Genomic DNA, 144,179 nt, shown 5'->3' with positions numbered 1-144,179 from the left:
AAATTTGTTCACCTTATATAAATTTTAAAAAGGAAAAGCTATCAGAATACCTACCTTCTTAATCAAATGATCAAACTATCATCATTTTCAGAACAAGTGAAAATCATGATGGGATACAATGACAAAAAGATTCCTGTCTCAGATGAATCAACTGAATCTAACCAATTTAACAGAGAAAGAGAGAGAGAGAGAGAGAGAGAGAGAGACAGACAGACAGAGACCTACTTGTGGCACAGTGGGTTATGCTGCCATTTGCATTGCCCAGTTTTTGATCTTGGCTGCTCCATTTCTGATCCAGCTCTTAACTAAGGTGCCTGGGAAGGCAGAAAAAGATACCCCAATTATTTGGACGCCTGTCACTCACATCAGATACCCTGATGGAGTTCCTGGCTCTCGACTTTAGCCTGGCCCAGCCCTGACTGTCATGGTCATTTGGGGAGTAAAACAGTGGACATAAGATTCTCTCTCTCTGTCTTTCCCTCTCTCTGTTACACTACCTTTCAAACAAATAAAAAGAAATCTTTTTAAAAGCAAATAAAAATAAAACAAAAGAATGGGGCAGGTTAAAGGCCCAGGTTGAGATTTCTGCATCCCACATCCAAACATTGGAGTTCAGTTATAGCCTCTGCTCCCATTTCCAGCTTCCTCCTAATGTGCACACTGGGAGGCAGCAGATAATGCCTCAAGTAATTAGATCCCGGCCACTCCTGCTGGAGTTCTGAATTGAGTTGCCCACTCTTGGTTTTGGCCTGGTATATCCCTTGCTGTTTTGGGCATTGGGGAATTAACCATAAGATGGGAGTGCTCTCGATAGATAGATGATAGATAGGTAGATAGATAGATAGATAGATCTTCTTCTATCAAGTAAATAAGAAAAAGCCACACTGAGAATGTTCCACAATGTGAAACTATATTATATTCTTCCTGGACAGGAAAGTCAAGGGACGAATACGGAAAAATTGAAGGAAACTAAAATGTCACCCGTGATAACGAAATGTAACATGTGGCTTGGATATGCATCCTTTTAATTCAAAAGGGCATTTTCCAGATAACTCATGAAACTTTTAAATAGTGTTTCAGAACTAGATGGTAGAAATATGTCAGTGTTAATTTCCTCATATAGATGGTTTGATTGTCATTCATTAGGAGAAAATCCTCATTCGGAGAAAATGCACTCTAAAGTGTCCAGTGATGATAAGGCGTTATGAAGACCATTTGCTTTCAAACAATTTCGGGGGTGGTGGTAATTCTTTGTACTCTTCCTTCAACTTTTCTGTACATTTGAGATTGCCTCAAAATAAAATATGTTTTATAAAAACACTCATATAAATGCCCTAAAGAACAGGAATTGCTTTCAAGACATCATGAAAAGATAGAAGCAAAGATCTCAGAACAAATCAGTGGTGGCTACAAGCTACCTGAAAGCTTGGTGTGAAGGTTTGTAAAATGAAGTATGCGGTATTGCTCATTGCATGGCTGTTTCCTGTTCCACTGTCTGGCTCCCATCTCCATTGCAGATCCTACTACAATGAAATCCCTGTCATAACATGTGCACATTCAGGATTTTGATGGTGTTAACAAAGTGCTCTCTAGAAAGATTTAATGACTTTTTCTCTTACCACCCTGTTCCTTTCCTCCCAATTCCCTTATCCCTGGTCTTTACCAGCACCATTATCACATTTCAGTGAAATGTGCAGATTTAAAAAAAAGTAGAGTCCTCTCCGGGGGAAAATGGTAGTTCTTGTAGTAATATCTTTGAGCACCAGTGTTTTGGGGTTAATTTTTCGTTTTGATTTGTTTTTCAGAGAACACTGTTGCCTTACAAGGCTGATTATCTGCCAGTCACCAACAGAACAGATACTACCTTCCTCCCTGCAGTTGTCTGGCTGAAGTAAAATGCCCACAAAATAGAGAAATACTGACTTCCTTGGATTTTATTCTGAGTTCCACACCAATCATCTCAAGTGTTGCAACTCATTTCTTTTTGCCAAAATCAGCTCATTGAGCATTCACCAACTGTTTTTAATTAGTTATGGTTGGTGGCATTCGCCTTTTGCCCCCTCCTCTTTAGAAACAAAAATTTCCAAAACAATTATCTATGGGCTGGAAGTCTCATGCTTTTGCTGAGCCTGAGGTGATTTCTTTTGGTTCATGCTTATTTTGGAAAGTCTGTAAAAGATTTAGTTCTATCTGAGAATCAGATAGCCAAATAAACATAGGTGCTGCTTTTGACAGCATAGTTGTTAAAATATTGTACATTCTTTGGGTTATTCAAGATAGTAGTAAATTTTATTAATACAACAGAATATCAGTTATTGACTCCACTTATGTGATTTCTTTTATTTGACAGGTAGAGATGTAGACAGTGAGATAGAGACAGAGACAGAGAGAAAAGTCTTCCTTCCATTGGTTCACTCCCCAAATGGCCGCTATGGCCAGCGCTGCGCTGATCTGAAGCCAGTAGCCAGGTGCTTCTTCCTGGTCTCCCATGCGGGTGCAGGGCCCAAGCACTTACGTCATCCCCCGCTGCCTTCCTGGGCCACAGCAGACAGCTGAACTTGATGAGGAGCAGCCGGGACTAGAACCTGGTGCCCATATGGGATGCTGGCACCGCAGGCGGAGGATTAACCAAGTGAGCCACGGCGCTGGCCCCTCCACTCACGTGATTTTAAAAATAAATACTCAGAGACACAAGACAAGGCAATTAGGTTTCGTTTATGAATATACAGATAACCCCTATCTAGCAATGCTTTGCTTAATTTTTTTGACTTTACAGTAATGCAAAAGGGATACATATTCAGCAGAAACTGTACTTCAAATTTTGAATATTGATCTTTTCCTAAGATAATAATATGTGGTAGATACTCTGTTACCATACCAGGAAGCACAGGAAGTTGCAACTCCCAGTCATTGAGGTGTTCGTGAGGGTAAAAAAAATTGATACTCCATAGTACACTAGGTTGCCAGTATTTTTTAGGATATTCTGTTTTTTGTTTTTTTTCACATCCCATAGTGCCTACAAAATGTCCATGTGTGTTTTCCACTTTGATGAAGTGAAGAAGAGGAAATAAATTTTTTCTTAAAATGAAACTTAAGATAATTGCCCATTATGTAGATATCAAGTTACTAATTGCCATCCCACATGACTTAGCCTAAGGTATCAATCAGTGATGCAGTGAAATCATCAACATCAGTTAAATTCATTATCATCAAAAGATAAACGAGAGCTACTAGGTAATATGGAAAAATTACTTGGCTGTGGAAGACTCTAGATGATGAAGCTGCCCTAACCTCAGCTGCAGGGAGATCCCAGAAAAACAAAGGAGGACCATGTCCCCAAGGGTCTGACTGAGAGAGAGATTTTCAGTTGAGAACTTACAGAAAATAACAGACTCTGTGGGATAGCAAGGAAAGAGGATAGATGCAACACCTTGGCCACTCACACAACTAGCCGCACCCTGCATCTATGCAGCTGGTTGCTGGCTGGAAGTCACCATCTTCCCATGTTAAGGTAAGAGGAAGTTGTCATGTGTCCCATCACTGGCAGCATTAACTGAGGGAGAATTCCATACTCCACCATTGACTTCAACTTCAGTCTGGGGAACTGACTGAACAACTACTGGGTCTAAGCAACTACTTTGCTCCAAAAAGGAAGCCACATTGCTTTCCTTCCCTTCTCCACCAAAGCACCAAATTCAACTGGCTGTGTAGAGTCCTGCAGCTGCTCCACTACTATCAGAAGTGACAAGAGCCTGAGTCAGGGAAACTTACTGGGTGGAGAGCAGACAGCCTGCACATCCTGTAACTGCGGGAGTTACAGGCATAAGCCCCAGAGCTGTACAGACTTAGTCTATGTGATCCAGGGGGTTCCCCTGGGCATCTTGGGGCTAGCACCAGAAGCATTCAACAAAATATCCATCCCAACCTGAAGAAGTTCCCTCTGGATCTCCTGGCTCAAGGTGCTGAAAGCCCTAGGCCCAAATCTCAGTATCACCCTTGCAAGCCATATAAGAGGTGGGGGCAGTTCCATATTGGAACAGGACTGTTGATGTTCCTAGTGCAATCTTTGGAGTAAATCACACTCGCAGCATCTGGAGACTCCATCTGCATCAGACTGTATCAGGCAGGTGGCTACCACGCTCTCCAACACCTGTCTCTCATCCAGGGAAATCTGACTAATAATTTCACTGTATCCTGCAATACAAGTAGCTTAATAATCAGTACTAATTTCCTCAAACCCACTCAAATCTACCTGGGGGACCTACGGAAGAACCTGCCTGCATTCCACCTCTCTAGCCCCATACTTACCAGTGCAACATTTTCTGTATATCTGATAGTCACCCTGTAGTAATGGAATAGGCTTCAGTTGATAACTTCCAGGTTGGGGACTTTTGGTATTTTAATGCCCAGAACCAGCGGTACTTTCCCAGCAGGAACTGGAGATTGGCCCATCAATATCATTTAGTCCTCAAGCCACAGCTACTGGTTCCACATCACTCAGACTTTCTAGTGAAACAAGGGGACAGCCCATCTTGTGTACCTCATCACTTAGAACGAGGCACTAGCTCTCACAATCCTTAGTATAACTGACACTGAATTCTGGGGACTGATGATACATATCCTATAAAGCCCATGTTTACCTCAAAGTCAAACTTCTACCCCTATGAACTACTGCAGACTAAACCACAGTGTAACTAATAGACACAGCTGACATTGGTTAAAGCAAATGAAATAACTCAGAAGTTATACTTCTGGGCTCACCTAGAACCAAAGCCAAAGCAACAAGCCCACTGATACCCCACAATCCATCTAAATAATAATTTTTTTTCTAATAAAACCTACTGCATAAGAAAGAAGGGACTATTATACCACATGAACAAATAGCAACGTAGGGACACAGGAAACATGAAGAAGCAAGGTAGCATGACATCTCCAAAATAAGACAGAAGTTCTCCAGAGATAGATTCCGATTTGAAGGAAATCTAGGATATTCCAGAAAGATAACTTAAAACAAGTATTATAGAAAAACTCATTGCAGTGCAAGACAATACAGATAGACAAAGAAATGAGGAAATCAGTAGGTAATATGAATGAAAAACTCATCAAGAATATAGAGAACAAGAAGAATCAAACATAAATGTTGGAGATGAAATCTTGAATCAATGACAATAAAAATACAATTGAGAACTTCAACAGCAGAACACACCAAGTGGGGGAAAGAATTTCTGATCTAGAGTCCAAGACTTTTGAAATAACCCAATTGGACAAAAATAAATAGAAAAGAATTAAAAAGAATGAAGAAAGTATATATGAAATACTGATACCATTAAGCAATCATATAATCATATTATAGGGATTCCTGAAGGAGAAAAGGGAAAAGAGGTTGAGAACCTACTAAATGAAATAATAGTTGAAAAATCCCCAAGTCTTTAAAGAGAAAGACCTTCAGATACAAGAAGTACAAAGGATCCCAAACAGACTCAACCAAAAAAGATTTTCTTGTAGGCATGTAGTAGCAAAATTGACAGAAGTTAAGAAAAGGGAGAGAATCTTAAACATAATAAGAGAAAACCTCAAGTTCAAATTAAACTAACAGCACACTTCTCAGCAGAAACCCTACAGCCCTAAAGTGGGTGGGATGATATACTCAAGCTTTTAAAAGAAAAAAAAATCCAACCAAAAATATTATATCCAGCAAAGCTATTATTTAAAAGTGAAGAATAAATAGGGTAATTCCCAGATAAACAAAAATTGAGAGAATTACCACAAGACCAGCCTTATAAGAAATTCTGAAGGCAGTCCTACAATTGAAGTAAACATCATGAAAACACATGACACTACCAAATTCTCTAACAAGCAGGTACAATCAGTAACCAATCAATGAAATGCTGAGTGTTAATTCTTACCTGTCAATACAAATCTTGAATGTAAATGGATTAATTTCCCCAGCCAAAATTTAGGTTGGCTAAATGGTGAAAAACCAAAACTCCACAATATGCTACCTATATGAAACTCACCACATGAGTAAAGATCCATTGAAAATGAAGAGCAAGAAAAAGATATAGCAGGCAATTGGAAATCAAAAATGAGCAGGAGTAGCTATACTAGTATCAGATAAAACAGACTTTAAATAAAAAACTATAAAAAGAGACAAGGAAGGACATCATATATTGATAAAAGTATCTATTCAGCAAGAATGTATAACAATCATCAAAAATATAAATGCACCCACACAAGACCACACACACATATATACAGCCAATACTATTAGACCTTAAGTGAGAGATAAACTCCAATACAATAAGAGTGGAGGACTTCAATATCCTATTGTCACCAATGGACAGATTACTCAGTTGAGAATCCGCAAAGATACTTTGTAACTGAAACACATTATTGAGCAAATGAGCCTAACAGACATTTACAAAACATTTTACCCAACAGCTACAGAATACACATTCTTCTCATTAGCACATGGAACATTCTCCAGGATAGACCATATATTAAGACACAAAACAAGTCTCAGCAAATTTAAAAAGACTGAAATCAAACCACAAAGGAATAAAACTGGAAGTCAACAATCAGAAGAACAGCAGAATATTTACAAATACATGGAAATTAAACAACATACTACCAAATTACAAATGGGTTATTGGATAAATTGAAAAGAAAATAAAAAACTTTCTTGAAATAAGTGAAAACACAATGTATCAAAACCTGTGGAATATAGCAAAAGCAATTTTAGGAGGGAAGTTTATAGCATTAAGTGCTTACCTAAAAGAAGGGTCTCAAATAAATGACTTAAAAATGCATCTATTGGGCCGGGGCCGCGGATCAGTAGGCTAATCCTTCGCCTGCGGCGCCGGCACCCAGGGTTCTAGTCCCTGTCAGGGCGCTGGATTCTGTCCCGGTTTCTCCTCTTCCAGTCCAGCTCTCTGCTGTGGCCCAGGAGTGCAGTGGAGGATAGCCTAAGTCCTTGGGCCCTGCACCCACATAGGAAACCAGGAGAAGCACCTGGCTCCTGGCTTCGGATCAGTGTGGTGCGCCGGCTGCAGCACTCCAGCCACAGCGGCCACTGGGGAGGTGAGCCAACAGAAAAGGAAAACATTTCTCTCTGTCTCTCTCTCTCACTGTCCACTCTGTCTGTCAAAAAAAAAAAAATGCAAGGCCGGCGCCGTGGCTCAACAGGCTAATCCTCCGCCTTGCGGCGCCGGCACACCGGGTTCTAGTCCCGGTCGGGGCACTGATCCTGTCCCGGTTGCCCCTCTTCCAGGCCAGCTCTCTGCTGTGGCCAGGGAGTGCAGTGGAGGATGGCCCAAGTGTTTGGGCTCTGCACCCCATGGGAGACCAGGAGAAGCACCTGGCTCCTGCCATCGGAACAGCGCGGTGCGCCGGCCGCAGCGCGCTACCGCGGCGGCCATTGGAGGGTGAACCAACGGCAAAGGAAGACCTTTCTCTGTGTCTCTCTCTCTCTCTCTCACTGTCCACTCTGCCTGTCAAAAATAAATAAATAAAAAAATGCATCTATTGGACTTAGAAAAGCAAGAACAAACCAAACCCAAAATTAGCAGGAGGTGAAAAATAAAAAAGATAAAAGCAGAAATGAATGAAATTGAAAGTAAAAATATGGGCAAGATCAACAAAACAAAACAAAAAGCTGTTTATTTGAGAAAAGAGACAAAGCTTTAGCCAGATTAACAAGGCAAAAAAGAGAAAAATCTCAAATAAATAAAATTAGAGATGAGACAGGAGACATTTGCTATCAAATTAAAAAATGTTGAAGAAATGGATAAATTCCTGTGTGTGCATGTGTGTGTGTGTATCCCACCAAAGCCAAATCAAGAAGATATAGAAAAATCTAAACAGATTCATAACAAGCAATGAGATTCTAACAATAATTAAAAATCTCCCATCAAGAAAAAATCCAGGACCTGATAGCATTACTATTGAATTCTACAAAATATTTAAAGATGAAGCAACTCCAGTACATTTTAAGATATTCCAAAATATTGAACAGTATGGAACTGTTCTAAATTCCAAAATATTGAACAGGATTCCAAATTCTTTTATAAGGCCAACATCACTCTGATATCAAAACCAAACAAAGATACAATAGGAAAAGAAAATCGCAGACCTACATCCTTGAACATGGATGCAAAAATTTTCAACAAACCAAATAGGCAAACCAAACCAGTAGGCAAACCAAATCAAAAACCACATCAAAAAGATAGTACATCTCAATGTAGTGGTATTTATCCCAGAGATGCACTAGTCACTCAACATTCATAAATCAATAAATATCATTAATCACATGAAAAGAATGAAGAACAAAAACTACATGCTCATCTCAATAGATCTGGAGAAAGCAAGATTCCATATCCTCTTATAATAAGAAAGAAAAAACTTCCACAATTTTCCACAAATTAGGTAGATGACTTTACAGAAGTTATATAAAGGCTATATGACCAACCAACAGCTGATATTCTACCAACCAGGGAAAAAGCTGACAGAAATTCCCTTCAGATCGGTGACAGACACAACAAGAATGTCCACTTCTGTCACTCTTATTAAGTACAGTATTGAAAGTGTCAGCAAGAGCAATTAGGGAGGAGGAACAAATGCAGGGCATTAAAATTAAAGAAAGAAGTCAAAAGATCCATGTTTGCAGATGACATGATGTTGTGCATAGAAAAACTAACACTTCAACAAAAACCCATTGGAACTAATAACCACTTCAGTTAGGTTGCAAAATAACAGATGCTACAAAATAAACATACAAAAATAATGTTATAAAATAAACATACAAAAAAGTAGCTTTTTTATACATTAATGATAAACTAACTGAGAGATCAATAGGGAAATCCCATTCATAATAGCCACAAGAAATTTTTTAGGAAAAAAATTAATGAAGAAGCAAATTATCTCTATAATGAAAATTATAAAACATTTATGAAAGAAATCATCAAAGACACACAAAAATAATTGAAAGATATTCATTGCTCACAGATTGGAAGCAGGATATTTATAGCTCATAGGTTGGAAAGAATCAATATCACTAAAATATCTACACTACCTCAAGGAATCTACAGACTCAATGCAATCCCTATCAAAATATTAATGACATTCTTTACAGAGTTGTAAAAAACAATCCTAAGGGTCCAGCGCTGTGGCATAGAGGGTAAAGCTGCTGCCTGCAGTGCTGGCATCCCATATGGGCACTGGTTCAAGACCCAGCTGCTCCACTTCCGATCAAGCTCTCTGCTATGGCCTGGGAAAGCAATAAAAGATGGCCCAAGTCCTTGGGCCTCTACACCCATGTGGGAGACCTGGAGGAAGCTCCTGGCTCCTGACTTCAGATTGGCACAGCTCTGACCATTGCAGCCAACTAGGGAGTGAACAGTGGATGGAAGATCTCTTTCTCTGCCTCTCCTTCTCTCTCTGTGTAACTCTGACTTTCAAATAAATAAATAAATCTTCTTTTTAAAAAATCCTAAAATTTATATAGAATCACAAAAGATCTAAAATAATCAAAGTAATCCTGAGCAAAGTAACCAATCTGGAGGTATCACAATATCTGATTTCTTTTTTTTTAATAATGTTTTTATTTGTTTATTTGACAGACAGAGTTAGACAGTGAGAGAGAGAGACAGAGAGAAAGGTCTTCCTTCCTTCCGTTGGTTCACTCCTCAAATGGCCGCTATGGCCAGAGTTATGCCGATCCAAAGCCAGGAGCCAGGTGCCAGGTGCTTCTTCCTGGTCTCCCATGCAGGTTCAGGGCCAAAGCACTTGGGCCATCCTCCACTGCCCTCCTGGGCCACAGCAGAGAGCTGGACTGGAAGAGGAGCAACCAGCACTAGAACCCAGCGCCCACATGGGATGACAGTGCCACAGGTGGAGGATTAACCAAGTGGGCCATGGCACTGGCCCCCACAATATCTGATTTCAAAGCATGCTACAAAGCTATTGTAATTAAAACAGGGGTCCACAACGTGGCTCCAAAGTTTAAGTTGCAACTTGCAATAGAGGCATTCCATATTGGAGCACCAGTTTGAGTCCCTGCTGTTCTGCTTCCAATTTAGCTCACTGCTAATAAGCCTGGTAAAGCAGCAGAAGAGGGCCACCATATCTGGGGCCCTGCAACCCATGTTGGAGACCTAGATGGAGCTCTGGGCTCCTAGCTTCAGTCTGGCCAAGCCCAGGCTATTACAGCTATTTGGGAAATGAGACACCAGATGGAAGATATCTCTCTGTGTCTTTCTCTCTCCCCAACTCTCTCTATAACTGTGCACCAGTATCCCATGTGGGTGCCAGTTCATGTCCGGGCTGCTCTTCTTCCAATCCAGCTCTCTGCTTATGGCTTGGGAAAGCAGTGGAAGATGTTTCAAGTGCTTGGGCCTCTGCATCCATGTGGGTTCCAGCCGTAGCACCCATTTGGGGAGTGAGACAGTAGATGGAAGTCCTTTCTCTCTATCTCTCCCTCCCTCTGTCTCTCTGTAATTCTACCTGTCAAATAAGTTTTTTTAAAAAATTACAAATCCAGGGAAGAAATGATCAAAGGACTTAACAGATAGTTCTCAAAAGAAGAAATACAAATGGTCAACAAACATGAAAAATGCTCAACAACACTAACCATCAGGGAAATGCAAATCAAAACCAGAATGAGATATCACCTCACCCCTGTCTGAATGGGTAAAATCCAAAAGACAGAGAGTAACAAATGCTGGGCAGGAACTGGAAAAAAGTGAATGCAGTTCCTTGCCAATACCTGCTATCTTTTACTAACAGCCATTGCAACGTAATGAGGTGATGTTTCACTGTAGTTTTGATTTGTATTTCCCTGTTGACTAATGTTGTTGAATGTTTCTCAGATGCCTGTTGGTGATTTCCCTTGTTTTCTTCTAGTAGTTTCATGTCTTAGATTTAGATGCTTAATCAAGAATGCTTGCACATTATTGGTAAGAATAAAAATTAGTACAGCAGGGGAAATTTGGAAGATTAAAAAAATAATGGAGAAGCAAACTATGAAGTTACCCCTGGAATAAACAAAAGAATATTTTTTAAAGATTCATTTATTTATTTGAAAGTAAGTTACACAGAGAGAGGAGAGACAGAGACAGAGAGAGAGAAAGAGAGAAAGAGAGAGGTCTTCCATCCAATGGTTCACTCCCCAGATGGCCGCAACAGCCAGAGCTGTGCCAATCCGAAGCCAGGAGCCAGGAGCTTCCTCCAGGTCTCCCACATGGGTGTAGAGGCCCAAGGACTTGGACCGTCTTCTATTGCTTTCCCAGGCCATAGCAGAGAGCTTGATTGGAAGTGGAGCAGTAGGGACTAGAACCAGCGCCCATATGGGATGCCAGCACTTCAGGCCAGGGCGTTAACCTGCTGCACCACAGCACCAGCCCCCAAAAGAATATTCTTAAACAGAATTTGAGGTAAATTTTAAAAGCACAAGATGAATGTTTAGTTGACATGATTCAACCATGATTCCATGATATCATGGATTTTATCATGAGGCTATAATCTCCAATTGACAATTTTAGAGGGAACTATTCATTTGAATATTATGAATTTCCTTCCAATTTTTCATTTACTTTCTGAACTAAGCAATTCTTAGACTCGTAACATCTTAAAATATATTTTTTCAACTCCTTGCCTAAATGTAGAATTGACTCTATCTGTAGTCTGCTCAATACTGAGAATCATGGTTGAAGAGGAGGAATACAGCAGAGTTCTCTTGCCTGGTCATTCTAATCAGCCCCACAACCTCAAGCAGGGCTGACAGAGCCAAAACATATCGATACAAATAAAAGCCTGCAAGAGACTTGGCAGGTCTTTGTGGTGTGTCTGCATGTTTTCCACTAGGCAACGCCAGCTCCACCACCACTTAGTTGCTCCTATTCTACTTGTAATCAAAACTCCAACATCTGGAAAGAATAATTGTAATTTTTAACGTTAGTCCTTAGAGGGTTCATGAAAACAGAGAAAATAAGAAGCCCCTAAGGATGTCTAAGTCATTTAGAAAATTGAGTTGTAAAACATAGTCTTTCTTTCCCCTAAATCTGTAGTTATGAGTTCTGTAGTCAAATATGCACAGTAAGCTGCTTTATATTGGCATTTACAGTTTCCTCCAGATCTTATAGATGTTATTGACTCTTGTGTCATTGGCAGGAATAGGCTCCTAGCAAACTCTCAAAAACTAGCTTCAGGATAAGGTCATTCTTGGTTGGTGAATTTTCTGAAGCCTCTCTTTTTTCCTTGATAAATATACACAATTTTTATTTGTTCATTTAAAATTAGTTTTAAAATAACTTAAATGATTAAATTTAACAGAAAAATATTGAAGTGAAAATTAAGGAATTGTTGGACTTTAGAAAAATGTTTTTTGCAAGAGATACTGGTTCCTAACAAATCCTGCTAAGATTAAGCAACAGACTGTGGGAACCAGCAAAAGGTTGGAGTCATGTGTTTTTAACTGCAAGTTCCAGTTTTCAACACTACAGACTATTTGCTCTGACAGCTGACCCTTCCCACAGGCTGCCATCCCACCTCGACCCCCTCCTCTGGTTTATATTTTTTCTCCTTTGCTAGGGTTTGTGACATTTGATTCTGTCTCAACCATAATCCCCCTAGCTGATTAGTCTTAATTTCACATGCAAAGAGGAACTAGAGTTAACACCAGTTCTGTTACTATACCCAATTTCTTGATTGTTTTGTTTTTAATTTACTTGAGAGGCAAAAAGACAGAGAGCTACTTCATTCTCCAAATGCCTGAGCTGGAGAATTTAATCCAAGTCTCCCAGGTGAGTGGCAGAGACCCAATTAGTTGAGCCATCACCTACTGCCTTCCACAGGGTTCAGGAGCCAAAATTGAAAACCCAATCCAGGTACTCAGACATGGGAAACATGATTCTTAACTGCTAGGCCACATGTCTGTCCTGCACACACCACTTATGTTCATTTTATCTCTGGCCAGTCCTTTTATTAAATTAGGATTAACTATGACAACCCCTTAAACAGAGGAGTTCACAGATCACAGACAAACTGGTGGTGCCCATTGATTATTGCCCTTTTGTAAACTAGGGGTGGATTCAAGTTTTTAAAGGGCTATTTTAAAAAAATGAATATACAATAAAGAGTGCACATGGCCTGCAACATCTGAGGCTTTTATTAGCCATCCCAAACAAATGCTATACCACTCTCTGCTTTACCAGAACAAGTCAATCTTGCATCATTTATGTCTCATGCATCTTCCCTGAAAAGCCTAGGAGTTCCTGTGTTGCTCAATTTCCTCCACTTGCTTCCTGTACACAAGAAATGGGACCAGAGTCAGACACACTGCATGGGAAGCTATAACCCAGCAATCAGCACCTCGGACTGTGAATGCTACTCAATGATCAGCAGGAGATGAACTATTCAGATGCAAAGCAGGTTCTTGGATGCAGAATGAGAAGGGCCACAGAGAATCTGCTGCTTGTCATTGACCAGCCAGCTGCCAGAACACCTAGGGCAGGAATCTGAAATAGACAAGGCTTGGTCCTGTTTGAACACAGCCTCCTACAGTCCAAGGACATTTGTACCAGCCCTAAGACAGCAAGCATCCAGAAAGATGCCAAAGATCTGGTGACAGGAAAAACGGAAGAGGAAGTAAAATAATTACCTTAATTAACTTATATGATTTAAACTGATTTAAAAAGCTAGCAGAAATGAAAGCAATACTGATGTTCATACTCTGTGATTCACTGAATCAGTTTCTGGAAGTCAGTGTTAAGGAAGTATGAGTGATATTCACAGATGTTTCTGCAGCACTTTTGAAAACAGTACACAGACACTGTGGGCAACCACTGTTTTGCCACCAGAGTACCAAAGGGTCCTTAGCAAGGATACTTGCATAAGAACAAGCTGATAACCTGCCTGGTGTTGGTTATCATTGTTGTTCAAAGGGTAAAGGGAAAATCCTCTGATGTCTTAAGCAACTCTAGATCATAGAGGCACCTATCCTGAGAAGCAGCCTGATGCAAGAGAAAGAAAACAGGCTCTGGGGACAGAAAGCCCTGGGTTCCAATCCCAGCTCTGCCACATAGTCAGTTTGTTAGCTTGTGCAAATTAACACAGAGATCCTAGGTTCCCTCATCTGTAAATAAGGACTAAGGAGGGACAACTTTGCAGCTTTTAAAGTATTGGATGGAATGTCCTGCAGTCTACCACAGAACCTGAGACATAATTTTGCTCAATAAATCTCTGTTGAAATAAAAAAATTTACATGTTATGTCCTTAATAATGAAGAGGATTGTGGGTACAATGTTTAAGAGTAAGTCACCAAGGGTAACAAACAAGAGCCCCAGCTGAGTAGGAAATTTCCAGGAAAATATAGGAAACTCAACGTAAAGTAGAAGGACATCACCCCAGGCTGACCTCTGCTGGAGACAGCACTGTGAGTCCCACAAGGGTGGGGCCCATCAAGTGCTCAAGTTGCCTTTCCGGGGCCTAAAATCTCACACCCTAGGGAATGCTGCCCAGTTTTGAGCACTGGGCCACTGACACTACTGCCAGAATTATGGCAGAAAACACTGACAGAGAGAAACCCAGCGTTCAAAGCAAGAGAAACAGGGCAGTGACGTAAATGGAAGCCAAAGGCCACATTAGAAGCCCTTGGGAGCCATAGAGAAGATCCAGAGAACAACCAGGAACACTAGCTGGTGGGGCTCAGAGCACAAACCATCACCATGACTACCACTGCTCTTGGTTAACCTAGAAAGAAGGACCACATAGAGAAATCCTAATTTATTCAGTCACTATTTACTCAGCCTAGTATTGAAGCCATGGCTTGGGCTCCACATCTGATATGGCTATAATTTTATAGATAAGAAAGTGATTCTATGTAATTTTATTTTTTATTTTAATTTTTTATTATTTTTAAATATTTAAGAGACACATAAAAATTGTACATGTTTCTGGGGTGCCTTGTGATGTTTCAACACATACATTATATAATGTCCAGTCAGGACAAATACCTTAAATACATCTGTATTCTCAAACATTTAACATGTTATGGTAAAAACATTCCAAAAACTGTCTTCTGATTTGTCTTTTTCAAAAGAGAAATTCATAGCACATTGTCTATAGCCAACCCACTGTGCAACAGAAACTCAGTTTCTTATTCCTGCCTAACTATAACTTAGCACCCATTGATCAACCTTATGCCATTCCTCTCCTTTCTGTTCCCTCTCCAGCTTTTGATAATCACCATTATAATTGTTCTAAACTTTTTATTATTGAGAAGCAGAGAGACAGACAGACAAACACAGAGCTATCCTGTCTGCTGGTTCACTGCCCAAATGACCACAATGGCCAGGACAGGGCAGGCCAGGAGATGGAAAATCAATTCAAACCTCCCACTGGGGCCAGCATTGTGCAGGATAAGCACCACTCGCAATGCCCATATCCCATACGGGCACTGGTTGGAGTCCTGGCTGCTCCACTTCTAATCCAGCTCTCTGCTAATAAACCTGGGAAAACAGCAGAAGATTGCCCAAGTGTTTGGGTTCCTGCCACTCATGTGGGAAACTCAGAAGAAGCTTCTGGCTCCTGACTTCAGCCTTGCTCAGTCCTAGCTGTTGTAGCCACTTGGGAAATGAACCAGCAGATGGAAGATCTCTCTTCCTCTTTCCCACCCCCCCCCCCAACTCTGCCTTTAAGATAGATAAATAAATTTTTTAAAGATTTATTAAGAAAAATCTTAATATTATACTATTAATAGTATAATATTAATACTAATACAATCTTAAGATTTTATGATTTTTTAAGAAAAGTCTTCCATCAGCTGGTTCACTCCCCAAATGGCTGCAACAGTCAGGGCTGGGCCAGGCTGAAGCTAGAGCCAGAAGCTTCCTCCGGATCTCCCACATGTGTGCAGGGGTCCAACTTAGGCCATCCACCATTGCTTTCCCAGGCCCTAAGCAAAGAGCTGGATCATAAGAGGATCAGCCGGGACCTGAATCAGTTCCCATATGGGATGCCAGTACCGCAGGTGGAGGCCTAGCCTACTACACTGCAGTGTCAGCCTCAATAAATAAATCTTTTTAAATTATGTTTTTTAAAATCTCCCACATGTTTGGCAAGAGACACACCATAGGTCCATCACTCTCTGCCTTCAAGATCCAAATTAACAGGAAGAAGAATTCAGAACCAGAGCCAGGACTTGAACCCACATACTCTGATATGGGATGTGGGCAGTTTAACTGCTAGGCCCAATATCCACCTTCATTATACTTTTAACTTCTAGAACATCACCTGTATTTTAGACCCCAAATATGAGATTATGAGATAGTTGTCTTTCTGTGCTTGGCTTATTTCGTCTAACATAATAACCTCCAGTTTTATCTGGCATAATAACCTCTAATGGTTGCAAATGACAGTACTTCAGCTTTTTTCTTTACATCTCCTTTATCCATTTTCTTTATCCATTCATCAATGGATGAACACTCAGGTTGTTTCCATTTCTTAACTATTGTAAATAGTGCTATACTAAATACAGGAGTGCAGATGTTTCTTCAACAGAGTTTTTTATTTCCCCTGGAGATTAGATAGAAAGATAGATAGATAGATAGATAGATAGATAGATAGATAGATAGATATCACACCCAGTAGTGTGATTTCTGGATATATGGTAGTCTAGTCTTAGTATTTTGATGAACTGCCATACTAGTTTCCACAATATCTGTACTAATTTACATTTCCCATGTGAACAAATAATAGAATGGATATGAATGGACAAAAATGATATTGATAAAAATCATAATCCCACCAATTTAATTATCTTATAACACAACATTTCATAGGGCTGAATTTTAGATCCCTTAACTGTGAATTGAATACAATTCTACTTTTCCTGAATGTTTCTCAATGTAGTTCTATGTTGGTAATGCAATCTTAGAAATACTTAGGAAGATGGGACAATAAGCAAAAGTAATCTCTTGGGCAATATAATGGTGTTTCAGTACTGCAGTTAATTTAAACATGAGACATCCCATTTAGAAGCCTCTGAGACATTGCCATCTAATCCAGAAAACTGACACACAAATAACAATAATGAAGGGTGGAACAGATTCATGGATGAAGTGCTAGAGAAAGCGCATTATCCTTGGGAGGTCTTCAAAGAGCTAAAGTATGAGTGAGCAGAAGTTACGAAAGGACCAGTGTGGCAGACATCTGTGTGCAGTTTGAGGGACAGGACCTTCCAGGTAGAAAGAACCATGTGAGCAAAGGCACAGGGACACGATAAGTTTGGGATCAATAAGTACTCTTGCTTGGCAACAGCCAAGGGCACTAATATGAGGAGTAAAGGCTGAAAAATTAATCTAAGGTAAAGTACAAAGGTTTACTAAAGAATTTGTCCTTTTCTCATATGGAACAAAATGCTACACAAGACTTTTAAGCAAGGAAAGTGAAATCATTAGATTCCTATTTCAAAGAGTCCCTACACCCTTCTCTCCACACCCCCACCCCCACCCTCCACCCCCAGCAATGGTGAGCAACAATTTGGAGACAATTATAAAGGACTTTATAATTAATGCCAAAAATGTATTACTTTAGTGCTTTGCTCCAGGAGGCCAGGAAGAGCACATGTCTTGCTCATCACCATATCTTATTGCATACACAGTGCTTAACCAAATGCCTGGCATGTGGCAGGGTTTCATAATATTCGTTGAATTAATTCATTACTATTGGAATTTGTTACTGGTTGTGGGATTTTTACTGATGTGTTCTAATCTTATTAAGCCTTAATGCTACAATATGTGGTATCAGTGTATATTCACATCTTAGTCTCTGTAATCTCAAGACCTAACTCTGGCTCATAAAGGAGCTCAATAAATCCCGTGAACTGGACTGAAAACAGTGACATCCACAAGGACTTCCCAAATAAATATAGGAAACATAAGTACTATGGATCTTTAGGGGGAAAAAAGTACCCAAATTATTACCGACATATTTAATTTTGACCCAAATTTGCAAATCAAATAGGTTCACTCTTGAAAAGTAAAGCAATCATCCTACAAAAAACACATAGAGGGGCCAGCCCTGTCGGGTAGTAGGTAAAGCTACCGCCTGCAACACCGGCATCCCATATGGGTGCCAGTTCAAGTCCTGGCTCCTACACTTCCAATCCAGCTCCCTGCTAATGTGCATAGGAAAGCAGCGGAGGATGTCCCAAATGCTTGGGCCCTTGCACCCATATGGGAGGCCCAGAGAAGGCTCCTGGCTTCAGCCTGGTTCATACCTGGCAGTTGTGATATTGGAAATAACCCCCTAAAATATACATCAAAATGTGGCCCCTTAGAGTTCCCCAGAAGTGCCATCTGGGGTACCACATACGTTATCAGAATTTGGGGTGCCATATGATATCACCATATGCTTATTAATAAATCTCCAATATTAATAAGCCCGAGAGGGTTCTTGCCTAACATTTAGAGAAGAATTCTAAATACTGGCATTAATAAATGAGGCAACATGGTACATTTTAGGCTTTTTTTTAGTGGGAGAAATCATGGGAGAGAGAGAGCTTTATCTAAAAGAGAGAGGTAAAGCTGGGTTCATACCGAGCACCAGGAACCAGCCACCTGGAGGAGCATCTAAGCCAGGAAGCCTAGGGCAGGTTGCCCAAAGGCCACGGGCCCTGGAGGCGCAGGGCTACAGCAAGCCCCCTCCTGTCAAGAGGCCAGGGAAGAAGAGACGGGTGGGACACACCATGTCCCAGGCTTTTAACTCACTTCCAAAGGGGAGTGGTTAATTAACCTGATTGGCTGATGGGCACCCAGGTACAGCCAGGTAGGGCCATAAGGTCACACAGGAGCACAGCAAAGGCGTGGAGAAGGCACGGTCTTCCAGCTCACAAAACTAATCCATTTTAACCTGTATCCCTGCCTACTTCAGTTGCAGCCATCTAGGGAGTGAATCAGTGGATGGAGGATCATTCTTCCCCAGCTTTGTATCTCTGCCTTTCAAATAAATAAATCTTTTTCAAAAATTTTAAAATACAAATATAGTAAACATATAGATGTTTGGGATCATATAAACTACAGAGAACAAAAATGTGATTAATCAGCTAGCCAGACAATAATAGAAACTTCTTATTCACCAAATGGATTTCTGGAAGTTAATGGGTACATTGTTGTAATTTCCAAATTGTGATGAAAATATTAAATTTATGATAGTAGAACAAGTTTATAAAAATAATTATCAGAGATATTGGTTGCCATTATTATAGGTAAAATAATGGCCCAATAAAAGTCATTTCATATAGCTAAAGCTAATGTTTGCTAATATAATACTCTCATGTTTTATGAATAATATCTACAAATAAGTTCAAAGACAAATAAAACAAAAAATTAACATTGGTCTTTCTCCCCATGTTAAGAACAAAAACCAGCTATTTTATGAAGCACATTAAATATTGAATTCTAAATTTTTAAACTTGTATTTAATGAATATAAATTTCCAAAGTACAGCTTATGCATTACAATGGCTTTTTCCCCCCCATAACTTCCCTCCCACCCACAACACTCCCCTTTCCCACTCCCTCTCCCCTTCTATTCACATCAAGAATTATTTTCAATTCTCTTTATATATAGAAGATCAGTTTAGTATATATTAAGTAAAGATTTCAACAGTTTGCACCCACATAGACACACAAAGGGAAAAATACTGTTTCAGTACCAGTTATAGCATTAAATCACAATGTACAGCACATTAAGGACAGAGATCCTACATGAGGAATAAGTGCATAGTGACTCCTGTTGTTGACTTAACAAATTGACACTCTTCTTTATGGCATCAGTAATCACCCTAGGCGCTTGTCATGAGATGCCAAGGCTAGGGAAGCCTTTTGAGTTCACTGACTCTGATCTTATTTATATAAGGTCATAGTCAAAGTGGAAGTTCTCTCCTCCCTTCAGAAAAAGGTACCTCCTTCTTTGATGACCTGTTTTATCCACAGGGATCTCACTCGTGGAGATCTTTCATTTAGGTCATTTTTTTTTTTTGCCAGAGTGTCTTGGCTTTCCATGCCTGAAATACTCTAAAGGGCTTTTCAGCCAGATCTGAATGTCTTAAGGGCTGATTCTGAGGCCAGAGTGCCACCACTCTATGAGTCTGCTGTGTATCCTGCTTCCCATGTTGGATCGTTCTCTCCCTTTTTTTATTCTATTGGTTAGTATTTTCAGACACTAGTCTTTTTTATGTGATCCCTTTGACTCTTAGTCCTATCATTATGATCAATTGTGAACTGAAATTGATCACTTGGATTAGTGAGATGGCATTGGCACATGCCACCTTGATGGGATTGAATTAGAATACCCTGGTAAGTTTCTAACTCTACCATTTGGGGCAAGTGACATTGAGCATGTCCCAAATTGTACATCTCTTCGTCTCTTATTCCCACTCTTATATTTAACAGGGATCACTTTTCAATTAAGTTTCAACACTTAAGAATAACAGTGTATTAATTACAGAATTCAACCAATAGCATTAAGTAGAACAAAAAAAAATACTAGAAGGGATAAAATATTAAGTTGTTCATCAGCAGTCAGGGCAAGGGCTGATCAAGCCACCATTTCTCATAGTGTCCATTTCACTTCAACAGGTTTCCTTTTGGTGCTCGGTTAGTTGTCACCAATCAAGGAGAACATACGATATTTGTCCCTTTGGGACTGGCTTATTTCACTCAGCATAATGTTTTCCAGATTCTTCCATTTTGTTGCAAATGACCGGATTTCATTGTTTTTGACTGCTGTATAGTATTCTGTAGAGTACATATCCCATAATTTCTTTACCCAGACTACTATTGATGGGCATTTGGGTTGGTTCCAGGTCTTAGCTATTGTAAATTGAGCTGCAATAAACATTAAGGTGCAGACCGCTTTTTAGTTTGCCAATTTAATTTCCTTTGGGTAAATTCCAAGGAGTGGGATGGCTGGGTTGAATGGTAGGGTTATATTCAGGTTTCTGAGGAATCTCCAGACTGACTTCCATAGTGGCTTAACCAGTTTGCATTCCCACCAACAGTGGGTTAGTGTCCCTTTTTCCCCATATCCTCGCCAGCATCTGCTGTTGGTAGATTTCTGAATGTGAGCCATTCTCACCGGGGTGAGGTGAAACCTCATTGTGGTTTTGATTTGCATTTCTCTGATTGCTAGTGATCTTGAACATTTTTTCATGTGCCTGTTGGCCATTTGGATTTCCTCTTTTGAAAAATGTCTGTTGAGGTCCTTGGCCCATCTCTTAAGTGTGTTGTTTGTTTTGTTGTTGTGAAGTTTCTTGATTTCTTTGTAGATTCTGGTTATTAATCATTTATCTGTAGCATAGTTTGCAAATATTTTTTCCCATTCTGTCTGTTGCCTCTTCACTCTCCTGTTTCTTTTCCAGTACAGAAACTTCTCAATTTGATGCAATCCCAATAGTTAATTTTGGCTTTGAATGCCTGTGCCACCGGGGTCTTTTTCAGGAAGTCTTTGCCGGTGCCAATATCTTGCTGGGTTTCTCCAATGTTCTCTAATAATTTGATGGTGTCGGGTCGTAGATTTAGGTCTTTAATCCATGTCGAGTGGATTTTTGTATAAGATGTAAGGTAGGGGTCTTGCTTCGTGCTTCTGCACGTGGAAATCCAGTTTTCCCAGCACAATTTATTGAATAGACTGTCCTTGCTCCAGGAATTGGTTTTAGATCCTTGATCAAATATAAGTTGGCTGTAGATGTCTGGGTTGATTTCTGGTGTTTCTATTCTGTTCCATTGGTCTATCCATCTGTTTCTGTACCAGTACCATGCTGTTTTGATAACAACTGCCCTGTAGTATGTCCTGAAATCTGGTATTGTGATGCCTCCGGCTTTGTTTTTGTTGTACAAGATTGCTTTAGCTATTGGAGGTCTCCTGCATCTCCATATGAATTTCACCACCATTTTTTCTATATCTGAGAAGAATGTCTTTGGTATCTTGATTGGTATCACATTGAATCTATAAATTGCTTTTGGGATTATGGACATTTTGATGATGTTGATTCTTCCAATCCATGAGCATGGAAGATTTTTCCATTTTTTGGTATCCTCTTCTGTTTCTTTCTTTAAGATTTTGTAATTCTCATCATAAAGATCTTTAATGTCCTTTGTTAAGTTTATTCCAAGGTATTTCTTTTTGTAGCTATTGTGAATGGGATTGATCTTAGAAGTTCTTTTTCATCTGTGGCATTGCCTGTGTATACAAAGGCTGTTGATTTTTGTGCATTGATTTTATATCCTAATACTATTCCAAACTCTTCTATGAGTTCCAATAGTCTCTTAGTAGAGTTCTTTGGATCCCCTAAATAAAGAATCATATCATCTGCAAAGAGGGATAGTTTGAGTTCTTCCTTCCCAATTTATATCCCTTTAATTTCTTTTTCTTACCTGATGGCTCTGGCTAAAACTTACAGAACTATGTTGAATAGTAGTGGTGAGAGTGGGCATCCCTGTGTGGTACCAGATATCAGTGGAAATGCTTCCAAGTTTTCCCCATTCAATAGGATGCTGGACAAGGGTTTTTCGTAAATTGGTTTGATTGTATTAAGGAATGTTCCTTCTATACTCAGTTTGCTTAGGGTTTTCATCAAGAAAGGGTATTGTATTTTATCAAATGCTTTCTCTGCATCTATTGAGAGAATCATATGGTTTTTCTTCTGCAGTCTGTTAATGTGGTGTATCACATTGATTGATTTGCGAACATTGAACCATCCCTGCATAACAGGGATAAACCCCACTTGGTCTGGGTGGATGATTTTTCTGATGTGTTGTTGTATTCTATTGGCGAGAATTTTATTGAGGATTTTTGCATCTATGTTCATCAGGGATATTGGTCTGTAATTCTCTTTCAATGCTGCATCTTTTTCTGGCTTAGGAATTAAGGTGATGCTGGCTTCATAGAAAGAATTTGGGAGGATTCCCTCTTTTTCAATTGTTCTGAATAGTTTGAGAAGAAATGGAGTTCGTTCTTCTCTAAATATCTGGTAGAATACAGCAGTGAATCCTTCTGGTCCTGGGCTTTTCTTTGTTGGGAGGGCCTTTATTACTGTTTCAATTTCTTTCTCAGTTATGGGTCTATTTAGGTTTTCTATGTCTTCATGATTCAATTTAGGTAGATTGCACATGTCCAGGAATCTATCCATTTCTGATAAATTTCCCTGTTTGCTGGCACACAACACTTTGTAGTAATTTCTGATGATTCTTTTTATTTCTGTGGTGTCTGTTGCTACATTTATTTTTTCATCTTGATTTTATTAATTTGGGTCTTCTATTTTTTTAGTTAGTTGGGCCAATGGGGTGTCAATTTTGTTTATTTTTTCAAAAACCAGCTCCTCGTTTGGCTGATTTTTTGTAATGATTTTTTGGATTCAATCCTGTTGATTTCTTCTTTGATTTTAATTATTTCTCTTCTCCTGCTAGATTTAGGTCTGGTTTGCTGCAGTTTTACTAGATCCTTGAGATGACTGAAAAGCTCATTTATTTGGTGCCTTTCCAATTTCTTGATGTAGGCACCTATTGCTATAAACTTTCCTCTCAACACTGCTTTTGCCGTATCCCATAAGTTTTGATATGTTGTGTTGTTATCCTCATTTACTTCCAGAAAGTTTTCGATTTCTCTTTTGATTTCTTCTATGACCCAGTGTTCATTCAGGAGCATGTTGTTCAGTCTCCATGTGTTTGCATACTCTCTAGGGATTCCTGAGTTGCTAATTTCCACCTTCATTCCAATGTGGTCTGAGAAGATGCATCGTACGATTCTAATTCTTTTAAATTGGCTGAGACTTGCTTTATGGCCTAGTATGTGGTCAGTCCTAGAGAAGGTTCCATGTACTGCTGAGAAGAATGTAAAATCTTAAAATGTAGGATTGAAAGTTCTGTAGATATCTGTTAGATCCATTTGGGCAGTAGTGTCGATTAAATCTGCTGTTTCCTTGTTGATCTTCTGTCAAGATGATCTGTCTATTTCTGAGAGTGGAGTTTTGAAGTACCCCAGTACTATTGTATTGGAATCTAAGTCTCCCTTTAAGTCCCTTAACATACCTTTTAAATAAACTGGTGCCCTGTAATCAGGTGCATATACATTTATAATAGTTACATCTTCCTGTTGAATTGAACCCTTAATCATTATATGGTGTCCCTCTTTGTCTCTCTTAACAGTTTTTGTGGTAAAGTTTATTTTCTCAGATATTAATATGGCTATGCCTGCTCTTTTTTCATTTCTGTTGGCATGGAATATCTTTTTCCAACCCTTCACTTTCAGTCTGCATGCATCTTTGTTGGAAAGATGTGTTTCTTGTAGGCAGCAAAAAGATGGGTTTTGTTCCTTAATCCATTCAGCCAGTCTGTGCCTTTTACCTGGAGAGTTGAATCCATTAAAGTTCAATGTGACTATTGATAAGTAGTGACTTTGCCCTGCCATTTTCCCAAAGATATTTTCCAGTATATGCTTTGAGCTTCCTATGATCTTTTGCTGTGAGGTTTTCTTCCTTTACCTTCTTTCATATTGATGGCCGTGAATCTGTGTTTCTATGTGTAACACATCTTTAAGCATTTTTTGCAGGGCAGGACGAGTGGCGACAAATTCTTTCAATTTCTGTTTGCTATGAAAGGTCTTTATTTCACCTTCATTCACAAATGAGAGCTTTGCAGGATATAATATTCTGGGCTGGCAGTTTTTCTCTCTTAGTACCTGGGCTATATATCTCCATTCTCTCCTAGCCTGTAGGGTTTCTGATGAGAAGTCAGCTGTAAGTCTAATTGGAGATCCTCTGAGAGTAATCTGATGTTTCAGATTCAGAAACACATGTTTCACTGTGTTGAGTTTAATTACAACTTGTCGTGGTGAAGATCTATTTTGGTCATGTTTATTAGGGGTTCTATGAGCTTCTTGTACTAGGATGTCTCTGTCCTTCTCCAAACCTGAGAAATTTTCTGCTAGCATCTCACTGAAAGGCCTTCTAATCCTTTCTCTCTCTCTCCATGCCTTCAGGAACTCCTAGAACCCGAATGTTGGGTTTTTTAAATAGTATCCTGTAGATTCCCGACAATATTTTTTAGATTTCTAATTTCCTCTTCTTTTCTTTGGTTTGACTGTATTCTTTCCTTTTCTCTGTCTTCTAAGTCCGATATTCTCTCTTCTGCTTCACTCATTCTGCTTTTAAGGCTCTCTAATGTGTTTGTCATTTAATCTATTGAATTCTTCATTTCATTATGATTTCTCATCACTATCACAGATTCATGCTCGACTAGTTGCTTCATTTCATTTTGATTCCTCCTTAGTATTTCAGTTTCATGAGAGAGATTTTCTATCCTGTCTGGTAAGGACTTCTGTAGTTCAATAATTTGTTTTTGAGAACTTCTTAATGTTCTTACCAATTTTTTGAGTTCTGTTTCTTGCATTTCTTCTATCTCATCTTCATAATCTTGAATTGGGGTGTCTTTTTCATTTGGGGGTGTCATAGTGTCTTCCTTGTTCTTGTTACCTCAGTTTCTGCGTTTGATGTTTGGCATTATGGCGATATTCTTTGGTTTCTTTGCTGTAGTGGTTTTTCTCGTTATACTATGACTCTAGATTAAGTGCACTGTCTGCTTTTGATGGCTCCTTAGAGGCTGTGATGGGTGTGGCCAGAGAGCTCTCACTCGCTCTCTCTCTCTCTCTCTCTCTTTTTTTTTTTTTTTTTTTTTTTTTTTTTTTTTACTCAGAAGGGATGTAATTCCACACAGCTGAGTGGAATTGAGGGTAGTTGATGTATGAAATCTGGCCCCTGTGGGTATTAGTCTGCTCTATCCCAAGGACCACACAAAGGGTCTTGCAGCCCTCAGTGTGGTCTCAAATTTCTCTGCAGTCTCTCACCGGGTTGCCAAGGTTACCAAGTTTGTGTACTCAGTGAGTTCTCTTGCCCACCCTTAGATTTTCACAGTCTCATCACTAGGTCCTAACCTCCAGTTATTTCTCCCCACCAGAGTCAGGTTTTTCTGCTTGGCTGATGGCAGGTGCCGCTTTATGTATGTCCAAAATGGTGCCTGCTCTTTGTCTTGCTCAGCTTTGTAAGGTGAGTAGAGAGAGAAACTAGTGTCCATGCCGGTTCCCCTTATTTATTCGTTTTTTTTTTCTCTCCTCCAGTCAGCCTGGTGAACTTTCCCCAGCGGGGCTTCAAGCCTCGTTCCCTCTAGGCTCTTTCTGCCTTTCCCTGCCAATACCTCGGGTTACAGAGGTTTTTGTCTCACCTTCCCTTCCAGCGCTGGTGCGCAGACTCCACGGCTCGGCTTCCGCACTGTGGGCGTCCTTGCTCTCCCCGTAGGTCCTCCATGTCACATCCACTAGATCCGGAAGAGTTTCCTCTGCAATTTTTTCCCAAGCCTTTTCCTGAGACTACAGTAACTCCACTTTTATTAAACTATTTTTTCCTGGACTATCAGTGCGCGCCCTCACTCTTCCACCATCTTGGCTCCGAGGCACTGAATTCTAAAAATTTTTAGCAATGTTATGTAGATTGAGATGCTAAAGCAAGATGTATTTGCTTTTAATATTTTTAAAACATTTTTGAACTTTCAATAAAAGGTTTTTGTATAAATTAACAATTCTAAGAGGTCATTGCCACATAAAACTAAATCCAACAGCCAAAAACTTGAAATTTCCATTATATTAGTTATTAATCATTACATTAAGTAGTAGAACCTAATTATTTTTTCTGAATTCAGTTAAATTTATTTATATGTGTGAACCATGTGGAACAAATTTGCAAATAGTGTTAAGACTTACAGTCCTAAAATGGCTTGCTCAAGAAGGCAATTGACTTGATAAACAAATAAGACAATTTATCAACAGATAAAGCTTTGCAGCCCAAGAATTGCTGCTGGAAAAAAGAATAACGTATCAGTAAAAAAAAAAAATAAAAATTACTAGGAGAAAATGACTTTGGTAGGTTGTGACAAGGGTTTACAATATTCAAGGAGGGACATGTTAAATATAAGAAAATAGGAACAGACAAACACATACAAGTCCCATGGAACAAAAGGGAAGCAGGAAGGACCCAAAGGTTATCTTCTTCATGAATCCCTAAATTTCCTTTTGTCTTGTTAAGTTCCAGTGCCTTCTGCCTACCCCTGTTTTAAGAAATATTATTCAGTCCTGGAAAGGATAATACCCTAAGTGGTAGGGACTGGGGGCTCTATGCAAGAACACAGAGTGTTGGGGGCACAGGAATGAAGAGATAACAGGCTTAAAAAGAGAGGGCAGGGGCACTGAAGACAAAGAACTGATATCCTATCATTTATATTGACAAAGCATGAAACAGCTTGCAACAAAACTTATCTCAGTCAATTCCTAAACAATGAATTATGTAATTCTCTGAGAATCATTTTCAAGGAATGTTCTTATGTCTTCATATTTATACCTATTTTTACAGGTGAGGAAATAGGCTCAGAAAGATTGAGTCTAATTGCTTAAATTTACCAAAACGAAAAGGAGTGGGCCCTGAGTCAAATTCAGTGAAAGAGGATTACCTGTATATGAAATTGCGAGGGGATGTATTCACTTCTTCAGGCAAACTACATGATAAGAGGAAGGAACACTGACTTAAAAAAAAAAGAACAAAACAGTGGACATAATTAAAGATCCACTTCACCAATGTATTAATACAGTAGTGCATCATCCAGAAATCTGTAAACAACCATGAAGTGGTTATCTCTCCCTTGCACTAACACTTAAGCTAGTTTATAATCAAGAAAGTAATGGTAGCTGAAGTTAGTCACGACCATAACAGCAGTGATGACAGCAATCAGAAGCACTGAGCTTTATTTGCTAAGCTAAAATCAAGAACTCAAAATCAGCAGATCAGAACTGTATACCCTGGAGAAATAAGCTCAAATTGATGCAATAATAGAGGAAAATTATACATGTCAAATACCTGACATCCATATATATAAAATAAAGGAAGTACTATCTTAAATGAGGAAGGAATGTACTTTTTATTTACAACACAGTGATGGGAAGTTGGTTAAATATTAAGAAAGAGGACTAAGTTGAATTTTCACATTGTACATCAAAATAAATTCCAGACATAGTGTCAAAATATCTAAAAACTAAAGCTATAAATTATTGAAGAATAACATCATTAAAGCTTAAACATAAAGAATGAAATCATGTTTTTTAAAAACACTCTGATTACAAAAGCAATGGAAGAAATCACAAAGTGAAAAACATGAATAGATTTGCTAACATGAAAATATTAAACTCCAATACTTTCAAAAATATAGAAACATGAAGCAGGTATTTAGTCTAGTAATTAAGACACCCATGTCCAACATCAGAGTGCCTGGGTTTTATTCCAAGCTCTGGTTCCTGACTCCAGCTTACCACCAGTGCAAACCCTGGAATGCAACAGTGATGGCTCAAGTAATGTATTTCCTACACCCACGTGGGAGAACTGAATTGCATTTCTAACTCCTGGCTCCAGGCACAGCCCAGACCTAGCCATTGCTGGCATTTAGGGAATGAACAAGAAGATGAGAGTACTCACTCTCCCTCTTCCTCTCACTCTTTCTCTGCCTCTCAAACAAAAATAATATAAACAAAAATGAAATATTTTAATTTTGTTATGAATCTAAAACTGCTTTAGAATTTAGCTTTTAAAAAAAAAAATTGGTGAAGCCGGGCATGAAGATGTTACCGAAGTTGCCTGAGAACACGCAGCACGCAACTGAAAAACCTGGATACAAATCTAAGTACTCCTCCTCCAGAGTGCATACTATCAAATCTTTACATTTTAGCAGTCTCTCTAAAGAGGATTTTCAATAGATTGTATGTAAAAATAACCAGTGTCTGTCTTAGTGTTTCTGTGTTTCATTTTATCCTGAAATTAAAAAGGACTGCAATATATACAGTGTTTAGATATTTAGAATTTTTAATGCTTTCTTATTGACAATTTATATCATTAAAATGCACAGTTCTTGTTTATATTTGATTGAGAGATGGAGTGACACACAGAGAGACAGACAAACAGAGCTCATCTACTAGTTCACCCTACAAATATGCCCATAGCAGCTGGTCTGAGCTGGAGACAGAACTGGGAGCAGAGAACACAGTCCATGTAGGTAGCAGTAACCCAATTACTTGAGCCATCACCACTGCCTCCCAGGGTGCATATTAACAGGAAGCAGAAGTGAGGACCCAAAGCCAGGAACCAAATCCCAGTACTACAATATGAGTTGTGGATATTCTAACAGGTAGGCTTAATGTTCACTCTAAAACGCGCAGGTCTTTAAAAATAAAAGACAAGTTTAAGACCAGTGTCTGAAAATAATTGATAGAATTAAAAAGCAGAGAATGATCCTACGTGGGAAGCAGGATACACAGCAGACTCATAGAATGGCAGATGCCCTAAACAGCACTCTGACCTCAGAATCAGCTCCTAAGGCATTCAGATCTGGCTAAAAAGCCCATGAGAGTTTTGCAGGCATGGAAAGCCAAGATATTGGGGCAAAAAAATAAATAACCTAAATGAAAGATCTCTGTGAGTGAGATCCCAGTAGAAAGAATGGGCCATCAAAAAAAGGAAGTACCTTTCTCTAAAGAGAGGAGAGAATTTCCACTTTGAATATGGCCTTGTCTAAATAAGATTGGATTTGGTGAATGCAAGAGGCTTCCATAGCCTTGGCAGCTCATGACAAGAGTCTCAGGTGATTACTGACATCTTAAATAAGAGTGTCAATTGTTAAATCAACAACAGGAGTCACTATGCACCTGCCCTCCTTGTAGAACCTCTGCCCTTAGTGTGTTGTACTATGAGATTTAATGTGAAACTACTACTCAAACAGTGCTCTATACTTTGTGTATTTGTGTGGGTGCAGTCTGTTGAAATCTTTACTTAGTATATACTAAGTTGATCTTCTGTATATAAAGATAATTGAAAATGAATCTTGATGAAGAATGGGATGGGAGAGGGAGCAGGAGATGGGATGGTTGCGGGTGGGAGGGAGATTATGGGGGGAAAAGCTGCTATAATTCAAAAGTTGTACTTTGAAAATTTATATTTATTAAATAAACGTTGAAAAGAAAAAAATCCAAAAAAGAAAAATAAATAAATAAAAGATAAGTAACAAGTTGTTTTAAAATATTTAAAAATTATTGTACTAAAAGTTCAGCAAACTTAGTAAGACAAACATTAACACTCCATAGAATAGTGAGAAAAGTCATGGAAAAACAATTTTACAGAAAAATTATATAGAACAATGGAATTCTCAAATTACTAGTTATCAAAAAAAAACCCACAAGTTTAAACAAATCATAGTACATTCAAATTATGAATCACTATTTTGGCCACAAAAAAGTCAAACTTTGAAACAAAATTTAATGATGTAGTAACAAAGCCGACCACATGTACCAGACCAAAACATTTACATTAACTCCATTTTGAGTTTATCCAACTGTGTTGAAAAAATGTAGAAAAATAAAAAGGAATGTTCCACAGTGTTAGCAGCTCTTATTTACAGTCAACAATATCACTGATAATTATTCCCTTCTAAATAATCTATTTTTCAAATTTTCTACAGCATATGATATCAAAATTTTAGAAAGAATATAAGCATCTTTGGAAACAAAGTATAAAAGGAAAACAAAGCAGTTACCCATGAGGACAGAGATTTATAAGGTCACACGAAAGTGGGGAGACAAATTTTTCAGCCAGAATATATATTTTCACAGTGAATAGAGTGCTTTCAGGGAAATCCAGTATTTATTAATTTTTGTTTACCCAAAATACACTAAAAATACAAATCAAAGTGTATTTGATAATGAAATAATACAAAAAAAGAAATGTTTGCCTTAATTCAAAGAGTGGCAATCCAGAAATGTTACTCTTCCAAGGCAACCTTATTTTATTGTAGCATAAGATTTTTTTTGAAGGAATGATTCTCTTCTTACTAAGAGGAACACATTCTAAACTCATATTATATTGAAAAAGCCATAACATGAGCCACAAACAAGTGATTTCACCAGCTGAAGCGCCTGGGAAAGCATTTCGCTGGAGTATTGTTTAATTTTTAAACAAAATTAATGATAGGTAGAGGTTCATGGCATTTTTCAAAAAGGCATTCATGAAATTTTGGTAAAGGAGAGAAATTTTTCTCCATTGCAGTCAGCTGTCACATATCGGGCTCTTTGAGTTCTTCAAGGAAGACCTCTGGCCAACAGCCCGCTTCCCTCCAACACAGAGCACCCCAGCACCTTCACAGAACAAGTAGGATCAGACAGGGGAAACACGGGACCTGATGATGGAGAAGACATTTCCTAGAAATACTGGCTGCTGTCAGGTGAAAGGCTCAGATTCTGTGTTAGCAGATCCAAATAATGCAATGGCACTGATGTGAATTCTTTTTTTTTTTTACTTTTATTTAATAAATATAAATTTCCAAAGTACAGCTTATGAATAACAATGGCTTTTCCCCCCCATAACTTCCTTCCCACCCACAACACTCCCATCTCCCACTCCCTCTCCCATCCCATTCACATCAAGATTCATTTTCAATTTTCTTTATATACAGAAGATCAATTTAGTATATATTAAGTAAAGATTTCAACAGTTTGCACCCACACAGAAACACAAAGTGTAAAGTTCTGTTTGAGTACTAGTTATAGCATTAATTCACATTGAACAACACATTAAGGACAGAGATCCTACATGAGGAATAAGTGCACAGTGACTCCTGTTGTTGACTTAACAAATTGACACTCTTGTTTATGGCATCAGTAATCACCCTAGGCTCTTGTCATGAGATGCCAAGGCTAGGGAAGCCTTTTGAGTTCACCGACTCTGGTCTTATTTAGACAAGATCATAGTCAAAATGGAAGTTCTCTCCTCCCTTCAGAGAAAGGTACCTGCTTCTTTGATGGCCTGTTCTTTCCACTGGGATCTCACTCGCAGAGATCGTTCATTTAGGTGTTTTGTTTTGTTTTGTTTTGTTTGTTTGTTTGTTTGGCAGAGTGTCTTGGTTTTCCATGCCTAAAATACTCTTATGGGCTCTTCAGCCAGATCCAAATTCCTTAAGGGCTGATTCCAATTCAATCCCATCAAGGTGGCAGGTACGAATGCCATCTCACTAGTCCAAGTGATCAACTTCAGTTCACAATTGATCACACTGATAGGTCTAAGAGTCAACGGGATCATATAAACAAGACTAGTGTCTGCTAATACTAACTGATAGAATTAAAAAGGGAGAGAACGGTCCAACATGAGAAGTGGGATACACAGCAGACTCATGGAATGGCAGATGTCCTAAACAGCACTCTGGCACTGATGTGAATTCTATCAGTCTACACACCCCCAACTTGCAGCAAAACAAACAAAAAAGAACATTAAGGAATTGCACTGATGTTAAATACCTCGTAAAGCTATTTTTTTAAATATAATAGCAATTCTAAAAAAAATATTTTGAATTGGGAGCCCATGTTTGGCACAGTGGTCAAGAAGCCACCTAGGACAGCCTTCATCCCTTATCAGAGCACCTGGGTTTAGTCCCAGCTCCACTCCTGATTCCAGCTGCCTACTAATGTACACTCTGGGAGGCCATGGTGATGGCTCAAGAACTTGGGCTCCTACCACCCCCATGTGGAAGATCCAGATTGACTTCCAGGGTCCTGGCTGCGATCTGCTCCTGCTCCAGCTGTTGTAGGTATTCTGGGGATGAACTAGCAGATGGAAGATCTGTGTCTATCTGTTTCTGCTGTCTCTGTCTCTTTGCCTTTTTTATAATTTAAAAAAAAAAGTTTTTAATTTACATTATCGTCAAAAGCTTCATGCTCCACTAAATAATGAGTTCAACAAGAAAAAAGGCCATAATTCAACATGAATATAGGCAAGGGCTATAAACAGTAATAAAAGGAAGAGATATCAATTTTGCTAGTATATAGTGAATTTTAACAATCATGGATGATTAAAACTATAGTTGTATTTCATTTGTAACAATTTCTTTGACAAAGATATAAAACCAAAACTATATTTGCAGTAAAACTGATTCAGGCATTTCTCTCTTTTCCTGTTTTTTTTTTAATTTTTTTTTTATTTTAGCTCCAACATATAATGGAGAACATGTGGTATTTGTCTTTCTCCATTCAGCTTAGGTCATTCAACATGACGTCCTCCAGTTGCAACCATCTTGTTGCAAGCAATGGAATTTCATTATTTTCATAGCTGAATAATATTCCATTGTACATATATATCATATTTCTTTTATCCATTCATTTGATGATGGACACTTCAATTGATTTCACATTTTGGCTAGTGACAACAGTTGCAATATAAGATATTTTCAGTGAAATTGCATGTTTTGACATAAAACACTAAAAATTAGTTTTCATGATCAGTCTCTCATATATTTCAATTTTTGTGGTCATATGACATAATGCATTATTCCTTTTGTAACTGAATAGGAAATGAAAAATAGGATTAAAAGCTAGGGGAAGCTGAGTGTGGTTTATAGATTCTGACAAATATACTAATATAAGATAGTAAAAATAAGAGACGTTGGGTGTAGGTATATGAGAACTCTTTGCAAAACTCCACAATTTTTGTTTTGTAAATTTAAAACTATTCTGAGAAAAAATATTAAAAATAAATAAATAATTGGGATATAATAAAAAATAAAATTCTTAAATATAGAAAGAACTCTCATGCACAGTACCCCATCAAAGATAGTCACAGTTTGATGCACTTCTTTTCAGTTTTTTCTCTATTTATATTTTAAAGTTAAGATCATTTGGTTTACATACCTTTATTACACTGATTTTTTTAACTGAATGTTATAGTATAGGCCCATTTCTGTGTCTGTAGGAGGAAGAAATATACTTAAGTAGCACATTTAATGGCTAGGTAGTAGCCAAATTTGTGAGTGTGCAATAAATGCTTGGCTTCAAAGTCAAAAACAGTCACAAGAATAATAAAAATAATAAGCACTCATTAAGTACCTGTGATCATCCCAACAATCCTGTAGGAGCAATATGACCCTCATTAGACAGATGCAATCATAAAAGAGATATGTGTGGTGAAAGTATAGAGAGACCATGTATTTATGTATATCTATTTGTATACAAATCCGGATTTTCTAAATCCAAAGTCATATAACATTACAGCAACATGCACAAGTCTTTTATGTTTCTTTATCTTTATTCTTTAAACATAATTTCCTTAGGACACCTTTGCAGAATAAGGAGAATATGAAGGCAGGGGTAGAAGATGAACAAGAATGGGTCAAAAGAGACCGACACAGCGGCGTTGGTGGTATAGTGGTGAAAATAGCTGCCTTCCAAAAGGGGCCGACGCTCTGGTGCAGCAGGTAAAGCCTCGCCTGCAGTGCCAGCATCCTGTATGGGTGCCGGTTGGAGTCCCAGCTCTATGCTATGCCCTGGGAAAGCAGTAGAAGATGGCCCTAGTCCTTGGGCCCCTGCACCCGTGTGGGGGACCCAGGAGATGCTACTAGCTCCTGGCTCAGACCGGCGCAGTTACAGCCGTTACAGACAGTTGCGGGGTGAACCAGTGGATGGAGGATCTCTCTCTCTTTCTCTCTCTCCCTCTCTCTCTCTCTGCCTCTCCTTCTCTCTCTGTATTACTCTGATTTTCAAATAAATAAATAAATAAATTTCTAAAAAAAATAATGGGTCAAAAAACATGATGTAAGTTACCAATTTGTCTTCCAACAGGGTAGTCAAATATTTATTTTACTACTTCATTTTTTAAATTTGCACTAATTTAATAGGTAAAAATGAACCCTCATTTTTGGCTTAATTTTCATCTGTTTATTAGCTATACCAAAGATGGTCTTGCATGTATACTAAGTCTTTTTTCTGCTAATGCTATTTAAAAATTCACATTGAGATTTCAGTACTTCTAACATCAATTTCTATCTACATTATATAAAATACTGCTTTATCATATCTGTTGTATTTTCCTTTTTTTTCTTATCTCTTAGTTTTTATATTTTAGTACATAAATACAGCTTTGATACTTACATATTCAATCTGTAAAAGTTTCCACCTTATAGCAGAATATATTTTTAAAATGAAAGTTTGTTCTATCCCCTAGCTCATTTGGGCTATGCAATGAGAGATCTTATTTTCTTTGACTTGGACAGAGTAATTTAAACTAAAACACAAATTGCAGAATTAAGTTCAAAAGAGTAGAAAGTATGGGCTTGAATAACAGCCATCTTTCCAGAACAGTCAGTTAACTAAAAAGTATTACTTGGAATCAAAGAAAAATGCATGCCTAGTACTTTCCAAATCTAAGAATCTCACCACTATTTTTTCTGGGAAATCTTGCACTTCCAAAAGACCACAGACCACTTGTAGGCCTTCCTAATAGTAGAGAAATGATGCCAACCAAGCTTTGAAATTCACAGTATATAAATACAGGAGATAATAATCACAGCAGGGCAACCACAGGCCACAATCAACATGCTTACTCAATTGATTACCAGGAAGAAGGCAAAGCTATTCTAGAGTCAAGGCCAATCCATTCTTCTTGCCTTCTCTCCTGTTACCTCCACCTATCAAATCATTCAAGGCCAGGTCATTAGCCCCTCTTTCTTCCATGACTGGTCTGTTAAATATAATCTCTCCTTCTGAAAACCTTATTGTGCATCCTATCTATGTGGTCCTTATCACAGAACCTAGTTGTATAGCTTTCTCTACATGTGCCCCAGTCTCTCCTGGTCATGACACACATCATCACCACCAGCAAAACCCTCATCAATACTAGACTACAGCAATGGCAGCCTACAAAATTTCTTGCCCCTTGAATATAATACCCACAAAATATTTTCTGAATATGTGAATTGATAACTTTTTTAATAAAGAGACTACAAATAGAACATGACATTTAGAGCATGATGATAAAACATGTTTCTTTAGCACAAAAGAAGTTCTTTGGGTACTTTTTTGTATCTGTAGTAATTGCTAACTCATAATTAACCATAAAAGGATTCAGAGCTTGATTTCTCCCCTACCCCTATATCTGCTAGAAGAGTATATTGTACTTTTCTGGTATGAATTATTACAGAAAGCAATATTTTTACAGGAGTGAGCTAAATAACAGAGAAGTGAAAATTATTCGTGTAACTTAGCAAGTATTTAAACTAAAATTCATGTCTTTCAGCCTTTCCTTACTCTTTGATCCTGCTGCACAGCAGACCTTTCTTAAACCTCAATGCCAGTGCCAACATTGTGGTACAGTGTGCTCAACTGCCACTTGCAACACCCATATCAGAATTCAGGTTGGGGTCCCAACTGCTCTGCTACAGATCCAGCTTCCTGCTAATGCACCTGGGAAGGCAGAAGAAGATGCCCAAGTATTTGAGCCTCTGCCACCCATGTGGAAGACAAGGATGGAATTCCTGGATCCTAACTTTGGACTTGTTGAGCCCCGGCTGTTGCAGTCATTTAGGGAGTGAAACAGCAGGTGGAAGATCTCTCTCTCTTTCCCTCTCTCTCTCTCTCTCTCTCTCTCTCCCTCTCTCTCTCTCTTTTGCTCTCTCTTATTCTTTCTCTCTGTGTGTGGCACTCTGCCTTTCAAATAAATAAATCCTTTTTTCCAAGTCCAACTATATCCAGCTTTATTAAAAATCCTTTTCATAAACAACTGTGGTAGTGGTATTTCAGGTAGGACATGAGCAGAGAACCATGAACAATATACAACTTTCAAGTCCCTTTTGGCAATGGGCTACCAAAATCAGAAAGCCACTATAAAACCCAATGGAGTCTTCATTTGATGCTCTGAAAAGGGAAGGTTCAGCGTGAGGGCTGACATTTCACATTCAGCCCGTTAACAACTTTTCACAAGCCCACACTGACTTTCAGGAAATGGGATGAAAATGGCAGAATTAGCAATCTGAAGATCCACAAACTAGAAAGGAATTGCTGCTCTTGTGAGGACTAGCATCTCAGTGGTGTCACTGTGAAGTCCAGATTGCCTGTCATGCTGGGAACGAATTTTGAGAGGTCAGGTCTCAACAGGTCTCTGGGTTTAAGGAAGTCTGTGCTGAAGGCAGGCAGGGAGGAGGAAGAGGACATAAAATCAAATACAGTTTTTCCACACCACAAGGTTGTGTGCCTGGCTGGCAGTGTGTCCAAGGCAAGAGATCCCTCCTGGGAGCCGAGAGGAAGTCTCTCAGAACTACAAGGAGGTGTTTTCCCCTCACATCAATCCAACCTCAGAAGCCATCTGTTAGCAACCTACACCCCTGATCCCAAAACAATGAAGTGTTCTGTGAGCTAACAACATAGCTTAAAAAACAAGTAAAACAAAATTCTGCATTTTTATAAAACTTGATTTAAAAAAACAGTATTTCAAACTCTATAGTCACCAGAAGTACACAATTATCAAAAATGCACATACTTCCCTTGGCATCTCCTGCATCTGCAGCTTTCTGGGCCTGGTCTGTGTTGGCATCTCCATTTTCTGCAGAGTTAATCCCATCCTTGCCAGCATCAGTTTTTCCTTTTCCCTTTGGGTACCTTCTATACCTTCATGCAGGAGCATTTTTAGGCTGGCTTGTGCTCTGGATTTGGAGGAGCTGGTTTAGCAAACAACCTGGTGGAGCTTCTCTGTGGTTGTCTTTCACCTTGGCCTTATCTCCTTTAGCATCCCCTTCAGGGTTTCTCTTGGAGATGCAGGTGGCAGCCAAGGCTGGGTGTGGGGATGCAGTTTTGCATGGCCTTTGGTCTGTCCATGGGTCTTTCTTGACTCTTTTTCTTCACCTTGCCAATAAATCCTTTTTAAAAAAGGAAAAAAAAAAACCTAAATGCTTGATGTCGTTGTCTTCCTTACTATGTAATTTTCTGTCTTATACCTAGATCACATATTTCTTCAGGTTTCTAAAATCTCAGAGAAGCAAAATTCTTTTCTGACTTTGCTCAAATCCTAAAGTCCTTCACTATTTTAAGTTCTATAGTTCTTAAAGTAAATATAACTTTAATTTTCTCAACTTTTTCCTGAAAAGATTTTCTATTTTATGAACTTATGGCCCCATTCAGTTTACCTAATTATTTACTCTTCTTTAAACAAATATTTATAGAGTATCTACTATATTCTCAGGACCACCATCCACTGCTCTCATTACCAGTGGGACCAGCCAATCTTGAACTGCCAATCTTCAAAACCATGAGCCTAAATAAACCTTCTTATAAACAATATAAGTAACTTCTCTCGGGCACTTACAGTCTAGTTATACTAATGGTGATGAAAAGCTAATAGAGTACACCTCTTACAGGAGCAGAACTCTGTATTCCAGAATTTGGAGCTTACTTGTAGTTCATGTTTCAAAATATTGGTCAGGTTAAACATGTTGCCTAGTAACTAAGAAACTGCTTAAAATATGCCTCCTGACTATAGCTTCTTGTTCTTAGGACTTGCTAGGCCTTTGGGATGCAAATGGTTAACTCTGCACCTGGTAAAACTGGGCCCAACTGAAATGACCCTAAGGACAACATGGTGGTAATTTATTTACCTAGGATTCTGCCAGCTTGACTATAACTTTTGCAGCCCCTTGCTAGGGACATCCTGGGCTGATAAAACTGTACATTGTACATTGTTGACTACAATAAACACCTGGCAAGAGGACTTTTGCCTGTTCATGCCCATTTTATCATGGTGGATGTGAGTCTCTGCAGATATGCACGGCCCTTTCCCAGACAAGGAGTATAAAAGGACAACTGCTCAACACTCAGTGCGAGGCTGAACTTCTTTTCACTCCACCCCTTGCAGTTTTAGTGTACTCTTTACCTCCTGTATTCCACTGTCCTGTTGGGTTATGCCACCCACATGGGAGACCTAGATTGAGTTTATGGTTCCTGGGTTTAGCCTGACCCAGTCTATGCCATTTTTGGCACTTGGAGAATTAACTAGCAGATCAGAGTGTTCTCTCTCTCTCTCTCTCTCTCTCTCTCTCTCTCATAAATACATTTTTAAAAAGAATAAAAGAGAAAATACAGGCCAAGAGAAGAAACCAAGTCCAATAATCAGAGAGGGTGAAAGGTAGTATAGATGTTTCCCAGAGAGGGGAAATGGTCCAAATAAAGTGTTGTGTGTGTGCGTGTGCATGTGTGTGAGTGCACATGTGTGTGTGCGTGTGTGCATGGAGATGGCAGAGAAAGAAAGTGGAGGGGAGCAGAAGGAACATGAAAGGGAGAGAGATCATTAGAATCGGTTCATCCTAAATACCTTGGAAATAATAGGGCACTTAGACATAGATGAGTGCAAGAATGCCTAAGATCTAGGCACTATGCATTTGGCTTCAACGGCCCAGCAGAAACTCTGCTTTTGAAAGGAACATATGTGATCTGGACACAAGCCTCTCAGGAGTGACCATTACAAACTCCTGACCTCACCTCCATTTGTCCCATACTACAGAAGTTCCTGCTAGGGCCCTGACTTAACCCAAAGGAGAAAGAAAGAATCTCAAAAAAATATCTGAAATTGTCACGCTTGCCAACTGTAGAGCAACTAGAAGTCAGACTTCATCAGAAACAAATATGACATTTCTTAGACCCTTTCTATCACAAACAATTCTCTTTATTATGTCAGCATTTACAACCAATTGTGTGAAGGGAATTCAGTTTAAGAACTAAGTTTTAACTAGTCTCTCCTAGATTCTCTCATCATTCTAAATTCTTTCTTCACAATGCCATCCTCACCAGTCTCAATATACCATAGAGCTGGCCAACATTCATTCCTGCCATTCCCACTAACAAATCTGAAACACTCATTCAGCTCCTTCTTTTTTTTTTTTTTTTTTTTTGACAGGCAGAGTTAGACAAAGAGAGAGAGAGACAGAGAGAAAGGTCTTCCTTCAGTTGGTTCACCCTCAAAATAGCTGCTATGGCCAGCGTGCTGCGCCAATCCGAAGCCAGGAACTAGGTGCTTCTCCTGGTCTCCCATGCAGGTGCAGGGCCCAAGCACTTGGGCCATCCTCCACTGCCTTCCCGGGCCACAGCAGAGAGCTGGACTGGAAGAGAAGCAACCGGGACAGAACCAGTGCCCCAAGCGGGACTAGAACCCAGAGTGCTGGCGCCTCAGGTGGAGGATTAGCCTAGTGAGTCGCAGCGCGGGCCTCAGCTCCTTCTTTCAGCCCTGGTAATTGTAATTGCCCCTCTTGTAGGCCTATTTGTTTTCATAGTGAGTTGTTTATTTCTTCTAGCAAGGGAGCAGCTTTCCATAAACAAAAACAAAGAAATCCTTTTCTTATTAGTTGATTACTTTCGGTAGAACACAAATTTCTTAAGAAATGTCAATGAAGGAGGAAGAAGACAGGACGTAGTCAGCCAGATCAGACAAACTCACTCTGGTGAGCCATGTAATAGCAATTACTGGAGCCAAGCTAACCGTAAGTGCTGTGAACAAACCTAAAATATTTCATTTGAATGCATAACAGGCCTCTCCAGCAGTTTGAAATCCCAGATAATTGAAAGGAAAATTTGTCTTCATAATTACATAATTACCCCCAGAATGCCCATAGTGATGTAATCCAATAAGCTATCCATTATCACAACTCATCATTGACAATGTCACTCAAATGCTTATTTTCATGCCTGTCACCAGCCACTTACCATGGCAAACCCTTAGCATGTATTCAACTAGTTATTGGCAGCCCCTGCCCTGCATTTTGAACCTTTAATCTAAGCTTGCTAAAGAATTTACTAAGAGGTATTGATATTTTCACCTAATCATAGGTTGTTTTGCACACTAGCCTCCAATAACATTTTCTTCTGAGCAACACGTAAATGAGGGAAATTTAGTAACACTACTACATTTAGTAAGTATAGAAATTATTTTCAAATCATCACTTATTTAGCCTCTTTGCTATCATTATTTCTTTGTGAAACAAATGACACAGAGAAGAGAAAGAGTAGGAAGGAGATAAATCCTTGGTAAAATATGTTCTGTTTTGTTCTAGACTGATTTTAATCCTCACAAAGATTAACTTCAAGATTGTCACCTCTCTTTTTCAACTGAAGATATTCAGGGTCAAGGCCTTTAAGCAGATAGAAGTGAGAAGTCCAAAGTAAGTAAATTCTCTCACTTTTTCCCCTTCACTTACTAGTCTAATAAGTGGTTGAAATAGAGGTTGGAAGCCAGGTTTGTACACTTCAAAGCTTACATACTATATGTTTGGATGCCTCAGAGAGGGCTGCTGTGGGAAACAATCCTAATTCTAGAACTTTCCATGCTTTACCATATACTTGAAAGTATCATTTTCTTGTATAGATATTTGAAAGTATCTTTTCTTATCTAGATTTGATCAAATTTTTAGTATTGTCTCCACATCATTTCTCTTTTCAACACAAAAATACACACCAAAAAAAAAACAATTTTTTACCAAGAGTTTTGAAAGAGTTTGAAAAAAAAAGCCCCACTACCTCACATGCAAAAAAACTGCCTTGAATCCTCTCTTTAGTTTTGGCAAACTCTAGTGTTTTAGCTGAAACCGTAAAGCAAACAGATCCCTGTGATGAACAACCTCCTAGAGCTATTTGTCACTGATAAGACGCTTCTATAATAAATGACTAGAAACCACTTTTCCATTATAAAGCATTACATAAGTATCATTGGACAAGAATGCAAAACTACGCCAAACTACAACAGAATGGCCCTTAGGAACGATGTAAGCAAAGACGGGATAAGCACAACCAGCCACACTTTTGTGTATCTTTCCCAAATACCTAGTGGACTAACTAGGACTGTTGAACATTTTAAGGAGAATTTTAAAACCCATACCCTTCTTGGAGGCTTTAGATAAGGCTCCTTGATTCTTAAAAAAACAAACGCTAAGGAAGGTGAGACGAGAGGGATGCTTTGGACATAGATTTTACTGCCTAGAAAAGTAAGACCTCTTGGGCAGACAGTGCAGCTACAGTCGGAGGAAGACACACTATCAAAACATATAATTCAGCCCACAGGCTTAAAATGTTCCAGAACTTCTTCACATCTGTTCCAAGACAGACACTATTTAGATTTTTTTTTAAGTTCTCCAAATAGGCAACCATGGAAAGAGGGATAAAAAAACAATGCATTTTTCCCCTATTTTATGAGACCTAACCAAAAGCCAAAACAAAGCCATCTTTTTTCTGTACAGGACTAGAGAAAGTGAGGCACTGAGCCTTCTGAGCTGGAGAACACAAACATATTTACTCCTTCAAGGACTGTTAATGAAGCATGTACTCCACAGGAGACATCATGCTGATGGCTGAGGAAACAGCTAAAACTTCATCCAGTGATCCAGCATTTCTGTCACCACCACCACTTTCCGCAGAAGAGACAGAAGTTCAGAGGTATTGAGGAAGCAGCCCAGGTGTGCCCTCCCTGGGATGCTGCTACTGTCCAGACTATGCAGAAAATTAAGACTTCTGTCGGGGGCCCTGGAGGAATTCTAGGGGGAAGGCAGGCCAAGTGAAGGCCCAAACATGCTGACCTCCCCTGCAAATGAATAAATTCCAAATGACTTCTCCTGCCATTCTGAACTCTACTCGAGCACTGCACAACCACCAACATGACTTCACATCCGAAGTCTTACCTAGTAAATTCTTTCATTGCCTTATGTACCACACTTCGGCTCAGGGCCTTCACTCCACTTGGCTTCCACATTATCTATCCCACAAGCTCATGTCAGTCACTGTCTGAGAGAGTGGGTCATCCCAGTCATTAATATTCAATAGGCCCCTCTCCAGTCTTTTCTTTCATGCTACTTAACACAGTGTGGAGTTTTATATTTATTTATGTATGTATGTGTTACTTATTTATATTTATTGAACATCTATTTCTACTTTTGAATGGAGGCTCCATGCATCCAAGAACCACGATTTCTTTTTTTCCAAGCTCTTGACACAGAGACTAGACTATAGTAGAAGCTGAATTACTATTTATTTGTTAAAACTACAGAATGAATGGGTGTATTGAACTTCTATTCTATAGCAACAACCAAATATAATCAACACCCAACCACCTATTTAATGTGATACCTTAGTGCTAGAGGTAAAAATATCTTTTTGTCTATTTTTGTCTCTTTCCATGATTCTCACTTTCTAACCATAACATAACATAATTCCTTTGTTATATTAATCACTTTTGGTCATTTCCCACCACCACAATGTAAGCTCTACATGACCGAGGATGTCAAAACCTACAACTGTGCCTTTTTCAGACTAGGTGCTAAACAATTATTTGCTAAATAAATAAAAGGGTGGATATCCTCTCTTAACATTAAGCATTCAATGATACACAGTCTTGAGCTAATTCTATTGAAGTGTTTATCATGTTACCTGAAGAGTTAAAATAAGGATCACCAAAACACAGATATTTTCTTAATTCTAAAACCATCTCAATTATTAACTTGCCAAAAGAAACTTTTGCATGAACATTTGGATATCTCTTCTTAAGCTATGGTCCTTATTATTTCTAAAACTGCTTATAGCTATTTAAACACGATTCAACTTTCAGGTTTATTTTTCTAATTAACTGATCTAGATACAACTTCAGATTTTTATGTTTATCATTTCCTTTCTATTAACTAAAGTGTTATAATTTTAGAACAGGAGGAAGATTGTACTGGTCATCTGGTCTCTCCATCTCAATATCCAAGTAAGGGTACCAAAACTCAGGGAGTTCAAATTACTTTCCCAAGAGCATCCTGATAGTTGTTGTGTCAGGACTAAACTTCTAGACCTGCACTCAACAGCAGACTTTCAAAGGAGGTCCTGGGTATTCTGAACTATGCATGATAATCTTTTCTTGTCTCACTGAACTTTTTCTACTTCACTGGCATTTTTCAAGGTTTTTTAAATATCATAAGGGTTTCTTTATTCTTCTTGAGATATCTTGCATAGCTAATATTGTCAAAGATACATTCAACTCCTAGGTAAGCAGCTTTCCTCAAAGCATTTTGCTTCTGTGTTTAGTAGATGGAAATTTTGTAATGAAAATATCAAAATTTATGATGTCTAGAGTTTTGTGGCTTACTAAAGTGCAGAGTAGCTCAACTATGAGACTATTTCTTGAAGAAACTTCAATTTGAATATTAGCTTTAAAATACCATAAGTAAAACATGTACATCAATAGTATGACGTTGGCATGGCTTTAATATTTATATATCTTTCCTTTTTTTTATTTTCAATTCTCTTTATATACAGAAGATCAATTTAGTATAAAGATTTCAACAGTTTGCACCCACATAGAAACACAAAGTGAAACATACTGTTTGAGTACTAGTTATAGCATTAAATCACAATGAACAGCACATTAAGGACAGAGATCCCACATGAGGAGCAAGTGCACAGTGGCTCCTGTTGTTGACCCAACAAATTGACACTCTAGTTTATGGTGCCAGTAACCACCCTAGGCTGTCGTCATGAGTTGCCAAGCCTATGGAAGCCTTCCAAGTTTGCCGACTCTGATCATATTTAGACAAGGTCATAAAAGACAGAGTGAGGATAGTAACCAATGATCCTAAGAGTGGCATTTACCAGGTTTGAACAATTATACAGCATTAAGTGGGGAAGAGGACCATCGGTACACACAGGTTGGGAGTAGAGCCATTGGTGGTAGAGTAGAGGTTATGATTACAAAGGAATGAGGCCCAAGTGCGCTAGACAGGGTCGAGAACAAAGGACAGAGTCATTATTAGAGGAGCTAAGAAAGGTACTGTCTAAGCTACAATTAAGTTTTCTGATTGAGAGGCAAATAGAACCTGACAGAAGGGCTTGATAATAACCTGGTGGGCTTTAGGCCTTGTGAGTTAAGAGGCCCAGACCTATCTATCTCTTCACATGGGGTATATCCTAAGGGAGGTGTGAACCTCCTAGGGGAAGGCACTCTGTTGACTTTCATTACTTGGCTGGCCTGGGAGGAGAGCTGGCCAGGTAAAGGCAGGGGGCATCTCTAACAAGAAATTTACAGTTCTGCCTGCAATGTTGCTGACCCTACTTGGCCATCCCCTCAGCTGCAGTGGTCACTTTGGAAGTTGGGCTGAGTGAAGGGCTTTTCAGCTTAGAGCCAATAAGATCTGTGGCTCTTACCTGGGCATCCTTTGACTCCAGGGCAGGTCCATTTCCAGTGATCCAACTCTTGGCAGAGCTGCCGGGGCTCTTCACAAGCTGACTTCTGCTGAAGCCCAGGCTTACCACATTGAAAGCCACTGCAGTGGACTGGCCTGTTGGGTCTCCTTGAGGGCAGATCACTGTACAGATCAGCCATTAATAGGCCTGCCACCCATTGCTTCTGATGCCGAGCTTTCTTTTCCTCCTGGTTTGTGTTCAAGCAGACCAGAGGATGCAAGTCAAGGGAGTGCCCGTGTCCCATCTCTAATCTTCGGTGGCCTGAACTACAAGTCTATAGTCACAGGCATGTTCTGTAGTAGTTTTTCTAAGGTAGACAATGCCCATGAGGAAAATTATATTCTCACTTTAAAACTTTCTTTCCCTTTGGTCTGAAAGGGAAGTTTTCTCTACTTACTGTATAATTCGCTGATGGCAAAGTGAATCTAGCTATGAGATTATAATTTAAGCTCTTATTTTGGCTATGCTATTACAGAAAAATGTTAGCCATCTCTTTAATAAGGTCTAAAGATTAAATTGTGCGTCCTACAGATATATCTTTCCTCACTGGGATTACTAAAACATGTCTGATAAGGAGTGAAGTTCACTTGATTTCATTCTCAAGCACTCAGGAATACCACAAAATTTGAAACTTACTAAGCTAATGCATTACTTTAACCTTTAATGCTGCAATTATTCTCATATATTTATATCCTACTCATGTTAATATCCTTCTTATTGAATTATGATTAACAAAAATCATTTCAAGTGTATTATTCCATAGTTTTTAGTATATTCAGTTTTGAAGCCATCAGTACTACCTAATTCCATCATTTCATCATCCAGGAAGAAATGACATCTAAATAATAATCTCCTAAGTAAAATGAAAGGTATAGCTCCTAAGCCATCCCCTAACAGGAATTGTCATTGTTGCTCATTTGGTCTTCAGCACACTTGTTTCAAAATCTCCCGATAAGTTTAATTGTGGTTTTGGAACTTCTGCTAAAATAAAAGTTTTGTAAGCATTTTTTGGGAAGGTAAGTGTAAATGATTATCTTTCCCAAGTCGCTTTCAGTTGTTAGGAATGTGGGGTTTTATATCCTAATAAATTATCCCATACTTGTCATCCAGGAAACCTAATATTCATTGAATAACTACCGGGTGTTATGTGTCCTGATGAAATATCCAAAGCAACAAGATCAATATGGGTAAGAGATGTACATATATCAGCTGCTAAATTAGCATAAAAATCCAAAGGAAAAGCAATCAACATAAAACTCTCTCAAATTATATCTTTAATATCTCTCTTGAGAATTCAAGTGATCTGTCACTAGCCTAATATTTACTATAAATCTGTATGATTATAATATTATTTTAAAATTACTGTATAGATGGAACAATCTTGGTCCCAAAGACATTGATTGCAGTATACTAGGAAGCAATGTGAATATTGTGAATATTAAGTAAAGTGAAAAATGTCATTGTTCATGGTGTAATAGTTCCTAAATGAAAAAACAATGTTTTTGTTGTTTTTTTTTTGTTATTACATCTTATTGATTTCATATGGACTCCCTTGAAATTAGTACAAAATTATACATAGAATCTCATTAAGAAGAAAACAAAAATGTAACTCATTCCACCAGCGATATCAATTGAGTACTGAAATACAAATACATTCAGCATCTTTTCCTTTCGGCAATCACTCTTACCCATTCCATGAGAATCTTTCCCAGTGCTTTCTTCCAGGAGAACTAACCTTACTCCTATTTTCCCCACAACAGACCCAGGTCTTCCTCCATGAGATTACACTGTCATGAACAATTTGGACCACCATGAGTAATTTGGGTGTTCTTCACTTTTTCAGTAAATTCCAAATTTCTGAAAGAGTTTCTATAAGTAGCATAAAAAGAACTGCTTAAAACAGCATAAATAGATCAATAACAATAATAGTATATAGACCTATCAAAAGAAATTTCTATTTAATGAGATTACCAAACTGCATCACCATCAAAGAATCCAAAATACTTAAGGGCAATCAGCATGGAATGTTGAGCCAAACTTCTCCAGTGCTTGGGAGAACAAACAGCATGTTGAATTGCTTCAGCTCTCACCACTTGATATGTATTCACAAACATCTAGCAATTCAGACAGTTACACAAGAGACAACAGAGGGATCACTTCTTTCTCAAGGATATGACAAGATTAACAAGGTTGCAACATAAGTTCTCACAAAAGCAAGGCTAGGGCCATGAACTGTTTCAGCAAGACAGAGTATGTGTTATAGATTAGTCTTAGTCAACACCACTATACTCAGCAAATGAAATAAATGTAATTATGACTCTAATAGAAGTTGACAAATATAACTGGCTTTAACTTCTTTCATGTAGAGAATGCTTGATTTTGTGTACTCCCAGTATGATTATTTTCTAAGTAGGGATGGGTTTTGGTATTAAAGTATTCTTCCCCTTCTATGGCCTTTTGATTTATAATTTCCCTGTGTGAAGGGAAAGAACAGAAGACTCATGATGGGGAGTGATAAATAACTCTGCCTCTGCTCCAAGCTTGTAGCTCCTCATATCTACAGATGTGGTCAGACAGATGGAAGACTCCTTATTCAGCCATCTCAGCATCCACTTGTACCAATTGTGACTCACAAGGAAATTCAGGTGAGTTTGTGAAAATTTTCAGACAGATCATTAACATATAGCACCAGAAATACTGGCAGCAATTACAAGGCAGTCAAGAAATTAGGTAGCTTGAAAGAAAATATTTTCTGAAAAAAATTCAAGCCAACATAATATTATCAGTTTATTAATAAAAATTAGTCCTATCATTTATGCTGCATTTATATGGATTAATGAAAGAACTAAGAGAAAAAACTTACGGAGTGTATTTTACATAATTATAGGTATATATAATCAAATAAGAAAAATACTTTTGTATAAATGTAAAAATAAGGTAGACATTTGGTGCAGACTTATGCTGCCACTTGGGATATCCCCGTTCATTATCAAGTAATGAAGTTCAAGTCCTAGTTCTGCTCTCCATTCCAGCTTTCTTTGCTAATGCACAACCTGGGAGGCAGCAGTTGATGGCCCAAGTACTTCAGGCCTTCCTTATCACCATGTGGAAGACTCAAATGGAGTTCCTGAATACTTGCTGTGGCCTAGCCCCAGTCCTAGCTGCTGTGGGCATCTGAGGAGTTAACCAATGGATGCGAGCTAGCTTTCTCTTTTTCTCTCTCTCTTCTCTCCCTCTCATCTCTCTACCTCTCTCTCTCTCTCTCTCTCTCTCTCTCTCTTTTTCTCTCTCTCTCCCTCTCTTTCTTTATCTCTCTCCATTTCAAATAAACAAAATAAATAATTTTAAGTAGAAGAGAGAATATTTCACTTCATTTTTATTATAAAGCTTATTTCAAAACTACACTTAACTCTGTTCCATTCTTCTGAATCTACTAGTGAATTCCCAGAAATCTTGATATTTTTTGAGCTTTAACTTTAGCATATTCCTTAAATCTTCTCTTAAGAAATGACGATGGTGCCAGCGCCATGGCTCAACAGACTGATCCTCCACCTAGCGGCGCCAGCACCCTGGATTCTAGTCCCAGTCAGGGCGCCAGATTCTGTCCCAGTTGCCCCTCTTCCAGGCCAGCTCTCTGCTATGGCCTGGGAGTGCAGTGGAGGGTGGCCCAGGTGCTTGGGCCCTGCACCCCATGGGAGACCAGGAGAAGCACCTGGCTCCTGGCTTCGGATCAGCACGGTGTGCCGGCCACGGTGGCCATTGGAGAGTGAACCAACGGCAAAGGAAGACTTTTCTCTCTCTCTCTCTCTCTCTCTCTCTCTCTCTCTCTCTCACTACTGTCCACTCTGCCTGTCAAAAATAAAAAAAAAAAAAGAAATAACGATGGTTTCACAAATTTGTTGTGTGTGCATAGATATCATATATACAAACATATGAAAACTTATACATGTGTATGATTGAAATATGTGTAGTTTATTTCATGTCAATAAACATCAACAAAACTGATAAACTCTGAAAAAAAAAATAAGAAATGACCTTGCAGCCAATGCTGTGGCTTAGTGGGTAAAGCCAGCATCTGCGGTGCCAGCATCCCATCTGGTGCTGGTTCCAGTCCCAGATGCCCCACTTCCAATCCAGCTCCCTGTTTATGTACCTGAGAAAGCAGCAGAAAATGGCCCAGGTGCTTAGGCCTCTGCAGCCACCTAGGAGACTCAGAAGAAGTTCCAGGCTCCTGGCTTCGGATTGGCTCTGCTTCCAGCCATTATGGCCATTATGAACCAGTGGATGGAAGATCTTTCTCTCTCTCCTTCTCTCTTTCTCTGTGACTCTGCCTCTCAAATAAATAAATAAATCTTTTAAAAAATGATATTTTGTATGTTGATAATTTGTCCTATTATTTTCTTTAGTAAACTGTTATCTATGGAAACAGCAAAACTATTAAATCACATCTACAACTGAAGGAGCCATGACTTCCTTTCTTTACCAATGCACTCAAATAATGTACTGTTTGACAGTTACAGAAATTACAATTGCTAGTAATAGCGATTTTGTTAATTATTGTTCATTATAGTAATATTACTTAAAATTTCAGTTTCTGTTTAACCTCCACTGCCTCACTAGACAACCTTATACAGTCCTGTTTCATTTAATTATCAGTCATTCAACATTTGGAAACATAATGATGAGCAGAAAATATGTTCTTACTTAGAACCAAGTAAGCAAATAACTGGAATAAGAGAAGCAGGCATCATGGTAAAGGTCTCTGGAGACCAAAGGGCAGAGAACAGAAGCACCACAAAAGTGGCGCTCATTTACTCTGGGTGAGTGTAAAGCCTTACCTGAAGAACAAGACTTCCTTCAAGCAAGTCATCATTCGCCAGGAGACTGGAACATGAACAAAAGCATGACTTTAATTACCAATCTTGAGTTAGAGTATCACCATATGGAATTGATTGCCACATTGATTGCCACACTCAATGACTTGATGTCTTTGGTATAAAATCCTTTAGGACATCATTGCTGGCATTGTTGGTAATCTCTCATATATCCTCAGTACAAGTGAAAATTGGTAACAGTATGTTGGAAGTCTTATCACATTTTTAAATATGGACATCCTATGACTCAGCCATCACTTTCCAAAGAATCTTAAAGAAATAGCAGCATGGGGGCAAGATGGCAGAATAGGAAGGGAGCACACTGATGTAAGGGAAGAGACAGTTTAATAAAAGTGGAGATATTGCAGGATCAAGGAAGAGTAGGGGAAGAAACAGCAGAGGAAACTCTTCCGGAACTAGTGATTCACAGTGGACCTGTGTGGACAGCGTGGGAGCCCAAGTTTGGGACACCAGTGGCAGAATCAACACACCAGCGCTGGAACACGAGGTGAGCCAAACCTCATTAGCCCAAGACACCTGCGGGAAAGCGGAAAGAGGAGACTAGAGGGAACAAGGCTTGAAACTCCATGGGGAAAAGTTCACCAGGCTAACGAGAAGAGAGAGAAAAAAAAAAGTGACCGATACGGACACGAGTTTCTCTCTCTCCGCTCACCTCTCAAAGGCGAGCAAGACAAAGAGCAGGTGCCATTTTGGTCATACGTCATAAGCAGGGCGACCTCAGATCTGCACTGGCCCTGAGCCTAGCAGAAAAACCTGACTCTGAGGGGGTGAAATAACAGAAGATTAGGATCTAACTTGGCAACCCACTGGGCGACTGCAGGAGAATTTGAGCCCATGCTGAGGCAGCACAGATTCCCTGTGTGGTCCTTGGGAAAGAGCTTCCGATATCTGGCTCCTGTGGGTATATCATTCACCTGCTAACTACCTCCAATTCCGTTCAGCTGTGCGGAATTACTTCCCTTGTGAATCAAAAGAAAGAAAGAAAGAAAGAAAGAAAGAAAGAAAGAAAGAAAGAAAGAAAGAAAGAAAGAAAGAAAGAAAGAGAGAGAGACTTACCACGCCTAACCTGGGAGTGTCACCTTTGGCACACCCTCAACCCTGAGGAACCAAACACAGCTCTCAGGCCACACCCATCTCAAGCCTCTAAGGCTCCATCAAAAGCAGACAGTCCACTTAATCTAGACTCATAGTATAACAAGAAAAAACACCACAATGAAGAAACAAAATATCTCCAATATGCCAAACAACAAACGCAAAGACCAGGCTAACAAGAACAAGGAAGACACTATGACGCCCGCAAATGAAAAAGACACCCCAATTCAAGACTATGAAGATGATGAGATAAAAGAAATGTAAGAAGCAGATCTCAAAAAATTGATAAGAACATTAAGAAGTTCTCAAAAACAAATTCTTGAACTACAGAAATACTTACCAGACAGGATAGAAAATCTCTCTCACAAAAATGAAATATTAAGGAGGAATCAAAATGAAATGAAACAACTAGTAGAACAAGAAACTGTGATAGTGACAAGAAATCATAATAAAATGAAGAATTCAATAGATCAAATGACAAACACATTAGAGAGCCTTAAAAACAGAATGGGTGAAGCAGAAGAGAGAATATCAGACTTAGAAGACAGAGAACAGGAAAGGAAACAGGCAAACCAAAGAAAAGAAGAAGAAATTAGAAATCTAAAAAATATTGTTGGGAATCTACAGGATACTCTTAAAACCCCCAACATTCGGGTTCTAGGAGTTCCTGAAGGCATGGAGAGGGAGAAAGAATTAGAAGGCCTTTTTAGTGAGATACTAGCAGAAAATTTCCCAGGTTTGGAGAAAGACAGAGACATCCTAGTACAGGAAGCTCATAGAACCCCTAATAAACATGACCAAAAGAGATCCTCACCACGACACGTTGTAATTAAACTCACCACAGTGAAACAGAAAGAAAAGATCCTAAAATGTGCAAGAGAGAAACTTCAGATTACTCTCAGAGGATCTCCAATTAGACTCACAGCAGACTTCTCATCAGAAACCCTATAAACTAGAAGGGAATGGCGAGACATAGCCCAGGTACTAAGAGAGAAAAACTGCCAGCCCAGAATAGTATATCCTGCAAAGCTCTCATTTGTGAATGAAGGTGAAATAAAGACCTTTCACAGCAAACAGAAATTGAAAGAATTTGTTGCCACTCATCCTGCCCTGCAAAAGATGCTTAAAGATGTGTTACACACAGAAACAGAGAAACATGGTCATTAATATGAAAGAAGGTAAAGGAAGGAAACCTCACAGCAAAAGATCACAGGAAGCTCAATTTCTCTTTGACATAGAATTAAAATCTGATTCTCTGTTAAAGCAATGTGTTAAAGTAATCTATCATGTTCTCTTGATGTCTGTTAAATTCTAATTGTTCAAAAACAGCTGAATTTTTATTAAGAGCTATGGGTTATTGAAATATGTGCTTTTTTCAAAGATTTGAATAATCACCTTGTAACAATGATCAAATTTGGTCTATGTTATGTCATGATTTTAAGGAATCTTATTTCAACCAGATAGTTTGGGTTTTGAGCCTTCTTGGCATTCTTGACAGGCATTCAAAAAATCAAAGTTTCAAACAATCTGGACTCTAAAATTTCCAGTAAATCCTGGACTTTGGTTTTTCCAGTTTGGGCCCAACTGAAAAAATTGAAGGACCTATGTCTCTCATCTTATAGAGACACCGACTAATCAGTCTATTTGGATTTTATTAGAAGTACTGTCAAGATGTGACGTGGTACTAAATTTTAAGTTTCTATAATGGAAAATGCTATTAATACAAATGTTTGAGAATTAAAAAGTCTAATGATCTTGTGTTACTAGACATTACAGTTATCTTAATGAGTAAGCCCCAGAGGCCTAAAGGGTTAAATAATTGTAAAATCCTACAGGTGCTTTCAAAAATACTGTGAAGTAAGCAAATGTCTCTTGTTGGTTGATGAGTTTATAATTTTAAACATGGCGACTTAAAGTCTTTTGTCATCCACAGTTATATATGATTAGCTGCTCATAAAACTAAAGCATGTTGGTTCTGTGTTTAGCTGTCCTCCTATAGATTCCTATGGAGTTTTTCCAGCCAATTCTATTGTATTCAGTACTTTGGGATGGCTTTGTAAACAGATGAAGCCAATAATGTATTAACAGTACCAACTGAGAGAAAGTATGGTTAACTGAGGTTACTAAAAACAAAAAGCAATTCAAATCAATTGGCAATCTACAGAAAGAGTTAAAGATTTTAAAAGCTATTATTAAAGTTGCTATATTGGTCTACCATGCTATGTTATATGTGTGTACATATTGTATGTCCACATAGGAAAATTTTATTAAGAATTTTATTTTAATTGGCTTATAGATAAGATTGTCCATAAATTTAAGCTGCTAAAATTAATCAAAGATACATTTTAATTTGTGTGACCTGAATCTCTGCATCATATGTTTTATACTTGTTGGTAGAAAGAAACTAAAAACATTTTATATGGTTGTGCTTAAGTTTACTGGCTAAACAAACTACACCATGTTAGATATTTAAGAGGTGTTTCCAAATACATGATTCTTAAAATTTATAGAAGGCATTGGACCTTCGGGTAAATGTTTTCTTAAGTTGTTATCTAATGGTTGAAACTGTTTGCTAAGTATTCATGTAATATTGCTATTGTCAGCAAGCGATCTAGGACTTGCTCCCTCATTTCTCTATTCTAAGCCCAACTTGTTCTTTCATTTCTCTATTCTCTTCAAGGTAGGAAACTAATTCTATTATGAAGGAATCTTTGGACACACAATTAAATCTTTAGACCTTATGAAAGAGATGGCTAACATTGTTCTGTAATAGCATAGCCAAAATAAGAACTTAAATTATAATCTCATAGCTAGATTTACTTCGCCATCAGTGAAGTAAACAGTAAGTAGAAAAAACCTCCCTTTCAGACCAAAGGGAAAGAAAGTTTTAAAGTGAGAATATAATTTTCCTCATGGGCATTGTCTACCTTAGAAAAACTACTACAGAACATGCCTGTGACTATAGACTTGTAGTTCAGGCCACCGAAGATTAGAGATGGGAAACGGGCACTCCCTTGACTTGCATCCTCTGGTCTGCTTGAACACAAACCAGGAGGAAAAGAAAGCTCGGCATCAGAAGCAATGGGTGGCAGGCCTATTAATGGCTGATCTGTACAGTGATCTGCCCTCAAGGAGACCCAACAGGCCAGTCCACTGCAGTGGCTTTCAATGTGGTAAGCCTGGGCTTCAGCAGAAGTCAGCTTGTGAAGAGCCTCGGCAGCTCTGCCAAGAGTTGGATCACTGGAAATGGACCTGCACTGGAGTCGAAGGATGCCCAGGTCAGAGCCACAGATCTTATTGGCTCTAAGCTGAAAAGCCCTTCACTCAGCCCAACTTCCAAAGGGACCACTGCAGCTGAGGGGATGGTCAAGTAGGGTCAGCAACATTGCAGGCAGAACTGTAAATTTCTTGTTAGAGATGCCCCCTGCCTTTACCTGGCCAGCTCTCCTCCCAGGCCAGCCAAGTAATGAAAGTCAACAGAGTGCCTTCCCCTAGGAGGTTCACACCTCCCTTAGGATATACCCCATGTGAAGAGATAGATAGGTCTGGGCCTCTTAACTCACAAGGCCTAAAGCCCACCAGATTATTATCAAGCCCCTTCTGTCAGGTTCTAGTTGCCTCTCAATCAGAAAACTTAATTGTAGCTTAGACAGCACCTTTCTTAGCTCCTCTAATAATGACTCTGTCCTTTGTCCTAGACCCTGTCTAGAGCACTTGGGCCTCATTCCTTCATAATCATAACCTCTACCACCAATGGCTCTACTCCCAACTTGTGTGTACTGATGGTCCTCTTCCCCACTTAATGCTGTATAATTGTTCAGACCTGGTTAATGCCACTCTTAGGATCATTGGTTACTATCCTCTCCCTGTCTTTTATGACCTTGTCTAAATATGATCAGAGTCGGCAAACTTGGAAGGCTTCCATAGGCTTGGCAACTCATGACGACAGCCTAGGGTGGTTACTGGCACCATAAACTAGAGTGTCAATTTGTTGGGTCAACAACAGGAGCCACTGTGCACTTGCTCCTCATGTGGGATCTCTGTCCTTAATGTGCTTTACATTTTGATTTAATGCTATAACTAGTACTCAAACAGTATGTTTCACTTTGTGTTTCTATGTGGGTGCAAACTGTTGAAATCTTTATACTAAATTGATCTTCTGTATATAAAGAGAATTGAAAATGAATCTTGATGTGAATGGAAGGGGAGAGGGAGTGGGAGAGGGGAGGGTTGAGGGTGGGAGGGAAGTTATGCAGGGGGGAGCCATTGTAATCCATAAGCTGTACATTGGAAATTTATATTCATTAAATAAAAGTTAAAAAAATGAAAAAAAAGAAATAGCAGCATGTTTTCATAAATACTCATACATGAACAAATTGTGCAGTGTATCAAAAATGTATAAACATAAAATTCTCACTGTGTATTATTTTAATGCAAAAATTTGAAGAATTAAGAACTGCAATTATTATCACAAGTGTTCTTTCTTCCCAGGTACCCACATCAAGACCCCTCCCAGATAGCTATTAACAGTTTGGTGATCCTGCTACTTATAATAGGGGAAAGAAAGGCAAATAGAGTCCAAACAGAGATTGATTTACTTAAATAAAAAAGCAAAAACCAAAGATAATATCATTTAAAATGATAATATCATTTTAAATAAAGTCTAAAGTTTATTTAAAACTTTATTCGAGCATAAAACTCTCAGAAGAATATATAGTGATAAATCTTTATTACATTAGATTCAGCAATGATTTCTTAGAAATATCAAAAGTACAAATAAGGAAAGAAAAATGGGTATTAGACTTCAAAATTAAAAACTTCTGTTCATTAAAGGACACAATTAGAGTTAAAAGAGAGCCCACACAATGAGAAAAATAAGTACAAATAAAATATGTAATAAGTGTCCAATATCTAGAATGTATAACAAATTCTCACAAATCTAAAACAGAATGGAGAAACGACTCAATTTTAAAAACAGGTAAAGTGGCTGGCATTGTGGCATAACAGGTTAAGTTGCCACCTGCAATGCCAGTATCTCATGGGAGAGAGTTACTGCTATGCCATTTCTGATCCAGCTCCCTGCTAATGTATCTGAGAAAGCAACAGAAGATGGCCCAAGTTCTTGGGCCCCTGCACCTTATGTGGGACACCTGGCTCCACGTAGGCCTTTGCAGCCATGTAGGGAGTAAGCCATCATATGAAAGATTCTGTCTTTCCTTCTCTCTCTGTAACTCTTACTTTGAAATAAATAAATAAATCTTAAAAAAAAAAACAGATAAAGTATTTGCATAGACATTTCTTCAAAGAAAGTATAAAAACAGCCAACAAACACATGAAAAGATGCTCAATATCACTGTCACCAGGGAAATGAAAATGCAAACCGCAGAAGATATCCTTTCACCCACTGGGATGACTTTAATCAAATAAATGTAAAATAGCAAGCATTGGGAAAAGCAGAAGAAATTGGAACCTTCATATATATTGGTGGCAAGGATGCAAAATGTTGTTGGTGTTATGGAAAACAACTTGATGATTCCCTAATAAGTTAAACATGGAAATACCATATGATTCAACAAATCCAACCCTGTATATTTACCTAAAAGAATTGAAAACCATTGTCCTAACAAAAAATGTATATGAATGTTCATAATAATCTCATTCACAACAGCCACAAGGTAAAAACAACCCCAAATGTCCATCAATTGACAAATGGATAAAGCAAATGTGGTAAATTCACACAATGGACTGCTATTATTCAGTCAAAAAAATGAATGAAGTACTGATATATGCCACAATATGGATGAACCTCAAAAACATGTTGAGTGAAAGCTAAGTGAAGCCAGACACAATAGGCCACATACTGTATGAATCATTTATACAAATATCCAGAATAAGCAAATTCATAAAGCCAGAGAGATTAGTGGTTTCTAGGAGCTAGAAGGATTGGGTGCCTGGAAAGTGACTGTTTAATGGATATAGGGTTTCCATTTGGGAATGATGGAATCTTACAGAACTATGTAGTGGTGATAGTTGTACAACATTGCAACTTTGAAATGCAACTGTATTGTACACTTTCAAATGATAAAAGCAGTGAATTTTTTGTTATATATATTTTACTGCAATGAAAATTAAGCTAGAAATATTGTAATTTATTATAGATCACAAGAAAGAAATATACAATTTATTAAATAAAAAATTACTTAGTGTGAGACTGTGCATCTTATGTTGAAAAACTGAGGAGCCAATTCTTAATTTGTGTATGTGACAGACTCCTAATTATTTAGATACTCATGGAATAGAGAATAACAGCCAGAGCAAGCCGAAGAAGGATGTAGGAAAAGGTAGTAAATCATGGTCTTGTGTGCTGCCTTTGATGATACCATCTGTTGGAGTGTGAAACTTCAACAAAGCATGATTCAAACCTCAAACAAGATTTTCTGACTTCATTTGTCTCATTCTTCTATTTTCTACTATACATTCATTTTCTTTCCTTTTTTATTTATTTATTCATTTTTTTTTAATTTGACAGATAGAGTTATACAGTAAGAGAGAGAGAGACAGAGAGAAAGGTCTTCCAGGGCTGGTGCCATGGCTCACTTGGATAATCCTCCGCCTGAGGCTCCGCATCCCATATGGGCAACAGGTTCTAGTCCCGGCTGCTCCTCTTCCAGTCCAGCTCTCTGCTGTGGCCCAGGAGGGCAGTGGAGGATGGCCCAAGTGCTTGGGCGCCTGCACCCGCGTGGGAGACAAGGAGGAAGCACCTGGCTCCCGGCTTCAGATCAGCGCAGCTCCGGCAGTAGAGGCCATCTGGGGGGGTGAACCAATGGAAGGAAGACTTTTCTCTATCTCTCTCTCTCTCACTGTCTAACTCTGTCAAACAAAAGAGGTGGGGGGGTGGGGTGGATCTTCCTTCCACTGGTTCACTCCCTAAATGGCTACTACGGCCGGCACTGCGCTGATCCGAAGCCAGGAGCCAGGCGCTTCCTCCTGGTCTCCCATGTGCGTACAGGGTCCCAAGCACTTGGGCCATCCTCCACTGCCTTCCTGGGCCACAGCAGAGAGCTGGACTGGAAGATGAGCAACCAGGACTAGAACCCGGCGCCATATGGATGCTGGCGCCGCAGGCAGAGGATTAACCAAGTGAGCCACAGCGCCAGCCCCTATACATTGATTTTCAAAAGAATTTCTTGAGAAGCTATTGCTATTTCCCAGTCTTAAATATCAGGAAGAAGAAGAAATCCTTTCCTTTTAAATATATGAATCTAAGACATCATGCTATAGCAAAGTAAAGGTTTCACATTCTCATTACACAGTCAGCCAGCTAAAATGTTTTCTACCACCTATACCTTGTCCCAAAGAGGTTCTGATTTTGAATATTGAAGGATATGCAGTGAACAGTCTATTGTAGGTGGCAAAACTTTTAGTGAAAGGAGCAAAATGAAGTTTTAATTAAAAATTATGGGGGCTGTCACTGTGGTGCAGTGGGTTAAAGCCCTGGCCTGCAGCACCAGCATCCTATATGGGTGCCAAATCGAGTCCTGGCTGCTCCACTTCTGACCCAGCTGCCTGCTAATGCACCTGGGAAAGCAGCAGAGGATGGCTCAAGTCCTTGGGCCCCTGTACTCATGTGGGAGACCCGTAAGAAGCTCCTGACTCCTGGCTTCAGATCAGCTCAACTCCAGCCATTGTGGCCATTTGGGGAGTGAATCAGCTACTGGAAGACCTCTGTCTCCACCTCTACCTCCCTCTGTAACTCTGTCTTTCAAATAAATAAATCAAATATTTAAAAAACAAGAAAAAAATTAAGGAGTGTGCATTAGTTACAGTAGTTAAGACATCTCTTGGGATGCCTGTACCCCATATGATAGTGCATGGGTTTGAGTCCAGGCTCCGCTTCCTATTCTAGCTTCCTGTGAATGTGCACCCAGGGATACAGCAGTGAGAGCTCGAGCAGTGGGTTCCTGCCACCTCCATGAGAGTGCATGATTAAGTTCCTGGCTCTTTGCTTCTGCCTGGCTCCACCCTGAATATTGTGGGAATTTGGGGAGTAAGCCTCCAGATAGGAGATTTCTCTCTCTGTCTTTCTATATCTCTGCTTTTCAAATACAATGAAAATAAATTTTAAAATTGGGTCTTTTTCAGTTTCTGCCTTCTCTACTTACTTTCTGACCTTTAGCAAATCATTTCCCCTCTCCTTCTTTTCCTTACCCATCAAATGAAGAAATAATAGAACCCACCTCATATTATGACTATGATAATTGAATTAGTATACATAAAAAACAGTTTGGTATCCTTTTAAATTGGTGGTCATTATTACTGTTATGTTTGTCTTACCTCAGAACCATAGAATTGGGAAGATAATGCAGACTCTTAGAAGGCAGATGAAACTGTGGTGGGGACCTGGAGAATGAGGGCTTAGAATAGGTTACTTTGATCAGCTCTGCTGTGGGCAATAGGAGACAAAGGTAAAGTTATCCTTGGATTTCCCACACTGCCCAAACCAGACATAAGGGAGGAAGATGATTCATGGATTTGAGCCAAAGCCCAGGTTATGCATAATAGTGAAATGCATTTTCCTGAGCTGTTTTCCCATCCTGAATAACCTAATGTTATATAAGGCCAAATATTTGAGGTTTAGGCCCTCAAATGTCATCTTCTTGCCTACAACAAAACTTTTCAGCCCACTTCCAGGTGGTTAGGAGCGTAGAATGGTGTGCAGGAAAACCTAACAGCTGCAGAAGTCGGCACTGGCTCTGTACTGACCACTGCATGTATTGGTATTATCTCCATTCTCCCCGTGTTTTTCCTTTAAGGCAGTGACTTTCCTCAAAATCACTGAAGATTTTTAAGAAAGTGCAATCAAAGCAATTAATGGGTTTAGTTCTCTGTGGAATCAGAGTGTTGAATATGTTTAATACGTTTGGAAAAGTCGTTCATCATTTCTCAGCTTTGCTTTTTTAAATTTTTTATTTTTTTTAAATTTTTAACTAGCTTTTAACAGATTCAATATTGTTTGTAGATACAATTCTGCCTCCCTCTTTTCTTCTCTCTTTCTGTGTTTTTTAATTTTTGAGATAACATATCTTAAATTTACATTACAGTAAATAGGCTTGCTACTTCACTGAATAAAAAATTTAACAAATGAAAAACAAAAATACCCTAGTTTAGTGAGAATATAGACAATAGATATAAGCAATAATTGAATGGAAAAATGACCATTGCACCTATATTCAGTAAATTTTAAAGTAATCACAAGTCAGTAAAACTATAGTAGTATAACATTTTTAACCATTGGTTTGACAAAGGTATAAAAAAAGTTTCACAAAACTCTATTTGCAGTAATACTGACACACACAGGCATTTCTTTCTTTCTTTCTTTCTAATTTTAACTCCCATATGTAAGGCAGAACATGCAGTAAGTGTCTTTCTGTGTCTTGCTTATTTCACCCAACATGATGTTTCAAACATGAAACAAGAAGCATAAATCTTGCTGCAAATGGTAGAATTTCATTCTTTTTGTATCAGCTTCACTTCTTTTGCCTACAGTTATCTGTAACTATATGTTTATAAAATGGTGTTCTCCTTTGAAACAAGTACTTTGTAAATAGTAGTTATCTGAGATCCTTCAATTTCTCCCATTTCTCAAACACAAGGGCATAATGGAAAAATAAAGCAAGTAGAGATTTGCATTTCAGAATGAGAAAATTTTAGTTCAAATCCGATCCGCTGTCAAGTAGATATGATACAGGATGGGGTTGGATAACTTCTGTGCTTCTGATTCTTTATAGAAAAAACAGACAATAACAATTGCTAGGGGCTGGCACTCTGGCGTAGGAGGTTGGGCCATTGCCTACAGTGCTGGAATCCTATGTGGGTGCCTGTTCAAGACCCAGGCTGCTCCACTTCCAATCCAACTCCCTGCTAGTGCACCTGGGAAAGCAGATGAGAATGGCTGCAGTACTTGGGCCCCTGCCACCCACATGGCAGACCTGGCTGAATTTCCTGGTTCCTGGCTTTGGCCTGGCCCAGCCTTGGTTGTTGCAGTCATTTGGAGAGTGAACCAGCAGATAGAAGGTCTCTCTTTCTCTCTCTTCCTTTCTATCTCTCAATGTAACTTTGACTTTCAAATAAATAGATAAGGGGCTGGCATCATGGCGCAGTAGGTTAATCCTCCCCCTGTGGCACCAGCATCCCATATGGGCACCAGTTGTAGTCCCGGCTGCTCCTCTTCTAGTCCAGCTCTCTGCTGTGGCCTGGGAAAACAGTTGAGGATGGCCCAAATCCTTGTGCCCCTGTACCCATATGGGAGACCAGGAGGAAGCACCTGGCTCCTGGCTTCAGATCGGCGCAGCTCCGGCCATTGAAGCCATTTGGGGAGGAATCAATGGATGGAAGACATTCTCTCTGTTTCTCCCTCTCACTGTCTGTAACTCTATCTCTCAAATAAATAAATAAATAAAATCTTTTTAAAAAACCAAATAGATAAGCCTTGTTGAAAAAAACTGCTTTGCATAGCTTTTAAGTTTTTTTTTTTTTAACTTTTATTTAATATAAATTTCCGAAGTACAGCTTTTGGATTACACTGGTTTCTTCTCCCCATAACCTCCCTCCCACCCGCAACCATCTCATCTCCTGCTCCCTCTCCCATCCCATTCACATCAAGATTCATTTTCAATTATCTTTGTATACGGAAGATCAATTTAGTTTATACTAAGTAAAGATTTCAACAGTTTGCACCCACACAGAAACACAAAGTGTCAGTACTGTTTGAGTACTAGTTATAGCATTAATTCACAGTGTACAACACATTAAGGACAGTGGTTCACTCTTGAAATGCCCACCATATTCAGGACTGGGCCAAGCCAAACCCGGGAGCCAGGAACTCAGTCCTGGTCTCTGATGTGGGTAGGTAGTAGAGACCCAGATACTTGAGTTACCCCCTGCTGCCTCTCAGAGTGCACATTAGCAGGAAGCTGGAATGAGAAATGGAGCTGAGTCTCAAAACCAGACACTCTCATATGGGATGCAGGTATCTCAAGCAGTTCCTTAACACACCAAATATCCGCCTCTCATGGAGATGTATGTGAATAGCTCAGGATGTAATAGGTACTTAATATATTTTAGTGTCTACTGTTGATAATAAATGGTTTTCTTGTCTTCCTTAATATTGAGACTTGCATTACTATGTGTAAGCCCTTGTACTTTTCTTATACACAAATGAGCATCTTTGGCAAATATAGATACTTTGAGAGGGCTATGTATAATTTTGTGAAATGCATTTCTGTTATGCTTAGACAGAAGTATTGTGTGTAGTAATAGATTTTTTTTCATTTGAATACATAACAAAAAAGCTGCAGGTGGGTGATTTTTTTTGGCAAAACTCTGAATGTTAGAAGCTGAATTATGGGGTCAGGCTGCAAGATATTAAATTGTGAAGAATAAGCTTTTCATAAAATATAACTAAAGAGAGAAAATAGCAAATCTGCAATTGTTAGAAACTTTCTCTGTAAAAGAGTAAGCATGAAGAAGATAAGCAAGTAATTTTGTCTGAAAACTTACTGCTGGATGATCTTACTGTGGCCCGGGAGGGCAGTGGAGGATGGCCCAAGTGCTTGGGCCCTGCACCCACATGGGAGACCAGAAGGAAACACCTGGCTCCTGGCTTCGGATTGGCACAGTGCACCTGCCGTAGTGGCCATTTGGGGGGTGAACCAACGGAAAAAGGAAGACCTTTCTCTCTTCTCTCTCTCTCACTGTCTAACTCTGCCTGTCAAAAAAAAAAGGAGGAGGAGAAAATACTCCACTGGACATCGTTCCCCTAATTATATTTATAAGCTTTTATGTTCAGGGCTGGCTGGCACTGTGGCATAGGAGGTTAAGCCTCCTGCAGTGCCAGCATCGCATATGGGTGCCAGTTCAAGTCTGGCTGCTCCAGTTCTGATACAGCTCCTCGCTAATGCACCTGCGAACGCAGCAGAGGATGGCCCATGTACTTGTGCCCCTGCCCTCACACAGGAGACCTGAAGAAACTCCTGGTTCCTGGCTTCGGCCTGGCCCAGCCCCAGCTGTTGCAGCCATTTGTGGGGTGAACCAGCGCATGGAAGATCACTCTCCTTCTCCTCTCTCTGTATCTCTGCCTTTAAAATAAATATAGATTTTTTAAAAATTATAAACTTTATGTTTGTGAATTTTTTAGGTTTTAAGTTGTATAATCGTATCCACTGATGACAAACTCTGCAGCTGAAAATGCTGAATCAAGTAGCAGAATTTTAGCCAACTCAGCACCCTGTGTGTAAATACAGAATACAGTGGTCTTACATTAAAATGGTCTTCATACATGGCCTTTTCCTTGGGTAATCTGAACAAGGAGATGGTCACAGAGATTAACTTTCATCCATGGTGAATTAATCTCGCTTCATTGACTTTCACGGTTTAACCAGTGTGTGATGGTGATAAGGTGTTCTCTCTGGTGAGACAAAACTTCTGAAGCTGCTGACACCGAACAATTTCATCAACATTGAAATGTTATGATTGTGTAGCAATGTTGAAATATGCTAGGAGCAAACTGCAGTAACTACACTTCCCCCACTCAGGAAATGTGAATACATGAAGTGGAGGAGGTAGCTGGTAGCCTTGGGACAAGTCTGATGACACCCAGCAATCACAGTGCTCCATCAGGTGACAAATGAAAGACGTCTAGAAGCACGTGGTAGATGCAGACTGGGATACATTTGAGAATCATTTATTGGTGTTGTCATTCAAAGAGTTCCACATTCATTGTAATTTATGCTGTGCAAACTGAAGAATTCAAGAATTCTGAGCTGTGGGTACAGCAGTATTTCAACATTTGGAGGAAAGTCTAGAAGTATTTAGAAAAAAAGAATTTGTATTTCTCATAACATCTACTGTGGACTAAATTGTATTCATATATTCAAATTCATATACCAAAGCCTTAGAAACGTGATGCTTCACAGTATCTTATGGTATTTAGAGATGAGGCTTCAGGGAGGGATTTAGGCTAAGATGAGGTCTGAAGAGGGAGGCTGGTGAGATTAGTGCCCTTACAAGAAGACACACAACAAAAATCAACACTCTCTCTCTCCATCTCTCCTTCTCTTGCCTCCTATCCCTCTCCCTTCCCCCTTTCTCATCCTCTCTCCCTCTTTCCCTCCGTCTCATCACCATGAGAAGACACAGTGAGAAAGCAACTATCTACAAACCAAGAAGAGCCCTCAGCAGAAGCCAACCATGCTGATCTGCGAGAAATTCCATACTGTCAGAAAACAAATGCTGCTGTTAAGCCTCCCAGTTTATGATATTTTGTTATGGCAGCCAGAGTGACCAAGACAGCACTTTCCCAAAGCATGCCCCAATTTTTAGTTCCCACCTCCACAAATAGTCTTGCTTCACCTATTGTGTGAGACACAGTGCCCTCCAGCCCCCACCAATCAGAATGCTGGGACCTTTCACCTCCTTTCTACCTGAAGATTTCTTTTTATTCTTTCTTCCCCTTTGAGTCCTGCTTTCTACCTAAAATGATACCCACTTATTTGAACCTCTCAAAGTACTTAGCAGCTAGTAATAAATCTCCTGTTTCTAAGAACTTTCGCTTTTTAACCAGGAACTACCACAATGACTTTCTCCAAGAAGAAATTCCTTAATGGTGCAATTTTAGATATTGTGACAATTTACCTGGGAAGAGATGCTTGGGTAAAACATATGTGCAAATGCCCATGAAGTCAAACTTCACCTATGCACAAGGCCAACTTTAGTTGAACTGATACTCCTAGATAAGAAATTTATGCCTGAATATTTTCTTCCTTGAATTTTTACATCCTTGAAAGATCCATTTTAGGTCTACATTTAGAGTTAGAGAAAAGAATGAAAATCATCTTAACACTTAAAGAGAGCTTTCATAGCCATTAATCTTTTTAAACCTCACAATCATTAAAATTTGAATAATACCATAACCAATGTGAATCTCATAAGGAAGTTTACATCAGGAAATAGGGAGTTAACAAGGAAATGGATAAAATGAATTGGGTCTAAAGAGAGTATAGTGCTGGCACAGAGTAAACATTCGAATACATATTGAAATAATGAATAATACTCTCAAATCCTCTTGGGGTCTAATAGTAATACAGAAATCTACCTGTCAAAAGGCAAAGAAATGGAGAAGTGTAGGCAACTAAGGCCTCAGTGCCAGAGCAGGAAGATCCATTTCAGGTGAAAACAAGAACAGAAACAAGACTAGTCCCAGTGGTTAGGGATTGACCACTAGTATCAAAAACTAGGTATCAGAAATCAGAAGTCAGGCTGCAGTACCATCAGTTGACTTAGTGAAAAACAAATACCAAGACAGAAGAACAACTGAAACTTGAGCCCCCAGAATAAAGGTTAGGTAAAAAGGCTGGATTCCAAACCTCACCCAGTGCTCCTTATATGAAGATTCCCCAAACCCAGATACAAGTCATAGACCCCCATTATCAAACCACTCTTAGTAACTGAGAGGGAGTTCAAAACCAAGATACAGAATATCTTCTGATTGGGTATTGGGGGAACAGAGCAAATAGAGAGAAAGTTATGGGTAGAAGCAAAAAGGAATATCAATACCCTCATTTTGAAGAAGATGAGGCTAGGGTTTAGTAAAATTAACTGACTTGTGTAATACCACACAACCAGAAAGTGACAGATCCAAAAAATGCAACCCAAAATGGCAATACTCAAATCCTAAAAGATTTGTTTAGCACAGGGGAACCTGTTAGCAAGTTTCAGCAGTGATTATTCTTTCAGTCGACAGTCATTATTCCAAAACCATACACACTGGCTACTCATGGTGTGACCCATGAATAGTAGCAGCAACCTGAAAACTCATTAGGAACGCAGAGTCTTGCCCCAACCCAGACCTACTACATCAGAACCCAGTTCTAGCAAGATTCCAGGTGAAGTATGTGCATATTAAAGTCTGGGAAGCACTACCTCACTTTTCTCCTTTGCGCATCAGTTTCTCTCTTCTCCTCCCATCTCCTTGGAGGAATAACACATGGCTTGGAAATAAAAATCACAAATCTGTGTCATAGGAGGAAAAGAGAAACTCAGAGCAGGTGGAATTTAGAGATAAAGAACGTCCAGCTGAAGAGAGTTGGGGGCGATGCATCTGACCTGATCTTTGAAGGAAGGCTGAGATCCACACAGGCAGTAGTGGAGGACGTGGGGATGCTCTTTGAAAAGGAAACAGAGTAAATGAAAACAACTCAGACAGGAGAGTGTAGAACACATGGGGAAATGGCGATGGTTCTGTGTGGCTGGGCACAGGGTGTATGACAAGCAATAGAAATATGAGCATTCTTCAGAAAGCTCATGGAAAACGGAATTAAAGATGAGTCTATTTTGGTGCAAATCTTTTTAAATCCATGCATACATGGGGTCCTCAAAAATTATAGAAAATGCATTTTATGAGAAAACTGCATAGATTTTAAAAATGCTTTTGCAACAAATTAAGGTAACCCCTTTTTTATTATTTGATAAGCAGATAGAAAGGGAAACTGATAATCAGAGAAAGAGAGAGAATTATCTTCAGCTGATTCATTTCCCCAAATGCCTGCAACAGCTGGAGCTGTGCAGGAACTCAATCCAGGCATTCCATTTGGTAGAAATTCAGCCACCTGGAACATCACTTGCTGCCTCCAATGTGTGCATTAGAAGGAGCTGCAATGCAGGCATGTCAAGTGGTTTAAACACCACACCAGACACCAATCTCTAAATTTACCTTTTAACTACATTTTCCACAAACATTTTGAAAACACAATTGAGAGGAAAGCGGAGCAGAGGAAGTTGATTAAATCACAGGATTTCAGGCTTTCTTGGCTAGGCAATGCGATACAATAAGGTTTCTGAGCAGATGACTGAAATTTCTAAATTAAACTTTAAGAAAGTTAATTTATATCAGGTTATAGAAATAGAGGTGAAAGGCTGAAAAAGAAAATTTAGAACTCTTGTGGTAGATGAAAAAATAATAAGAGACAAAACTTGGGTGAAGAATAAAGAGAAGAAGGAAGATTGAAGAGTCTTGGTGTGCTGATTATGCAACTCCTTTAGCATTTATGTATTCTTGCCACAGCACCAAATATAGGCAGAGACATAGAGCACAACTGTCTTTAAAATATGAGCATTTAAAAGCAACAGAATCTGCAGTGTCTGGCCCATTGTAAATTTTGCACTGAATATTGCTGAATATTGTCAGAAGGGTGTCTTTCTAAGCAACAGACCATTTGAACCGGATAACCAAGACTGGAAAAAAAAAAAAAACCCTACTCTTTATTTGATAGGTTTCTTCAACAACAATGGCGCTTAAACCAGAAGAAACACAGAAATGTATATTCACCTTGAAAATCCTCCAATTTAAATGACTGCCACAGCAAAGTTCCTTCCCTGCCCCTTCATGAATGTAGAAACTCAGTAAGATGTGGCTAGTGCTGAAGCACATCAAGTTAAGCCACCGTCTGCAGCACCGGCATGCTATATGAGCACCAGTCAAGTTGTGGCTGCTCCACTTCTGATCCAGCTACCTGCTAATGGCCTGGGAAAGCAGCAGAAAATGGCACAAGTGCTTGGGCTCCTGCACCCAGGTGGAAGACCTGCATGAAGCTCCTGGCTAACCCTGGACATTACAGCCATTTGGGGAGTGAACCAGCAGATGGAAAATCTCTCTGTGTAACTCTGCCTTTCAAATAAATAAATTAAAAAAAAAACTCATTAAGAACAATTATCGCCAGCGCCGTGGCTTAACAGGCTAATCCTCCGCCTTGCAGTGCCAGCACACCGGGTTCTAGTCCCGGTAGGGGCACCGGATTCTATCCCGGTTGCCCCTCTTCCAGGCCAGCTCTCTGCAATGGCCCGGGAAGGCAGTGGAGGATGGCACAAGTCCTTGGGCCCTGCACCCGCATGGGAGACCAGAAGAAGCACCCGGCTCCTGGCTTCGGATCAGTGAGATGTGCTGGCCGCAGCGGCCATTGGAGGGTGAACCAATGGCAAAAAGGAAGGCCTTTCTCTCTGTCTCTCTCTCTCACTATCCACTCTGCCTGTCAAAAAAAAAAAAAAAAAGAACAATTATCAGGATTACTTCTTAGCTATCTCTAGATTAGAGGTAATACTGATCTCACTTTGGGCTGCGTAATTCTTTTTTGGGATAGAGCTGTTCCACAAACTACAGGACATTTGGCAGCATCCCAAGCCTCTACCTGCTGGATGCTGCTTGCAACCAGTTACCACCCTACCCTCCAGGCCCTCCACAAATTATGATAACCAAAAATGCCTCTGGACAATGCAAAGATCCCCGTGAATGGGAACAAATTACCTCTGCTTGAGAATCCCTGCTGTAGAGTAGACCAAACTGAAGGCACATGACTCATATTGTCATGACGTGGATGCAAGAGGCCAGGGGATCAATTGGAAATCTGTGAATCCTAACATGTATTCCTTTGTGTTTATTATTTGGAGCAGTTTCACTTATTCAAACCATAAAACCACTAACTTCTACTATTTAGTTGATAATATTCACTATGATGCGTTTTCCAAAGTGCCCCACAAAATTACACAGGATTCCAAGTTATCTCGGAAAATATCCACTTTGCCTTGGAAAATAGTATTGGAGTTCCATGCCTTCAGGACATAGAGTACCTTTTTAAGGCATTGTTTGAAATGTCTGTACATATATAATAAATTAAAAATCCCTTTAATAAGAATTCTAGAATGGTGAGTAAAAGCAGAAACAGGAAGCCTGCATTGTGGCATAGTGGGTAAAGCCACTGCCTGCGACCCCAGCATCCCACATTGGTGCTGGTTGAAGTCCCAGCTGCTCCATTTCCAATCCAGATTCCTGATAATGGCCTGGGAAAAGCAGCAGAAGACGGCCCACATGGGAGAACCGGATGGAGCTTTTGGCTCCTGGCTTCAGCCTGGCCCAGCCCTGGCTATTGCAGCCATGTGGGGAGTGCATCACTGAATGGAAGATCTCTCTCCCTCAGTCTCTCTGTATCTCCCTCTCTCTATAATTCTGACTTTCATATTAATAAGTAAATCTTTAAAAAAAAACAGGAATCAAGACTATATTCAGCATAGCAGGAGTTATAGATACAATAGGGCTAGAGAACTTGAGGAGACATAAGTCCCATCAGAATGCCTTTCCATCAGATATGACTCACATAGCCTCACAACTGAAGAGTTTCATCCAAAGTTTTAAACATAATTCAGCAAGAGCCAAACCACACAGCTGAAACATTGAACTTCATGTAAAGTGAAACTGAGAGAAGTTTTGCCAGCTCAGGCCAGTGCTACACGTACAAAGATGGTCAGATCAATCAGAAAACAAGCACGGAAATGGGCTTTTCAGCAATTCTGCATTTTCTGGCCCTGGTTATTGGTCTTGCCAGGTCTATGGTCACATATTTAAGCACTTGAAAACTTAGAATCCTTTGGGATTCTAGAGTGTCATTCATTTGCCTGTTATTTGAGGATGCTGAGTAAATAGCACAGCGAATCTTTCAAGTTATCTTAATGGTGATAGACATTAGAATTTGGGGAAAAAACAGTAACAGATCATTTTTATCTAAAGAACTTAGTTGCAGTATTGTAATCTGTTTCTCATTATATTTGTGCTGTTCAAATCATGCATAGCCCATAAAATCTGAGAACAAGCCACACATAACAAGAGTTGAAAAAGCATAATGGAGTTCCATACTCTCAAATTGATCATAGAAGGCAGTTGCAAAAACATACAACTCTTAATTGTCTCCCTCTGGATCAATGTCTATCTATATTATTACAGTAGATTTGTCTCCCTATCCAATTAGAAAAATGGCAAATACTCAGAAAATAAACAACTATTATACTTGGACATTCAAATGCACAGATAAGGTGGATAGGTGACAGGCATAACCTTTTGGTATGGTCATGGCCACACATAGGATGAGGCATAGAGTTACTAACCCCTCAAGTTCCATTAGGGGAAAAAAAATACACACACACACACACACACACACAGGACAGAGATATTAGTATCCCCTTGGCAGATTTTCTTTTCTTTTTTTTTTTTTTTTTTTTTTTTTTTGCCAGGCAGAATTAGTGTGAGAGAGAGAGAGAGACAGAGAGTTATAGACAGTGAGAGAGAGACGGAGAGAAAGGTCTTCCTTCCATTGGTTCACTCCCCTAATGGCCGCTACAGCCGGCGCTGCACCCACCAGAAGCCAGGAGCTGGATACTTCCTCCCGGTCTCCCATGCGGGTGCAGGGCCCAAGCACCTGGGCCATCCTCCACTGCACTCCCGGGCCACAGCAGAGAGCTGGACTGGAAGAGGAGCAACTGGGACTAGTACCCGGTGGCCCAACCAGGACTAGAACCCTGGGGTGCTGGCGCCACAGGCGGAGGATTAGCCAAGTGAGCCACGGCACCGGCCAGATTTTCTGCATTATAAGTTTACTGTTTATTCACTGGAGAAGCATTTCTTGAATACCTACTGCATGTGAGATATGGTTCCTGGTTTAATGGCTAATGGTATAAAGGAGAAATAATAGATTCATTACAATGATTTAGTTGATGAGTATAAGAACATTAAGCATAGTAAGATGTGTTAGATAAGTTACTTTGGGGATGTATAGTAAAAATTGGTTCCTGCTGTGGGATTAAAAGGAAGTTCCATGGAAAAGATAATTTTTGAGTTGGAATTTCAGGACCTAGTTCCAAAATATTCCAATAAGAAGCCATCACCATTCCTATTGTCAAAATACTTCCAGGAGACATTTATTCCAAACTCTAACTTTTGCATTGCCTGTGTCCCCCATAGAGGGAAGCTCTTTGAGGCTGGAGAGTCTGTGTTCTTTGTATTTCCCCTGTTGATGCCCAGCACAATACCTGTCAGAGCTACTTAGTGAACATTATAGACTTAATCTGATCTGGAAATTGAGATGTTGTATTGACCATTGTCATTATCTGTGTGACTCCACGGAGTGAAACTTGCTGCCCTTTGCTTCTTTTTTTTAAAGATTTATTTTATTTATTTGAAAGGCAGAGTTACAGAGAGAGAGAGACAGAGAGAAAGAGATCTTCCATCTGCTAGTTCACTCTGCAAATGACCACAACAGCTTGGCTGGGTCAGATCAAAACCAGGAGCTTCATCTGGGTCTCCCACATGGGTGGCAGGGACTCAGGCACTTGGGCCATCTTCTGCTGCTTTTCTGGGTGCATTAGCAGGGAGCTGGATCAGAAGTAGAGCAGCCAGGACATGAACGGGCACTCATATGGGATGCCAGCGTCGCAGGCAGCAGCTTCACCACAACACTAGCCCCTGCCCTTTGTTTCTTAACTGGCTTTGGAGTTCCCACAGTCCATTATGAACTGAGAACACAATCCCTGGCAATTATATTGAGAAGGGGACATGGTTGCTCCACACCTCTAACACTCCATAAACCATTCTTACTGTTTTTCCTCCTTCACTCACTTCACCTTGGGGAGATGAACTCATTTATCAGACTGATGGATTGGGGAATGACTGGGCATTCTGTCCGTTTTCTTCTTGGGAGCAGCCTGTTGGCACAGGCCTGTGCACATGAGAAGAGGCTTGTCTTCTTGCCAAGTTGTCCAGGAATGTGTGGGGAAATCTAATTAATCCCAAGGTTCAAATTACAGATAATTTGAGTCTCACACTAATCTTCCAGTCAACTTTTGTTATGTATTAGTATCATCCTTTGTATTCTGTCTATTGCTGATAGGACATAAACATCACATAACTAGGAATATGTATCTATTTTGTTCAATGATTATATCCAGCTTTTAGTACAGTGTCTAGTGCATAATGTATAGTCAGTAAGTATTTGACTATTTGTTGAACAAATTTGTTCATAAACTGATCAGGAAAGAGGAAACTGTTCATTGGCCTCCATCAGAGATGCCAAAACAACCTCAAAAAGATATTTCATAAATGTTTGTTGAGAACATAAATAAATGACCCCCTCACTAATCACAGCTACTGTATATGTGGAAAAAAACCTCATCTTGCTCAAGGTATTTTCTAAAATATATGGCTTAAGACATGAATGCTTCTGTAGTTTAACATAACATTTTTATTTTGCTAAAGAGAATATTGACCTTTGTCTAAATTATGTAGCAAGTGCTCAGTGCTAAAAGTCTAATTTGTAGCCAGGCTCTGTTCCCATTTCTAACCTGTGAAATATATTTAGCCAGGGATATCTACTCTCTTGTTCAGCTGGTCGAATGTATCTTCATGTGCTACCAGAGAATATGTTATCAAAAAAAAGTAAGAGTGCTTTTAACAAATAGGGGTCTTAATACTATTATGACATTCTGATCTAAAGGTTTCAATTTTGAACATAAGTAGCAAGAAGACAGGAACATGTACTTCTCGAACCTGATTTTCAGTGAATAATGATGTGAACAACCTTGTTATCTTGTTATCTTTTTGCTTTTATATAATTTGTTATTTGAGAAAAATGGAGATAGAAGGAAAATTACTTTTTTCTTCTTTAGAAATGAATCATAAAGTAATTTTGTAAATTAAGACCAAAGTAAGTATCCAAGAATGAATTACCAGCAAAAATTTTTAGGAAAATTATTCCTGTTTTAACACGCCTTTTTTAAACATATTTAGACAAATTTAAGATCATTAAGTCTTATTTTAAGCTTAGACTAATTTAAGATGCCCAAGTGATCAAGAACTCTGATGCAGTTAACCAAGGCTCCTTAATGTCTTCATAAATTTAAAACTGACAAGGAACTCCAAGGTACAGATTTCCAGCTAAAAATACATATAAAATACCTAGTATAAGCTGCCTGATGGGTCCGACGCTATAGCACAGCGGGTTAAAGCCCTGGCCTGCAGCACTGGCATCCCACATAGGTGACAGTTTGAGCCCTGGCTACCCCACTACAGATCCAGCTTCCTGCTAATGCACCTGGGAAAGCAGCAGAGAATGGCCCAAGGCCTTCGGCCCCTGCACCCATGTGTGAGACCCAGAAGAAGCGCCTGGCTCCCGGCTTCAGATCGGCTCAGCTCTGGCCACTGCAACTATTTGGGTAATGAACCAGCAGATGGAAGACCACCCCCTCCTTTTGCTCTAACTCTGACTTTCAAACAAATAAAATAAATCTTAAAAAACAAAGCTGCCTGATAACATAAATGATTCTAACAAGAAACTTTTTGGCTCAAAGTGAAAAGATATTTCCATTATTTTTTCCTTATGATAAAGAATTTTAAATGCATCACTTGTCTTTTCAATATATTCTTTCAGAGTCCAGACAGATAGCCAAGATTTTTACCACAGCTCTAATATATTTAAATTACAGAGAGTCTGCTGTGGGGACTGAATGAATGGAGATAAAATAATCATCAGTTTGGGAAATGGACACTGAGTAATGAATACAAGGGGGCAAAATTAAAGCCATAAATTGAAGGGAACAAAATTGTTTTCTAAAGTAAGACAAGACAAAGCCTAGGAAGGAAGATGAAGGACAAACTACTTCTACAATAGTGAGTCCACTGACACCGACCTGAGAAGACTACTTCCCTTTCCTTCCATCTGTCTCAGCAACAGCAGTAGCATTCCTCGATGAGGGCAGTAAAAATCATTTATAGAATCAGTAGCTTGCTGTATCTGGATTCATTCTTTTGGCTCAGCTATTCCTTAGTGTGTCTCTCCCTCTGCACTATGAGTAAGTTTGGCCATTGAGCTCAGTAACACAAATAGGATTAGGCTTTGGCTGTGGGTGGATTAAAGATGTCCACGAATTCTTTGACAGTCCCTCCCCTAGAGAGGTGGGCTCCATGTTCCTTTCTCTTGAATAGTAAGTGTGTTTTCTGTCTGCATTGACCAATAGATTCTGGAAGTAATTCTGGGACAGTTTCCAGGCCCAGGCATAACAGACCAGCAGCTCCATTGCCCACCTTTTGGAACACTTGCTCTTGGAACCCAGCAACATGCTTTCAGAAAACCCAAGTATTCCTATGGAGCGTCACAACCCTCATGGAGAGGGCCAGAGCCTCCAGCCTTCTTTCCCATCTGAGCTACCAAACAGCCAGCACCAACTTGGTAACCACGGGATAAGCCATCTTGGAAGTGATCCGCCAGCCCTAGTCAAAGTGCCCCCCGCTGACATCATGTCATGAGAAACAGAACAGTCATCCCCACCAAGCCCTGCACAAATTGCAGATTTGTTAGCAAAATGAATAGTGTAGTTTTAAGCCACTAAGTTTTGCTGTGGTTTATTACACAACAATAAATAAGCAGTGCAGCTTTCTAGCAGAATGAGCGCATTTCATGTCAAGAAGGCATTTCGGAAAGTAGGTAAAGTTTGAAGGAGAAAGGGAAGCTTCACTTCTAGATGAAGTGAAGAAATTCTATCCACCATCAACCTATCTGTATATTTCTCTGACTGATCTCTAGCATTTTGTCCTTCAATCTTCTGTTTTAATATTGTGAAAGAAAAAAATAATAGCCTTCAGCCAGAACCTTGTGTCCCTGGTTACATGTGGTTCGTTGAGTCATATGGCTGCTTAGACCTCAAAACATAAGAAACAATGACTAAGCTAAGCAACTGAAGAGAGGCTCACATGTACTAGTCAATTTGTTCCCAGGATGCCTGTTTGCCATTTGTAGCGAGAGCCTCCAGAAAAGTTTTACAACAGAGGTGTTCCTTCAGAGGATGTTTAAACTGACCTATTTTGGTTCTAAATACCCAAAGACATTTATATGAGCAACTTACTAGACATTTGTGCATAGCTCACTTTCAGTGGCAAACAGACAAGAGTCAAGGTAATTCGGTAAATTCATTCAACTGCTTGTTTGGCACCTGCTTGTAGAAATAAAGGGAACTTCAAAAAGTTCCTGGAAAAATAAAATTAAAAAATAAATTTATTTTGGTGTAAAAAATTTTTGAAACCCAGGCACTTTTCTCATAAATGCAATTTCCAAGAACTTTTTGAAGACTTCTAGTGCTTGCCTCTCCTCCCCAATCATACCTTGTTCTAAGTTTCCTTTGACATGTCTTTTCCCACACAGCCCTGTAGCATGCACTTTTCTAGCTCCTGTATTTGCCTAAGCATGCCTGGCTTCATAGACTTTGTATTCTTGGTTATTTTTTTTAACAGACATAAAAAATTTATGCTTATTTGTAGGGTACTATGTGGCGTCTCAACACATGAATATGTTGAGTAATGTCCAATCAGAGTCATTGTATCTGTCTTCTCAAATATTTAACATTTCTTTATGGTAAAAACCACCCAAAATCATAACTTCTAGGTTTTTTTTTTTGAGAGACAAATACAGAGAACAATAACATTATCTGTAGTAGGATTGCACTTAGACTTTATTTTATTTTAAAATAAATTCTTAATTGATAGGCTTAATATATTTACATCTATCATGATTACTGACATATTTGGAGTGATTTCTACCATCTTATCTTTCATTTTCTATTTGCCGTCCCCTTTCTTTAATACAGTTTGTTCCCCTTGTCAGCTGTCTACTGGTTAAAGATTTCTATCATACCTTTTTTCTTCTGAAACTTTGAAAGCTATGGATTATAGATTCTTATTGGATATTACTTGTAATTGTTAAGATATACTTGCGATAGAGACTAGCTAACTGTTCATAGAAACCAGTCCCCAAGTTGGCAGTTGTGGCATGGTGATTAAGTCACCCCTGGATGCCTACATCCCATATCAGCAGTGTCTGAGTTCAAATCCTGCCTCTACTTCCCACCCAGCTTTTTGCTAATGTGCACCTGTGAGGCCACAAGTAACTGCTCAAATGCTTAGATCCCTGCTTGCCACATGGGAGAATTGGATAAAACTCTTAGCTCATGCTTAGCCTGGTCCAGCACGAACTGTGATAGGAATTTGAGTAGTGAACCAGAAGATAAAATATTCTCTCTGCATCTCCAGATTTCTCCATCATATCTCTCTCTTTCTCTCTCTCTCTCTCTCATGCACACACACACACACACCTCTTTCTCTCTCTCTCTGTCTCTCTGTCTCTCTCTCTCTCTCTCTTGCTCTGCTTTCAAATAAATAAATAAACGTTTTTAAACAATTCTCCTCTCATGGTCACACTGCTAAGCTATATTTCTAAGGTTTCCCTGAAATTGAGTAGGTGTGACTATATGATTGAGCTATAGCCAAGACAACAGGATGTGTGTGTAGAAGTGAGCAATGTCCGGGGCTGGTGCCATGGCTCACTTGGCTAATCCTCCACCTGCAGCACCGGAATCCCATATGGGCCCCGGGTTCTAGTCCCGGTTGCTCCTCTTCCAGTCCAGCTCTCTGCTGTGGCCCGGGAAGGCAGTGGAGAACGGCCCAAGTGCTTGGGCGCTTGTACCCACATGGGAGACCAGGAGGAAGCAGCTGGCTCCTGGCTTCAGATCGGCTTATTTCCGGCCGTAGCAGCCATTTAGGGGGTGAACCAGTGGAAGGAAGACCTTTAATAAATAATAAAAAAAGAAGAAGTGAGCAATGTCATTCCAAGCATGACCTATTACAGCCTCCATTCCCACTACTTCCTTTCCTAACAATTGTGGGTGTATGTCATTGCTCTGGAGGACTTTGAAAGCCTTATGTTGAAGATAGAGCATCTATCAACCTGGATCACTGAATAATAGTATAAAACAAAGACACCACCACCACCTATCTCACCTCCCAATTAGAATATAGATAATCAAGGAATAAACTGAGTTGACAGTATACTGTAATAAAATATAGTAGCCCCACCCTTATTCACAGTTTTGTTTTCCATGGTTCCAGTTCCTGGGTCTACTGTGATCCAAAATATTATAAGAAATATTCTAGAAATAAACAATTTGTGAGTTTTAAGATGTGTATCTTGGCCAGCACCATGGCTCACTTGGCTATTCCTTCACCTGCGGAGCTGAGACCCCGGGATCTAGTCCTGGTCGGGGCACCTGTTCTGTCCAGGTTGCTCCTCTTCCAGTCCAGCTCTCTGCTGTGGCCCAGGAAGGCAGTGGAGGATGGCCCAGGTCCTTGGGCCCTGCACCGGCATGGGAGACCAGAAGGAAGCACTTGGTTCCTGGCTTCGGATCGGCACAGCGTGCCGTCCGTAGCAGACATTTGCAGGGTGAACCAACAGAAAAGGAAGACTTGTCTCTCTGTCTCTCTCTCTCTCACTGTCTAACTCTGCCTGTCCAAAAAAATTTTTAAATGAATAAAAAACAATGTGTATCTTTATGAACAACATGATTAAATGTTGCCTGTTCCCTCTCCTTCATGCCCAAGATATGAATCGCCTTTTTGTCTAATATAGTCACACTATTTACACTATCTGCCCATTGTAGCCATCTTGGTTATCAGATCAACTGTTGTAGTATCATCATGCTGATGTTCAAGTCATCATTATTTTACATAGTAAAGTCTCCAAAGTACAAAGATAAAGATTCTAATAAGTTTATGATGGTATATTCTTAAAATTATCATATTTTATTATTAGCTATTATCATTTATCCCTTACTGTGCCTAATTTATAATTCAAATGTTATCATAGACACCTACTTCAAAAAAGTACATGGGATTGAATTGGAATCGCCTGGCATGTTTCTAACTCTACCATTAGGAGTAAGTCCGAGTGAGCATGTGCCAAACTGTGCATCTCCTCCCTCTCTCATTCCCACTCTTATATTTAACAGGGATCACTCTTCAGTTAATTTTAAATGACTAAGAATAATGTGTGTTAATTGAAGATTTCAACCAATGGTATTAAGTAGAACAAAAAAATTCAATACCATCAAAGTGGCATGTACCAATGCCATCTTACTAATCAAAGTGATCTGTTTCAGTTCATAATTGATCATAATGATAGGATTAAGTGTCAAAGGGATCACATAAACAAAACTAGTGTCTGCTAATACTAACTGATAGAATTAAAAAGGAGAGAATGATCCAACATGGGAAGTGGGATACACAGCAGACTCATAGAATGGCAGATGCCCTAAAAAGCACTCTGGCCTCAGAATCAGCCCTTAAGGCATTCATATCTGGCTAAAAAGCCCTGGAGAGTTTCACAGGTGTGGAAAGCCAAGACACTGAGGCAAAAAAATAAAAATTAAAAATGACCTAAATGAAAGATCTCTGTGAGTGAGATCCCAGCAGAAAGAACAGGCCATCTTGAAAGCAGTGGCTTTCAATGTGGCAAGCCTGGGCTTCAGCAGAAGTCAGCTATGAAGAGCCCTGGCAGCTCTGCCAAGAGTTGGATCACTGGAAATGGACCTGCCCTGGAATCGAAGGACACCCAGGTCAGAGCCACAAATCTTATTGGCTCTAAGCTGAAAAGCCCTTCACTCAGTCCAGCTTCCAAGGTGACCACTGCTGCTGAGGAGACGGCCAAATAGGGTCAGAACACTACAGGCAGAACTGTATATTTCCTGTTGGAGTTGCCACTTGCCTTTACCTGGCCAGCTCTCCTCCCAGGCCAGCTAGGTAATGGAAGTCAACAGGGTGCCTTCCCAAGGAGGTTCATACCTCCCTTAGGATGTAGGCTATATGAAGAGATAGATGAGTCTGAGACTCATAATTTACAACGCTTTAAAGCCCACCTGATTATTATCAAGCCCCTTCTGTCAGTTTCTATTTGCCTCTCAATCAGAAAACTTATTTGTAGCTTAGCACCTTTCTTAGGTTCTCTAATAACAACTGTGTCCTCTGTATCTAGCCCTTTGTAACCATAGCCTTTACACTACCACCAATGGCTCTACTCCCAACCTGTGTTTACTGATGGTCCTCTTCCCACTTAATGTTGTATGATTGTTCAGAATTTCTCTACAGACAAATCCCGCTACCTGCAAAAGTTGAGTGGCCTCTTTTCCCAGTCTTGGCTGGGACCAGCTTTAAGCCACATCCATCAAACTGTCCCCACAAGGGTCCAGAGACCCCCCATTTCCTCTCCTCTATGAAATGATTAATGCTACTCTTAGGATCATTGGCTACTATTCTCAACCCTGCCTTTTATACTACAGTGTCTAAGTGTTTACAGCAGGTGATAATGAAACCAAACCAAGGCCTTCAACAACCAGGCGGTCAACCAAATGCTGCTACAGAAATATACTCCCCAACCTGGAGACAGCGGCCTGAGACATCACCCCATGTCAGCAGGAAGTAGCACTAAGGACAGATCATCCTCCCTCTACCCCTCCTGGGACTAATGTAACCCCATACAAATCCTGCTTTATAAAAAACAAAAGGGGGGAATGTTAGGAAACTGGCGCAATTTTAGCCAGGTGGCCACATGGCCCAGCTACCTGAGCCAGGCTCCACCCCCATCCTAATGGGATTCACTGCTCCAGCTTCCCTGCCCACCCTCAGGCAAAGTTTTAAAAGGGCCTGTTCTGAGCACATGCTCTCTTAGCTTCTCTCCTCCTCTCGGCTCTCTTCTCCCTCCTCTCTGTTTCTCTCTCTTACAGTCTCCTTTTCTTTTTCCTTCACCACCCCTTCACTCCGGTCTGTAGGGTATTCCCCAATAAACCCTTTCCCTTAAAAAAAAAAAAAAAAAAAAAAAAAAAAAAGAACAGGCCATCAAAGAAGGAAGTACCTTTCTCTGAAGGGAGTTAAATCAACAACAGGAGTCACTGTGCACCTACTCCCCACGTAGGATCTCTGTCTTTAATATGTTGTACTACTACTCAAACAGTACTCTATACTTTGTGTGTCTGTGTGGGTGCAGTCTGTTGAAATCTTTACTTAGTATATACTAAGTTGATCTTCTGTATATAAAGATAATTGAAAATGAATCTTGATGAAGAATGGGATGGGAGAGGGAGCGGGAGATGGGATGGCTGCGGGTGGGAGGGAGGTTATGGGGGGAAAGCCACTATAATCCAAAAGTTGTACTTTGAAAATTTATATTTATTAAATAAAAGTTGAAAAAAAAAGGTAATAGCTACCATCACTATAAGCCAAAATATACTTTTCTTCTTCCCAAAAAATAAAAGTGCATGGAAAGGTGGAATTAAAAGGTAATGTGCACTTTCCACAACATTTTGGAAGTACTCTAGTGTTTATTGGGGAAAAACACATTATCCAGTATGCAGGAATTGAAGCTAACTGTGGTTCTAGGCAACCACTGAGGTCCTGGGATGCATGCCCTGCAGATAAAGGGGGGAAGAAAGACCAAATAGAGTTAGATCCACATATGTTGAAGATGTTTGAAAGTATGTACTTCCTCACTACATTTTTTTAATGTTGTACTTATGAAATTTATATTCCTTAAAAATTAATCAACAAAAAATACACACAGAAAAAAAAGCTTACAGAATTTTGGCTACAATATGTGAACCATTTGAAACAAGTGGGCTAGAGCCTAATGATGAGAACACTTTTATGGACAATATTCCTGTCTCACTACATTGAGAACACTGTTATCTCAGTTGATGAACGTGGTTTAAAAAAAAAAGACACAAAGAAAAAGAAATAAACTATATTAAGAAATAAACTATATTAAGCTACTGAGTTTCAACAGCAAGCTACTTAATTAATACTTTACTTTTCATTATTTTCAATTTTCATTGAAAAACTAGACCTCTGAAATATCTCTTTTTTATCTTACACAATAACTGAACATGACTTTTAATTGGATTCATTTCTCATCACATTGATGTTATTTAGAGCTTGTAGTCACATTCTTTTTAACACAGAAAGTTATTTCATAGTAATTCTTTGTATTTATTCACAGATTTTAGCAAATTCTGTTTTCACTGTTGATCCTATATTCTTTTCCTGGGTTCACTTTTCAACTTATTAAGGTATAAATAGTTCCTTTCATGAGCGTCTATTGATAATATCTTTCTTATGTTGTCTTTACCCTCAATGATGGCTAAGCCAATATGAAATACAGATTCACAGCCTTTTTCTCTCAAACGTTTAGAGATATTATTCTCATCATCTGGAATTGTTGCTGATAAGAATTCTACCAGTGATTAAATCTGCCTGCCTTACAAGACCCTACTTATCCCACTTTACACACTTGTCCTACCTTTGCTAGCCACATTCCTCTTCATAATTCTCCAACTCCAGTACCAAGTTTTACTTGAGCACACCAAGCTCTCTGTACCTCACAGCTTTTTCCACACCCACTCTCCATTGGGAATGTTTTCTTTACCTTTTTACAGTTGGTTTCTCCTCATTATCCAACACTCGTTTCAAATATCACCTCCTCAGAGTGAGCTTTCTCATAGAGTTTCCAAATTGAGCAAAAATACAGATCTCCAAGTTATATTTAAATTTCTTATAACTAATAACTAGTATTTCGTATAAATAAACCTTGTACAATATTTGAGACATACTGCTTCTAAAAGAAATCATCATTCATCTGAAAATTAAGTTTAACTTTTAACCCTTTATTTTATCTTGTAACTCACTTTCTTGAACACCTGTTTAAAAGTATCCCCCCTTCAACGGGCTAATCCTCCGCCTTGCGGCGCCGGCACATCGGGTTCTAGTCCCGGTTGGGGCACCGATCCTGTCCCGGTTGCCCCTCTTCCAGGCCAGCTCTCTGCTGTGGCCAGGGAGTGCAGTGGAGGATGGCCCAAGTGCTTGGGCCCTGCACCCCATGGGAGACCAGGAGAAGCACCTGGCTCCTGCCATCGGAACAGCGCGGTGCGCCGGCCGCAGCGCGCTACCGCGGCGGCCATTGGAGGGTGAACCAACGGCAAAAGGAAGACCTTTCTCTCTGTCTCTCTCTCACTGTCCACTCTGCCTTTCAAAAATAAAAAAATAAAAAAAAAAGTATCCCCCTTGCAGTCCCAGCCCCCTTCCATTAAATTCCCTAGTTCTATGTTCCCAACTACTTTGTTGATTATTTTCGATGTTTGCTCATTGTTTTCTTCCTCCATATATTTTTCTATACTGATATCAAATTCAAGCTCCCTATCTCCAACAAATTTCTTTCTATCATGTATATTCTTTCCAGGCTTCTTCAATTTTAAGTAAAACTTTAGTATATAGAATGATCATAATGTATGACTCTGAAAATGTAAAATATATCACCATTTTTAGAATATCATCTTTTAATTTTTGAGAAGTTTTCATATTGTCAAATATATGTATTAATTATAAAACTTTCAATTATATGATTATTTACCTATAAATGAATTCTTTTGAATTAAATATATTAAATTCTTAACATTATAAACAAACAAAAAATTCTATATGGCTAAAGGTTATCTTCAGGAAGGGAGAGAGAGAGAATGAGAGAGAAGAGGCAGTAACAATCACAATGGAATAGCTTTTTAAAGGCATCTAAATGATAAATAATTGAACCATATGCCATGTTTGTACTTCAGAATCTATTCAGCCATTTCCAGGATGAAAAATTATAGCCAAGTAATTCCAACTTCACAGCATAAAGAAAAAGAATTACTATTCCTTATATGAGGTCTAAGGAGGAAAGCATGAAATGAAGGAAAACTATGTAAAAAGAATGCATAAAAATCTAGTGTCAGAATAAGTGTGCAATGAAAGTCACATAAAAGAGATGTTCCCAGTATATTAGGCAAATTTTTGATAAAACAACCATAAAGATGATCTCTGCAGAAACCCAGAAAATAAAAATGCAAAGAATAATTATTTTCAGTTAGATTGCAGTTCAAAACTGTAAAATGAGATTGGTATGTATTACTCTCCAAAGGGATACTCTAAAACAATATTCCCTGCCCTTCTTAAATGTTTTACAACATTCACACACACACACAAACACCATGTCGAGTTGCAGATCCAAAAGCAACTACTTTTCATAAAGACCAGCTCCTTTTCAGTAGTTTATATTGGCAACAGAAACCATTAAAATGTATGGAAAGGTACAGTAATATTTTTTATCATGTTTCTACATATAAAAGCACATTTTAATGTAACTATGATTTTTGTTTTACAGTAGGTGAATATACATTAGCATAAGATAATGAGCCTATAAAAGTATTTTAAAGTTTGTTTGGGATGGACCTCTATATGTGTGTTCATAAATATGCATATGCAAAATTAGGAAAAGAAGCTTTGAAAATAATTTTATTAGAAAATAAAGGAAGAATTGGAACGCTTAAGAACCATATTAACTTTTTCCTAGGGAACACTTCTCAGCAGTAAACAATTTAACTGAATTAAAAAGGCATTATAATGCTAACATTAAAACTTTTTTCAAGGTATAATTCACACAATATTTGTGATCCATGAGGAGACATTTAAGAGTGAGTACCATCAAGAACTCTGGAGTATGGCCTGGCCTCAAATTCTGGCTCTACAATTCATAATCCCTAAGAGGTGGGAAAACTTATTTAACCTCTCTAACCCTCAATCCCATCATTCTTTTTTAATTTTTTATTTATTTATTTTCATTTTACTTGATAGGTAGAGACACGGACAGAGAGATCCAGCTATTGGTTCTTGCTCCAAATGCCCACACACAGTAGCTGGAGTGGGCTACCCTGAAGTCAGAAACCTGGAACTCCTTGCAGATAGCAGGGACCTGACTACTTGAGTCGGTGGCAAGGACCTAACTACTTGAGCCAGCACCTGCTGCCTCTCAGTGTCTGCATTAGCAAGAAGCTGGAATCAGAAGCAGAACCAGTACTCAAACCCAGGCACTTCAATATGGGATGCAGTCATCCCAAAAAACTTTTCCATTATTCTTCAAACACAGCTCAATGTAGCATCTATACATAAGACTGTGATGAGTGCTAAATGAAGCATTACTTATTTACACAGTAGTCAACACTTATCAAGTCTCAATAAAATTTTATTTTGTTTTTGTTTATTGTCATTAAAGAAATTCTACATAGTAGTCCTACAGACGCTTTGAGATTTACCATTTGTAAAAAGAAAAAAGTGTAGCAAATAATATATTTTACAACTTTCAGACTTAATCATTATATTCTGATCAACTACCAAACATTAATGCTGATTTTGTGATTTCATTTACAGTAGTAAATGAATAAAGCAGAAATTATCATAACTTTAGTTAAATATGGTAGAGTCATTTGGATTAAGAGGTTAAGTTTTAGTCCATTTAACCAGTTAGAACAAAGATACCACAAGATTGGGTTTCTTTTTTTTTTGTTATTTTTCAATAGAAAACTTTTGCTTAATAAATATAAATTTCAAAAGTACAACTTTTGATTCTTCCCCCAAAACTACCCTCCCACCCACAAATCATCCCATCTCCTACTCCCTCTCCCATCCCATTCTTCATTAAGATTCATTTTTAATCATATAGGTTAAGTTTCTTAAATGACAACAATGTATTGCCCCAGTTCTAGAGTGTGTAGAGTCCAAGGTCAAGATACTAGCAAATTTGATGTCCTGTAAGGGTCTACTTTCTACCTTCTTGCTACTGTCTCACATAGTGGAAAGTTAGGAAGGAATTATCCAGCCTCCTTTACAAGAATACCACATTAGTCAAATTTTCATTTCTACAACCAAGTACCTGACAACTAACTCCATAGAGTAATGGTCTCCTTAGCTTACAGCTTTAGAGACCTCATTCCAAGGCTGGGTGGCCTCATTGGGTTGGCCTCTGATGAGGGCAGTTGATGGTATTGGAAAGCACATGCAGAGGAAGAATTTCATGGTGAGGAATAAAAAAAATTAATAGAAATAGATATGTGCTGATTTAGTGAATCCACATGAGTTTCTCATCAACCATTCTTCCAGGACAGTCTAGAAAGTTTACTGAGATTGAAGTCAAACGCATCAGTCTATAACCTACAAAATCTCCCTCCACCTCTTTTTGAAAATAAAAACCACATTTGTTCATTCTTCCAGACTATCCAAAGAAAACCAAAATTAGAGGTTTTTTCCCTCCATTCATTGATAACTGTTTATCACCGGAGATCAATCCAAACATCTATAACCAACTCATATTCAACAAAGGACCTAAAACCAACCCCTGGAACAAGGACAGCCTCTTCAACAAATGGTGCTGGGAAAACTGGATGTCCACATGTCGAAGTATGAAGCAAGACCCCTATCTTACACCTTATACAAAAATCCACTCAACATGGATCAAAGAACTAGAGATGTGCCGCGACACCATGAAACTAATTGAGAGTGTAGGGGAAACCCTTCAAGATATTGGAACAGGGGAAGAATTCCTGGAGAAGACCCCAGAGGCACGGGTAATCAGAGATAAAATAAACAAATGGGATTACCTCAAATTGAAGAGTTTCTTTACAGCGTAGGAAATAGTCAGGAAAGTGAAGAGGCAACCAACAGAATGGGAGACGTTATTCACAAATTACACAACAGATAAAGGATTAACAACTAGAATCTACAAAATGATCAAAAATCACCACAGAATCAAAACAAACAACCCAATTAAAAAATGGGCCAAGGACCTTAACAGACATTTTTCAAAAGAGGAAATCCAAATGGCCAACAGACACATGAAAAAATGCTCAGGATCCCTAACCATCAGGGAAATGCAGATCAAAACCACAATGAGGTTTCACCTCACCCCGGTTAGATTGGCTTACATACAGAAATCAACCAACAACAGATGCTGGCGAGGATGTGGGGAAAAAAGGGACAGTAATCCACTGTTGGTGGGAATGCAAACTGGTAAAGCCACTATGGAAGACAGTGTGGAGAGTCCTCAGAAACCTGAATATAGCACTACCACAGGACCCAGCCATCCCACTCCTTGGAATTTACCCAAGTGGAATTAAAGGGGAGAAAAAAAAGAGCCATTTGCACCTTGATATTTGTTGCAGCTCAATTCACAATAGCTAAGACATGGAATCAACCTAAATGTCCATCAACGGATGACTGGATAAAGAAACTATGGGATATGTACTCTATGGAACACTATACAGCAGTAAAAAACAATGAAATCCGGGCATTTACAACAAAATGGAGGAAGCTGGAAAACATCATGCTGAGTGAAATAAGCCAGTCCAAAAGGGACAAATATCATATGTTCTCCCTGATCGATGGCAACTAAACAAGCATCTAAAATTATACCCATTGAAGTGAAGTGGACACTATGAGAGACAATGACATGATCAGCCCTTGTCTTGACTGTTGAGGAACAACTAACTATTTTATTTCTTTTATTATTTTTGTTGTTGTTGTTGCTAAGTGAAATGGACAATGACAGGATCAGCCCTTGTCTAGACTGTTGAGGAACAACTGACTATTTTATTCCTTTTAGTATTTTTGTTGTTGGTGGTGGTGTTGTTCTGTTTGTTCTACATAAGACCACTGGTTGAACTCTGTAATCAATGCACAATCATTCTTAGGCGTTTAAAATTAACAGAAAAGTGATCTATGTTAAACATAGGAGTGGGAATAAGAGAGGGAGGAGATATATAGGTTGGCACATGTTCACTTGGACTTACCTCCAATGGTGGAACTAGAAATGTGCCAGGGAATTTCAAATCAATTTTACCAAGGAGGCAGGTACCAATGCCAGCGCACTTGGTAAAGTGATAAGTATAAATACACAACCGATCAAAAAGATAGGGTATGTGTCAAAGAGATTTCACAAATAAGACCAGTGTAAGCAAATAATGAAGGATAGAATTAAAAGGGAGAGAATGATCCTGCGGGGGAAGCAGGACACACAGCAGACTCATAGAATGGCAAATGCCCAAAACAGCACTCCTGCCTCAGAATCAACCCTTGGGACATTCGGATCTGGCTAAAAGGTCCATAAGAGTCTCACAGGCATGGAAAGCCATGACATGATGGCAAAAAACAATCTAAATGAAAGATCCTGGTGAACAAGACCCCAGCAGAAGGAACAGGCCATCAAGGAGAGAGGCGCCTTTCTCTGAAGGGAGGAAGGAACCTCCACTGTGACACGGCCTTGACTAAACAAGTTCAGAGTCGGTGAACTCAAGGGACTTCCATAGCCTAGACAGCTCATAGCAAGAGTCTCGGGTGATTGCTGACGTCACAAATAAGAGTGTCAATTGTTAAATCAACAACGGGAGTCACTGGGTACATGCTCCCCACGTAGGATCTCTGTCCTTAATGTGTTTTACTATGAAACTTAAAAACACTGCTAATCGAACAATACCCTATACCTTGTGCGGTTGTGTGAATGCAGCCTGTTGAAATCCTTGCTTAGTATATACTAAGTTGATCTTCAGTATATGAAGGTAATTGAAAATGAAACTGGGCTGGCGCCGTGGCTTAACAGGCTAATCCTCCGCCTTGCAGCGCCGGCACACCAGGTTCTAGTCCCTGTTGGGGCGCAGATTCTATCCCGGTTGCCCCTCTTCCAGGCCAGCTCTCTGCTATGGCCCGGGAAGGCAGTGGAGGATGGCCCAAGTCCTTGGGCCCTGCACCCGCATGGGAGACCGGGAGAAGCCCCTGGCTCCTTGCTTCGGATCAGCACAATGCGCCGGCCACAAACGGCAAAAAGGAAGACCTTTCTCTCTGTCTCTCTCTCACTATCCACTCTGCCTGTCAAAAATTTTAAAAATAAAAAATAAAAAAAAATAAAGAAAATGAAACTCGATAAAGGGCGGGATGGGAGAGGGAGAGGGGAGGGCCATGGGAGGGAGGGAGTTTGGGGGGGAAGCCACAACAATACAAAAGTTGCACTTTGTAAATTCACATTTATGAAATAAAAAAGAAAAAAAAAGAAAAGTGTTTATCAAAAAATGATGGGGAGACAGGCCTTCTATACATGGCACCAAAGACAAAAATCATAAAGAAAGTGAATTTCACAATTAAAATATAAACCCCTGTACATCAGAAAATACTATACAAAAAATTTAAGCTAATAACAAACTTTGGAAATATTTGAAATTTAATATCATCATAAATATTTGATATCTATATATACATGTTTAGAGTTCTTAAAATTATTTGGAAAACATAAACAATAGGAAATGTGCAAGGAATAGGAAATCGGAGCCGGCACTGTGGCAAAGTAGGTTAAGCCTCTGCCCAAGGCACCAGCATCCCATATGGGCACCTGTTCATATCCTAGCTGCTTCTCTTTGATCCAGCTCTCTGCCAGAAGCAGCTCCTGGCTCTTGGCTTCAGAGCGGCCCAACTCTGGCTGTTGAAGCCATTTGGGGAGTGAACCAGCAGATGGAAGACCTCTTTTTCTGTCTCTCCCTCTCTCTCTCTGTAACTCTGCCTCTCAAATAAATAAATAAATCATTTTTAAAAAAAGGATAGGAGGGGCCCATGCTGTGGTATAGTGGGTAAAGCCACCCCCTGCAGGGTTGGCATGCCATTTGGGTGCCACTTTATATCCTGGCTGCTCCTCTTCCAGTTCAGCACTGTGCTAATGGCCTGGGAAAGCAGTGGAAGATGGCCCAAGTGCTTGTGCCCCTGAAAGCATGTGGGAGACTTAGAAGCAGCTCCTGGCTCTTGGCTTCAAATCAGCTCAACTCCAGCTGTTGAAGCCATTTGGGGAGTGAACCAGCAGATGGAATACTTCTTTTTCTGTCTGTCTGTCTGTCTGTCTATCTCTCTCTCTCTCTCTGTAGCTCCGCCTCTCAAATAAATAAATCTTAAAAAAAAAAAAAAGTAGAAGGGGCCCATGCTGTGAGCATAGCAGGTAAAGCCACCCCCTGCAGTGTTGACATCCCATATGGGTGCGGGTTGGAGTCCCAGCTGCTGGACTCGTCCACTGAGAGTTACTTCAGTGAGCCCAAGCTGTTGATAATCAGGTATATGTGGCCATAGCCTCTCCTGCCAGGGATGACAATGCCTCTTGTGTTGCATGGGGACACAGCACCATTGGGAACCCTTGGGGAGATGTCCTAGCAAAAGCTGGAAACAAAGAAACAATCCTGTATTCACACATAAACTTGCAGAAATTAGCTGAAATACCCCAGCAAATTCCCAGTTTTAGACAGAAGCAGACCTCTATGTGGAGATGAAAAAACGTTAAGGTTTACATTTCCAACATGTCATGCAACATGAAGATATGATTCTGAAACACAATCAACTCCCTGCTGAAATCATTAATGGATATCCTTTTCCTTCCCAGAGTGCCCTCTGTTAAGAGGATGGAGCCTCAGCATACTGACATCTGCCACACCATATTAAATAGTTGCAAAAGACTCAGGCTGGCTTCAAAGAGCAGAAGGAAGAATAGCTGGCTCAGAAGCTTCTTCCAAGCTTATGTTACCTCCGAGCAGTTGACTGAAGTATCTCGGAATCCTAGTGGTTGGTTCACATGATAGAAATGTATTTATGTCACGAACATTTATCTTTCTTGTTGGAGTTGGAAGCCATTGTCTAGAAAACTTTGGTGCTGTCATTTTCCAAGCAGTATCTTAAAGTCACATTTTTTGATCCCTGAGTAGCTACAAGAAGCAAGGTGATAGGTTCTTGGAGTTTGCAAGAGGAAGCGGTAGGCCCTCCTTTCAAATCCTAGAAGGAGCTGGTGATTCAACCTGGACCCTCTGCTCTTGGAGGAAGACTGAGTGAACAGTGAGCCCCATGGGAGAATGCCAGTGTGGCCTTGGGTGAAAGCAGCTTAGTAGGGATCGCTGGAAGAGATTTTGTTGATAGAGTTGAGTATATGAAAGTCTTGTCTTTCTTTTTGGTTTTCTTTCTATAACACTTTCTACCTCCATGAACAGAGAATCATTGATCATAGGTTTTCTTTTTTGTTCTGAATCTTTTAACACAATTAAAAATTAAGGACTATAATGAATTTTTATATGCATATGTTACATTTGGTGGTGGACTAGAAAAACCAACTGTCTGAGAAAAAGCTCTGATTTTGTAATAGCTTTTGCTGATTTCGTAATAGCTTTTGCTGATTTCTGTGATGGTACTACTTCACCCTGTAGTAAGCTATCAGCCTGACACTTCTCAACACGGAGTTGGGAATAGAAGAATAGATGTGTACAGTTGGCTTTTGTGAGCTCGTACAATCCTACTTTAGTGTCCTACTGCTTTTATATATACATAGAAACATTTACCATTTTAGAAAATAAAACTGATAAAGTTTTAAGATAAAAGATGCATGACTACACATTGCATCAGCTATAAGAGTGAAGATACAGGTGCCATTTAACTTCTGGAAAATAACACTGTCTTCACAGTGAAAAACAAATGACTTTTTAAAGAATTTATGTATACAATTTGATAAAATTTAACACACACACATAGATGAATATGGCTACCACCCCCTACAGTTGCCTTGTACACTTTTATAATCTCACTGGTTATTCATCTTTCCCAAGTTAACCACTGATAAGTTTTATCACTAAAGATTAATTGCATTTTCTAGAATTAAGTAAAAATGGGATCATGCCATACATACTTTTTCATGCCTTCTTTCCCTCCTCATAATTATTTGGAAAAAATCTGTGTATGCATTAGTAATTAATTCCTTTTCATTGCTAAGTTTTATTCCATTGAAAGCTATGCTGGCCGGCACCGCAGCTCACTAGGCTAATCCTCCGCCTTGCGGCGCCGGCACACCGGGTTCTAGTTCCGGTTGGGGCGCCGGATTCTGTCCTGGTTGCCCCTCTTCCAAGCCAGCTCTCTGCTGTGGCCAGGGAGTGCAGTGGAGGATGGCCCTAGTGCTTGGGCCCTGCACCCCACGGGAGACCAGGAGAAGCACCTGGCTCCTGCCATCGGATCAGCCGCAGTGGCCATTGGAGGGAGAACCAACAGCAAAAAGGAAGACCTTTCTCTCTGTCTCTCTCTCTCACTGTCCACTCTGCCTGTGAAAGAAAGAAAGAAAGAAAGAAAGAAAGAAAGAAAGAAAGAAAGAAAGAAAGAAGAAGAAAGAAAGAAAGAAAGAAAGAAAGAAAGAAAGAAAGAAAGAAAGAAAGAAAGGAAGGAAGGAAGGGAGAAAGAAAGAAAGAGAGAAAGAAAGAGAGAAAGAGAAAGAGAGAAAGAAAGAGAGAAAGAAAGAGAGAAAGAAAGAGAGAAAGAAAGAAAGAAAGAAAGAAAGAAAGAAAGAAAGAAAGAAAGAAAGAAAGAAAGAAAGAAAGGAAGGAAGGAAGGAAGGAAGGAAGGAAGAAAGAAAGAAAGAAAGAAAGAAAGAAAGAAAGAAAGAAAGAAAGAAAGAAAGAAAGAAAGAAAGAAAGGCTATGCCATAATTTGTTTATCCACTTACCTTTTATGGACATTTGAGTTGTTTCCAGTTTGCAACTATTACAAATATAACATCTAGAAACAAAAAATAAGTTGGCTGTACAAGCATGGATTGATTTCTGGAGCTCCTATTCTGTTCCATTTGTCTACTCATCTGTTTCTTTTTTTGTTGTTGTTGTTTTGCTTTGTTTTTTGCCAATACCAGGCTGTTTTGATTATAACTGCCCTGTAATATGTCTTGAAATCTGGTATTGTGATGCCTCAGGCTTTGTTGTTGTTGTATAAGATTTTTTTTAACTATTCAATATCTCCTGTGTTTCCCTATGAACTTCAGCACTGTTTTTTTAAGATCTGAGAAGAATGTCCATAGTATCTTGATTGGAATCACACTAAATCTGTAAATTGCTTTTGGCAGTATGGACATTGTGATGATAATGATTACTTCAATCCATGACCATAGAAAATTTTTCCATTCTTTTGTGTCTTCTTCTATTTCTTTCTTTAATGTTTTTTTTTAATTTTCATCATAGATATCTTTAACATCCTTGGTTAAATTTATTCAAAGGTATTTAATTATATTATAGCTATTGTGAATGAGATTGAACTTAGAAGTTCTTTGTCAGCCATGGCATTTTCTGTGTATGCATAGGCTATTCATTTCATGTGTTAATTTTATATCCTGACATTTTATCAAACTCTTCTATCAGTTCCAATAATCCCTTAGTGGAATCTTTGAATCCCCTATATATAGAATCATGTCATCAGCAAATAGTGATAGTTTGACTTCCTCCTTCCCAATTTGATTTATTTTTATTGCCTAATGGCTCTGGCTAAAAGTTCCAGGACTATATTGAATAGTAATGGTGAAAGTGGGAATCTTTGTCTGGTTCCAATTCTTAGTAGCAATGCTTACAATTTTTACTCATTCAACAGGATGCTAGCCATGAGTTTGCCATAAATTGCCTTGATTGTGCTGAAGAATGTTCCTTCTATACCCAATTTGCTTACAGTTTTCATCATGAAAGGATGTTGTATTTGATCAATTGCTTTCTCTGCATCTATTGAGGTAACTATATGGGTTTTTTCTTCAGTTTGTTAATGTGATGCATCACGTTAATTGATTTGCAAATGTTGAACCACCCTGCATGCCAGAGATAAATCCCACTTGGTCTCTCTGATATGTTATTGGATCCAGTTGGCTAGCATTTTATTGAGGATTTTTTGCATCTATGTTCATCAGGGATATTGTTCTATAGTTCTCTTTCCCTGTCGTATCTTTTTCTGGTTTAGGAATTATCATGATGCTGGCTTCATAGGAATCTGGGAAGATTGTCTCCCTTTCAGTTGTTTTGAATAGCTTGAGAAGAATTGGAATTAGTTCTTCTTTAAATGTCTGGTGAAATTCAGCATTGAAGCCACCCAGTACCAGGCTCTTCTTTGTTGGGAGTGTCTTTATGGCTGATTCAATTTCTGTCTTGATTATTTGTCTGCTTAGGTTTTCTATATCTTCATGAATCAATTTTGAGAAGTTGTATTTGTCCAGGAATCTATCTGCTTCTTCTAGGTTTCCTGATTTGTTGGCATACAGCTTTTTATATTAATTCCTGATGATTCTTTTTATTTCTGTGGTATCTATTTGTACATTTATTTTTTTCCTATTTGATCTCTGATTTTACTGATTTGAGTCTTCTCCCTCTTTTTTGTTAGCTGGGCCAATGGTGTCTCAATTTGTTTTATTTTTTCCAAATGCTAGTTCTTCATTTCACTGACCTTTTGTATTTTTTGCTTCAATTCTGTATTTCTTTTCTGATTTTAATTATTTCTTTTCTCTGTATAATTTTAGATTTGGTTTGTTGTTACTTTTCTAAGTCCTTGAGATACATTTATAGCTCATTTACTTGCTGCCATCCCAATTTCTTGATGTAGGCACCAATTGCTACAAACATCCCTCTTAACACTGATTTTGCTGTATCCCGTAAGTTTTGATATGTAATACTATCATCTTCATTTGCTTCTAATTTTTTTTATTTCTCTTTTGATTTCTTCTATGACCCACTGTTCATTCAGGACCAGGTTGTTCAGTCTTCATACGTTTGCATATGATCTAGATATTCTTCAGTTGTTGATTTCCAGCTTCACTCCATTGTGATCAGAGAAGCTGCATGGTTTGATCTTGATTTTTTTGAATTTGTTGAGACTTGCCTAGCATGTGTTCTATTCTAGAGAAAGTTACATGCACTGGTGAGAAGAATATGTATTCTGAAACCAAGGGGTGAAAAATTCTGTACATATCTGTTAGGTCCATTTGGTCTATAGTGTCCATTAACTCTGTTGTTTCTTTTCTGATTTTCTATCTGGTTGATATGTCCATTGCTGAAACTGGGATGTTGAATTTCCCCATCATGATTTTACTGGAGTCTATGTCTCCATTTAGATTATTAACATTTATTTTAAATGGCCAGGCACCCTGTAATTGGGTGCATATATATTTATTGTAGTCACATCTTCTTGATGAATTGATCCCTTAATCATTACATAGTGTCCTTCTTTCTCTCTTTTAATGGTATTTATGTTAAATATTTTTTCTAATATCAGAATAGCTAGATCTGCTCTTTTTTGGTTTCTGTCAGCATGGAATATCTTTTCCATCCTTTCACTTTGAGTCTGCATGTATATTTTTTGCTGTGATGTGTTTCTTTTAGACAGCAAATAGATGGGTCTTGTTTCCTAATCCATTCAGCCAGTCTGTATCTTTTAACTGGAGAGTTGAAGCTATTTACATTCAAGGTGACTATTGAAAAATAGCAATGTGGTCCTGCCATTTTTGTAAATATTCCTATGGTTTCTTTTGTATTTCCTTTGTACTTTTACTGAGAGATTTTCTGCCCTCACCCTCTTTCATAGTGATGACCTTGTTTCTGAATTTCTGTGTGGAGCACATCCTTGAGCATCTGTTGTAAGGTTGGATGAGTGGTGATGAATTCTTTCAACTTCCTTTGTAATGGAAGGTCTTTATTTCATCTTCATTCATAAAAGAGAGCTTTGCAGGGTACAGTATTCTGGGTTGACAGTTTTTTCTCTTAAGATTTGAACTATGTCACCTCATTGTCTTCTAGCCTGTAGGGTTTCTGATGAGAAGTCAGCTGTTAGTCTAATTGGGGATCACCTGAAAATAATCTTGCATTTCTTTCATGCACTTTTTAGACTCTTTCTGTATGTTTCTCTGTGGAAAGTTTGACTACAATGTGTCATGGAGAAGATCTTTTCTGGACATGCCTGTTAGGAGTTGTGCTTCCTGTACTTGAACATCCCTTTTCTTTCTCCAAATTGAGGAATTTTTCTGTAATTATTTCACTGAGTACGCCTTCTAATCGATTCTCCCCTTCCACATCTTCAGGAACTCCTAAGACCCCTATCTTGGTTTTTTTGATAGTATTCCATAAATCTCCAACACTGTTTTAAGTTTTTCTAATTTCTTCTTTTGTTTGGTCTGACTAAAATTTCCAGAGATTTGTCTACTAACTCATATATTCTTCCATTGCCTCACCGAGTCTATTGTTAAGGCTTTCCATCACATTTTTATTTCATCTATTGAATTCTTCATTTCTAGTATTCCATTTTGAATTCTCTTTAAAATCTCAATATTATGGGAAAAAATTTCATTCATCCTACAATATTTCACAAAATATTTTTGCATCATTATTTCATCTAACTTTCAAAAACCAGGTAAAGCATGTTACCTTGAGATAAAAGAATTTGGGTTGCTAAGACTAAGTTTTCAGTGTAGAACCCTGTCCAAGTTTAGCTAACCTAAATCCTGTGTTTATGACATCATATTACTATACTAGACCACCCCTTGGAAATCAATATTGATAAATTGGTAAATGAGTTTTTAATCTGGTCCCAAGTTTCTTACCTACCACCTCTCCCACACAATACTTCAGTTGTATATGGCACACACACACACACACACAGGGAAATCAGTCAGAATGAAAAGTAGTCTCAAAGTTGACATCGTTAATCTTGGACGCATGATGGGTTTTGTTGCATTTTTTCCTAAGCAAGCCATTTCTTTTGGTAAGAAAATTCACAATCAGTTTTCTTGCTAAAGGTTCCAACATTAATCTATATTATTCAGGCTCTTGGATAATCTGAGCCAAGCACTTCATGAATGAGTCTTTTCTGTAAACTGAATTTATTATCCAGAAAGTGGACATTTTTGCCTAAATACTTAAATTACAGCCCAAAGATATCACATTAAGTATGACCATGAAAAACATACAAGTCAGTGTTTACATCATGTTCATTAATGAAGTAATGAAATAATATATATTTTAACTTAGCATAAGTAACATTGGTTTTAAGACTAATATCTTAGTAGTTCTATGCTGATTTCAGACAAGGTCATACTCTTTCATTGGAGTGCTGATTTTTTTTAATCTGTAAGGAAAGAAGTTACGTGTTTCAGGGCCATGCTACACTACATTGTCTAAAAAAGCATTATTTGGCCATCAGGTTATGCTGTCTCTTGTGTAACACTGCAGAGTGCCTGGCAGAGAATGTTCTGAGCCCAGAGTTGAAAAGGAAGTTGACAGCAAGGCATCTGTTCTTGCTGAGCCTACTTAGGCAGCAGAAGACAGCCATGCTCTGCTTTTCTAGCACTTGCCTTGTCCTACCAGGATGATCTGAGAGTTTCATCAGAGCCCAGCTCCCTGGAACCTAAATTCAAAATTCTGAATCTTTGTGGAGAACCGCAGGCTTCAAACAAAATTTCTAATACTGTTATGCCAAAGAAAAGCTGTTTTTAATCTAGTCCTTTCACAAACAACATTCCTTTTATGTGGTGCTGATAAAGTGCCAAATCCTGTACTTCTGAGTACTGTTTTTGCAATATACAGGATAAGATTCTGTGGTGAGGAAAAGCTCCTGTTACTTTTGTCATGACTAAGGATATTTTTCCTTAACTAAATTGTATATAAAATTTTTCATTCCTATAAAAATTTTCAGGTCCTTTTACCCTGCCCCACCCCCTGATATGATATAGGGAGAAGAACTCTAGACTTACAATCAAGAGTCCTGGATTCTGATACCTGTTCTTTCATTAAGTAGCTATGTAACCTTAGAAGTCACTTAACTTTCCTGTGCCTCCCAATAGGCCACCAAGAGAGTTCAGACTATATCCATGGTTTCCAAGAAGTTATCCTTCTAGAGGCCATGTGCCCTGGAGAAGTAAAGGCTTGTCTTCCATGAAGAAGAGCCCGTCAGGAGGGGAGGAGGGAGAATCAGAAGGAGAAAAGAAGAAGAGGAATAGGGGGAGGAGTAGAAGAAAAGGTTAGAGGGGAAAACAACAAATAAACAGGAATAGGAGAAGGAAGAAATTATGCTACCTAAGGATTTATCTATTGCTTTTATCTCTGTTATGAATTGATACGCTTCACAATGCTGCACATAAAATTTTATTTTGTATTATAGAAATAGTCTGGCTGATGAAAGAGGGAGAATGATCTCTGAAAGTCTTAATGGCTTTGAAATTCAATTAATGATCATGACAGCAACCTTCAGTTACCTTTTAGTTCCTATCACCTATGTGTCAGGCAATGGGCCAAGTCCTTTCTGTCTGCTATTTCATTAAATCTTCCTGTCAGCTCTGCAAACTGTATATTCATTTTTCCATTTCTCTTTCTTATGGCTAGAAGCTTGTTAGATAAGTGTCAAGGAGTTACACCATCATCTGTCAGGCCCAAGGACCATACATTTTCTATCCTAACTACAGAGTTCCACATTTGAGTTGTTAAAATCAATCTTTAAAAAGTTAATTGGAATATTAGCAGGATGTGGCAGGCAGAATAATACCCTCCCACAGACGCCCATACTTGCACAGGTTCTGGGGATTTAAGTTTTCTGAAGGTTCATGGTTGCCATAAACTGACTAATGTTGCAAATTAACCCAGAATAATTTAATTAGACCCTTTTTTTAGATTTGGTTGTTAATTAATGACTGCTGCTGAAAATTTTCAGGCAGGTAAGTGTTAACTATTTCCCCAGTCTTGCTATAATTTGTTATGAAATAGTCAACATGTTTTAGAGCAATTTGGGCCATACAAAGAGACATTTGTTAAACAAACATTTATTAACCAGCTGGCACAAAATACTTCATACATCCAGTACTGATGAAGTTTGGGTTTCTAAAGTTTTTGATGCTCTGATACCACTTTGCAAGAATGGTTCTATCACGGGGCCATCAAAGAAGGAGGTACCTTTCTCTGAAGGGAGGAGAGAACTTCCACTTTGACTATGACCCTGTCGGAATAAGATCAAAGTCAGCGAACTCAAAAGGCTTCCATAGCCTTGGCAACTCATGACTGGAGCCTAGGGAGATTACTGACGCCATAAACAAGAGTGTCAAATTGTTAAGTCAGCAACAGGAGTCACTGTGTACTTACTTCTCATGTGGGATCTGTCCTTAATGTGTTGTCCAATGTGAAGTAATGCTATAACTAGTACTGAAACAGTATTTTACACTTTGTGTTTCTGTGTGGGTGCAAACTGATGAAATCTTTACTTAATATATACTAAATTGATCTTCTGTATATAAAGATAATTGAAAAAAATGGTTCTATCAAGAAAAAAAAAAAACAATGACATTTTGGAGGCAGGGTTCTGCTTTTCTTACAGTTGATAAGAAGCAACTAGAAATCCCCCTGGGGCTGGCACTGTGGCGTAGCCGGTAAAAGCTGTTGGCTGCAGTGCTGGCATCCCAAATGGGTGCCGGTTTGAGACCTGGCTGCTCCACTTCTGATCCAGCTCTCTGCTGTGGCCTGGGAAAGCAGTAGAAGATGGCTCAAGTGCTTGGGCCCCTGCACTCATGTGGGAGACTTGGAATAAGCTCCTGGCTCCTGGCTACAGATCGGCACATCTCCAGCTGTTTTGGCCAACTGGGGAGTGAACCAATGGATGAAAGATCTCTGTGTGTGTGTGTGTGTCCTTCGCTCTCTGTGTAACTCTGACTTTCAAATAAATAAATAAATCTTTAAAGAAAAGAAATCCCCCAATAACTAGACAGAAGACCATTTGGAGGTGAAGCCATGTTGAAGGGCTGAGGCTAACAGTCTCACTAGGTTCTTCTCTGCTGTCCAAGAGCAGTAGAGGTCTCTAAAATATTTGAACTGATCCACATATCTTGAATACTTTAAATTCACCATATGATAATATATCTCTAACATTCATTTGGCTATCAAACCACTGATTTCTATAATAAATTCCTGTTTTGACATGAATTATGATAACCAATAAAATGCCTGTGGATGATCAGTGATACTGGTATCAGAAGCACTTATAGGAGGGTGTGCAGCTAGCTGGGTAATGTTATTTGGTCTGGCTCCACCAAGATAACTACAGAGAAGACTTGAAATTTAGCAAATCCATAGCAAGCTAATATTAAGTTGATAATTTCGTATGGCAAGTGAGTGATGTTTTAAGTATCCAAATGGCCCTTGGCAGAAAAAAGTTCCCTAAACCTGAAAGTGTACCTGGCTCATAATTTGACCTAATATATACACTACATGCTGTCTTTGTTAAAGCCATTTAAAGAGTTACAGACAACTACTCAATATTACCTTGCTTATTAATTTCCTATTGCTATTATAACAAATTACCACAAACTTAATGGTTTTAAAAATGCAAATGTATTAGGTTATGGTTCTATAGGTCAGGCAAAATGGCCTCACATGTTAAAATCAAGGAACTGGAAAGCCTGAAAACATTCTGGGGGGTTCCACGGGAGAACCTGTTTCTTTGTTTCTTTCAGGTTCTAGAGGCTACCCTCATTTCTGGGCTCCTTATCCCATTCCTCCTCCTTGAAAGCCAGCCAATGGCTGGTAGAGTCTTTTTCATGCTGTGTCACTCTGGTTCTCTGCTTTCTTTCCATCTCTTTTTTTTAAAGTTCAAAAATTTTTTAAAAATTGTAAGTTGATTTTTAACAGATTCAGTATAGTTCATAGATACAATTCTAAAAACATAAAGTAAATTGAAAATAACTCTTTGTAAAAAACAAGAATGGGAATCACAGAGGGAGAAGGAAGGAAGGCGAGGGGGAGTGTAGGGTGGAAAGTGTCACTATATTCTTGAGTCTGCATATACAAAATACATGAAATTTGTATACCTTAAAATTTTTTTGACTTTATTTATTTTTTTTAACTTTTATTTAATGAATATAAATTTCCAGTGTACAGCTTATGGATTACAATGGCTTCCCCCCCCCATAACTTCCCTCCCACCCGCAACCCTCCCCTCTCCCGCTCCCTCTCCCCTTCCATTTGCATCAAGATTCATTTTCAATTCTCTTTATATACAGAAGATCAATTTAGTATAAAGATTTCAACAGTTTGCACCCACATAGAAACACAAAGTGAAACATACTGTTTGAGTACTAGTTATAGCATTAAATCACAATGTACAGCACATTAAGGACAGAGATCCCACATGAGGAGCAAGTGCACAGTGGCTCCTGTTGTTGATACAACAAATTGACACTCTAGTTTATGGCGCCAGTAACCATCCTAGGCTGTCGTCATGAGTTGCCAAGCCTATGGAAGCCTTCCAAGTTTGCCGACTCTGATCATATTTAGACAAGGTCATAAAAGACAGAGTGAGGATAGTAACCAGTGATCCTAAGAGTGGCATTTACCAGGTTTGAACAATTATACAGCATTGAGTGGGGAAGAGGACCATCAGTACACACATGTTGGGAGTAGAGCCATTGGTGGTAGAGTAGAGGTTATGATTACAAAGGAATGAGGCCCAAGTATGCTAGACAGGGCCTAGAACAAAGGACAGAGTCATTATTAGAGGAGCTAAGAAAGGTGCTGTCTAAGCTACAATTAAGTTTTCTGATTGAGAGGCAAATAGAACCTGATAGAAGGGGCTTGATAATAATCTGTTGGGCTTTAGGCCTTGTAAATTCAGAGGCCCAGACCTATCTATCTCTTCACATGGGGTATATCCTAAGGGAGGTGTGAACCTCCTAGGGGAAGGCACTCTGTTGACTTTCATTACTTGGCTGGCCTGGGAGGAGAGCTGGCCAGGTAAAGTCAGGGGGCATCTCTAACAAGAAATTTACAGTTCTGCCTGCAATGTTGCTGACCCTACTTGACCATCCCCTCAGCTGCAGTGGTCACTTTGGAAGCTGGGCTGAGTGAAGGGCTTTACTGTATACCTTAAATTTTAAAAACTAAATAAAAAATAAAAAAGAATATAATGATATTCCCTTTTTCTTTCTTTCTTTCTTTTGTTCTTTCATTCTTTCTTGTTTTTGTTTTTTTTTTCTTTAATTTTCCCCATCTATTCCTGTGAATTTTTCTTTGTAAGGGAATTTGTGATTACATCATATTTGCTGAGATTATTCAGAATAATTACCTTAACTGAATCACATTTGTACAAATTCTTCCACAGGTTCTGGGGATTAGAGCCTTACTGCTCATTCGCCACAGTAAAGATGTGTTGAGTTACTAATAAGATATGCAAAGGTAAAAGGTGAAAGACTATTGTTTATTAGCAATGGAAAGATTTCTGGACTTTCTTTCACTGAACTATATTTTAGTGATTTCAGTGGAAGAAACATGTCATAGATCTTCATCATAAAACAAGCACTTCTGAAAGTTCCCCCAAAACTGTAAATACAACTGTTTAAGATTTAACCATCTACTACTGGAAGTAGTGAGACCATCAGGATTTGTTCAATGTTCTCAGTAGAAAGTTTCTACACAGTTTACAAGCATAAAAATCAAAAATACAAAAAAATGTTGTCAGGGAGCGTGAAGGAGGTAAAGAAAAATAGACAGCCAAGAGCTAAGAGATAGGGAAATCTGGCACATGTGAAGGTTTTCCGGATTTTAATTAACCACTTATTCTACCAGTCTCATGCACTTCTGAGGGAAAAAAAAATTAGAAAGGAAAGCCAAGTAGGATAAAATATATTTGACAGAGCCTTCATCAGTGTGAAGGCCTATTGACATTTAAGAAAGCATGAAAGTGGAGTAGATGGTAGAAGACATGATAAATCAGATTTTACACACATTTGAAAACCACCCTAACAAATATTTCGTTGCAACATGCTGTTTCAATTCTCCATTCTCTGTAATATTTTTGAGGGGAAGTTTCCAGGCAAAATGCCTCATGATGGCTACCAAGAGGCCATATGGAAATGATGAACAGAGTGTCTCTGTTTGCTTCCACACACATGAACCAGTCTAAATGATTTGATTAATTTTGTCAGACTTCTCAGTCGAAAGGAGAAACTGTAGAGTCAGTTGCTTCTTTGTTTTGTTTCATAGTATGTTAGGGTAGGAGGAACCTGAAAATCCATTTTTCCAGCCCCTTTATTTTACCAAGAAAATAATTTGCCCAACATCACATGAACAATTACAGGCAAAATGAAACAATTTTGCATATCACCATTGTTCTATCATATTTATTTGATGTACTTATACTATTTGGATATTTGCCTTTTATTAATTTACATAAAACTATTGGTATATAAGATAGCAGCCCACAGAAAAGTCATTTCCTAATTTATTGACATTTCAAAAAAACAACAAAGGGTATTTCCATTGTTGAGACAGCTCTTTTCTTCTATTCAAATATTACAAGTCACATGATGTTTCCCACTTGCCTGCCTTTGCCTTTAATCTTCTATCTGCCTGGAATATCAGGAACCCAGTGCTCTGCCTGACCTAATCCCTTCCCCACAAAGGCCCAGGTCACTCATCAGCCCCTATGCAAAGCCTTCCCTGAGTAGCCCCAGACAGTAAAACAACTGCACACCCTCTCCCTACCCATGTATAAGGGAGAATATGTGGTATTTCTCTTTCTGTGTCCGACTTGTTTTATTCAACATAGTGTCTTCCAGTTTCATCCATTTTTATGCAAATGACAGGTGTCTCTCCATTCTATTGATTATTTCCTTTGCTGTTTAGAAGCTTCTGAGTTTGCTATAATTTTATTTGTTTAGTTTTCATTTTATTGCCTGTGCTTTGGGAGTTTTATCCAAGAAATCATCAACTATACCTTTATCAGTTACATCACCAATATCTTGAAGAGTTTCTCCTATATTTCTTTTAGAAATTTCATACTCTTGGGTCTTAAATTTAGGTCTTTGATCCATCCTGAGTTGGTTTTTGCATATGGTGAGAATAAGGATCTAATTTCATTCTTCTGCATAGATACATCCAGTTTTGCCAGCACAATTTACTGAAGAGATTATCCTTCTCGGATGTATGTTCCAGGAACTTCTGTCAAAAATCAATTGACCGCATGTACAAGGATTTATTCCTGGAATCTCTATTCTATCCCTTTGATAGAATAATGTCTCATTCCCAGGACGTTAGCAAGGAGCTGGATCAGAAATGTAGCTGGGACATGAATGAGTACTATATTGGATGCTGGCTTCACGGGCAGCAGCTTACCTAGTACACCACAATGCCAGCCTTCTGTTTTGTTCTTAGGAGGACAAAATGCTTCCTTGTTTCTTCATGTTTCCTGTGTGTCCCTACATTGGCATCTGCACATCTTGTATAATAGCCCCTTCTATGTTATGAAATATTTTTGTTAGTAAAGTGTTTTGTTTAGATAGAATACAGACTATCACTTGCCTTGTTGCTTTGGCTTTCATTGTAAGTGTCCCAGAAGTGTAACCTCTGAATGATGTCTTTAGTTTTAATCAATGTCAGCAGTAGCTATAATTGCCACAAGTTATTTGGTCTGCAGCATTTCATGGAGGTAGAAGTATGACTTTGAAATAGATGTAAGCTTCCTAGGGTGTATATCTTACGTTCCCATAGAGTTAGGTGTCATTCACTAGGGTTTGAGACTTGTTTTTTGTGCTGAGGGACACAGAGGGTGCTGTCACCTTATAAATTCACTGATCAAGTCTGAGTGACACTGGGGTTTGTGATACCAATATCTATAGTTCTATGACTATGTTATGTGGATGCGACCTTCCCCAGGTCGTGCTGAAAGAGTATGGCTGGTCTTGGTGGCTTATAGCACCAAAAGCCCTGGTACCAGAACTGGGATATGTGAAGGGAATCCTACTTCCATCCTACAGGGTTGACTACTACAAGATATTCTGGGGATTTTGCCCTGGCATATGTGGGTCTAGAGAGATGGAATGTGCAGGCCAGGTCTTCCCTAAGTTCCACAAGGTAAATTCCAGTGACTCTGTGAAATCTGGTACTAATAATCACAGACCTGGTGCTGTAGGATGGTGTAGAATCATTACCCAGTTCTCATAGGGTAAGAGTCAGTTGTTTTGTGGATTGTGGAATGGTAGCCACCAGCCTGAAGCACAGGAATGCAGGTAGAGCTCTCCAGATACCACAAGTGCATGCAATTTACTCCAGTGATTGTAACACCAAAACATCAACAGTCCCAGATCTGCAAGGCACAGATGGAACTACCCCCAGTTCCCATACAACATGCAAGGATGATGTTTGGGCTTGTGCCCGAAGCTCCCAGAACCATGAGCTAGGAGGTACAGAGAGAACTTCCTCAGTTCTGATCCTCTTGGGTTTTTTATTGGCTGCTGCTGGTGCTAGCCCCAAAGTTGCCAAGGAGAACCCCCAGCATCAAGCAGAGTGAGCAAACAAACATGGTTCTAGGGCTTGTGACCAGAATTCCCACTGCCACAGAGCATAGGGGATCTATTCTCTACCCTGGGAAGTGCCTTCTCTCTGACTCTGGTAGCTTCTGGTTCAGTGAGGCTGCTTTTTGTTCCTTAAGTCAGAACAGAGTTCAGCAGTGACTCTACCACAGCAAAGTGGAGTCTGGCGCTTTGGGGAGATTGAAGCAATGTGGGTTCTGTTTTCAGAGCAAAGTAGTCAACTCTCTAGGCTACATTTGAGGACAGTGAGGACTGTGGAATTCTCCCACAGCTAGGGTTGCCAGTCCATATTGCTGGGGAGCAATGGCACTTGCTTACCTTTTGCTGAGAAGTTGGCACTCTTGGCTGGGACCCAGTAAGGTAGGAGTTGCAGCTGCTGACAGTGGTAGCAGTGTCTCTATCCTCTCTCTCTCTCTGATGGCTTATGGAGTCTGTGTACCCTTTTGTCACTTCTTTGCTAAAAATTCCCCCCAATAGGTCCTGTGAATATGCTGAACTTCCTTTGTTCTTCTGGTATTTTTCTGGGGCCTTAAATGAGTGTGGCTTCTTTCTACTCAGCCATCTCGGATTCTCCATATCTTATTATTAATAATATAAGCTTTATTTTAATAAAGAAGCTATAAACCCATGTGATTTTTTCTTTTTTATGTCTTTATTTCTACATTTACTTCAGTGGGTAATACAAAGATTTATATTGTGATTCTAAGCTACTTATTCTGATATAATTTTCATTGATTTTCTCATATTCATTTATGCCTAACAAATATAAAAGAGGAAACTCAAATAACTTCAGAAACTATAATATATAATGTTGCTTTCCTGGCTGGTGTTGTAAAAATGTCCCCAAAACTTTTTGAGAGCATGTAACCATCCTAGTAAAATGACAAATATTTTTTTTTCTAATTGAAAACATGTATATAACTTGTTTGCTTTCAAGAGGAATGCTGTGGCCCTGGCTCCTCAACCAAAGCACATAATATGAGATTGTGAATAATTAGAGTCCTGACTGCAAATGTCCATCCATCACTCCCTGGAAGCAACTGAATCAATAATGCCAATTACTTGGATTTCTGGGCTCTGAATCCCAACATCAAGTTATGTTGATCAAAAAATTTAGGGGCCAATGTTGTAGCATAGCATATTTGTCATTGGCAACCCATGCTGGAATGCCAGTTCTAGTCCTGGCTTCTCTGCTTCCAATCTAGCTCCCTGCTAATGTGCCTGGTAAGGCAACAGAAGATGGCCCATGTATTTGGGCCACTGCCACCAATGTAAGAGTTCCTTAGCTCTTAGCTTCAGCCTAGCCAGCCTCAGATGTTGTGGTCATTTGGGAAATGAGCCAGCAGATGGAAGATCTCTGTTTCTCCTCGTCTCTTTCTTCATCTCTATCTGATGTTCTACCTTTCAAATAAATAAAATAGATTTTTAAAATATAATACTCAGTCTTCATCTTAAAAGTATGTCAAAGGCTATTGTCATTTGATATTTAAGTATTAATATTACCTGTAACATTATATTATTAAATCTCAGTTGTCATAACAAAGTACTATAAATTGGGTAGCTTAAGCAGAGAAATTTATTAAGTCTGTCTGTAAACCAGAAAATCTAACATCAAGGTCTGGTATTATTCAGTTTTTGATAAGGGCTCCCTTTTTGGCTTGCAAATTGTTACTTTCTTGCTATGTCCTAACATGGGGAAGAGAGAAGGAAAAATCTCCCTGATATCTCTTCTTTTTTTAAAAAAGATTTATTTATTTATTTGAAAGAGTTACACAGAGAGAGAAGGAGAGGTGGGGGGTAGGGGGAAGTCTTCCATCCACTGGCTCACTCCCCAGTTGGTCGCAATGGCTGGTGCGGTGCCTATCCGAAGCCAGGAGACAGGAGCTTCTTCTGGACCTCCCATGCAGTGCAGTGTCCCAAGGACTTGGGCCATCCTCTACTGCTTTCCCAGGCCATAGCGGAGATCTGGATCAGAAGTGAAGCAGCCAGGACTTGAACTGCTGCCCATATGGAATGCTGGCACTGCAGGCAGTGGCTTTTACCCGCTATGCCATAGCACCAGCCCCAATATCTCTTCTTATAAAGACACTAATGCCATATTGAGTGTCTCATCCTTGAGACCTCATCTAATCTAATCACATTCAAAGACTTCATCTCCAACTACCATCATATTGAAGGTTAGAATTTGAATACATGGATTTTAAGAAGACTCAAAAATCAGTCCATGACAACCATTATCAACTGCCTCAACATCGATCTTTTTGCACTATCCCAATCCAAATCAAATCAGTCACTGTAAATTCTATGTCAGTAGTGTTGTTTCAAACAAATCTCAAGTCCATCTTCTATTGCCAATGTTTTAGTTCAAACTCTTGTCTTCTCAGACCTCTAACTTTCTGATATACTCCATTACCCATACTACCTCCAACATCATCTTCCTTCTCTATTTTGAAACTTCACTTGGCTTCAGGTTTCCTATAGATTACTCATCAAATTATTCAACAAAGCATTCAAGACACTCCACAGCTTGGAACCAACCTGTTTTCCAGCATTACCATACTTTGTTCCCTACCTCTTATCCTCCAGCCAAACAAAACTTCCTATCATAGCTCCCAAATAAATCACACTTTTACTCCCTCATTCTTTTGTTCTTGGTCTTCCATATCTATGCATTCCCCGCCTATCAATTCCTGTCATCCTTTTAAACTTGGCTCAAAATGGACATCCTTGAAATGTCATCCCTAGTATCCATAAGTATCAAGTTCCTTTTCTGATCCCTCAGGTTTTTGCTCAATACTGTTGCAATATTTGTCAAGATGAAGGGTAATTATCATTCTACATGTTATGTTAATGAAATACAAAGAATTTTGCATCTGTGTATTTGTGCTGGACTCCTTTACACTGACGCTAAATACAAAAAAAATTTACATCTTTATTCTACTTTGTGTGAAATATATATTATAGACTATGTAATGGAATGTCCTAATGAACAAACACCAAGCCAAAGATAAAATTTATACTTTTTCAGTTTTCTTTTTCTCTCTTTTAGCAAAATAAGTGTCTGCTGCAGCTATAGTGTGTGTGTGTGTGTGTGTTAAATAATATATAGGTCAAAAAGTTTTGAAGGATACTAAAGATAGCTTCCTTTGGGAGGTGGGAATAAATGGAATAAAATAGCCCAGTAGACTAAGGGAAGGAATACTAGTTTTCAAGGGGTTCTATGAAAAAATTGTCACAAATTTGGTGGCTTACAACAGGAATTTTTTTATATCAAAATCTAGGAGGCTGGAGTTCTGAAATCAGTTTAATTGAGCCAAAATAAAGGTTACAGCTGAGCAGCACTCCCTCCAAAGACTCTAAGAGAAAATCTGGTTTTTGCCTATTCTAGCTTCTGGTGGATTCTGGTATTCCATGCCTTGTGGCCACATTACTCCAAATTCTGCTTCTATGGTCATATTGTCTTTTCCTCTGTGTGTTTCTTTTAAATCTTCTCCCTACCTCTTACATGAATATATGCGATGACATTTAGGATCCTGCTAGATAATCTAGGAAAATCTTCTTTTCTCAAATCACTAATCATACCTGCAAAGACCCTTTTTCCTTATAAGTTAACACTTACAAGTATTTGAATCATACATTTTTGTGTGTCATTGTTCAGTAAAATATAGAATTTTTTAATCCCTGATTAATAGAGAAAAGTAGAAACAGGTGTCATTACCAAAAATTGCAGACTAAGGAATTCCAAACTTCTATTGCTCTGCAAAATCAATGAATAAGCTACCAAAAATGTCAGAATCACCTTTTTGGTACTCTTGAATGTAATAAAAATGCACAACATACAAGGAATGCTTAGTGAACAAACAAAGCTGCTAAACTTCAGTGTTTAAGGAAACCTCTGTTAAATCACTAGCTGATGCTTCAGTGCTCACACATAACAAAGAACAAAACTAGTACAAAATTTGGCCGGCGCTGCGGCTCAATAGGCTAATCCTCCGCCTTGCAGCGCCAGCACACCAGGTTCTAGTCCCGGTTGGGGCGCCGGATTCTGTCCCGGTTGCCCCTCTTCCAGGCCAGCTCTCTGCTGTGCCCCGGGAGTGCAGTGGAGGATGGCCCAAATGCTTGGGCCCTGCACCCCATGGGAGACCAGGAGAAGCACCTGGCTCCTGCCTTCGGATCAGCGCGGTGTGCCGGCTGCAGCACGCCGGCCGCAGCGACCATTGGAGGGTGAACCAGCGGCAAAAAGGAAGACCTTTCTCTCTGTCTCTCTCTCTCACTGTCCACTCTGCCTGTCAAAAATAATAATAATAAAAAAAAAAAACTAGCACAAAATTAGTTTAAAAAGTCACTGAACAAATAACAACAACCCACAAGTCGCACAGAAAGAAAGAAATTATGAATTTTAAAAGTACAATAACTAAAATGAAAAATTCACTAGAGAGGTTCAAGAGCAAACCTGAGCTATCAGATAAAAGAAGCAGCAAGCTTGAAGATAAGTCAGTTGAGATCATCCGTTTGAGAAGGAGGAAGGAAAATGAATGAAAAATGAAGAGGCCTATGAGACATCAGCAAGCATACTAACATACACATAATAGGAATCCCAAAGAAGTGGGGAAACAGAAAGAGGAGGAAAGAATATTTGTGAAAATAATGGCTGAAAACCTCCTGAATATGATGAAAGACCTGAATCTGTACTTTGGAAATTTATATTCATTAAATAAAAGTTAAAATAAAAAAGAATATATCCATTACCAACAAGCAAATAATTATGAGAAATGAAAGTATTTACTAACTTCTGTAGCTTTATATTTTAATTTTGTTACAGTTAGCCAATCAAATATTATAAAAATTATGCAGAGGGGAAAACTCACAAATTTATGCTTTAATATAAAGTTTACTTTGTATGTTTTGTGTGCATATGTGAATTTATACTTGTGTTTTGCCTCATAGAACTTATCCATATGTGATATACATCAAATTTAACAACCATAAAATTATGTGTGCACAATTTCACATCTTGTTTTAACAAATATGCCTGCTTATTAAGTCACACGACTTTGGAAATCATTATCTATTTAATGTTTCATCTGTTTGTCCTACCACAGTTTTACTTGCTGTTGCTTATTTGTTGGATTTTAGGCTGCTTCCAATTTTTCTAATTAAAAATAAAGTTATTTGGAATAAAAAAAAAAAAGACCTGAATCTGCGTATCCGAGAAGCTCAATGCAATCTAATTAGAGTAAATCCAGGGAGAACCATACCAAGGCTTATTATAAGCAAATTGTCAAGGAAAAAGACAAAATTTTGAATGTAGCAAGATGGAATAATATTGGTTTTTGCATTTACCTATATAACTACAATTACTCATGCTCTTTATTTCTTCATATGTTTTTGAGTTACTGTCTAATAACCTTTAATTTTTTTAAAAGATTTATTTATTTACTTGAAAGAGAGATCCTCCATCTGCTAGTTCACTTCCCTGAAGGCCCCAACATCCAGGACAGGGACAGGCTAAAGCTAGGAGCTAGGAACTTCTGGGTTTCCTACATGGTTGCAGGGGCCCAAACACTTAGGCCATCTTCCACTGCTTTTCCCAGGTCATTAGCAGTGAGCTGGATTAAAGGTGGAGCAGCCAGGACATGAATCAGAGCCCATATGGAATGCCAGCATCATAGGCAGTGGCCTTAGCAGCTACACCACAACACTAGCCCCTTTAAAGATCTTTAATTCTCCTGGGGAAGTTCTACTAGTAATGAATTCATTCAGTTTTTGTTTACCTGAGAATGTTATAATTTTACTTCATTTTTGAAAACTAATTTTATCATACATAGACTTCTAGGGCTATAATTTTTTCTTTCAGAACCTAGAATTGTCATTCTGCCCTACTCTGACCCTCATGTTTATGAGACTATCATATCTTCTATGGATCTATGAATCTCTTTTTGACATTAACAATCACCAAAGTCAAATTGTCCTATTATTAAATGTAACTAGAGGGGCCAGCACTGTGGCACAGCAGGTTGAAGCCCTAGCCTAAAGCACCGGCATCTTATATGGCTGCCAGTTCTAGCTCCGGCTACTCCTCTTCCGATCCAGTTCTCTGCTATGGCCTGGGAAGGCAGTGGAAGATGGCCCAAGTCCTTGAGCCCCTGCACCCACGTGGAAGACCCAGAAGAGGTTCCTGGCTCCTGGCTTCAGATCTGTGCAGCTCTGGAAGTGACGGCCATTTAGGGAGTGAACCAGCAGATGGAAGATCTTTCAGATTCTCTCTCTCTCTCTCTCTCTCTCTCTCTCTCTCTCTCTCTGTAACTCTGTCTTTCAAATAAATAAAATAAATCTTTTTTAAAAAATGTAACTAGAGAAATAGAAACTTAAGAGAGAGGATGAGATAAGTCTTCAATGCTTTCTTTATCCAGCCACCAGTTATGTAAAAATTAGTGTAACCAGTAACCCCTTTCTATAACATATAGAGAAAAAAAATAGGTTGTGGGAGGAGGTTGGTGAAGAAATGGCTCAGTGTTCTGTTTGTCCACATGTCATTATTATGCTCATCCACCAGGGAGCCACAACTGAGATTAGGAGCCATATCCTCCCAAATTCAGGAAGAACCCTTACACTGCCTGTCAAATTGCTTCCACTGGTTCTTCCTCCTTGCTCTTTTCCAAGAGCAATCTAAAATTTTGGCTCTTGGTTTTCTTTGCTTTGTTTCCCTATTTTTCTTGGTGGTTGTAGCAGTGATGGTGGTGGCAGCCTGAAAAAGTAAATATAAAGGTGATTTGACAGTAATTTTGGTATTTATCTCTGGTTTTGATAAAAAAAAAAAACTAAGACATTTCTTAAAGGCTAATATATAGAGCACAGGTGTAAGAACTCTATGAAGGGGCCAGCGCTGTGGCACAACAGGTTAAAGCTGCCACTGGCAGTGCTGGCATCCTATATGGGTGCCAGTTTGAGTCCCGGCTATTCCATTTCAGATCCATCTCTCTGCTATGGCCTGGGAAAGCAGTAGAAAATGGCCCAAGTCCTTGGGCCCCTGTATCCACGTGTGAGACCTGGAAGAATCTCTTGGCTCCTGGCTTCAGATCGGCATAGCTCCAGCCATTGCAGCTATCTGGGGAGTGAACCAGCAGATGGAAGACCTCTCTCTGTGTCTCTACCTCTCTCTGTAACTCTGTCTTTCAAATAAATAAAAAATAAATCTTTTAAAAAAAAAAGAAATGTATGAAATGCCTACCATTTATGTAGATTCCAGGACTACCTCAGGCCTATTAATCATCCTGTCTATATAACTGCTTTGGTTTGAACCAGATTTAGCTCTCAAAGTTACACAGCTGTTTAAACAATAGTCATAGATTAATGGTAATAAGAGACTGAAAACATAATCCTAAAACGGTGTTTGGGAGGAGGGCCTGGTAGAAGGGCATAGGTCAGTGGAAGCATGCCTTCAGAAGGTAGTTCCCATGAGAGGTTTGGTTATAAAAATAGAGTTGGGCCTCTCTCTCCGTCTCTCTCTTTCCTGGCTCACCATATGACCTTCCTTTGCCTGGACTAATGCTCCTGTGTCATATAACACTCTGCATCACCTTGGGACTCTGCCAGCAAGAACACAGTCACCAGATTCCAAACCAAGAGGACCACCCAATCTTGGATGGTGGGCCTCCAAGACTGAAAACTGAACGAAACCTCCTTCCTTCATAAGTACCTTGTCTTAGGTATTTCATTATAGTAATTAAAAGCTGACTGATAGATTCTGGAATCAGCATACTTTCTCTTACTTCATAGGCCATCCTAATAAACACTAAAATTTGAATCTAAGGCAAAAGGCAGAAAAAAAAAAAAACAACCTTATAGACAGCTTTTTTGTTGTTGTCCAATCATCAATCAGACCCACTGGGTTTTAAGTTGATAAAGAACAAAAATCAATTATTTATTATTCACTTACCACTCTTTCATTGATGAGTCAATTCTTCATCCAAAATACTTTTGTTAAGCACTTACTATGTGTCAATCATTGAATTAAATTTTAAATAAAGAACAATGAATATAAGATAATAAATGTTTATTTAATTGATAAAAATTGAAAGTCTTGAAAGCCAACACATAATATTTTTATTAATATTAATAAGTCAACTACTTATTTCATTATACATCATTCCAAATAAGGTAAATAAAAATAGTAATTGAATAAGACCATAAAACAGGTCTTATCAATGTTTCATACTAAATTCTTAATAGAAAATGAGCATATTTTGAAAAAAAAAGAAAATGAGCATGCTCCATTTATGAAATCAGTGATCACCCTAAACACTTCATAGGGATAATGCTAACTTTCTCTGCCCCTTATATTGTGAAAGATAGAACATGATAGATCACAATGGAAAATATTATTCTTTCATTTATATTTTTCACTTTAATTCCTAGAATGCTCCACAAATTGATTCATTTTTTAAAAAAAGATTTTATTTATTTATTTGAGAAGTAGAGTTACAGACAGTGAGAGACAGACAAAGAGAAGTCTTCCTTCTGTTGGTTCACTCCCCAAATGGCCAGAATGGCCGGAGCTGCACTGATTCGAAGCCAGGAGCTTCCTCTGTGTCTTCCACGTGGCTGCAGGAGTCCAAGGAATTGGGCCATCTTCTACTGCTATCCCAGGCCATAACAGAGAACTGGATTGGAAGAGGCGCAGCCAGGACTAGAACCGGCATCCATATGGGATACCCATGCCGCAGGTGGAGGATTAAACTACTGCACCACAGCACTGGCCCCAACACAAATTGATTCATTTAAATGAAGCACAGTCTGTGGAGGAAATCAGTGGCAACTTCTTCTACAATATGGAATGTTGATATTGATTTAGTAATTATATTAAGCTAAGTGCTTTACAAACATTATCTCATTGAGTGCCCAAACATCTCAATGAGATAAGTAATAGGAATATTACTAAACCCACAATATTGAATTTATTCTAAGAATCATGAGATAACCTATAACAAAGCTCAGTTAGAAAACAGAGAAGCCGGGGGAGCGGCAAGATGGCGGAATAGGAAGGGAGCACATTGATAGTTCAGCAAGACACACAGGTTAATAAAAGTGGAGATACTGCAGGGTCAAGGAAGAGTAGGGGAAGAAACAGCAGCAGAAACTCTTCCGGAACTAGTGATTCACAGTGGACCTGCATGGAGAGCGTGGGAGCCCAAGTTCGGGACACCAGCGGCAGACTCAACGCACCAGCGCTGGAACGCGAGGTGAGCCAAACCTCAATAGCCTGAGACACCAGCGGGAAGGAGAAAGAGGAGACTAGAGGGAACAAGGCTTGAAACTCCGTGGGGAAAAGTTCACCAGGCTAACTAGAAGAGAGAGAGGAAAAAAAAGAAAAAAAGTGACTGATACGGACACGAGTTTCTCTCTCTCCACTCACCCCTCAAAGGCGAGCAAGACAAAGAGCAGGCGCCATTTTGGACATACGTCATAAGCAGGGCAACCTCAGGTCTGCACCAGCCCTGAGCCTAGCAGAAAAACCTGACTCTGGGGGGAGGGGTGAAATAACAGGAGATTAGCATCTAACTTGGCAACCCAGTGGGAGACTGCAGGAGAATTGGAGCCCACACCGAGGGCAGCAGAGATTCCCTGTGTGGTCCTTGGGAAAGAGCTTCCAATCTCTGGCTCCTGTGGGTATATCATTTGCCTGCTAACTACCTCCAATTACGTTCAGCTGTGCAGAATTACTTCCCTTTTGAAGCAAAAAAAAAAAAAAAAGAGAGAGAGAGAGAGATTTACCACGCCTAACCTGGGAGTGTCATCTTTGACACACCCTCATACCTGAGGAACCAAACCCAGCTCTCAGTCCACACTTATCTCAAGCCTCTAAGGCTCCACCGAAAGCAGACAGTCCACTTAATATAGAGCCATAGCTTAACAAGAAAAAACACCACAATGAAGAAACCAAATATCTCCAACATGCCATACAACAAACGCAAAAACCAAGGTAACAAGAACAAGGAAGACACTATGACGCCCCCAAATGAAACAGACACCCCAATTCAAGATTATGAAGATGATGAGATAGAAGAAATGCAAGAAGCGGATCTCAAAAAATTGATAAGAACATTAAGAAGTTCTCAAAAACAAATTATTGAACTACAGAAATCCTTAGTGGACAAGATAGAAAATCTCTCTTGTGAAAATGAAATATTAAGGAGGAATCAAAATGAAATGAAACAACTAGTAGAACATGAAACTGTGATAGTGACAAAAAACCACAATGAAATGAAGAACTCAATAGATCAAATGACAAACACATTAGGGAGCCTTAAAAACAGAATGGGCAAAGCAGAAGAGAGAATATCAGACTTAGAAGACAGAAAACAGGAAAGGAAACAGGCAAACCAAAGAAAAGAAGAAGAAATTAGAAATCTAAAAAATATTGTCGGGAATCTACAGGATACTATTAAAAAATCCAACATTCGGGTTCTAGGAGTTCCTGAAGGCATGGAGAGGAAGAAAGGATTAGAAGGCATTTTCAGTGAGATACTAGCAGAAAATTTCCCAGGTTTGGAGAAGGACAGAGGCATCTTAGTACAGGAAGCTTATAGAACCCCTAATAAACATGACCAAAAGAGATCCTCACCACGACACATTGTAATCAAACTCACCACAGTGAAACATAAAGAAAAGATTCTAAAAGGTGCAAGAGAGATACGTCAGATTACTCTCAGAGGATCTCCAATTAGACTCACAGCAGACTTCTCATCAGAAACCTTACAAGCTAGAAGGGAATGGCGAGATATAGCCCAGGTACTAAGAGAGAAAAACTACTAGCCCAGAATATTATATCCTGCAAAGCTCTCATTTGTGAATGAAGGTGAAATTAAGACTTTTCATAGCAAACAGAAACTGAAAGAATTTGTTGCCACTCATCCTGCCCTGCAAAAGATGCTTAAAGATGTGTTACACACAGAAACACAGAAACATGGTCACCAATATGAAAGAAAGTAAAGGAAGGAAACCTCACAGCAAAAGATCACAGGAAGCTCAATTTCTCTTTGACATAGAATTAAACTCTGATGCTCTGTTAAAGCAATGTGTTAAAGTAATCTAAAAACAAAAACCAATTCAAATCAATTGGCAATCTACAAAAAGAGTTAAAGATTTTAAAAGCTATTATTAAAATTGCTATATTGGTCTATTATGCTATGTTATCTGTGTGTACATATTGTATGTCCACATAGGAAATTTTATTAAAAGTTTTATTTTAAATGGCTTATAGATAAGATTGTCCATAAATTTAAGCTGCTAAAATTAATCAAAGATACATTTTAACTTGTGTGACCTGAATCTATGTATCATATGTTTTAAACTTGTTGGTAGAAAGAAACTAAAAACATTTTATATGGTTGTGCTTAAGTTTACTGGTTAAACAAACTACACCATGTTAGATATTTAAGAGGTGTTTTCAAATACATGATTCTTAAAATTTATAGAAGGCATTGGACCTTCTGGTAAATGTTTTCTTAAGTTGTTATCTAATGGTTGAAACTGTTTGCTAAGTATTCATGTAATATTGCTATTGTCAGCAAGCGATCTAGGACTTGCTCCCTCATTTCTCTATTCTAAGCCCAACTTGTTCTTTCATTTCTCTATTCTCTTCAAGGTAGGAAACTAATTCTATTATGAAGGAATCTGTAGGATGCACAATTTAATCTTTAGACCTTATAAAAGAGATGGCTAACATTTTTCTGTAATAGCATAGCCAAAATAAGAACTTAAATAATAATCTCATAGCTAGATTCACTTCGCCATCACCGAAGTATACAGTAAGTAGAAAAAACCTCCCTTTCAGACCAAAGGGAAAGAAAGTTTTAAAGTGAGAATATAATTTTCCTCATGGGCATTGTCTACCTTAGAAAAACTACTACAGAACATGCCTGTGACTATAGACTTGTAGTTCAGGCCACCGAAGATTAGAGATGGGATACGGGCACTCCCTTGACTTGCATCCTCTGGTCTGCTTTAACACAAACCAGGAGGAAAAGAAAGCTAGGCATCAGAAGCAATGGGTGGCAGGCCTATTAATGGCTGATCTGTACAGTGATCTGCCCTCAAGGAGACCCAACAGGCCAGTCCACTGCAGTGGCTTTCAATGTGGTAAGCCTGGGCTTCAGCAGAAGTCAGCTTGTGAAGAGCCCTGGCAGCTCTGCCAAGAGTTGGATCACTGGAAATGGACCTGCCCTGGAGTCGAAGGATGCCCAGGTCAGAGCCACAGATCTTATTGGCTCTAAGCTGAAAAGCCCTTCACTCAGCCCAACTTCCAAAGTGACCACTGCAGCTGAGGGGATGGTCAAGTAGGGTCAGCAACATTGCAGGCAGAACTGTAAATTTCTTGTTAGAGTTGCCCCCTGCCTTTACCTGGCCAGCTCTCCTCCCAGGCCAGCCAAGTAATGAAAGTCAACAGAGTGCCTTCCCCTAGGAGGTTCACACCTCCCTTAGGATATACCCCATGTGAAGAGATAGATAGGTCTGGGCCTCTTAACTTACAAGGCCTAAAGCCCACCAGATTATTATCAAGCCCCTTCTAACAGGTTCTATTTGCCTCTCAATCAGAAAACTTAATTGTAGCTTAGACAGCACCTTTCTTAGCACATCTAATAATGACTCTGTCCTTTGTTCTAGACCCTGTCTAGCACACTTGGGCCTCATTCCTTTGTAATCATAACCTCTACTCTACCACCAATGGCTCTACTCCCAACCTGTGTGTACTGATGGTCCTCTTCCCCACTTAATGCTGTATAATTGTTCAAACCTGGTAAATGCCACTCTTAGGATCATTGGTTACTATCCTCACTCTGTCTTTTATGACCTTGTCTAAACATGATCAGAGTCGGCAAACTTGGAAGGCTTCCATAGCCTTGGCAACTCATGACGACAGCCTAGGGTGGTTACTGGCGCCATAAACTAGAATGTCAACAACAAGAGCCACTGTGCACTTGCTCCTCATGTGGGATCTCTGTCCTTAATGTACTGTACATTTTGATTTAATGCTATAACTAGTACTCAAACAGTATGTTTCACTTTGTGTTTCTATGTGGGTGCAAACTGTTGAAATCTTTATACTAAATTGATCTTCTGTATATAAAGAGAATTGAAAATGAATCTTGATGTGAATGGAAGAGGAGAGGGAGCGGGAGAGGGGAGGGTTGTGGGTGGGAGGGAAGTTATGGGAGGGGGAAGCCATTGTAATCCATAAGCTGTACTTTGGAAATTTATATTCATTAAATAAAAGTTAAAAAAAAAAAAAGAAAACAGAGAAGCCAAGATTTAAAGCCAGATTAGTCTTAAGTCATAAATCATAACCCTTCCAGTGTTTCCATAACTAATTCCTTTAACTGAAGCACACAGTACTAATGATTATCTACATTTCACTCAACACCAAAAAAATTTTTGAAAAGTAAATAGAATATCACCAGGTTTGGTGTATATGCTAAATAAATTTCAGTATCCTTTTTATTTTTTTAAAGTGCATCTTTTTAATGTGTTTTACACCTTAAAATAATTCTCTTGTTGACTGCAGACATGAAGGCTGTTTGGCAGTATTCAGAAAAATAATGGTAATGACAGTTTTCCCACTGAGTCTGTAGTCTTCAATAATGATTAGAAGTTACTGCTGTCAAACAAGTAAGACTGCATTTATGCACCCATCATTTTCAGGATTGTGGGTAACCTGGGCATATTTCCCCCATATAACCTTGCCTCCTTGCATCACAAGGCCCAGCTCACTCACATTCACCTCAATGACAGTACCTTTGGTAATTACACCCAAAGTGTGTATAATGGGGATGATGGATTCTTTTTTACACCAAGTATTGTCAGACAGAAGGTGGTTTTCAGTTCTGTATGTGTTACATGGGTCTTCTTAAAACGTAAGCCCACTGGTCCAATGAATCTTTCATATTTAGGTGGTTTTCTTGTAAAGCCATCTCCAACAATGCAGACTTTGGTAACCATCCTCTTCCATGCCTTCTTTTTTTTTTTTTCCTGTTCGAATAACTTTTAATGCTTCTGTTTCTCCCTGGGCATGAACTTTAGGAAGAGGGATTTCCCATTTTCCCGCCTTCTCTTTTCGTTTTTGTTTAATCATATTGGAAAGTACTTTAGCTCGGGACTGTCCCTCTCTGTCCAGCAGATAGGAAGGCACTGCTCCCTTGGGAATCTTTTCATCATTCTTTCCTTTGGTGTTTCTCTTCTCATGCATCTTGATAGTCTTTTTCATCTGTATTTTCTCAGCATGGCACTGCTTATGGTAGAGCTTAGCCTTCAGACCAATCATCTTTTTTGCTTTCTTTGAATGTTCATGAGCCTCCCGACTTTCCTTTTTTCTCTTTTTCTCATGGTAATCTAAAGGATACCCATAGCGTTTATGCTGTAATTCAATATATTCATTTTGTGGCATGGTGACAGCGTTAGAACCGCCAGGTGCAGCCTCCTGGGTGCGAAGAAGTTCCCAACTTTCCAGACTCAGAGACCCACAAGACAACTCCCGTCAGTATCCTTTTTAAATAAAACTTTAAGTCTTAAATTATTCAAAACATAGTTATCTGATGAGTATCCAAGTAAAGGAAAAAATTATCTTACAATAATCATCATTAAGCCTACTTGAAGAGATAATATTATTCAACTACTTAACCACTACAGTAACTTTCTCATATGCGGTGTGGTTTATTAGCATAATTACTTGAAATTTTACTACGTGAGGGAAAGACCTGCTGAGAAAAATTTGAATTATAAATACAATAAAGAATAGTATTTATTTTATGAAGAAAATTCACAATAAAGAATTGTTGCAGACAAAATCTTTAGTAAACCCACAGTGATGTTCTTTGATGATCATATTGGAAAATTTTTAAGCCATAACCATCTTTCCAGTGTTATCTAGAAAAACTTCTGAAGTGGCTTCTTTCACCATCACATGATGGCTTCTCAGAGAGATGCAAAGCTCCATTCATTTATTTTTCAAGCAGTTATTGAGCATGTAAATATGCCAGGCACTGTGTTAGATGCTAATGAAACATGATAGATATGATGGACATAATGTTTTGCATGTTTCCAGAGAATTCACCATTTGAACAAAATCTCTCTATCTGAACAAGAGGTCACTCCTTCCAGCCTTTCTTTTCCATGAATCACAAGACTTTTTTGTGGGCTAGTGTTGTGGAGTACCGGATAAAGCTGCTGCCTGCAGCGCCAGCATCCCACATGGGCTCCAGTTCATATGGCTGCACTATTTCCAGTCCAGCTCCTTGCTAATGGACGGGGAAAAGCAGTAAAAGATGGCTCAAATCTGCCCCCAGCATGGGAGACCCAGATGAAGCTCCTGGCTCGTGGTTTGAGCCCCGCCAGGTGCTGGCCCTTACAGCCATCTTGGGGTAAACCAGCAGTTGGAAGATGGATTTCTCTCCATCTTTCTCTCTCTCTCTCCCTCTCCCCCCTCTCTCTGACGCTCTCTCTCTGTCTCTCTCTCTCTCTGAAACTCTGACTTTCAAACACGTAAATCAATCTTTAAAAAAATGTCAGAAACTATCTACCCAAAATGTTAACTAATACAGAAGAAGCAAGCCTCCCTTTAACTGACCCTGAACTGCAAAGCCAGGCAAGATGGTTGTCAGATGATCCGATCGTCTGCTTAAATGAATCACTTGATTTGACTCAGCCTTCTGAGTGAGTCATTCTTACTGTAACAAGTCATTCTATAATGTCATATTTCTTAATTTGCTCGAACTTTATAATAATACCACTACCTTCCAATTTAAATTGTTTGAGGACACAGAATTGAGTCAAATTGTCCAGAGAAAGAAGTTAGTCATTTAAAGCAACTACTTCAACTTTTCCAGGCTCTCAAGATACTCTTCATAAATATTCCTCTTCCTTTTTCCTCACTCTTTGCTTAGTCAACGTTTTCTACACCTGTAGTTTCAGCAGTAATACCCTGGAGATGCCTCCTTCTTTCGAAGAACTCGCTCTTTCTTTTTCTACTGAGCATGGTGGTGGTTGCTGCAAAAGCAGCTTGAGTCAGAAGAAAACTGAACCTGAACTACCTTCCAACAGCTTGGAAGCTTTGTGGTGATGTGGTGATGTGGCCCTGGAAGAGCAAGGCACAGGCATGTTTTAATGGTTACAGACAGAGCAAGTCAAGCAAACTGCAAGCAGGCATTAGTAGGAAACCAGGAAGAGCTGGCAAGACAAACGACTCAAAGAGCTAAAAAGATGCACTAAGCTTGTCAGCACTGGAGGCAGAAACAGATTAGTGATGACTCCTAATGAATATAATTGCCCACTTGCCTTTCTTCCATGAGCAGTTAAATTCATTTTTTAGAAAAGATTTTATTTATTTCTTTGAAAGGTAGAGCTATAGACAGTGAGAGGGAGAGATAGAGAGAAAGGTCTTCCATCCCCTGTTTCACTCCCCAAGCGGTCACAATGACTGGAGCCAGGCTGATCCAAAGCCAGGAGCCAGGAGCTTCCTCCAGGTCTCCCACATGGTTGCAGGGATCCAAGCGCTTGGGCCATCTTCCACTGCTTTCCCAGGCCATTAGCAGAAAGCTGGATCAGAGGAGGAGCAGCCAGGACTAGAACTGGTGCTCATATGGGATGCCGGCACCGCAGGCAGAGTATTAAACTACTGTGCCACAGCACTGGCTCCCTACAGTTCAATTCTAAAGTCACTTCTGGAGACATAGCAATATGGTTTTTGCTCAAAACTCAAGTAGGGAGAACAATCATGTGGAATGGAGATAGGGTGGGTAAATCTTCTGGACTGGAGGGGGATTCAGAGTGAGATTTCAAAGCCTAATCAAGGTTTCAGAGATATATCTTGATTCCTACGTCTTCATCTAATCAATACATTTGTCGGTCATAGCATAGTGTTGACTGAACGCCTTCAACTGTTCTGAATCTTCCTCCTCAGTCCTCTTAAAGTCTGACACCATGGAGGGCCATGCAGTCTTTCTCAGGAGGCAGCAGAGAATAAAAGTGAGCTGTGTAATTCTGAAATCTGTGCTCTTCATTCTACACTAACACTGAATCTCCAGCACAAAAGAGGGAGTAAAGGACTTAACAACAGGACTGGCTCAAATGCACTATTCCTGTCCCTGGAAATGGCTTTCTTTTTCTGCCTCATTTAACTGCTATCACACTCAGTTCAAGTGTTTCTCTTTTTGTAAAAGATTTATTTGAAAGACAGAGTTACAGAAAGAGGTAGAGTGGCACAGTGGGTTAAAGCCCTGGCCTAAAGCACCAGCATCCTATAAGGGCACTGGTTCTAGTCCCAGCTGCTCCTCTTCCGATCCAGCTCTCTGCTATGGCCTGGGAAGGCAGTAGAAGATGGCCCAAGTCCTTGGGTGCCTGCACCCACATGGGAGACCTGGAAGAAGTTCCTAACTCCTGGCTTTGGATTGGCACAACTCCAGCCATTGCAGCCACTTGAGGAGTGAACCAGCAGATGGAAGACCTCTCTCTCTCTCTCTCTCTCTCTCTCTCTCTCTGTCTCTCTGTGTATATCTCCCCCCCACCCCGTAACTCTGCCTTTCAAATAAATAAATCTTTTTTTAAAAAAGATTGATTTGTTTATTTGAAAATAAGAGTTACAGAGAGGGAGAGGCAGAGGCAGCGAGAGAGAAAGAGAAAAGAGAAAAGTCTTCCATCCACTGGTTCACTCCCAAATGGCCACAATAGCCAGGACTGGGCCAGGAGAAGCCAGGAGCTAGGAGTTTCATCTGGGTCTTCCATATTGCTGCAGAAGTCCAAGTTCTTGGGCCATCTTCTCCTTCTGTCCCAGGCACATTAGCAGGGAGCTGGATTGGAAGTGGATCAGCCAAGACTGGAACCAGTGCCCATAAGGGATGCTGGTGTTGCAGGCTGCGGCTTTACCTACTAAGCCACAGCACCATCCCCCATGATGTTTTCATATAGGAATATGTTGTGGAATGGCTAAATCAACTTATTTAATATAGGGATTCTCTCACATACTCATCATTATTTTGTGGTGAGAACACATTAAAATCTCTTTTAGCGATTTTCAAGTACCTGCTATTTTGTCATTAACTACCATCAACATGATGTGCAGCATACTTCTTGAAGTTATTCATCCTAACTGAAATTGTGTGTCCTTTGACCAACACTTCCCCAGTCCTCCAAACTCCAGCCCCTAGTAACAAAGGAAGATCTGTCTTAAATCCCATCCTACGGCCCTCAATGACCAAAATCCCTCAGGATATATAGAACTCTTGGGCAATTTGATGTTGCAGCATGGATAATCTGCCAAGCAAAGCTCAGTTTCTATGTGAGCACAGGAGATATAATAATGCCATAAGCAAACATGATTAGGTATAGGCAGAATCTATACAATTTCAAGAAACTTGTCCTTATCCCAAAAAACTTCACAGAAGTATATTTGTGTATTTCCAGTGACTGTAAATGTGCTAAATCTGTGATCAAACTTCATTGCACCACTTTCCATTGTTTGAATTTAATTCTTGAGTTCTAATTTTTACTCTACTATTAAACAGGGGTGGAGAAACTTTTCTACCAAAGGCCATTTGTATATTTGTAATGTCAATTCTAGGCCATACAAAATTATCAACTTAAAAATTAGCCTGCTATAGATTTATTGAATCTTAAGTTCCACCTTTGGGTGCCTTGGCAGGGCCAGACCAAATGATTTCAAGGGCATTAGATGTCCCACAGGCTAGACATTCTACACCCTTGATTTAGGAGGTTATATGTTTCAAAGATTTCATTCCTTCTGTTGTATTATGCATAGCTTGTACTAGAAGATCTCTAAGGTGACTTTCAGTTTGCTATGCAAGATATATGACTGCAATTCCCATTTGCCTCACAAGTATTTACTTATGCCAGTGCATGAACCACTTTTTGAATGATGAGAACAAATCAATTTTACATAACATCTTTAGTCACAGGGTCATAGCATCTTGGAATCAGTAAAGTTTAATGACCATCTCATCCAACCATGAATTCTGGGACTGAGTTCCAGTGGCAGCTAAGAAACTACCTTAAGGTTGCCAGATTTATGCAATAAGAAGGACAAGAATATGACAAAGCCAAGTTCAAGACATGAGTGAGAGTTAGCTAAAAGCTATATAGGCAGAGTCTGAGTACTGATCTTTTTAGGGTTATGGGACAACTGAACATGCATAAAGAGAAGATGGCATTGGAGAAGACGAGGGATGATTATTGCTAGAATCAAATTTAGAGGAGAAGGATATGGTTAACCATGGAAAGAAAAGAGAAATTCCTTTCTTGGAAAATCACAATAATTAAAAACAGTAACTAAAACAACAGAAACTAGTCCTTCTAACTTGCACACTTACTTAATGCAAAGTTCCATGCTCTTCATGTATATGTGATCTTCATATCAAGGTTATTTGGTAGATATTGTCATTGTCTATTTGAAAGGGAAAAAAATGTACCAACAGAGCTAGTACAAAGTGCCTAAAGCCACACATGCCTAAGAGGCTGGAGAGCTGAGATGCTCTTTTGACTGAGAGTTCCTGCTCTTAACCACTTCCATGATGAAGAAAGTGCATTTAACTTCAGAAATGAAGAGAGCAGATACACAAAAAATGTTCTTCTGATGGCCTTAGTGTTCTGAGTAAAAGAAAACATCATCTGCTCAGCTAAAGGTCAAGGATGAGGCTGGAGATTGAGAAAATGAGGAGTGGTTTACAAAAGTCTTATAAAACTGGAAAAAAAGGACCCTGTTGTGGATGAAAAAAATTGCTAAGCATCATTAGTGGCCCAAGTGAGTTTGGGATACTTGTATTGGGAATGACACCATCGGCGTGGTTATGCAACTTTCTTGAGCACTTCTCAGAAACTCAGAAGCATGAAGCAAGAAAACAAATCATTAATCTATAGCTGGGGACTGGGAAAGGGAGTTGGACACACAGTAAATGTCAAAGGATTGAGAACTTAGTAGAAATAATTGATCACTGGGTCCAGGCCAAATTGGAAATTAAGCTACACTAATGAATATATATTGAGTCAAATGACAAGAATGAAAGACACTTTCTTTTCAGTACGCAGGGACTTTCGACATTTGTCTTAGTCATTTTAATTTTGACCTTTGTATAAAGCAAGAATAAGCTACCTTACATTTTATCCTTCAGTTAAAAATCACATATGTCTATTAAATATTAAGTTCATTTTATTAAGAATAAAGACTTTTAGGGCCAGCGCCGCGGCTCAATAGGCTAATCCTCCGCCTTGCGGCGCCGGCACACCAGGTTCTAGTCCTGGTCGGGGGGCCAGATTCTGTCCCGGTTGCCCCTCTTCCAGGCCAGCTCTCTGCTGTGGCCCGGGAGTGCAGTGGAGGATGGCCCAAGTGCTTGGGCCCTGCACCCCATGGGAGACCAGGAGAAGCACCTGGCTCCTGCCTTTGGATAGGCGCGGTGCACCGGCCGCAGCACACCGCTGCGGCAGCCATTAGAGGGTGAACCAATGGCAAAAGGAAGACCTTTCTCTCTGTCTCTCTCTCACTGTCCACTCTGCTTGTCAAAGAAAAACAAAAGGCTTTTAGAACTAGTCCCAAATCTGTACTAATAAACTTTGTAACCAACTCAGTAACTCAGCCGCCTTGTGTTTCAGTTTTTGCCTTGATTTATAAAAAAGAAAGTTGATTTAATTACTGATAATCTATGCATTCTTTCTTCCCTTTATTCCATGATAGAAATAAAATTGCAGAAATCCCTATGCCAGCTTTCCAGAATCAACACAATTGGAAACACTTTCCTGAATATATATTCAAACATTTTTTTAAACCAAGAGCGGCATATCCTTCAATACCAACCTCATAGTTTCAACAACTAGAGAGCGAAATGTTCTACAAGATACAATGTCATTAGCTCCTCAACGTCACCACTTTCAGGGTCTCAATAATCTTTTTTTTAAAAGATTTATTTATTTATTTGAAAGTCGGAGTTACACAGAGAGAGAAGGAGAGGCAGAGAGAGAAGGGTCTTTCAACTGCTGGTTCACTCCCCAGATGGCCACAGTGCCAGCCCCTCAGTAATCATAAAGTGAAATGACAGGGCTGACAGTTTGGTCTAGTAGTAAAGATAATTACTTCCCACATTAGAGTGCCTGGATTCAATACACTGTGGTGCACTGTGGTGCAGTAGGTTAAGCTTCTGCCTGCCTCACCAGCAGCCCATATGGGTGCCAGTTGCAGTCCTTACTGCTCCTCTTCCTATCCAGCTCCCTACTAATGTGCCTGAGAAAGGAGTGGAGAATACCACTGCACCCACGTGGGAGACCCAGAAGAAGCTCTTGCTTCCTGGCTTTGGTCTGGCCCAACACAAGCCATTGCAGCCATTCGGGGTATAAACCAGTGGATGAAAACCTCTCTCTCTCTGTCTCTCTTTATCTTTATCTTTCTCTGCCTCTGTCTCTGTCTCTCTCTGATTCTCTCTCTCTCTCTCTCTCTCTCTCTCTCTCTCTGCCTCTCAAGTAAATAAATAAATCTTTAAAATAAAAAATACTGGTCTCTGGCTCCTAACTCCAGATTCCTGTTAGCACAGACCCTGGGAGGTAGTGGTGATGGCTCAGGTTGTTAGGTTTCTGCCACTTATGTGGAAGACCTAGATTGAGTCCCTGTCTCTTAGCTTCAACATCATCCCAGCCCCAGCCATCAAGGACATTTGGGGAATCAACCAGTTAGTGAGAGAACTTTCCCTCTCTGTCTTCAAATATATATATGACAATCCATGTAGTAGCTTTTTTTTTCTTTTTTTTTTTTTTTTTTTTTTTTTGACAGGCAGAGTTAGACAGTGAGAGAGAGAGACAGAGAGAAAGGTCTTCCTTCACTCCCCAGATGGCTGCTACAGCCGGCGCTGCGCAGATCTGAAGCCAGGAGCCAGGTGCTTCTTCCTGGTCTCCCATATGGGTGCAGGGCTCAAGCACTTGGGCCATCCTCCACTGTCTTCCCGGGCCACAGCAGAGAGCTGGACTGGAAGAGGAGCAACCATGACAGAACCAGCGCCCCAACTGGGAATAGAACCTGGAGTGCCGGCACCGCAGGCAGAGGATTAGCCTAGTGAGCCACAGCGCCAGCCCCATGTAGTAGCTTTTAAAACATTCTGCAGTTTCAAAGTAAACTAGGTAACAGTGTCGGCACCATGCCCAAAGAGATTGTATTCATTTTTTCAATTATTTACTTTCAATGACTTGCCTTTCTTGCTGTATCTTCTTATCTCCTTTATGTCATATGGTTCTTATCATCCAGAACTACAAACATTTACTAACCAATATTTACTAAACGTTTTCTGAATTCAGAAGTATGTTAAACTTGGAATTAATTGATTCCTTAAGGAAGGAGCTCATTGAGTCTATAGATTCCTGGTTTGTGCTGGATCAAAGAGGGAGAACACACCCCCTGGAAGTACACACTTAAACACTCTTCACATCCCTCATGGTTGTGTGGATAACACCTAGTATACTTGGTAGAGCACATGCTCTAAAGCTAGGTACACCTGACTTCAAATCTTAATTTTGTTGCTTTCTAGTGGTGATAAACCTGAGTTGCTTTACTGGTGAAATATGGGACAATTTTCCCTAATTATTAGAGATTCAGGTTTCTTATCCACTGCAATAGAGTTTGATTCCTTAAAGTGTTAAAGCTAAAGGATTAAATACATAATGTATATTCTAAAATGTGTACCAACTACCAGAAAATAAGTACTTGTTCCCTCACCAATCATTCATGAAAGCAGTGATAGAATATAATATCTATAAGCTGAAGATTTACAGAAAAGGAGCTGACAGAGCTCTTAAAGGGAGGGCTGGGATCATAACCAGGCAAAGCTTCAGCACAGACTGTGCTGCCTCTAGTGCCCATGGAATTATTTCACTATTTCACAACGGATTAAAATGTTGGGAGGTGAAATGGATTTTACAATGAGGAAAAAAAGCATTTCTAACAGGAAGAGATTATCAACTGATTTATTTAATACACTGGTATTCATGAAGTTCCTAATATGTGCCAAAGACTGTCATTCACATTGAAGATTTAAGATACATAGTTCTGCTCTCAGAAATGCCTCAAGAAAATCATGCTGGCATTCCCATTCCTACATTTCTAACAGCTGTCAGGAGTCCCAACTTGGGAACTCAAGTTATGCTCACTTGGAATATAGATGTGTTTAGGATTCATTTGTGTATGAAAGATTAGGTTGACTCAACAGAAGTCTCTTTACATTAGGGAAGCAAGGAGCCTTGTAAGAGCAAAATTCATCTGAATTGCCAGTACATCTGGTCCAGGGACACCGACTCAAGGTTGGAGAAATTGTCATCTTGAGTTTATAGCTGAGTTTATTTTTTATCCTCAGAGCAGAGTCCAAAACTTAAAGTCAAAGGAAAAAAGACATTTAAAACAAGCAATTAATAAAATAAAATAAATTATCTCACTGAGCTCTCCTTGGGATATATTGAGGGAAAGGAAGTGCCACTGAATTCAAAAGTTTTGAGGGGAAAAACTCTCTTGACTTCCTTGTACAAATGTAGATTCAACACCTAGCCCAGTTTCTACCACACAGTGTTTCATAAACAGAATTGAATAAATGAATATTGAGTTCCTTCCTTTATGTTTTGTCAGCTCCAGAAAAAAAAAAGAATAACACAGTCTCTATCATTAAGAGATTAGATACAAAAAACACTTTTTAAAAGTGTTTTTGATAATAGTTATAGAATCACAAAGTTGGGAGAAATTCATTTATTCAGTGGGATTAGTGTGGACTTTAAGAGATAAATTTACAGATGAGGAATGAAAGGGGAGAATGTCATAATGACAGAGGGGGCTTCCAGATCTTGAAAATTTTGAAAAATTGGGAGCAATAATAGCTTAATAATGGATACTGATGATTAAGACCTCCTTCTTGTTGGTGGAATCAAATGAAAAATGTATTGTGATTGATGTCACTTTTAATGTTTTCTCTCACTGTTCTCATGCGGTGTCATTCCATTACTATATAAATATTCTAAAATTTTGAACATAGTAGGCACCATATAACCCTCCCAAAAACATGTTACACACGTTGAACCAAGTCAATTGCTTTCCAATTCTCTTTCCTTTGGAAAAGGCTCTTTTCTAGGAAGTGCTTTCATCACTCAGGACAGTAAACCCTTCTGCATCCCCTTTGCATTGTCTCTAGTAAAAACTCTATGAATGGGTAGGTAAGGGTCACCTGATTCTTCATGTAACATTGTTAGCACAACTGACTCGAAGATAAAAGAGAACCGGAGGCAAGCTAAGAAAATAAAGATGAGGAAGAGTGGCAGGGAGAGAAAGAGGAAGGGACCATGGGAGAAGTAGGTGGGAAAAGGACAAAAGAGAAAGAAAGGGAGAGTTAAACAGCCAGCGCTGCGGCTCACTAGGCTAATCCTCCACCTAGCGGCGCCGGCACACCGGGTTCTGGTCCCGGTCGGGGCACCGGATTCTGTCCTGGTTGCCCCTCTTCCAGGCCAGCTCTCTGCTGTGGCCCGGGAGTGCAGTGGAGGATGGCCCAAGTGCTTGTGCCCTGCACCCCATGGGAGACCAGGAGAAGCACCTGGCTCCTGCCATCGGATCAGTGCGGTGTGCCGGCCACAGCGCGCCAGCTGCGGCGGCCATTGGAGGGTGAACCAATGGCAAAGGAAGACCTTTCTCTCTCTCTCTCTCTCTCTCAGTGTCCACTCTGTCTGTCAAAAAAATAATAAATTAAAAAAAAAAGAAAGGGAGAGTTAAGGATGATGTGAAGGGGACGAAGGGAACAGAGGGCAGGAGTAATGGAAGGAGGAAGAGAGAATAAATGAAAGGAATAGATAGAGATGGAGAGAGAAGAGGGAGAGGGGTTAAAAAGGAGAGAGAAAAAATAAGAGAAGATTGAAAGAGAGCAGGGGAAAAGAAAAGAACAAAAAGGATAGAACAGAGAAAAGGAGAGAATATGAATGAGAAGGGAGAAGAGAAAATAGAGTTAACCTGATGAGGACTAGAGTTAACCTGATGAGGACTGGTAGAGATGCCTTTTGTGAGCAATTTCAGTTTATAGAATACAGAGGATTTGGGGATTAATTTACTAAGAAAATTCAATGCTATTCTAGTATTACACACTTGCCCTGTCATTATATTATATTTTAATAAATTTAAATTTTAAAACACATTCTCAATGCTAACATATTTCACTTTTGGTAATATGCTAACCTTTTCTTTGTCTTATATTTTCTTCTTACACCTCCTTAGGAGAAATATCTCTAAATTTCTACTTCAAGAATTTTACAGAAAAGATTTTTGTCAGAATAATTTGGGAGTAAATTTTTTTTCTTCTTGTACCTTGTTTCAACAACTTTTCAGAGTTCACACGGGAATTTTTTAATATTTGAACATTGTTGGAGAGCTCTATCTATTCCAGAGAATATCTAATGAATGTGGCTGGTCTTTTTCTATGTATGGTTGGTAATTATGAACTAAAATCTATCAACAGACCTCAAAGAGATGATACTGAACTAACATTTCATTGCAAAATATAACTGCCCCTTTACTAAGCTATTAAACAGAAATATTCTCCAAAATCAGGACATTCTGCTATATTTCATTTAAAATCTACTTCAACACTATGAGAAACAATGACTTGATCAGCCCTTGTCCTGACTGTCAAGGAACAACTTAATACTTTATTCCTTTTAGTATTTTTTTGTCCTACTTAGTACCATTTGTTGAACTCCTTAATTGACACACAATTATTCTTAGGTGTTTAAATTTAACTGAAAGTGATCCCTGTTAAATATAAGAGTGGGAATAAGAGAGGGAGGAGATGTACAGTTCGGCACATGCTCAATCGGACTTAACACTAATGGTAGAGTTAGAAACGTACCAGGGGATTCCAATTCAATCCCATCAAGGTGGCATGTACCAAGGCCATCTCACTAGTCAAAGTGATCAGTTTCAGTTCATAATTGATCATAATGATAGGACTAACTATCAAAGGGATCACATAAACAAGACTAGTGTCTGCTAATACTAACTGATAGAACTAAAAAGGAGAGAACAATCCAAAATTGGAAGTGGGATACACAGCAGACTCACAGAAGGGCAGATGTCCTAAACAGCACTCTGGCCTCAGAATCAGCCATTAAGGCATTCAGATCTGGCTGAAGAGCCCATGAGAGTATTCTAGGCGTGGAATGCCAAGACACTCTGGCAAAAAAAAAAAAAGAAGACCTAAATGAAAGATCTCTTCAAGTGAGATCCCAGTAGAAAGAATGGGTCATCAAAGAAGGCAGTACCTTTCTCTGAAGGGAGGAGAGAACTTCCAATTTGACTATGGCCTTGTCTAAGTAAGATCGGAGTTGGCGAACTCAAGAGGCTTCCATAGCCTTGGCAGCTCATGACAAGAGCCTTGGGTGATTACTGACGTCATAAATAAGAGTGTCATTGTTAAATCAACAACAGGAGTCACTGTGCACTTACTCCCCATGTAGGATCTCTGTCCTTAATGTGTTGTATTATGTGAATTAACGGTATAACTAGTACTCAAACAGTATTTTTCACTTTGTGTGTCTGTGTGGGTGCAGTCTGTTGAAATCTTTACTTAGTATATACTAAATTGATCTTCTGTATATAAAGATAATTGAAAATATACCTTTTTTTTTTTTGGACAGGCAAAGTGGACAGTGAGAGAGAGAGAGACAGAGAGAAAGGTCTTTCTTTGCCGTTGGTTCACCCTCCAATGGCCGCTGCAGCTGGCGCACCGCACTGACCCGAAGCCAGGAGCCAGGTGCTTCTCCTAGTCTCCCTTGCGGGTGCAGGGCCCAAGGACTCGGGCCATCCTCCACTGCACTCCCTGGCCACAGCAGAGAGCTGACCTGGAAGAGAAGCCACCGGGACAGAAGCAGCGCCCCAACCGGGACTAGAACCTGGGGTGCCTGCACCACAGGTGGAGGATTAGACTATTGAGCCGCGGCGCCGGCCTGAAGATGAATCTTGATGAAGAATGGGATGGGAGAGGGAGTGGGAGATGGGAGGGTTACGGGTGGGAGGGAGGTTATGGGGGAAAAAGCCACTATAATCCAAAAGTTGTGCTTTGGAAATTTATATTTATTAAATAAAAGTTTAAAAAATAAAATAAAATAAAATCTACTTCAAAGCTAAAGCACAACTTCATTTGTAAACATTTAGTAATTAAAACTAGAAAATTTGTTAAACATTGTAATTTTAAAAAAAGACTCAACTCATATCAACTTACTTCAATTTAATTTAAACAACTCAAATATTGTTATCTATCAAATAATCATCAAACTTTTAATTTTGGCCAGGGTAGATATTTAAAATTTTAGATTTTGGGGGCTCATGTTTTGGCATATCAGGTAAAGCAGCTGCTTGCAATACTGGCATCCAATTTGGGCACCAATTTGTATCCTGGCAACACCACTTCCAAACCAACTCCCTGCTAATGGTCCTGAGAAAAGCAGCAGAAGATGGCCCATGTGTTTGGGCTTCTGCACCCACATGAGAGACTTGTATGAAGCTCCTGGATTTGCCCTGGCCCCAGCCTGGCTGTTGCAGCCATTTGGAAAGTTAGCCAGAAGATGGGAGTTATCTCACTCTCTCTCTGTAACTCTGACTTACAAATAAAGAAATTAGTCTTTAAAATTTTTTATCTTTTCATGTTGTTTTAAGGTCTACCTTAGGGAATATCAGATGTTCTACATGTATGTATATTTTCTTTTTTGTTTGTTTGTTTGTTTGTTTTTGACAGGCAGAGTTAGACAGTGAGAGAGAGAGACAGAGAGAAAGGTCTTCCTTCCATTGGTTCACCCTCCAATGGCCGCTACAGCCAGCACGCTGTGCCGATCTGAAGCCAGGAGCTGGGTACTTCCTCCTGGTCTCCCATGTGGGTGCAGGGACCCAAGCACTTGGGCCATCCTCCACTGCCCTCCCAGGCCACAGCAGAGAGCTGGACTGGAAGAGAAGCAACTGGGACTAGTACCCAGCACCCCAACCAGGACTAGAACCCGGGGTGCTGGTGCTGCAGGCGGAGGATTAGCCTAGTGAGCCGAGGCGCCGGCCATAAGAGACCATCTCAGTAACTCCATGTACATTTTCTAAGCACTTGGACTTACATCTGCAGTCAACTTTTCGTTAACATCTCCTAATGTTTTCAACTTTTCCAAATCTGAGCTCTAATGTTTAGAACTTTAACCTAGAAAGGCTGTGCTTTTTTTTTTTTTTTTTTTTTTTTGTCCACTGCCATTTTCCACAGGAACAAGTATCTTCACTTTATTGGTGGTGTCTTTTGAAACACAAGGACACACAGACATGCGTACACAAACGTATGTGAATATTCAAAGCAATATTATTCCTAATAACCAGAAAATGAATCCAAATGTCCTTCAATTATTGAACAAATAAATAAAATGAGGCACATCCATACCATGGAATGTTATTCAGCATAAAAAAAGGAAAGAAACTCTGATAAATGCTGCATATAGATGAATCTCAAAAAATATAATGCTAGTGAAAAGTACTAGTCACAGAAGATCACATATTGTATGATCACATTTCTTCTAAATGCCTAGAGCAGACAAATCTATAGAAAAAGAAAATAAATTCATGGTTTCCTAGAGCTGGGGCAGTGAAGGCAGGGAGTGAGGGGGTGTGGGAGAATGGTTGCCAATGAATACAAGACTTCTTTTGTTGATGATGAAATGTTCCAATAAGATTATGGAGATGTTGCACACCCTAAAAACATACTAAAGCTATTTAATTATACTGCTTAATTATACTATTTAATTATACTCTAAACTGACAAACCTTGTAGTACATAAATTATATTCAATAATACCGGTTTTATTTTTTAGTTTTATGAAATATATTTCATCATTTTATTGCATAAGTTTTTATTCACCATAACTGTACATATTTGGGGCTACAGTGTGAGATTTTAATACATGTCTACAATGTGTACTGGTCAAATCAGGACAATGATAATACTGTTTTTAAAAAGTTAATATTATATGACCTTCACAAATAAGAAAAGTGGGCTAATACCCTTTAAGGAAGGACTTGGCTACACTTTCAAAATTTACACTGCTAATCTCCTTATCCTTACTCAAAAGGAATTCTGGCTGAGAATAAATCATTAGTGAAATAATAATCATATATTAAGATGTCACTAGACATTGGCTCCATTTTGGCACTAATTCCTGGAGATTTCAAATGTCAATGTGATCCACCAGTGAAAGAAGGGTCTTCCCTCTGTCAGGTGATTAACAGAATTTAAGCCTGGGATTTATCATTTAGGATTTACAGTGAGTCCAGAGTTCCCAAACCCACACTGTGGTTATTTCTCCAGTTTGAGGAATGTATAGTTAGAATAGAAATCATCAGAAACATAGAATCCTACCCTTAGCTGCCTGCACCATGGATTGAGTACTATTATAAGGAAAACCCAAATGAAAGCCTAAGAAAGAATACCATATTTCTAGTGTACTTAAAGGAGATTAATGACATCATAAAATATTTGAAGAGCGCACAGGGAATACATCACATCACATCTTCAGTTAACTCACCTAATTTGACCTGGACAGAATATAGGTGGACCTCAGAAAATGACAGTGGATTTTCATTTTCTCATATTTAATCAGGTAATAATTCTAAACGCAACTGCCATTCCAGATGTTGTGTCTTAACTGAAGTAATTCAACTATCTTCTGTTATACAACTATAGATGTTTTTATCCCTATACCTGTTAGTAAGACTATAAGAATCAGTGTTCTTTCAGTTGGCAGGGCTAGCAATTTGCCTTCTTGTTCTACCTTGGAAGAGAAATAATTAGGAAAAAAAATCCATGGAAGGAAATTTTTGGATTGCATAGACTCTTCTCCAGCATGGCAGAGGGTATATAAATATTTGTGTCCCCAAAGAGCAACCACAGCAGAAGAGAATCTTAGTAGTTAGATGAGCCAGATGGCACATTCTGTGAATCTCAGGCAATTTCTTCCCACAATGGAAGCATGAACAAAGGAATGAAGGGTTTTGAATTCAATAGTATGGACTTTCACTCAGCAAAGCATAGATGTGAAAGCTGTAGAAATGCCAAACTGCTCTCTCAATACGCTTTCTGTTTATTTAGCTGAATGCCACAGACTAGGTAATTTATAAAGAAAGAAGGTCCATTCAGTGCATCCTTCTGGAGGTCCAGAGTCACAGGTCTGAATCTGGTGAGGGCCTCATTGCTGGTCGGAGGAAGGAAAGGCGGACTCTGCAGAGTCCCAGTGTGGCACAGGGGATCACACGGTGAGACAGGCAAGCTTGCTAGCTAGGGTTACTCTTCCTCTCCTTATAAACCGTTAGTTCAGTCATGGCAGTCCCACCTGGCTATGACCTCATTTAATTCTGATTACCTCCCAAAGGCCCAACTCAAATTCCATTAACATATGGCTTTGGGGATTAGGTTTCAATGTGAGTTTTGGAGGGGACAAATACACAGACCTTAGTACCTGCAAACAGAGAGAACAATACTGACCTTTCAGCATGTCACCATTGCCCAGAAAAGCTAATGCACACGTGGTATCACAGTTTACTACCTTGGACTAATTCTACCAAGGAAAGGTCAGAACTTCATTCTCACAGGAATAGGCTCTCTAACTATAAATTTACTTCAGTCCTCAGTGATTTTGCCAATAGGTTGAGTTAAAGAAGGTTAAGCACCATCATCATATTCCACCCTTCATTACTTCAGATTAGAGAATTCATTGCACAGTAAATGAATTATGCCAATAGACTCATGTTCACAGCATTTAACATTCATACCCTTTTCACCTTCTCTCTGAAACTTCTGATCTAATATAGCTGTGGAGTGGTTTTTTGAAGATGTAGTTATGGGACAAGCTAGATGGCAGCTTCACAAGCGATGTCATTCGGGATGCAGTATTTTCTTAACTCACTAAGCAGCATATGATCTTATTTTTCCCATAGTCATGACTCATAAGTCTGAAATTCAGGGATGAAATTGGAAATGATTCCTCTTACTATTATCTCTAGTAATCCACTAACAAAAGCTTGTTTTCTATTCTTGCAGTTTTGCTGCTTTAGAGATCTGAGTCACCCAAAGGGGGTGTGCTTCTGTCAAGTAAGACATCAATGGTTCCATTGAAGTGGAGACTGAGACTGCCACCTGACCACTTTTTGTTCCTCACACAAGCAAAATAACAGAAAATGAAGATAATTGGGGTGATTGATCCTGACTTGTGCAGAGAAATTTGATGTACTACCACCCAATGGGAGCTGGAAGGAATGTGTCTAAAATGCATGAGTTCCTTTGGAATGCATCTTAGTAGTTCAGGTCCTATGATTAAAGTCAGCAGAAAACTACAACTCAATGGAAGTAGGGCTGCTAATGGTCCAGACCCTTCAACTCTGAAGATCTAGGTCACCCCAACAAATAAAAAACCAGGATCAGCTGAAGTGATATAAGCTTTATTTGTTTTTATTTTTCCTTATTCTCAATTCCCTAGTACTAAACAAGAGATATGTTAAAAAGAGTAATTTTATATTTCTGTATTTAAGATACAAAATATTGAAAAAGCATGTGGTTCAGACATAAGATGGGTGAAGATAGAAAGATAAAGTCTAGATTTGTGTATACCCTGCTAGGGAGAAAGAATGACCGCATTGTGTTAACTGGAAAAATGTTTTTGTTATTCAATTTATTTGAATGTTAAATGACATATGGATAAATGGCAATGTGCTTGTAGTTTTGTCAATTTGGTTAAACTGCAAATTCTGTTTTCCAGAATCCTCTGCCCAACACAGTGAGCAGAGCCAGCATCCCATGTGGGCACTGGTTCAAGTACCAGCTGCTTCACTTTAGATACAGCTCCCTACTGGTGTGCCTAGGAAAGCAGAGGAGGATGACCCAAGTGCTTGGATTCCTGAACCCGTGTGGGAGACCCTGAGGAAACTCTTGGCTTCTGCCTTCAGACCAGCCCAGCTCCAGCTGTTGCAGCCATCTGGGGAGTAAGCCAATGGATGGAAAATCTCTCTCCTTCTCTCTCTTTCTCTCTCTGTAACTATGTCTTTCAAATAAAATTTTATAAAAGCTTTATAGGGGCCGGCGCCGTGCCTCACTTGGTTAACACTCTGCCTGCGGCGCCGGTATCCCATATGGGCGCCGGGTTCTAGTCCCAGTTGCTCCTCTTCCAGTCCAGCTCTCTGCTGTGGCCTGGGATGGCAGTGGAGGATGCCCAAGTGCTTGGGCCCCTGCACCCACATGGGAGACCAGGAAGAAGCACCTGGCTCCTGACTTCGGATTGGCGCAGCACCAGCTGTAGCAGCCATTTGGGGAGTGAACCAATGGAAGGAAGACCTTCTCTCTGTCCTCTCTGTCTCTCTCTCTGTCTATAACTCTACCTGTCAAATAAATAAAAAAAAAATAAAGCTTTATAAAAAAGATCACTTTGACTATTCAGGGTCTTTTCTGTTTCTATATGAATTTTAGGATTGTGTGTGCTGGGTAAAGTCAGGAAGCTCTGGCCACCATTTGTGGGTGGGTCAGTAGTCCAGAGTGACATCAAAAATGTGCATGGTGGAGTGCCTCTGTCTATTGCCCATGGTGGGAGGGGATGTTGCAGCCAGCTACTGTCTTCAGAGTTCCAGTCCTTTTCTGTGCCAGGGTGAACCAGCTGATTCACAGCCTAGAATGAGCTCAGGGTGCCAGCACACCTCACCCTCCCAAGCACACACTCCATTAAGAACTCCTAATGCTGTCCTGAGATTTTTGCTCCAGCATGTGGGGAGTTCTAAATCTGTGAAGTCACAGTGGGAGGGTGCATGCGAACCCAACTACAACTCAAGACCCTGTCAATTCTGTGTTCTACTCCCTAAACTCCCACATTCACAGGGTGCAAGGAGTCTGCTCGACATCCCACCAGCTGCTCCATTCCTGAGCCCAGTGGTCTCCAGCAATAGCAGGATTGCCTACTGTTCCTCAAGTCAGAACAGAATTCAAGTGGTCAGGGAAGTGGAGGCAGTGGGAAACAGTATAAAACTCCATTCTGATTGGTTAGCCTCATTATTTTCAGTCTTATGGAGCTTACAATGCAAGCTGCCCATATTGTCCATTGAGCAGTGAAAAGTGCTGTAAGGGCCTGGATCAAGGGGCTCCCACTGCTCTGTTGGAACCAATTGGAACTCTGGGATTCAATCTGCCTAGCTAGAATGCAGGACTATGCTTAAAGTTCTATGCTGAACTTAAAGCCAGCAAGAACTGTGAATTCTCTCACAGCCAGGATTGCTGATCCGTATTGCTATCTGGGGTTGTGGCACCTTTTTACCTTTTTTTCCCAGCAATATGGCTTCCACAGGAGTAGGCGAAGTAGAAGCTGCAGCTACCATAACATTGGCCATTGCAGCACATCTGTCTTCTCTCTCCATTGATTTATAGTGTTTCTATGTTGTTCTGTTACTGCTTTTAGTGAAATAAGACAGTCCTAAAAAGACAAATACCATATATTCTCCCTGATCTGTGGTAACTAATAGAGTACCAAATATAATGTATAGGAGTAAATTGACAGTTTGAGATTCAATGATTATTTACAGCCCTTGTCTCTGCTATTGAGAAACAATGAATTTTTTCTTCTTACTATTTGTTGAACTTTTTACATAGGGTAGGTTTAATCATATGAGTATAAAGTAAACTGAAAGTAGATCATTGTAAAAATTAAGTGAGGGAATTAGAGAAGGGGGAGGAGAAATGGTGGGTACATGGGCAGGAGGGAGGGTAGGTAGGAAATAACACTATGTTCCTAAATCTGTGTTTATGAATTACATGACATTTTTACCTTAAATAATTTTTTTAAAAGAGACATGGGCTATGATAGCTCTTAATGTTATGAGGAATGAAGAAAAAGTGAGTGTTTATATGAGCTATTGAATGTGGAGGTGAAAAATAAAGGAATGTATATAAGACAGAAATGTCCATAAAACATTCTGTGGACCTCTTGATATGTATCTTAAGCCTCTGGACACAATATGATTGGTCATTTAGGTTCTTCCAGATGCTCTCTGTCAAAGGGTTGAGGTAAACAAAGTTAACATTACCAGGCAATAGTTGGATTGTGCATAAGTCTTGCCACATTAATGTCTCCCACCTCCATTTTGAAAAGCTTTTTCACTGTTGCTTTCATTGTAATTCTCCTTTTATTTTCACATAGGTAAATTCTTCAATATTATCTTATTCTTCACTAATTGATTCTGTATGTCCTTGATGATGCCCGCCCAAATTCTGGTAGACTTTATTTTACTATTATGTTCTCTACTCCTGATTTGTTCCTTTGATTCTTTATATAACTTCTTATTCTTGCTTTATATTGCTAATAAGTATACTTCTCAGGCATATTTTAAAGCCTTGGTACATCTGTTTCTATAATACTACTTCAAATGACATACATTGCTCACTTTGTTATCTTCCACAAATATTTGTGTGTGTGTGTGTGTGAGAGAGAGAGAGAGTGAGAGAGAGAGAGAGAGATGTTAATCATTTGTTAACAGAAATAAGCAGGATCTGTAAAGAGGTTAACATGTTTATTCAGGGCAGAATATGAGTGACAGGAGACACAAGCCAAACAACTTTCAATCAGTCTTGGAAAGTATTCCAAAGTGCTCAAGTTCTAGTCAGAAGTCATGCATTACACAGCGAGCATATAATAAGTTGGCTCAAAGAGGGAGGCTTTATGTGAGCAGGGATGCCTTTCTCAAGTGGTTCAAGATCACTTTCTTTAGAAGATTATTGCCTACTAGCACCTTCAGAGACAGGGAAGTTATTATCCCTGAAAAGAGACTACTGAAAAAAAGCACTGCTTAATCTTAAGGAAGGACATTTCTGAGAATAGATAATGAGTGTATAGGTAAAGAACAAAGGATTTCTAGTGGTTGCTCCAAATGGTTAAGATAAAACAGACCTATGTCCACATCACCCAAGTAAAATTTACCTAGTAGGTAAGATTAATGGTTCTCTCCAATGATTCCTCAGACAAGTTGCAGTAGGTGTTTCTCTTGAAGACTTTACCAACTTTACAATGGTTGTGCTAATATCCATTTACTTAACATATTTTCACTTACTTAACGTATTTTATGGTGTGTATACTGCATGTTGAGCCATGTGGTTGGTAGTGGAGATAGAAATGTGAATACAGAGTTGATTTCTACTTCGTGGAGATCATAGTCTTGTATCTGTGTTTGCTGGCTTGCTGAGAGAGTGATACAGGTTCGTAGGCAAGTGTTGTGTATGATGTCTACAGGTTAATATGCAATGATAATGCCTGTATGTAGAAAACACTGAATAACATTGGATCTCCAAGTAATGGTCTTTTGTGCAGGTTTAAATAACTAGATGCTCTAAGAAGAATCAACATCTAGACAGAAATTAAGGAAAAAGTAGCAATAAGGCAGATGAACTGGGGTTTGAGAGAAATTTCTAAACAAAGTATAAAACGGAAAATTTGGTGGTAAGAAAAATAAATTACATTATCTTTTTATATTATGTTAGGTTATATTATCTATATTTATAGGTCTGATGACAGAAATTAAGGTGTAACTGTCTCCATTGACTTTGTTTCCCCTCTGCCATCTGAGATGAGAACATCTACTTAGTTTAGTTATAAGGGCCTGCAGTATCAAGTAAAGGCGAGGCCGGCGCCGTGGCTCAACAGGCTAATCCTCTGCCTTGCGGCACCAGCACACCAGGTTCTAGTCCCGGTCAGGGCGCCGGATTCTGTCCCGGTTGCCCCTCTTCCAGGCCAGCTCTCTGCTGTGGCCCAAGAGTGCAGTGGGGGATGGCCCAAGTGCCTGGGCCCTGCAACCCATGGAAGACCAGGAGAAGCACCTGGCTCCTGCCTTTGGATCAGCGCGAAGTGCCGGCCGCGGCGGCCATTGGAGGGTGAACCAATGGCAAAGGAAGACCTTTCTCTCTGTCTCTCTCTCTCACTGTCCACTCTGCCTGTCAAAAATTTTAAAAAATAAAAATAAATAAAAATTAAAAAAAAGTAAAGGTGAGAAAGTATAAGGGATAAGTAGTGAACATTGACTTTACTTAGGGTTTGGAAACTGAAAGTTGCATATTTTTACTTCCATTTAACACTAATAATAGTCTACAACATCATAGCTTTCCATTTGGTTTTTTAACTTATCAAATAGTTGAAGATACAAAGAAACCTAAAAGAATTAAATAAGAAAAGAAATATTCCCTTCTAGGAAAGAAGATCCCTACAATTGTCTTAAGGCCTGGGTGGCATGAGAAAGAAAAATATGTCATAGGCCTTGAGAAACAAGGAAAAAATTACAGTGGTGGCCCACAATGAGCCAACTTCCTAGGCTAGAATATGACTTGCTGCTTTGTTCAAGACAAAGTTATATAAGCAGAGTCTTGAAAAATGTTTTCATATTGAGGATTATCCTTATGTAACACTCTTTATTGGAGTACAGCTGCCATGAAATAAGAAAGTGAAGGTTATATTGCTAGATAGACATGCCCTATGGAATGCCCTGGAAGATGAAATACAGTTTGAATAAACAAGCCACAAGGAGATTATGAAGGCTCAAGGCCATTTTAGAACTTCCAACCCAGATAGCAGAAAGGTTCAGCCATATGAGTGATCTCAATGAATAACATGTGGGTACAATGATGGTTAAGCCACTATTTAGGGATAGTTTGTTAAAGATCAATAGATAACTGATAGACTGGTTGAACTCTTAACGGACTTTTAATCATGATACAGCATGAACGATGAATTAGTATCATAAGAAAGCTTAGCTGAAAAACAGATCTGAACTCAGCCACACAGTTTTTTTCCCAAAGGCATTCACCAAATGTATAGAAGTGGAATACTAGTGGCTAGCAGCAGTATGCAAGAGCTAAAGGAGATCACCCTGAAACATGTAGAGTATTTTCCAAATGTAAATCAGTGAAGCTGGGCAAGAATTCTGAGATAATAACTACAAAAAGTGTTGAACTTACATTGAGTGTAGGGCTGTCTCAAACAAAGGTTGGAGAAGACAAAATAGATACCTTTAAAAAGAATAAAATCAGTGACTAAAGATTCTTTAGAAAGAAGCTGGAATAATAAGGGTAAAGTAAACCCAGAGAAAGGCAAAATACAGAAATAAAAAAGCCCAAAGGTCAACAAAATAAAAATGAGGTGAAAAAGTAGAAAAACATTAACAAACCCAAAATTTGATCCTTTGAAAGCATCAATTAAATTGACAAATTTTGAAATGTTCCAATCAAGAAAAACGAGATACCGAAAGAAAAGTAAGGAGAAATAAATGTAATCCACTACTATCTGGAATGAAAGATAAGCCATAAAAAATCCATATTCAAAGACCAATGAGAGAATGTTATGAGTAACATTATGCCAAAAAGTTTATTGGCATATAGAACTTTTTTTTCCCTCTTGGGTCTAGCATCAGTTGTTTTGTTTTGTTGTTTTGTTTTTGTGCTTGTTACCGGGGGTATTAGCTATTACTCTGCCCAATATTGTGTATTGAGCATGGCTTGAAGGCCAGACTCTAGTCTAGTATGTCAGTCACAGTAAGTTAAATTGGAGGGGATGAAAAGGAGGGAGGATAGAGATCCCGAAGCTCCCAAAATCACAATTAACGCTCCCTGTGCTGCCAGCAAGATCATCTGATTTGGGTTCCACCCTTAAATAATTATGATGAAACACCACTGGGAGAGGAGGAAGTCTTCCTACATTGTGACCCCATTATATCTGGACCTTTGGAAGAAGGAGCACAGGAGTGAAGATTCAAGGGCAGTTGGCCATTCTACCCCTGCTCTCATGCTTCTCACCCCAGCAGAGGTTTGGTGTTATTATGTATTACTCCGCCTAGGCATTGCTGCCAATTTCTTTGGTGAAGGGGTAGGTGTTGGTTGTCCCAGGGAAATGGGAAAGAGGTAAACAATAGCTTGAAAAGGTCCTTCTGTCCTCTTATTGCCTCAAGCAACCTGCCACCTGAGCCTGCAGCCACCAAGCCCAGCAATTCCAGATAGCCTTAGCCTCACCTTCTCATTTTATAGTTTATTCAGGTTGATTTCTACATCTTAACAAGAACCAAAACATAATTTTAATTCTTTCTGTTAGCCCTGTGCTTCACACCCATATTATTCTTGATCACTACCCAAAGGGTAACTCCTTCCTATCAGCTATCCTCTGCCACAGTCCTATCCCTATTTGACTTTGGATTTCTTTCCTACTGCTCCCTTCCCTCTAAAACCTGTTTGTTGTGTCTTAGAAAAACTCTTCTGAGAGCTTTACAATATCCTCAGTCTCTTTCAACTCTTTGCCTTCACTAAAGCCCATTCTCCCCCAAATATCAGGTTTAGGAGTTGGAATCAGGCTTTTCCTCATTCTCCAGTGCTGCTGTCCTGCTATTTTCACCTCCTCTTTTAGGTAAAAATGTCTGTTCCCTTATGGATCATGTCCCTCTTATTCTCATTACTGTTGGTGACCAGTGTCCAGCCGCCTATTCCTGATTAGTTAAAGACATCAGCAAGAAGGTCAGTCTTTCCACCTGCCTCCTACCATCAAGTTGCGTGACTTTAATGTCCATGTGGACAGTCCATTCATCACACTTCTCTCCTCAATCCCAATGCCTTCAACCCCAGGCCACTTCAGTTATTATTCCACTAACATAATAGCAAAAACCATTTCTATTAAGTGCTTACTCTGTGCCAGGAGATAGAATTAGTATTTTATGTGATTGTCTTACTTAAGCTTGATAGCATTACTATGAAATAGGTACTATTGTTGATTATATTCATTTTCTAAATGAGAAAACTGAAGTTTTGAGAGTCTGAATGACTAGTCCAAGATCATTGACACAGTTCATAATTAAAAGGACTAGATTCAGGATGATTCAAGCAGGAGGGAAGGAGAGGAAACTTAAAAATGTCAAAGTCAAAAACAATTTTTATTCTATAACCTGCACTCTTCCCTGCTTATTTTGGCATTGAAAGAAAGATCAAGAAGTGACGAATCAATAATCTAGAATCTTCTGTATCAAAAGCAACTAAATATGTTGTTAGGTTGGCGAGTATATCACAAAAAATTGTCACAAATCAATCTGCTTTAGGCTTTGTTAGAAAAAACGCTATTTGCTAAAAATTCCTGGTACTAACACAGTTATTACCAAAATATTTATAAAAGTTGAGCAAAGTTGGTCCCAAGATAGTTAGAACAATCTAACAAAAGTGCTTTAAAAATGTCTTTCAAACCCTGGTTCATGAGAGGAATCTAAGATACTTTAGCCCTTCTTTTTTCAAAAATAACAATGTTTAATCTTATTCCAAGAATTTAACTTCTTATTTGTTCCTAATCACTATTCAATCACCCTCATCTATATAATATTTATACATAAAGAGACAAAGAACCAGAACAACAAAAATATCAGTATATCTTGCTTTGAAGATGTCCAAAACAACATATATTTATAAATACTTTTTATACTTACATGTGTTTGTGATCTTTTATTGCTTCTGTTCTAGAGTACTCTGATTAATATACATATCATACATCACATATGTATACGCGTGTACGTCTTAGTTCATTTTGTGTTACTATAAAAAATAGCTGAGGCAGAGTACTTATAAGGCAAAGAAGTTTATTTGACTCAAGAGTCTTTTTTTTTTTTTTTTTTTTGACAGGCAGAGTGGACAGTGAGAGAGGGAGACAGACGCCACAGCCGGCGCGCTGCAGCCAGCGCTTTGCGCTGATCCGAAGGCAGGAGCCAGGTGCTTCTCCTGGTCTCCCATAGGGTGCAGGGCCCAAGCACCTGGGCCATCCTCCACTGCACTCCCGGGCCACAGCAGAGAGCTGGCCTGGAAGAGGGGCAACCGGGACAGAATCCGGCGCCCCTACTGGGACTAGAACTCAGTGTGCTAGGCAGAGGATTAGCCTGTTGAGCCACGGCTCCAGCTTGACTCACAAGTTTTATAGCTGGAAAGTCCAACGGCATGAGCCCTGGCATCAGGCAAGGACCCGTTGGGCTGTGTCACAACTTAGAAAGACAACTTAGAAGACACAGAAAGGGTAACACCTTGTGCAGAGGCATTCGGTGTTCTCATCTAAGTTTCATACATAGCCAAGATAAATACATATTATTGGGTGGTCCTATTTATATCTGTGTCCTCATCAGTTGCAATTTTTAAAACTTTACAAATGTTCCCAAGCATTTCTTTAATATCACAAAAAACAATATTTCTAGATATATTTGTATT

At 39.3% G+C, this 144,179-nt stretch overlaps 2 pseudogenes; both read right to left on the bottom strand.

Moving 5' to 3' along the window:
- Window positions 1-37,366: 37,366 nt before the first annotated feature.
- Window positions 37,367-102,369, bottom strand: LOC133759119 (non-histone chromosomal protein HMG-17-like; annotated as a pseudogene).
- A 15,157-nt stretch (window positions 102,370-117,526) lies between these two features.
- Window positions 117,527-118,309, bottom strand: LOC133760819 (ribosome biogenesis protein NSA2 homolog; annotated as a pseudogene).
- Between the last annotated feature and the right edge of the window lie 25,870 nt (window positions 118,310-144,179).

Source organism: Lepus europaeus, chromosome 5, assembly GCF_033115175.1.
Source record: "Lepus europaeus isolate LE1 chromosome 5, mLepTim1.pri, whole genome shotgun sequence".
Lineage (NCBI taxonomy): Eukaryota > Metazoa > Chordata > Mammalia > Lagomorpha > Leporidae > Lepus > Lepus europaeus.
This window is presented reverse-complemented; position numbering and strand designations above follow the sequence as displayed.